This window comes from Symphalangus syndactylus, chromosome 7 (assembly GCF_028878055.3).
Source record: "Symphalangus syndactylus isolate Jambi chromosome 7, NHGRI_mSymSyn1-v2.1_pri, whole genome shotgun sequence".
Lineage (NCBI taxonomy): Eukaryota > Metazoa > Chordata > Mammalia > Primates > Hylobatidae > Symphalangus > Symphalangus syndactylus.
The window spans coordinates 108044803-108176132 of NC_072429.2; the positions used below are offsets into that span (position 1 = coordinate 108044803).

Consider the following 131330-nt stretch of genomic DNA (forward strand, 5'->3'; position numbering starts at 1 on the left):
AAATTTGACCAGGAACTCCAGTGAGGAAATTCAGGGTATAGCCATTTGCATAATCTCCTTCATTGTAAGCCGATAGAGAACCTATTGTGAAGCTACACACCTGCCCAAAATCCGGAATGAGAAATATTTTTCTTGGAAGCATCACGATCTTTGGAAGCCTTAGTTGTCTCCAGATAATCTTTTTTTTCTTTTTAATAATAATAGTAAAGGCAACACAAGTCATGCCTTGGAGAAATGCCATCTTCTTGTGATCTGTGAATAGGGGAGAGGAAAAAACGGGTGCCCATATATGGGTACAGTTGGCCCATATCGAGTTATTTAATTAATCCCTCTGATTTCAGCCTCATTAGCTTTCCCGCTTGACTGAATCTGAGGCCAGAGTTTCCCTGGGGTTCCATTTTGGTAAATTGGCTCCTATCTCTTCAATGGTCCTCTCCTAGTGTATTACAGCTATTTTTTTCTTTGCTTGTTTCATCATCAACCGACTTCCAACTTCTGTCTTCTAGAAATTATTTTGAAAGATTCTTAATTTGCCATCTTTCTATTTATTTTGAGGGTGATCTTTAGGTTTTTACTATCCATTTGTATGATCATTTCATATTTGACTTTTTGTCATAATTGTAGCAAATATACCTTTTTATACATTGTCTTATTTCAAACAGAATTTTAGAGATTGCTTTTAAGATACATATACTTAGATAACAAAAATAATGAAATTAAGATGTATTTAAAGGCTTCAATCTATAACACTAATTTAGGAAGCCATATATTCTAGATAGCAGGCAATCAGACAGCACTAATAGACAGAATAATGCCTCCAACAAAGATGTTCACATCCTTATCTCCAGAACCTGTGAATATATTACATGACAAAGAAACATTAAGGTTGGAGATGGAATTAAGGTTACTAATCTGATAACTTTAAGATAGAGAGATTACCCTGGATTATCTGTGTGGGCCCAATGCCAGTGTAATCAAAATGGCCCTGAAAAGTAGATGAGGGAGGCAGAAGAATCAGTGTCAGAACAATGATGCAGCATGAGAAAAACCTGACCAGCAATTGCTAACTTTGAAGATGGAAGAGTGCCGTGACCCATATAAGCAACTTCTAGAAGCTGCAAAAGGCAAGGAAACAGATCCCTTCTAGAGCCTCCCAAAGGAATGCTATCATGCCAACACCTTGATTTTAGCCCAATGAGGCCGATTTTGGACTTCTGATCTCCAGAATTTAAGATATTAAGTTTGTGTTATTTAAAGTCATCAAGTTTGTGGTATATTGTTATTTTAGTAATTTGTTACATTCAGAAACTAAGATATCAATAAATATACCAAGTTAAAGAATCTCTCTAGCATTACTACTGAGATTAACATTCTGGAGTCTAGAATGTACAAAACCAGATAGGGAGTACAATTTAGACGATGCTATCTTTTGGCCCATTACTTCATCTGGGTGAAAACAGAATAATGGCATCAACATATAGTAGTTTTTTAATGTAGTTTTTCAAATACTATTCTTGGAGAAAATTGAGAAGACAATTGCCAGAAGCTTCTCTTTAAGCAACTTAAGTGTGTATGGCAGTGTTGAATTATCTCATTTGTTAAAAGTAACATTTCTAATACAATCATGATATTTGGTGTTTGTCATGGACTACTGGAGTTTCTAATTCCACATAAGTTTGAAAAGCTTGCATCACTTGCCTTTAGACTGCTGTCAGACCTAGGATCAATAATTGTTAACTACATTTGGTAGGGGACAGATGGCTTGCACTACTCCTTTCTCTAACTCTACACTGAGTCAATGCTTACGAATCATGATTCCAAAGTCCTACCAGAAATGCAATGGAAAACACTGGTTAAACCCCTACTGGAGAAGTTCACTCACGTAAAAAAAAAAAAAAAAAAAATGTCTTCACAACTGTCTCCACAGTAGGCAGACTCAGCAAATAGGTCAACAAACTTTCCTGCTTTGTTAATGACTCATCGTGGACACCAGGTAGATCAGAGAGCTTAGCCCACTGCTATCTTTGTAAAACAAGATCTTTGGGTAAGTAAACAAGTACTTTTAGCCCGAGATTCAACAAAAGTCAGAATGATACCTTAAGAAAAACACATCAAGGGAGGTTAAAACAAAACAAAACAAAACAAGATTTGGAGAAAAGAGAGTAAAAAAATGAAAGGAAGATTACTCATGAACAGTTGAATGGCAGTTTTCCTTCTCTTTGTACCAAGTTATAATAACCCTTTTAGGCCTAATTAGGAATTATCACACAGCTGGGGTGAGTCACTCTGTCGGTCAGGGGAAACCATTCAAAAGCATTCATTTGGAAGGAATTCAAAACCGGTGCTATGAAAATCACAGTAGAGATTATCCTGACCCACCCCACAAAGCACAGGCGAAAATCACCAGCTTCTAAAATCATACAAAAGTTTTCCCATTGATTTGAATATTTTTACTTATTTTCCTAAAACCTCTGTCTCTGAAGATACTGAATACTGACAATTGCAGAAAAAGGTAACTAAGCAGCAAAAGAAAAGCAATGATTGAGAAGCACATTTGTGCCCCAAACTCCATTTGCCTAAAATTCCAGAGACTTGGGACACATATGATTTAAGTCATCACCACAATTACCAAAAAGTACATAAACAATTACATAAACAATTTACTAGCTGTGTGTGCAAAGCAGGTTTTTGTTTTGTTTTTTGAGACGGGGGTCTCACTCCGTCACCCAGGCTGGAGTGCAGCGGTGCGATCTTCTCGGCTCACTGTAGGCTCCGCCTCCCAGGTTCATGCCATTCTCCTGCCTCAGCCTCTCGAGTAGCTGGGACTACAGGCGCCTGCCACCATCCCGCATAATTTTTGTATTTTTAGTAGAGACAGGGTTTCACCATGTTAGCCAGGATGGTCTTGATCTGACCTCATGATCCACCTGCCTCGGCCTCCCAACAAAGCAGGTTTTAAAAGTGGTTGAGAGTTCAGCAAAGTCTAGATTGCCTTGGTTCAAATCCAGGTTCTGCCATTTACTATGTAATTCAGACAGATCACTTAACTTCTCTGTGTCCCAGTTTCCTCTTCTGTAAAATAGGGTTGGTATGAAAAACTAGTTAATAAGTGCTAGAACAGTGGCTGGTATATAGTAGCTACTATCTATGTATTAGCTGTAATTGTAATTAAGAAACAGAATTTTGAAATGTCTGTAGCTCTTTGTACATAAAAGCAAAGATTTCAACCTGTCATTTAGATAAATGTGTAAATTTAGGATGGTATTGTCTATTTTATGTTTCAAGATCTCAAGGGTTTTTTGTTTCTGAAAGGAGAATTCTGTCCTTACCTTGCAGAAAATTTTCAAAGAAATTTAAAAGGCTGAAACTTTCAACACAAAATGTCCCAAATTAAAGACAATGTGCCCCTTCTATAACTTGTTCCTAATCCTGAATGTATGATAAAAGATAAATCTGTACTATATTTTCTTCCTTCTTTTTGCTTATTTGCTACTATTGTCTATTTGTCCTCTTTTTGACAGTAAAGACTATTACCATGTTTCTCTTGTCTGCATACTTTTACAGATGAACCCTTTTAAGCACCACTTTCACTACTTTCTAGCCCAAAACTTTCCACAGTTCCCTATTGTCTTCAAGATAAACTCTGAGATCTTTAGTTTGTTTAAGACTGTACTCAATATAGCCTCAATCTAATGTTCCGACCTTATTTCTTCCTACTCCTTTCTCATAAAGCCAATGCTCTATCACAATGGGTTCTCAACTGTGGATGATTTTGCCTCCCAGGGAACATTTGGCAATGTCTGAAGACATTTCCTTGTTACAACTGAGGAAGCATGTTACTGGTTGATATCTTGTAGGTAGAGGCTGGGATGCTGCTAAAGGTCATACAATGCCTAGGACAACCTCTGACAACCAAGAATTATCCAGCCAAAAATGTCAATAGTGTTGAGTGTGAGAAACCCTGCTCGAGCCAACTGTAATAGCTATTTCACACACCTGCTTAAATTTCCTGCTTCTGTGCTTTATTTTTCCAATGATACTCCTTCTGGCTGGAATTGATATATTCTTCAACATTACTTTATCATCTGTTCATTTATTGAGCATCTATCATATGACAGTCCTTATAAAGGTGAACAAGCCATTCCCTATCCTAAAGAAGCTCAGACTCTCATAGAGCCTAAATGACTCTTCTTGTACATGCATGTCCAAGTAGTACCATTTTTTCAATATTCATAATTACAATTTGAATAAGTTATCATTTGAGTGCTATGTGCTAAACATTCTTCCACGTATGAACTCATTTAATTCTTACAATAATTCTATAGAGCAGGTACAATTATTACCTCCCTTTTACAGATGAGGAAACAAAGAGAAACTACAAAGTCACCCAATCTTATGGTTAGTAAATGGCAAAGCTGGGACTTGAACCTATGCAGTAGCCTATGCAGTAGCTAGGTGCTCAACCACTGTCACAGTTTACTGCTGTCATCACTAACCCTCGATTACCTAGCTGCTTCATCCTGCCCCGCCTCATCCCTGAAACTTTCAGAATTGTGCTTTCTGCCTTTGACAGTTGCCTTTGGGAGACTCAGCCACAAAGAGCAGCTTACTCCAATAGGGCAGCAACCTGCAGCTCCCCTCACATGTAGTGCTTTATTGTTACACACTGTGGTGGCCCTTGGAGAGCCTCTGGCTCCAATATCATCAACTTTCTTTATCCCCCACATTGGTACCTGCAGGCATGAAGACAACCATCCCCATACCTCTCAGGCAACAGGAACTCATTCCAGGCTCCTTACCCCACTTCCTCATTGTTGCCCCACTCCCAAACCATCTGTCCACACTGCCCTTTACCCTGCTCCACTAGGTAGGCGGGAAAGCCTGATGGCTAAGCAGACATCCAGCTAGGAAATAAATGCAGTCAACCTTTCTTAACATTCCCAAACTTTATAAGAATCTCTCAGCATTTCTTTGCAGAAGAAAAATATTCAGGCACTTCCTCTCACCCTCACCAAATGGCAAATTCATCTCAGTCCTCTAAAATCATCTGGAGGGAGTAGGGGTATGAGTGATGTTACCATCACTGTAGGTTCCACTAAACAATGGCCTCTCAGCAAGCCCTGGTGCCTTCAATATCATGGGTGGTTACCCAAGCCTACAGGGTAGGGTGCTTAGCAAACTTCTTTCTGTGAGCTTTAATGGTCAATTACAGGGGAAAAAACTCATTTAACACCCAGTATCATGCTGTTACAATTTATTTCTTATCTAACACTTGTATATTCTTTAAGACATTATAAACTCTTCTGAGGAAACCACCATGTACTAAAAATTGGGCACGCTATGTAACATATAAGCCTCTTTCATAATAACTATGAGGAATGTAGCATTGTCCCCATTTTACAGAGTCGGTGTTGGGGGAAGTCTGACTCCCTAAATCATGTTCATTTTAGAAAACAAAATTCCTTGAAGATTTGTGTTTACATTTTGATCCTCCTCTGCACTAGCAAAGTTACACAGGAGCATACAGCTGTTAAGAAGTAGTGATCATGAGCTGGGCATGGTGGCTCACGCCTGTAATCCCAGCACTTTGGGAGGCCGAGGCAGGCAGATCGCTTGAGCCCAGGAGTTCAAGACCAGCCTGGGCAACATCATGAAATCTGTCTCTACAAAAAATAAAAAAAATTAGCCAGGAGTGGTGGCATGTGCCTATAGTCCTAGCTACTCAGGAGGCTGAGGTGGGAGGATAGATTGAGCCCTGGAGGTTGAGACTGCAGTGAGCCATGAAGCTTGTGATTGCAGCACTACACCACTGCACTCCAGCCTGGGTGACAGCAAGATCCTGTCTCCTGCTCCACGCCGCCCCGCCCCCCCTAAAAAAAGAATGAAAGAAAAGAGAGAAAAAGAAAGAAAGAGTGATCATGGAGAAGGGCCACTTGGTGGAGCAGTTGGAACATACACAGCCTTTACAGATTAAATTCACTGTCTCATATTGGTGCAGTTTATGGTGCCCCAAAACAATCAGAATGGAAACATCAAAGATTGGGCTGAGCGTGGTGGCACATGCCTGCAATCCCAGCACGTTGGGAGGCCGAGGCGGGTGGATCATCTAAGGTCTGGAGTTCAAGACCAGCCTGACCAACATGGAGAAACTGTCTCTACTAAAAATACAAAATTAGCCAGGTGTGGTGTCACATGCCTGTAATCCTTGCTACTCGGGAGGCTGAGGCAGGAGAATTGCTTGAACCCAGGAGGCAGAGGTTGCGATGAGCCGAGACTGCACCATTGCACTCCAGCCTGGGCTCCGTCTCAAAAAACAAACAAACAAACAAAAACAAACATCAAAGATCACCAATCACTAGTCACTATAACATATAATAATAAAGTTTGAAATATCATGAGAATTACCAAAATATGACAGAGACACAAAGTAAGTATATGGTATTGAAAAAATGGTGCCAAAGGACTTGCTTTATGCAAGGTTGCCATAAACCTTCAATTTGTAAAAAATGCAAAATCTGTGAAATGCAATACAAGGAGGAACTGCCTGTATTTTATTATTTTACTTTCTGATGTGTTTTATACAAGGAGCTTAAAACACTTTGAGCTCTCCTTTGACCATGTAACATTTTGCTTTTCCTGTTTACAAAATCTGAAGTCTTTTTTTCTCTTCAAGATGTGTAAAATATGCATACTGAAATCTAACAAAGCGATTCTTCTGCTAAAAAAAGAAATATGTAATCAAGGAAGGAACATACACACACACACACACAAGGAGCCCAGGAGGTCTGAACTGCAGATTATTTTTGTTGTGCATAATTATGGATGTATATACATATATATGTGCATATGTATATATACGTATATACATCCATAATTATGCACAATAATAATATGAATACAGTTTCCTCCCACACATAGTGTAATATTGGTAATAAAGCCGACTAGGTAACTATGAGATCTGGCCCTTTTGATGCCCAATCTCCTCTTTCAAACTGCTTCCCATACTCTGCTCTGCTCACATGTCAAGCATCTCTCATTATCTAAGACCTTCACCCAGTTACAGGAGTATTAGTTTTTTACAGTCGTTTTGCCACGTGATGTTGATAACAAAGAATTTTCCCTGCTAACAATTCTCTCTGCTAACACAAGTATAAACAGATATATTTTGCTCTTTATTATTAAGGAGGTGATCTGAAAATATGAGCAGTCAAATACATTCTCATTACAGTATTTTCTGTCAGTGATGATATCTTAGATCTTTCCTGGTAGGTGTATGGCAGATGAGTGTCCGGGTTAAGGGAGGGGGGAAACTGCCAAGGCAGTAGCTGCCAGCGAGAAGTGGAGAGGAGAGAGGAAAAGGAGGAGGGGGAGGGATGAGAGTACAAAGGATGAAGGGGAGGAAGGGAGAGGGAGCAGAGAAGAGAAAGACAAAGAAAATTAGAAGTTCTAGATCATGAGAAACTCGAGTACATGAACATTCCTGCTAATGCTTTTCCCCTGTTCCAAGGCCCTAACAGGCCTCACATCCTTAAATATAATTTGTGATATTTCTCCTGGGCCCACTGCAAGGATTTTCAACTAGAACGTGGACATTTAAGCACTCGTAATTCTTATTATTGGCTTAAGTTATTCATCATGGAACATGTATAAATGATAAACTCAGAGGTGCTAATTTAAACTATAACATGTTCAGAAAAACTTTAAATATCAAAATGTACTCCAATGCTAAAACCCCTTAGACTGCACATGTCTCATAGGGGTCCTGAAGTCAGTAGATACATTTTTCTAGGATCACTGCAATTTTGGTGAATGCGCTCCTAAACAAGATACGTAGAATGTTTTCTGTGGTTTTCATAGACTGCATGTTAACAAGAACAAAAATGCTGACAGCTTAAAATCATTTCCTATAGACTCACATAGTCTTAGATGAAACGTAAATATCAGAAGAAAATAACAAAAGCAAAAATCAAGCAAATGTTTTGTCCAAATAACTCCTCATAATATTATAGGAAAAGTATTTCCTCTGAGAGTTTTTGGCAAGAGAGGGAATCACCACTTTATCTGGTTTCCCTAATAAAATTGTAGGAATAATTTCCCTACCATAAAATTCAAATTTCTTTAAAAATATGATGTTTCAACAAAGTTGAAGGCAAAAATACTAATACATTTTTAGAAATCCATTCATATTTAGCATGGAAGATGATCTCAGAGTCTTTTTCTTAGCTCTTTTCTCATGCTGTTGTTTCCATATGGCTTCATTGAAACAGAATCCACAAGCTACACAACTCACCTATTTAAAGTATATAATTCAAGAGTTTTTAGTATAATCAGAGTTGTACAGCCATCATCACAATCAATTTTTGTCACCCCCAAAATAAGCCCTATACCCATTAGCAGTTACTTTCCATTCCTCCCCCATTGTAGCCCCTAAGCCTCTGGCAAGCACTAATCTACCTTGTTTCTATAGATCTGCTTTTTTTTTTTTTCCCTTAAAGACAGGGTCTCACTTTGATGCCCAGGCTGGAGTGCAGTGGTGCAATCATGGCTCACTTCAGCCTCGACCTCCTGGGCTCAGGTGATCCTCCTACCTCAGTCATGTGCCACCATACCCAGCTAATATTTGTTATTTTTGTGGTAGAAGTGGGGTTTTGCCATGCTGCCCAGGCTGGTCTCTAATGATCTGCCCTCCTCAGCCTCCCCAAGTGCCAGGATTATAGGCGTGAGCCACCATGCACAGCAAGATCTGCCTTTTCATATACATGGAATCCTACCATCTGTAGCCCATTATGACTGGCTTCTTTCACTTAGCATAATGTTTTCAAGGGTTATCCATGTTGTAGCATCTTTTATTGCTATATAATATTCCACTGTATGGATAAGCCACATTTTATTTATTCATTGGTCAGGTGATGGCCATTTGGTTTGTTTATACTTTTTGGTTACTATAAACATGTGTGTACAGGTTTTTATTACTCTTGAGTATATACCTAGGTGAGGAATTGCTGGGTTATATGGTAACTGTTAACCTTTTGAAAAACTGCCAGACTCTTACAAAGCAGCTTTCCATGCTGGCTGCAATCTCAGTTATTTTTCCTCACACCTGATTCCAGCTGGGTTCCTGAGGCACCACTAATGAACTTCCTATTATATCAGCCTATGTAGGGGTATGCTTTATGCTTATATTATCTTGTGCCTCCACTAAGATATCTTCATCCTTCTCTTTTTCCTCTAAGTGTATATTTGCAGATAAAAGAAAAACACTGAATGCTTATTTACTACTTAGTAAAGGACTTCAGAAGAATAGTTTTTTGAGAGTTCTTCATTTCACAAATTTCAGTGACGGTATTAATTTTGTAGGCCAAACTACATTTTCTTTGTGAAAAACATAGATGGCAGATATCAGAACAATATTTATTCTAATGTCAAGAATATGTTTAATCTTCTTCAATATTCACCTGATACCATTTTTTTTCCTGCACTATGAGATAGATTCATATTGGATATTTTGGCAAGCATTAAAAGTGAATCTCAAACACTTAAAAAAAAGTCAGTTGCAGAAGTGGAAAAAATTTAAGTGGCTTAAAAATGTAATATGTTACAGATTTTTTTTTTCTTGTTTGGAGTAAAAAAATTGTAGACGGGGTGCATGGAAAATACCGAAGTCAGGAAATAGAGCTTCAGGATTGCAAGTTCATTTACTTTTATCTTCCCTCCCTGGTACCAAAGAAACTTCTTCCAAATTTCTTTTCATTAATATACATTTTTGAGGAGTTGCTAAACTATTTTAAAGTGAAAAAAAATTCCCCCATTTAAAAAGCACTTGTAACTGATCTATTAAACCCCTATGTGGATTAAAATATCAGTAATTCTCATCCATAGACTCTGATGTAAAAGTCTAGAATAAAGTCTCAATGTGCAGAGTATAGTCATACATTAAAAGAATTTTCCACCACGGAATTAGGCCTCTTCTGAGTACAAGTAACAGAAAATCTGACCTAAACTGACTTAGGGAAAAAGAAAACTTAATGACCCCCATTATCCAAAATTCTAAGAACAGCTGGTTTTAAGAATTTCTTGGTAGGACTAGATGATATTATCAAGGTTCATTTTCTCAGTCTCTTAGCGCCATCCTTCCTTGGCTCCCTATTTTGAGAAGTTCTCACCCTACTGTAGTGACAAATGTGGTTTTGTTTATATCCCTTTATTCTTACATCCAGTGGCAAGCCTTTGTCCCAGAAATCACTGCAAATTCTCACTGTGAATCACTGTTTCTAAATGGGTCAAGTGCCCATTTATGAACCAGTCACTGTGACCAGGGATTCTGCATTCGCAAAGTACTGACTGGTTTAGCCTTAATAATGTTCTCTATACATGGTGCCAAGGACAGAGTCAGTAACACACAAATATATTGGCTTAGAAAGAAATTATGGTATACTTCCAAAATAAGGGGAATGGGTATACTTCCAAGATAAAAGGGAAGGGATGCTGATCCCCATAATATAGGAAACATGCACTAAAATGCCACTGCAATACAAGAAAAAAAAAATTAAAAAGCAGAAATTAAATCGGTAAGAAAATTTTGATAAGATTCAATACTTAATCTTTAAAAAAAATTAAAAAGCATTATTGAGTTGATGTGCAAAATAGAATGCTTAAGGTATACTTTTTAATAAAATTTAACTTGTGTATACACTCACGAACTACAATTAAGATAATGAAGATATCTCTTTACCTAAAATGTTTCTCTGCCCATTTATAATCTTTCAAATCCCTCCCACTCAGGTAATCACTAATCTGTTTTCTATGTGTTTGCATTTTCTAGAATTTTGAGTTGAAGCATACAGTATGTATTTTGGCTTCTTTCACTCAGCATAATTACTTTGCAATTCATCTATGTTGGGTATATTGATACTTTTTATTGCTGAGTAATAATCCATTGCATGGACATAGCACAATGTATTTAGCCCTTCATCTGTAGACAGATATTTGACTTGTTCTGAGGTTTGACTATTATGAATGCTGTTGCTCTGTTCAAATCTTTGAATAGACATACACTTTCATTTATCTTAGGTAAAAGAATGGGTAAGTGGAATGGCTGGGTCACATGGAAGATGAATGTTTAGTATTTTAGAAAACCACTAAACTCTTTTCAAAAGCGATTCTACCATTTTACATTCCAAACAGCAGTGTTTGAGAGTTCCATTTGTTCCATACCTTTGCCAACATCTGGAATGGTCAGTCTTCAATTAAAGGATTTCAACAGCTATGTAGTGATACCACATTGTGCTTTCAATCTGCTCATTCCCAGTGACTAATAACGTTGAGTGCCTTTTCACATGCTTACTTGCCATTCATCTTGTATGATGTATCTGTTCAATATTTTGGCCCAATAAAAAATGTATGTATTTGACTATTTTATTATTGAGTTCTGAGGGTTCTTTATACATTCTGGATACTAGTCCTTTATCAAATAGTGATTTGTAAATGTTTTCTCCAAATCTGTGGCTTCTCATTGTCACAACACTGCCTAAGAACATAATTTCTTAATTTTGGTGAAGTATGATTTATCAGTTTTCTCTTTTGGTGTCATATACAAGAAATCTTTGCCTAATCCAGCCTTACAAAATTTTTCCTTTATGTTATCTGCTAGAAGTTGCACAGTTTCAGGTTTTACATTTAGGTCCAGGATCCATTTTAAGTAAATTCTGATATAAGGCTATGTTAGTTTCCTATGGCCGCTGTAATGAAATTACCACAAATTTGGTGGTAATGCATTCTGTCACAGGTCTGAGGCCAGAAGACCAAAATCAAGGTGTCAGCAGGGCCATTCCCCCTCCAGAGGCTCTGAGGGAGAATCTATTCCTTGCTTCTTCCAGCTTCTGGTGGCTGCCAGCATGCTCTAGCATTCCTCGGCTTGTGGCCTTTTATACTCCATCTTCACATAAGCTTCTCCTCTTTGTGTTTGTAATTGCACTCTGCCTCTCTCTAGTAAAGGAGACTGCAATTAGATTTAGGGTCCACCCCAGATAATCCAGGATAATTTTTCCATGTAAAGATCCTCATTGTAATCACTTCTGCAAAGACTCTTTATCTTCATAAGGTTGTATTTTCATGTTCCAGGGATTGGAACCTGATATCTTCAGATGGCCACTATTTAGGCTACTACAAAGGCAAAAATGAATACCCAATTGTTTTTGCGCCACTTGTTAAAAATATATCTTTTCTCCATCAAATTATCTCTGCATTTTGAATTACCTCTTCATTGAAATATCTCTGACTAAAATCAACCAACCATGTGTCTGAGTCTCTGGACTCTTTATTCTGATCTATGGATCTATTTGTCGAAATTGGTGCCAATACCACATTGTCTTGATTACTGTAGCTTTACTGACCATCTTTATTTTCTTTTCTGTGAATTAACTGTTCATATCTTTTGTCTGCTTTCCTTTTGTATAACTTGTTTGCTTTTTTATTAAATGATAGTTCTTATGTTCTAGATTTTAACATTCATACATTATGCATGAGTCACATATCTTTCCTCAGTCTGCTGCTTTATCTTATACCAAAAGTAGGTCATAAAGAAATTTTACATTTTGTAATGATCAAATTCATCAATCCTTTCGCTTATATTTTTGCCTTCTGGATCTTAAGAAGCCTTCTCAACCTTGAGAATATAGATATTTTCTTCTTGTAAGTATAGGACGATTAAATGTGTGTCTATTTTGTTTACTAATGCAATGATGCTACCTCTTTTTACTGCTTCATGATATATCTTGATATCTAGTTGGGTACCTTTTACCTTGGCTCTTTCTGTGCATTTATTCTTTCTTACCAATTCTAGAAGGCCTTACTTCTCTTTGCTTTATTATTTCTATACTTCCATCATTAGGCTTTTTTTTTTTTTTTTTTTTTTTTTTACCACTCAACTATTATTACTTGTTCAGTAAGACACACTTACTACTAAGAATTAGAATATTCTTCCAGTAATAATCAGTGATAAGTTTTGCCTTCTTATATGACTTGCCACACATAAACTTACCATTTGTTCTTTTCTATAGTTAATAACACAAAATATTAGAAATTCCTGTGTAATGATGGTTTAACTTGTTCTGTACAGTCATTTCCCTTTTATGTAGAAATGTGAAGAGTAAACTTTATTTAAGAGTATTTTTTTTTTTTAACATTGTTAACCATTCCTAATTTCTTGACACTGATTCTTTTTTCTAACTCTTCCCATTGGCAACTCCTCTATCTGACTATTGTGGGTAGTCTCCAATATTCTAGCCCTGGTCAGACTTCCTTAGCAGGAAAGCAACCACTCTATGTCACCCTCTCCTCTTTTTTTCCCTAAAAAGAAATTTTACCTGAAAATCATTAGAATGTAGATTGTCTCTTTATCCTCAGTAATACATTATCCTTAATACTTAAAAAATCACGCTAGGGTACATAGTTGATGCTTAAATGTGTTAAAAGAGTGAATATTGTTAAATGACTCTTAATATGCAAAACACATAAAATACTACTTTATTACTATCATAAATATTTTATAAATTCCTATTTAAAACATGATAAAAATCAACAAAAATACAAAGTACTATATTCTTAGCACTTGTAGTATATACCTCAATGTTCTAAGTATATGTACCTTAGAACATTGTTTAAACTGAGTTAAATGTTTATGGAATCCCTGAAGCATTTCAGGAAAATAGCTTGAAATCACGGCTCTAGACTTACTCATCTTTTAACATAGGTCAACATGCGACAATATTTAGGATTAATTATCCTGAGAGCTTTCAGTTCAACATTAATCATGCAAAAAAATCACATGCACAAAGAATATTGATTACTAAAATTGGCTATATATACATAGTCATGGTTAATTAAGCACCACATTTTTATTATACATTTTTCTTATGTTCCCTAAGAGGATATTATCTTTGGGGAAAATTTTAGAGAAAATTTAGATCTACTTTCCCATAATAAAGATATTTAATAATTCACTATTTAAATGGTCTTTTGTTTCATGAAGTTTTACAACAATACTAAAAAGTTCTGGAAATATCACTGTTTTGGTTTTTGGTTACTATACAGTTTTCCATCTCTATGATCTCATGATGTTTGGTATCTAGTCTCTCTTTCCTAATACGAATAGAGTACTATTAGGACTCCAATTGTCAATACTAATCCTCAGGACCTTTCCTAACTTTCTACCTAGCACCTCAATACTCTCTAGGAAACTGCATTCTGACAAAGGGTTTAGAACATGTATGTAATCCTCATCTTTTTTTCCTCCTCTCTGTCTCTCAAACATTCATTCATTAAAATTTAGTTGAGTCAAATACTTGCCCAGACAGGCAAAAGATATGTTAGGAACAAAGCTTTTCTATCTTATATTTCTTATCTTAATCTTCTGCCTCTTAAATGAAGGTCTTCTTAACTTCCTTATTAAAATATAAAATCCAACTTGAAGTTTATGTAAGATACATAGCTTGAAATGGTATAAAAAGTAATAAAAATTTCCAGGTACATACATACTAAAACAAACCTGGAAAGATAAGTTTGAAAAAACAAAATTTGTGGCAAAAAAGTATAACACATAAACAGGATTATTTTGTTTAAGTTGTTAGAAAAATAAAGCTACAAGGATAAATTATAATTTGTCCTTGTGTGGTAAGATTGTTCCATCAATGGCCCCCAATGAGTCATACCATCTGCTGTCAGCTTGTGTAGTCCCCTCATACTGACTCTAGACTTGGCCATGTGATTTGCTTTGTCCAATGGAACATTAGTAAATATGATAGATGTACAGGATTGATAAGCTTTTGCATATTGGAGCTTGCTCTCTTAAGATGTTTTCTCTACTATAGAAAGAAGACTCGTCTAGTCTACTGGAGGCTGAGAGGCCCTGTACAACAGAGACAGCCAACTCACTGAATCGTGAAAAATAATAAAAGTCCTTGTTTTAAACCACTGAGTTTTGGTGTGGTTTGTTATGCAGTGATGGATAATGTGAAATCTTATCTCTGTCTATGTCTGTGGTAGAGCAACTGGCTAAAAGTTAGATAAAGCTATACTTAATTTGAAAATAATAATAAAGGTCTCTCAGTAAACTTAAAAAATATTAGACCTGCTGTTCTCTAGCATTTCCCCCTCCATGTAGACTCAGTTATTCAATCCACTTAAATATATATGTACAATACTCAACATTTAACTATTATCCTGTACATTTTATAGGTACAGACTGTAGCAACTAATCAACAGAGTACACAATAAATATTTTTATTTTTAAACACTGAATTGTACATCTTTCATATAAAACATGAGATTCTAGCCTGTTTTAAAAAATAAGTATACTTGCTAGTACTGTCTTTACTCTTTTTTTTTTTTTTAAAGAAGCCAATGTTCTCTAAATCTGCAGCTTCATTCCATAGCTTTACAGAATCATAATCTCTTGAATATATTTCCAATGTTATGTAAAAAATAAAAAATCATACAAGATATATTTAGCACATTAAAACTTAAGAGGTTACAGTATAACCGTCCAGACCTCCAGGTACCACTGAATACTTTTCCAGTACAAAGAGGCCAATATGTTATAATAATTAATTCTCTGTATTCACTTTTATTAAAAAGAGGTTTTTGGTAGTAAGAACAAATAATCTCTCATTTGTTGCCTGAAATCCTAAAATAGGATCACTGGTTTCTAGGCTTGCTACTTGCTGCTTAGCAACCTGTCCTACTTGCCTGCCTTCCTTTCTGTTGTAAAGTACAGTGGACATGGGAGCAGGCTGACGATAGATGAATACTCGACGAAGGCACTCACAAAGAGCTGCATAGGAGTAATTTGGAGCACAGGCAAAAAATTTTTTGTCTCTCTTTGATGCTTGGACATAGCCTGCCAAGAATATGAGACAAACAAAAGAAAAACTACATATTAGACAGAAGGGGAAAAATGATGATTTAACATTTAATATTTTGCAATGTTTATTACAAATTAAAATGCCCAAGTAAAATATATACCATAAGGTATATAATTCTGAATCATTAATGATTAGCCACTATCAGTCTCTCCCAACTGGTACAAAAATACAACTTTAATTCCTAAGGAACAAAACAGATATGGCTTTCTCTCTTCAAAAAAAGCATAATATAGTTTCATTTAATTTCCACGAATAATGCAAACACTGAAATTCTAAAATCTAAAACACTCAATACATGACAAAATATCTTTAAGTGCCAATTTAATATTTAGCTTCGTGAATTACAGATAGGGCATCACAGAATCATTTTTTTCCTCTTAAATAAATTGGAAAACGTGTATAGGATACCATCATAAAGTTATTTTAGGTTTCTGTTCATAATGTATCCCTGAATGTACTAGTATTCGTGATGCATTCTCTTATTATCCCTAAAATGTTAGTGATATTTTTATACATCAATACCAACACTGTAACTGGATTTTTTTTGTACTTTCAGCCCCCAGAAGTAGAATGTTGATCACTATAACCTCAAAAATAATTTCAAGTCTCTAAACTGAAAAAATCCTTATCTTAATTCATGTACATGTTTAAAAAGTATCTTTTTGGATTAAAACAACATTTATATTCCAAAATATAAATTATGATTTTTAGATTGTGACATGGTTAGCAAATGTTAGGTATTTAAGATCATGTAAAATAAAAATACATTAATTAAAATTGAGATCTCATTAAACAATGAACAAGCAAACGAACTACTAAGCACATGCAGATCAATACTGTTTTTAAAAATATTAAGCAGGTTTGAAGCAGGAAAAGTGAAGATTTAGATACCTATTTAAATAGTTTAAAGTAGCTATCCAGGCTAACCTTGACAGAATAATGTATATAATATTTCAAGAGTACATATCTAATGTATGTTGATTTAACTTAGAATTAAGCATAGAATTCCTCTATAATAGGGGATGTGGGGACACAAATAGAAGATCTGAGCATCTAAAGATGATATGATAGAGCTTTCTTCTGACTAAAGTATAGATAATTTAAAAATAGCATTATAGTAGGGAGGCTAAAAATTATATGGTTAAATTAGTCAACCAAACTTTGTACTTCAGGTCATAAAAATCCATTTGGAGTCTGAACCAGTTCAGCAGCCTACATTATTAACTATAAGGGATAATTAATAAATTTCTTCTACAATTAGGATTGTGCACATATAGCCATCAAAATACATAACTTCACTTCTTGCTGCCAGTTTAAAATAACCTTTCAATAAAGCAACAACTATGGCTAATTCACATAAAAAATTTCTATCACACAATACTAATGCATTTTGACAGAAAATCAATGATTGCATACGTCTACAATTAAGTAGTTTAAACATTTTCAAGCCCTAATTTTAAAACTGATTTTTTTTCTTTTATCCTACCAAATGAATTTAATTTCTGCTTATCACCTCTTTCCATAAGTGTTTCATTATAATGGCTCTCTTTTGTACTTAATTTTGACAAAAGATGTCTCCTAATGTGCATTACACCTTAGGGGAATTCTATGATGTTTCTGAAGATTACTCTGAAGAAACTTGAATACAAGTTCCATGTAGGGTATTATCAACCTCCTTGTTCAGACTCTAGTATTATATGGCTTACAGAATTAGAAAAAGCAAATGACTTATTAGAATAATTCAAGTGGTTACATAACCACTTTCATTTCTATTCTGTGTTGAAGCATAAAAACAGATTAGTCTAAATGTTCCAACAGTGCTAACACCCATCAACTAGTACAAGCAAACAAATCATAGCGCAGATCAATCTAAATGTAATCAGGACAGCTCAAATTAAAAAGAAAAAAAAGAAATGAACTTTAAATGATGACGTAGTTTTGATTTCATGGAAAATGTCAAAGAGTTTGCTTTATACCTAAAGCATTGAAAGTTGCAATGTGCTCCCACATATCATCTTGCTTGCTGGAGTGTGGTTGCCAGAGTAGGGCATCAACATCATGGCGCAAACAGAAGCAGGGCATTTCTTTAGGATCCACTATGACAGAGAAAAGGTACTGGTTGCTTCCAAGATTCACCTAAAAAGTGATTTAAAAAAAATTTACTCAACAACAAATTAACAATAGCAACAATAACAATGGCAGAAGCTGACAACCAGCATTGTCAGCAACTGTTTTATACTTTTTATATACTTAATCTGATTGACTCCTCATAATATCCCTGAGATAAATGTGCTACTGTTATGTTCATTTCAAAGCTGAGGAAAGTGATGCACAAGGCATTTAGGTAACTTGTCGATGGTCAGCCTGGCCATAAGTCATGGAGCTGAAATTTGGACCCAGAGTCTATGTTCTTAATCACCACGTGATATACCACTTCTTAATTGTTAGTAAATAGTTTAAAACAGGATATAAAGCAGGGGTCCCCAGTCACTGAGCCGCAGACTGACTGGTACCAGTCAGTGGCTTTTTAGAAACTGGGCCACACAGCAAGAGATGAGCAGCAGGCAAGGGAGCATTACTGCCTGAGCTCCGCCTCCTGTCAGATCAGCAGTGGAATTAGATTCTCACAGGAGCGTGAACACTATTGTGAAATGCACATGCAAGGGATCTAGGCTGTCCGCTCCTTATGAGAATCTAACTAATACCTGATGATCTGAGGTGGAGCAGTTTCATCCTGAAACCATCCACCAAGCCCCCACAAGCCCATGGAAAAACTGTCTTCCACAAAACTGGTCCCTGGTGCCAAAAAGGTTGGGACTGCTGATATAAAGCACCAATTTTATAAGCAGACTATTTTTAAACCATAGAATACACACATGAAGTTTACTAATGCTAACTTGTAATAATTACCAAGAACAATGACACTACCAGAATTTATGAGCACATTCTACATGCCAGGCATGTTATAAATACTAATCTTCTCAACAACACGCAGGCTATTATTATCTTCATTTAAGGGATGAAATAACAGGCTTGGAGAGCTTGAGTAACTTGTTCTAGGCTAAAGAGAAATATCACAATGCTGGAATTCACACTCATGTTTAAAACTATTTACTTAAATGTATTGCTTAATTAAGGTATCAATGTCAATATGTCAATAATGTCAACATTTGTTATTGTAACACATCAATAATTGTTATTGCAATATTGATGCCTAAAGAAATTCATTTTAATACAAAATCATCAAATTGAAACTCTCTGAATTCCATCTACAGAAATACTTTTTCTAAATGAAGATATGTTGTAAGGATAGTCTTTAAGAGAAATGTTATTATCAGAGTTGAAAATACGAAACAGAATACCAACAAAAATCACATCAAATGTAGAAAATATAAAATATGCACAGTACTTAATAAATATGTAATTGATTCTAGGAGTTTGCAAGCAGACTGGAGAACAGTAAAAGGTTGGGTTAAAGTAAGAAGTGGAGACCTGACCTGAATCCAATAAGGAAAGCTGTGAAGTGGCTCTCCAGCAAGGGGACCTATTATTGGCAAAGCTGTAACAACACAGGCTATTGGCCACAGGAGAATACAATGTCAGAGCAACCCATCTTCTGCTCCCCAGCAACGCCAGGGAAATAGGGCTTTTTCGTAGAGCCAGTGCTTGCTCTCTACAAAATAAGGGGAGAAGGCCAGCACACAGAGACCACAGACTATTTCTTTTCTCTCCTTACTCTCGATGATCAGTGGCTAGACGAGGTTTATTTTCAAAGTCACCACTACCTAACTGGCCTTTTATTATTATAAGGTTTGATGGACCTAACACTGCTTCAGCTCTCTTCCCTGTACTCCAACTCTGATATTCTATTTTTTTTTTAACCAAGGGCTTTCACAGAAGAAAAATAAACAACAGCTAAAATATAAGTTGAATTAATATTTTCACAAAAACACATCTACTTTCATGAGCCAAGTGCCTAAAGAATGTATTGAACATTATGAGGATTAATATAATTGAATGATCTCTGGTCCACCCATACTTGAAGAGACAGCAGTGAGAAAAGAACAGAGCACCCTGAACCACCAAGTGAAAGGTGACCACCAAGGGAGATCAATCATGAAAATAAGAGGATGAGAATGAAGGTAGGTGCCTTACTATGAGCCCCTCACTCTGACTTAAGATGTTTCTTCACTTCAGCAGCCACTTACCTTACACATATTTCCATTATGGCGCCTGTGTCAAGTGTTGTTAATTATGAAACTAGCAATTTCATACAGCTTGTCTTTGCCACACCTTTGACATGGCATTCTGTTTGGACTCCTTGTATTTTTTTTACCTGATAGATTCCCATTTACCTCTAAGACTCAATTCAACCATCAGTTGCTCCCAGAATTCTCCCACTCTCATGGTTATACGAGCTGCTTGAATTCTGAGAACTCCAGCATCATATATGTTATTCCTATCAAATTACTTATCATATTAGATTATTAATATTTTTACATACCACCTGTGGCAGGCTGAATAATGTCCCCCAAAGATGTCCACATCTAAATCCCTTGGAACCTGTGAATAAGTTACCTTATATGGCAAAAGGGACTTCGTAGATGTGATTAAGTTTAAGGTCCTGGGATGGAGAGATTATCCTGGAATACGTGGGTGGACTCAATGTATTAAAAAGTATTCTTAGGGAGGGAGGAGGGCCACAGACACAGAAGGTGAGATAACAACAAAATCAAGGGGATACACAGAGTTTAAAAGATGATATACTGCTGGCTTTGAAGACAGAGGATGGGGCCAGCCACAAGCCAAGTAATGGAGGCAGCCTCTAGAAGTTAGAAATGGCAAGGAAATGGATTCTCCCCTAGAGCCTCCAGAATGCATGTAGTCCCTACAAATCATTTTAGGACTTCTGACCTCCCAAATTGTAAGAGAATAAGTCTGTGTTGTTTTCAACCACTACAGTTGCAGCAATTCGTTGCAGTAGTAACAGCAACCTAACATACCACCCATCTCACAATGCTAATTATTCTTGGGAACTAGAAATTTGCCCTTTTTTCTCCAAATTGTAAAGAAATTTTTTTAAAATGAATGTTAAAATCACAAAAAGTGATTATTTTTGTAATATCTTCACCAAGGCTAATCTATCTTTAGATTTGGGAATTATCTATTTTACAGTTAGAATAATTGGCTGAAGATTCTGTAAGGCAAAAATCTCATAATTAGGTTCTTAACCTAACGAGAGGGTGACTAGGGTCAAGAGCTTCTAGACTTAGTACATAGTTCTCTGTGCCTTTTAGTTCTCACTTCCAGAAATCTTAGTTTCTCAGTAATTTCCCCCTATAGCTTTCCACTGTTTGGAAAAAAAAAAAAAAAAGGTCCAAATTGCCTTAAATGGCATTTTGAAATCTTTTCAAAACCTGACCCCAGCATACTTTTCAATATTCACTATTACTTTCCTTAAAATATAACATTTAGCAAAACTGGATCACAATTTGCAAAACTGTCTCCCCTATTTCCCCATTCCTTTATTCATGCTTTTTTTTAACCCGTTGCATATCCTGTCCATTATACACTCTATGCCATATGCAAATGGCATCTTCTCCTCCAAAGAAGTTTCCCCTAACGCTATTAAAAAGAAATCGTGTATTGCAACTAATTATTTATACCTTTCCTATAGAGTTTGTCTCTTCATTTCACTTACAGGCTCTTTGAGGGTGATAGCTATGACTTTGGGTAGGGTATTTAAACCATTTTATTCCCCTTATAAATACAGTAATACTACTACTCACTTCACAATTGTTATGATGAGTAAACAATCTATTTCAAAGCTTAGAAAGAACTTAATAAGTGTTCATGTTGATTATTACCTGTCTAGGAAAGCCCTTAATAAGTATTAATGTTAATTATTACCCTTCCAGCATTCTTAAAACATTTTGTTTTGTATATTAATGGCATTTCAAATTTTAAGAATGAGATGAGTAACACTGACAGGAAAGCATAGCAGCTTTCAAGTAATCTTCCTGTAGCTCACAGCTACAGCTCTTAAACAATTTTATCTCTCAGAAATGTGTAAATAGCTATAAAAATAACATATACTTATTCTGTCTTAATCCCAGCATATTTGAGACAAAGTTCTATACTCTTGTACCATTTCAAAAATGAGAAATACAGAATTCATTGCTCTACTTGTCATTTTGTCATATAAATTCTATTTTTATCAGTGGTTACAAATGTATGCTTATTGCTTTCAATTTTTTTTATTTTTATTTATTTTTTATTTTTATTTATTTTTTTTTTTGAGACGGAGTCTCGCTCTGTCGCCCAGGCTGGAGTGCAGTGGCACAATCTCGGCTCACTGCAAGCTCCGCCTCCTGGGTTCACGCCATTCTCCTGCCTCAGCCTCTCCAAGTAGCTGGGACTACAGGCGCCCGCCACCACGCCCGGCTAATTTTTTTTTTGTATTGTTAGTAGAGACGGGGTTTCACCGTGGGCTTTCAATTTTATATATTCGTATAACGCATATATTCCTCAGTAAATGGATCTGCCCCTGAAAAGGGACAAAGTCATGTTTCAAATAAGATTTGGATTTTTAACATATACTCAAAACCAAGTACCTTAAAGTTTAAAATCCAAAGTAAACAAACTAGTCAATTTTTTGATGGCAGTAACTACATATAATTTACAGAGAGACGTAAGAATCCCATTAAAAAACGAGACATATATAAAGAATTGTTGAATTTTTTTTTTTTTTTTTTGAGATGGGGTCTCACTCTGTCACCCAGGCTGGTGTCCAGTGGCACATTCATGGCTCACAGCAGCCTTGACCTCCTGGGCTCAAGCAATCCTCCAACCCTAGCCTCCTGAGTAGCTGGGACTACAGGCACACACTGCCATGCCTGGGGAATTTTTTAATTTTTTTGTAGAGATGAGGGGTCTCACTATGTTGCCCAGGCTGGTCTTGAACTCAACCCAAGCAATCCTCCTGCCTCAGCCTCCCAAAGTGCTAGGATTACAGGTGTGAGCCACTGGTGCCTGGCAAGAATTGTTGAATTCTTTACTTCTTTCTGTATGTAGTAAGAGACTACGTGATACTCATTTTACTTAATAAATAAATTCTAGCTTCCCTATTTTTTACTTCAAAACTGAGTATTTCATACAGCTAAATAAAATAAAGATTATGCTACTGCCAGACGTTTGCTACTTCTTAGGTTGGCCAGATGCCACAAAAGGAAAACAATTCAAAGATTCCAAACTAAAAGTGGATAAAGAAACTGAACATGAGCATTATTATTATTATTTTTTTTTTTTTGAGACGGAGTCTCGCTCTGTCACCCAGGCTGGAGTGCAGTGGCGCGATCTCAGCTCACTGCAAGCTCCGCCTCCCGGATTCACGCCATTCTCCTGCCTCAGCCTCTCCGAGTAGCTGGGACTACAGGCGCCTGCCACCACGCCCAGCTAATTTTTTGTATTTTTAGTAGAGACGGGGTTTTACCGTGGTCTCGATCTCCTGACCTCATGATCCGCCCACCTCGGCCTCACAAAGTGCTGGGATTACAAGCGTGAGCCACCGCGCCCAGCCGAGCATTATTTTAAGATAATGCCTAAAAGGTGTTTGGCTTCATTTTTCTCATGGTGGTATTAGAATCTCTTGATAGCTGTTTATACCTTTCACTATTATTTCCTGCCTCACTGCCTACCTGGGACTCCCAGCATTATGCTTAACAAGAGTAGTGCGAGCAGACATCTTGGCCTGTTCCCAGTTGTAGCAGAAGCCTTCAGTCTTTTACCATGAAGTATGGTGTTAACTCCAGGGTTTCTGATGAGGCAGTTTCTTTCAATTCCTAGTTTGCTCAGCATTTTTATCATAAATGAATGGTATTTTTTTCATATTCTTTTTCTGCAACAACTAGGATGATCAAATATTTTTCTTTAGTCTGTTGATATGGTGAATTATACTGATTGATATTTGAATAACAAAATCAGCTCTGAGTTCCTAGAATAAACCCTACTTGGTCATAATGTAATTTTCCTTTTTACTTATTGATGGATTTCATTTACTAATATTTTGTTAAGAATTTTTGTGTCTGTATTCATGGAGGATATTAGTTTTTTTTCTTCCTGTTTTCTCATCTTTTAATGTCTTTGGTATCAGGGTAATGCTAGCCTCATAAAATAAGTTGGAAAGTGTTCCTTTCTCTTTAACTTTCTAGAAGTTTGTAGAGAATTGGTATTGTTTCTTCATTTGGTAAAACAAACCAGTCAAGCCATCTGCAGCTGGAGATTTGTTGGAAAGCTTTTAAAAATGAATTTGATCTTCTTCAACAGATATAACTAATGAGGTCTCATCTTTTTCTTTTTCTTTTTTTTTTTTTTGAGATGGAGTCTCGCTCTGTCACCCAGGCTGGAGTGCAGTGACACAATCTCGGCTCACTGCAACCTCCGCCTCCCAGGATCAAGCAATTCTCTGCCTCAGCCTCCCAAGTAGCAGGGATTACAGGTGCTCACCACCACGCCTGGTTAATTTTTGTATTTTTAGTAGAGACAGGGTTTCACCATCTTGGCCAGGATGGTCTTGAACTCCTGACCTCATGATCCACCCACCTCGGCCTCCTAAAGTGCTGGGATTACAGGAATGAGCCACCGTGTCCGGCCAGGTCTCATCTATTTCTTAAGTGAACTTAGTAATTTAAATTTAAAAAATTTGTTCCATATAAATTGTCAAATACATGGAAATACAGTTGTTCATAAGACTTCATTGGTTACACTTTAGTGTCTTTAGGATCTCTATTGACATCCTAAGTGCTATTCCTGATGTTGACACTTTGTGTTTTCTTTTTCCTCAGTCTGGCTAGAGACTTATCAACCTTGATCTTTTCAGAGGACTAGCTTTTAGTTTATTAGTTTTCTCTATTATTTCCTTCTTTCAATTTAACTGGTTCCCACTTTTATCCATAGAGTGTCCTTCCTTCTGCTTGCTTTAGATTTAGTTTGCTCTTCTTTTCCTAGTTTCTTAATGTGAAAGCTTAAACTACTAAATTGGGGCACTTTTTTCTTTTCTAGTATAACATGTAATGCTGTAAATATCCCCCTAAGCTTTAGCTGTGTTCCACGTGTGCCATGTTTCATCTTCATTCAATACAAAATATGTTTTAACTTTCCTTTTGAGTTCCACTATAATTCATAGGTTACTCAGTTTTGCTCGAGTACTTTCCTCAGTGGTATTGTTCCATCCCAAGCTTTAGGCCTTCACTGTGCATGTTCACCTCAGAGACAGTCTATGCTCTTACTTCCTCTCTAGCGGTAGGCTGCGGTTACTTGTTGCTTGATGTTCTTCCTAGCCTGATGGTGAGGGGGATGTGGGTTGGGGAGTCAAGGAAAAGCATTCTCTACTGTCTTGCTCAGCCTCAGTACTCTGTGACCTCAGTTTCAGGGTTTTAGCTTTTTCAGAGATACTGCCCTCCTCCAGTGGTAGGTGACTTCTAATAACCTGGATGATTTTCTGCCCCTCCTCAAGGCATAGAGATGGTGTTTTGAGGTTTTTCTTTATCTTTTCCTCTAGCTGCAATGGGTCTTCTTCTGAACCCTTGGCAAGCTAAGATTTGATGCTCTTCCCTCAGCAGCTTAGGCTGCTGATACTTAAGAAAAAAACAGTGCAGGCAAGACTTCATACTTTTCCCAAAGCAGAGAACACTCCCCTCTAATCCAATTCTGAACCAGCAAAATAGCTTTTTCTAATGTCCTGCCCTCGTCAAGGTCCGTAAAGAAGATCCTGTAAGTGTGAGCAACTTCCCTTATGTCTGTGAATGCTAGGTGACAGTTACGGATCACACCATGTCTTTAGCAATCTGTTAGTTGAATCCTTCTTACTCACTTACATGGCCGTCCTCCTGTCTCCCTCCAATGTTCAGGTGAACCAGTGTCCCTATCTCATCTCTCCTTGACTTACTTTTCCTTAGATTTTAAGCTGTTGGCTGCCCTGTAAGGTCAGCTTTCTGATGAGTCTTTAAAAAGTTACGATTCCATAAATAATCCAGCATTATTTTCTTACAATGGGCGTGACAATCTTTCCAACTTTCTACATTTTAGGCAAAAGCAGGAATTTCCTTGATCACTATTTATTAACTTGCCTAAAAAGCTTAGGATTTCAACTTATAATCAACAGACTAGTGACAATTCAATATCTACGAGAGGTTCCAAATATACAAGTAGCCAAACCATGTACTATAGGAACCCACTTCCCTGGCTTCTGCCAACAGAATCAAGGGTTGGCATCTAATCCAAAGTTAACCATCTTTAATCTACTGATTTATAAAATGGTTATGATGGAGTGTATTCTTGAACAGATGCTTCCCATACCGGATGGTGGTTAGCCAAAACAGTAAAGTCCTCTTGTTCAGGAAGTTTAAATACCAAAAAATAAACAATTCAAGCTAAGAAGAGAGGCAGAAGATATAGCTAGAGAGTACAGTAAGCAGAAACCATGAAAGATGTAGAAAGGAAGGGAGTGATCAATAAGTAGAAGTATGCTCAGCAGAAGCAAATACAGAAGATGGCAATGTGATCATAACAGCACAGAACTGACTTAGAGAACAAGTTGATTATCAAGAGGCAAATAGATCGCCTGGTCATCAGAACTTGTGTTATTTTCTAAACAATGTTCCACATTTCCTTTAGGCCTGACTTGCCAGTGAATTTGTTTCCAAAATGACCTTCGTTATCCACGAGATCTAAAGAGATTGTTTCCACTGTTCCTCATAGGCTCCATATATGCTTACATCATGACTTGAGATAACCAAAGGTTTTCTCTGTTGCCTGCAACCTCTAAAAGTTTAGGTAACAGGATTTCTTCCAAAACAACTGTACTTCCAGTACAACTGTACTTTGCTTTTTCTTCCAAAAGCAAAGTACAATTAAAATTAAAAAGTAAAGTGACTAAAATAACTAGTTTTGCTAAGTGAATTAAGTGAATTAAAGTGAAGTGTGATAAAAAGCACAATTAAAGTATACTTAATTTTTATATTTATTTTAAATATATTTAAATATTTTATATTTATTTTTATATTTATTTTAAATACCAATATGAGAAAAAGAAAAAAATATATGAAGAACAAAAGGATATTGCATCATAATTTGAAGTGGAAAACGGGAAGTAAAACATTATCCATTATCTAGCATGGGCCATTACCTGGAAGAAAAAAGTACAAGATGTTCAGAAGGTTCCTGAGTCAAGAATAGGTGCCACAAAACCCATTTTTCACTAGAGAACTATTTATTCTGACTGTGAACAAAATTCCATCGAGTTTACAACTTGGTAGCCAAGAGCAAAACAGGAGAGCAAATAAGAAAGAAAAGGACGGTTGCTTGGGGTACATGCACTGCCAGAGGTGAGATGAAGCAGCCAATAGCTTATGAGCAGTGGAAACAAACACAAAAGACATTTTTTTTACATGAAGTAGGCAAAGACTCCCATTTAATTCAAATACCTTTAATGGTAATTACCTAGAAATACAAAGTATGGTAATTAATGTTCATTTTGATGATATGTAACCATCAACAAAATGTTACTTTCTCTTCAGAATGCTTTATGTAAGATGTTGGGCAAATAACACGTTTTAGTAAGATTCTGAGGGGGAAAAGAAGGCTTTAAATATTTTTGGTATTTGAATGGAAAAAATTAACTTGTTTAGGCAATTTACTCACTTGGAAAATTCATTCCTTGTTAATACCAACTAAATATCTTACTGCATAAAAAACAACTCTAAACTCCATAAATCCTTTGGGCAATAAAATATACTTCCACATTTCTTCTCTTACGTTTACTCTAGAAAAGGTCATATTTACCTTTGAATTACCTTTGTAGTCTTTGAATGAAGACTACAATTAGAGTAAAATATTCTCTAGGGAAAATTTGACATGCATTTCAAATAGTCAATTAATTGTCTTATTATTCTCTTTGTAGAATACTTAGCAATTAAAGACTTCTGAAGATTAAATGTCAGTGAAAGACAACTTTTAGTCACTTCTAATACCAAATTGAATTTAAAAATAATATTAATAAAAAGGTTTATCTACTCAGAAATAAAGTATGTATTGGGATGCCAGATTGAAACTTTAATTCCAAATTCATATTCTGTACATAGAATAAATTGTAAAAATTATTTACTGTGTTCTTACTATGTATCAAGTATTTAGCTGATCTGTATTTACTACCTTATTTAATCTTCGCTAACTGAGAATTAAGAATATGATCCCATTTAAAAGCAGAAGCTCAAACTTGGTAAGTTCAGAGATTTAAGTCAAGAAGCTAATAACTGGTAGCTAGAATTTAAATTCAGATATATTTCCAAACTCATGTTCTTTACCACCACCTGCATGTTCTCCCAAAGTCCATTTTATAGCGACTATTAACCACCAGAATGTGTCCCTGGCTAGACACTAGTTCAGATATGGTAACCCACATACCATAAATATGCTTATCATCTAGTTTTGTCAGTTAAGTTGTATAGATAAGTTGTTCATCCATTTTGTGTATAAAATTGATGTCTAAAAAATATGGAAAAGAAGTAAATCCTGCGTTGCATTTTTTGGTTTGAACACCCATTAAGTTACCTATATACTTAAATATCTCTTTACCTTGACTACAGACTGAAGCATAGGAAGATGTCAGATCTTAGCTAAGTGGTATAAAATACAATTGGTGGAAATGCACTTAAATTTCTACTTTAAAAAGCCACAATAACTATTACTTAGAAATATTTTTTAAAACTGATACTTTTTTTTCATTTTTTGAAAATTATCAAATTAGGTCTTAACTATGATGAATCATAACATTTTACTGACTATTCCAGTGAAGGATACATATAAATGTTACCAGATAAAATAAATATACAGATACATATCAGAAAATAGAAAGTCCCATACGGAAAAAAAAAAAAAAGAAAAAAGCACGTGAAATGATGGATAATGTGGTTATGTTTTAATAGGGGACAGAAGACAACGTGAGCAGAGGTAAATAAAAAGAGTAAGAGGAATAAAGTAAGGAAACGGTGAGAAAAGGTAGAACAGTTCAGGCAGAGATAATAACAAATGCAAAGATTCTAAGGGAAAAGCACGTTTCAGTAGGTTTGAAGAACAGCATAATGGCCAGTGCAGCTAAAGAAAAGTGAACTAGTTGCCGGGTGCTGTGACTCACACCTGTTATCCCAGCAATTGGGAGGCTAAAGTGGAAAGATCACTTGAAAGTTCAGGAATATGATACCTGCTTGGGCAACACAGTGAGATCCCACATCTACAAAAAATCCAAAAATTAGCTAGGCGTGGTAGGATGCACCTGCGGTCCCAGCTACTCAGGAGGCTGGAAGTGGGAAGACTGCTTGAGCCTGGGAGGTCTAGGCTGCAGTGAGTATGCACTTCAGCCTTGGTGACAGAGCGACACCTGTCTCAAAACAAAAAGCAAAACACAACCCTGAAAACTGAACTAGGAAAAAATGGTGAAAAATAAGATAATCAGGACTGGATGGCAGTGTTCTTTTAAACTATGTCTTCACATTGGTAGCAAAATCAAGTTAGAAAATCAAGAACAGGATTTTCTATTTTATTTCATTAAAATACCATAGAAGAATATTAGAGTACATCTCATACAATAAGGATTGTACTGTTTTGTGAAACTTTTGCATCGGATGTGTGTGTGCATGTGTTGAGTCTCAATTAAACAAGTATCACATATAATGAGTTGCAGAAACTTGGAAGGTTCTTTGTAGACCATGGTAAGGACACTGAAAATTATTCTAAATGTAACACATAGGAAGCCTGCTACAGGGAGAACAGGAATAGAGAAATGACATAATCTACTAAATCCTTTAAAAATATTACTTTGATCTTCACACAAAGTACTTATTAATTCAAAATGAAAGATAACTTTAGATTACAGAAACCTGGTAGACATCACATAATGAAATATCGCACCACAAGAACAAGAAAAAATGACACCAACTTCCTCTTAATGTGATACACTGCAAGGGAAACATCTTTTATGTAGTATTCCTGGCAAAAAAAAAATGCAACGTCTGAACCTGATGAGGATATACAATCCAATTAAAAGATAATCTATAAAAAAGGTACAAAATAAAGCTAAAAATGTTGGTTAACTTGCTATTCCAAATTACAGGAGATTAAAGAGACACCATAACTAAGCATTTAAAAATTCAACACCTCTTCATGATAAAAAAAAAAAAAAAAACTCAGCAAACTAAGACTAAACATGACTTCTACTTAAATAAAAACTCTAGAACTAATGTCATATTTAATGGTAAACCACTCAATCTTTCTTCCTAAGATTAGGAACAGGACAAGAATTCCTATTCTCATCACTGATATCTGCATTGCATCTAATATCCTAGCTAGTACAATAAGGTAAGAAAAAGAAACAAAAGGTATGCAGATTGGAAAAGAAGAAGTTAATCTCTTCATTCACAGATACTACCCTGTACATTGAAATCTTGGCGTATCTACAATAAAGTGACTGGAAAAAGATAATTTATCGAAGTTACGATATAAAGTCAAGTAACACTGTTGCTACATAATACACAAAATAAATTGGGAATTAAAAAAATACTAATTATATTAGAATCCCAAAATACAAAGTATTGGGATTAAATATAACACTGAAAACTTCAAAAGGCTGCTAGGACACATTAAGGAAAACCTAAATAAATGAAGAGACAATGTTTATGGATCAGAAGATTCAATATCATTAAAGTTATCAATTCTCCACAAGTTGACCTGCAGATCCAACACAATTCCAATTAAAAGCCCCATAGCCATTTTTGTGCAAATTAAAAAGCTGATTGTAAAGTTTTTACAAGAACCAAACCTATTTAGGAAAAAAAATCAAGACTAACACCATCTGAATGGAAACTCCCTGTAACGTGACAGTAATCAAGCCAGTACAGTACTGTCTAAAGAAGGAATCAGCAAACTTAAGGGGTCAGACAGTAAATATTTCAGGCCTAAAGGCCATACAGTCTTTGTTAAAATTATTAAACTCTGTTGTTGTAGTTTGTAAGCAGCCATAGACAGCGTATAAATACATGTCTATGACTGAGTTCTAATAAAACTTTACAAAAACAGGTACCTGGCCCACTGAGTCTTGCAGATAATGAATCATTTGTCAAACACATGTATTACAAACTCATTTCCCTCTCTGTAGGTTTCTGTTTTACTATCATAATGACACATTTTTGAAAAATAGATGTTAATTTTGATCACTTTCTTTTTTTGGAGTGTTTTTACATGTCCTAGGTCAAGTAATCTTTGCCTAATCCAAGGCCACAAAGATGACTTTGTGTTTCCCTCTAAAAGCTTTATTAGTTTATTTCATGTTTATCAGCATAGTTTATTATTTCATATGCAGCCCATCTGTAACTGACTTTTGCATATGGTGTGATGTAAAAGTCAAAATAATTTTTTTTTCTTACAGATATCTAACAGACCCAGTGCCATTTGTTGAAAAGACCATCCTTTTCCCACTGCACTGCTATGTCACCCTTGTCACAAATAAGGTCATTGTATTCATGTGTCAGGTTTATTATTTATATTACTGTCAAACCCACAAAATGTATAGCAAATGATAATAATAATAAACAAACTGCATTTATTATCAACTATCTATCAATCCCTCCAGCCAGGAACATAGACTTCATCTCATCTAGTGTGTGAGGGGCAGTCTCCCTAGGAAAAGGTTGGTGAAGAAAGAAAAGCTATATTTGATAAAAATTCTTCCAACTGGAATAGTAATTTATGATAGCTGCTAAAAATGGCTTTGTCCTTTAAGATTCTAGAAGGAAAATAATTAAATATCCTAGCTAAAACAACAGCTTCTAGGAAGAGTATATTCCTGGAGAAAGGATCAGTATATATGAACACAGATTCTAAGAAAAAAAAAGTTATCAGTTAAGCATTTCATTACTATCCCAAGGAAAGGACTGAATTCTACTGTACTGAAGGCTTGACACTGTATAGAATTTTAAGAATAAAAAAATATAAGATTTGCAACTAAAATTATATCTTTTCAGAGGGGAATGAAAGGCAAAAAAGGAACTGAAGACTTCCGCAAACAAGTCCATCACAGGTAATAATAATTGGCACCCAATAATTAACAACATTCATTATACTCTCACAATCCTGAAAGAAACTAAAATGTCTCCAATAAAACCACACTCGTATTATGAGGTCAGCATTACTGTGATACCTGAACTCCTGAACTTTAAGCTGCTGGGAGACAATTATCCTAAATACTCGCATTTTCTGCATATCTTTGAAGCAGAGGCACTAAATGTAAGTCCTTAATTCTGGACTACTATTTCAAGGATGTTTGTAAAGCAAATAACGCAAATAACCTAGGAAGATACAGTATCTCTTTCCAAAGCAAAAGGCAGATTTGTTTAAAGTCTGGTAGAATAATGTCTCTTCTAAGCAAAGTACAGGAAGGCTTACTGGCCATCTCCATATTTCCCCGTGGAAATTGAGGATCAGGGAACTGGTCCAAATGCTGATACTCTGGGTTAATGCTATTGCTGTCAGTAATAAACTATCCTTTGTGTCTGACACAGGAGTCTCACGTCTTTTTACCAGCATCTATGAAACTGTGATAGGCTAACTTGTTAGCTTGCAAGTAGGCTAAAAATCTCAGATCCACTGTCATTCTGGAGAAGAAGATGGAATGCTGATAAAGAAAGGGCTCCCTGGAGGAGAAAAATGAGAGCCTTATAGATTAACAAGGTTAGAGGTGTGTCTATGGGATTATCTGGTTAATCAGGCAATAAATGTCCTCCACTTCACTGTCTATTAATGAGGAGCTGGAAAGGCAGGTTGAGTACTGGGAAGATGGTTGACAGCTGCCTGAATAATGCCCTGGCTGTTGCTAACTCTCTTCCAGAAGAAAGTATCTTCTCACTGATTTGGTGGTAGTACTTTAATTAAAGCATAATGTGCTTTAATTTCTGTTTTGCTATAAACTAAATATCACCATCTGTTTTTTAAAGATTTTCATGATAAGTTTCACTTTCTCAAAAACAGGGGCAACACAAATTTGCCTTATTTAATAAGTTTCTTCTGGGCAAATCAAATACTTCCTAATTCATACTTTTAACAGCTTACTATTCAAAAGATTTTTCCATATACTAAAAGTAAACCTCAAAGAGTCACACAGAAGATTAGGACACAATAAAAATATCAAAAAACAGTATGAATATTTATCAGATTTTTAAGAGGGCAATAATCTTCTAAGTGCAAGAAGGCAAATATATAAACATTACTCAAATACATAAACACTTAAGGCTGTCATTAAAGTGAGAAAAAATAAGCAATATTAACCAAAAACAGCCAAAGGGAAATGTCTACAACAATTATGACCCAAAATCAAATCATATGCTATTTTTTTCTTTTATTCGAGAGAAGGTCTCACTCTGTTGCAAGTTGCCTAGGCTGGAGTGCAGGCACCATTATAGCTCACTGGAACTTCCAACTCCTGGGCTCAAGAGATCTTCAGGCCTCAGGCCCCTGAGTAGCTAGGACTAGATGTGTGCACCACCACACCTGACAAATTTTTTTTCATAGACAAGAGGTGGGGGTGGAGTCTCGCTATGTTGCCTAGGCTGGTTCTGGCCTCAAGTGATCCTCCAGCCTTGGCTCCCTAAAGTCTGGAATTATCTGCATAAGCCACTGCACCTGGCCCATATGCTAGTCAAAAAGCTAAAAATAGATAATGGGTACAACAGGAGCAAACAGAATTTAAAACAAGCATACAGAAATCAACTGCAATATGAGCCAAAGAAACTCAATGTATAATTCACATATCTCAGATATCAATTCATAACCATTAAGATGGAAACAGTATTAAGTAGTATTGCTATGCATACACACACACACACACGTCTCTTTGAGACTCTACACTCTGGCAATGCAAATTTGTGCTGATTCTGAATCTCAAAAGAACCATCATCTCTGGGATATCACATAAATTGCAATATTTGTTTGATACAACTCTCTTTCCTCACTTTCCTACATATAATTATTGTTATAAATATTTATTTACATGCTTGTTCCCCACATGACTGTATGTTTTAAAAGTAGAGACTGTCTTGATTACCAATAGGTCTCCAAAATTGGATGTAAGCACTATATACATTTATTTGCTCAATGTTGGCATGGTTACATTAAAAGTGGTGACAGGTAACTTCTGCAATATTTGGAGAGCACTTTAATCCAAGGCCAAGACTCTAAGATAATGAAAAAAATACATGTAGGAGGGTATTTTAAATGATTATATTTAAAATTTTTAAAAATATAGGGAAAACAAATTCATTAGATAACTGATTAAATTGTAGTATAAGCTTATATGACAGCATGCAATATATTAGTATAAAATGCTTGTGGCAATATTAATTTTTAAAACAGTAGGCTACAAATTGAACCTACAGTATTGTTATAGACATAAAAATTACACAAGGACTACAAGGTGAAAGTTTCAAAAATGTTAACATTAGCACTGCTAGATCAAGAAAATGAAAAATCCACACTAGAATGAATAAATTACATATATATATACATGATGAAAACTATGTAAGAGTCAAAACGAATGAAACTCAGCTATACATGACAATATGGTTGACTCTCACAAACTTGAAGAAAAAAAGTCACAAAAGAATACCCAAGAGTATGATTCCATTCACGGAGTTCAAGAACATGAAATTAACCTATTATTAAGAGGTAAATGTGATAAGGGCTGTTAAACACATAAGTAATAAATATTAACAATGAAATATTAGACATTTAGGACTGCTTTCTTGGGAAGAGGAAAAAGGCGTAAGGAGACATAAGTAGTTAAGAGATGAGATCTAGAAAATATAAAACAAAAAACATTCATTGTTTAATTTACATTAATGCTATTTAAGCAATGTATATTTTTTATAAAAGACTTCTACTTAAATTTTATTAAAATGATGCCTTCATACCAACATAATTTGCCTGGTTTAATTATTTTTCTAAATGTAAATTTTCTTCAAGTAGGACTCACAGGCCCTCAGGACTCATACGGCCTCACTATGTACTAGTAAGGGCTAGTACATACCATAAAGAAGTATAATATATACCTATACATACACATCTATACTAGTACACATACACACACAGGTATGGAGCACTGCATTACATGGTGTTATGAACAGCAATTACTGTTGCAACAAAAAAAAACTTCTTTTAGTTATCAAACTACAAGGGCAAGAAAATAGACTACTCACTTCAGCTACTCTCTATGGGCTAAAGGAATCTACCAAGAAAATTTAAATACCTTTATACGTGGTTTTACTTCGTATTGTTGTAAGTTAATTCTGCATTTCTCTTTAACTTCTGTATGTTTTAAAAGCAGAGATACTGACTGCTCTTTACTTTCTAATACCTTTCCAAATGTTAATGCCCCCAGTGGACAGACAAAATGGACTCCCATGGCTGAAGTGCTCAAAGTTAAAACAGAAGCAGGCAGCCATGGCTGGGTGAGGAAGTGGTCACCTATTGTGTTCTCAGAAAGCTGTTGTAAAAGTATGACACGACCTCCTTTTCTACAGCCAAGCCAAACCAGTTCCTATTGTTGGTGCCAAAATAAACAGCAGCCAGAATCCCCTCACCCATCACTCACCATCTGAAAGAAACATTTGACAGAGACTTCTGGTTTTATGCTTGAAAACCAACCAATCAGAGCTCACCTGCCCCAGTCAATCAGGGCTCAGCTGTGGTTATTCGGCTCAAACTATGGTTATTCAGAATTGGGTATTTGGCAAACATTCTTCCAAAGTAAATCAATCAATCATGGCTCAACTATAGTGACCAAGGGGCTCAGCTGTGCTGACCGATCAGAACTAAGCTGTCATTCATTCATTTGCATAAACAGATCTGCTTGGGAACCGGGGCAGGAACTGTTGCTATAAAACCTGAATGTGACTGGGTGCGGTGGCTTATGCGGGTAATCCCAACACTTTGGGAGGCCAAGGTGGGTGAATCACGAGGTCAAGAGTTTGGGACCAGCCTGGCCAACATGGTGAAACCTTGTCCCTACTAAAAATACAAAAAATTAGCTGGGCGTAATGGCAGGAGCCTGTAATCCCAGCTACACAGGAGTCTGAGGCAGGAGAATCACTTGAACCCGGGAGGCAAAGGTTGCAGTAAGCCGAGATCATGCCAATGCGCTCCAGCCCGGGGGACAGAGTGAGACTTTGTCTCAAACAAAAACAAAAAAAAACAAAAAAAACCCTGAACCCTCTCTTTGTTCTCTAGAACGCACCTTCATTTTACACTGACGGCTGCCTAAGGCTACATCTCCTCAGTCTGCAAACTGTTCACTGGAATAAAGTCTCTTTCCTCGAAATTCCTTTTCAAAGAACTTTGTTCACACAGGGATGTTTGCATAATGAATAGCCTTAGAAGATAGAGTGCCTCCCTCCAATACTATGGGCAAAATGTTTATGACAATAAGCAGTTAGACATGCTAACTGATCATTATAGCAGATTCAAGTTCCCTAAGCTCAAGTTTACTCTCCTGTAATACAGCCTATTGATGTAGGTGGGAATCCATCTGGACCCATCTGTTTTGCCCAATGGGAATTTTAGACTTGAGAAATTGGCATAAATATGCTAATGCTTATGCTGTTTACTGTGCAAAGTAATAAAGTCTCCAATCCAGTAATTTCCTGTCTCCTACCAGCATCCATTAAACTGGCAGGTTAACTTGTTAGCCTGTTAATGGGGTAAAATCTCAGAACCTTCACAGTTCTTGACGTATCTACTATTCTGTAATTTTCTAAGAATTAGTGCTGTTACTGTGTGAGTGGCATATACACACAATCTCTGCTTTAGCCACTCTCAAAGTATGATATGCAGAACCCTATTGGGTTGGGGAGCGGGGGTGCTGGGAGACACCTTCAGGGGGTCCATAGGCTTAAAACTATTTTCATAGTAATACTAGGATGTAAATTGCTTTCTCCCTAGTTTTAAATTTGTATGGATGGTACAAAAGGAAAAGTAGGTAAAACTGCTGGAGTGATAGCATAAATTACTGCAAATAATAGCACCAGATACTAGTAATTACTTGAAGTTGCTACATTCTTCACTGCCACGTACTCACTGTAAAGAAAAGGCTAGTTTCACCTTAAAATGTCCTTGAGAAAGAAGTCAAAATGATTAATTTTATTAAATCCTGACTCTTGAGTATATGTCTTTTTAGTATTCTGCATGACTAAATAGGAAGTACACATAAAGCACTTCTACTGCATACTAAAGTACCATGGTTGTCTCAAGGAAAAGCACTTGGGAATCGTTTGAGTTGCAAACACTGAAATGGCCATTTTTTCATGGAACATCATTTTTACCTGGAACAACAGCTGACAAACTATGGTTATTCTGAATTGAGATTTGGCAAACATTTTTCCAAAGTAAATGACCGAAGTCTGTTACTTCAAGGAGAACACCCAAAAGTATTTGTTGCCAATGATAAAATTTCAGCTTTTGAACAAAACTTAGAATTTTGAAGAACTCATATTTATCACCATGACGATAATAGCCTGCCAATCCTTAAACACTTTTCTGGTGAGATTAGTGGTATATTAACAAATGCTTATGTGTGTATTGGTTTATATTGAATAATGAAATAGATTAGCATTTGGAAAGTCTGCGTAACTCAGAGAAGCAATATTTCCAAGTTAACGTCATGGGTAAAAACATCCATTCAAAGTGTCTCAAAAACTAACTGATTTTAAAGTAACAGAGCATGAAAAGTTTACATTGCAACTAATATTTAAGAAATGGGCACGTCAAATTTTGGTGTAATATCAAAGGAAAAAACTCACCATTAACTGCAAATGTTAATTAAGTATCCCTTTCTTTCCAATTATATATCTATAGGAATCTGAATATATTTCAACTACAGTATCATATTGCAAGAGATTGAATGCAGAAGCAGATATAAGGATTCAACTATATTAATGCAGACATTAGATCCACAAAAATGTAAAACAATGACATTCCTCCTACTTTTTTTTTTTACTCTGCAAAATGTCCCAATTTTCATTAGAAAATATTACTTATGTTAACAGGTTATTATTTTAAAAAGAATATTTTAAAAATTTCTTAATTTCTAATATGATACATTTTGATAAATACAATCCAAATATAAAAATTAAGTACACCAAAAAGCTTAAGGAGGTAAAGGCAGGCAAAGTAAACCCATTGGGTGGTTAAAACGCTTGCTAAGAATACTAATTATTCAGTGAAACATAATTGAAAGGACATTGTTCAACCTAATTAAAAAATAAATCTCAAATCTTCTAACATATTAATTTTAATTACAAATGAATTGTTAGTAATTAAACAATTGTTTCATAAAAATGGCGTTTACATGAAGTTACTTGATTATTCATTACTTTGAATGACTTTTTTTCTAATGGATAATTCTATGTTTTTTATAATAATTTAAATTTTTCACTTCCAAATAGTTTAATAAAATATGGAGGGGAAAAAAAAGAATGTAAAGGGGTCCTGAGACCAAAAACCACTGGTTTAGATACTTTTTAAATGTTTTTTAAACTATTATAACTATTTACACTATTATAAATGCTCTAATAACTTCTGATCCTATCCTGAAGATCCTCTTGAAAGGATTAATAATATACAGCACTTGCCTTTCCTACTTCCTTTCATAATGACATTAACTTAAAAAATTATTTTGTTTGTAACTCTTCCTTCTGTCTTGATGAGTTTATTTAAAAGTTACAAATATTATTTCAGGTGTTTCAACTGCATATCTTAAGCCAGTGGTCCCCAACTTTTTTGGCACCAGGGACACGTTTCATGGAAGACAACTTTTTCACGGGCAAAGGCAGGTGTGTGTGGGAGTTCCAGGATGAAACCTCAGATCGTCAGGCATTAGTCTCATAAGGAGTGCATAATCTAGATCCCTTGCATGCACAGTTCACAATAGCACCACTATGAGAATCTAAGACTGCTGCTCATCTGACAGGATGCAGAGCTCACCCACTGCTCACCTCCTGCTGTGTGACCAGGTTCCTAACAGGCCAGGGACCTGTAAGGTCTGTGGCCCGGGGGATTGGGGACCCCTGTCTTAAGCAACAGATGAATATCATCTGATCTAAGAAATTCACCATAATCTAATACTTAAAAATATCCTTTCACCTTCTGGTCATTCGAATCTATATAATTTGACTAATACAGATCGGTGTTGTCCAACAGAAATAAAATGGGAGCCACATACATAATTTTAAATTTTCTAGTAGCCATATTTGAACACAAAAAGAAACTGGATAAATTAACTTTAACAATATATTTTATTTAATGAAACATATCCAAATGATTATCACTTCAACATAAAAATTTATTAGTAATAATTTTTTTTTTTTGAGACGGAGCCTCGCTCTGTCACCCAGGCTGGAGTACAGTGGTGCGATCTCGGCTCACTGCAAGCTCCACCTCCCAGGTTCACACCATTCTCCTGCCTCAGCCTCCCGAGTAGCTGGGACTACAGGTGCCTGCCACCATGCCCGGCTAATTTTTTTTTTTGTATTTTCAGTAGAGACGGGGTTTCACCGTATTAGCCAGGATGGTCTCGATCTCCTGACCTCGTGATCCGCCTGCCTTGGCCTCCCAAAGTGCTGGGATTACAGGCGTAAGCCACCACGCCCAGCTATTTGTAATATTGTATGTTTTATGTATTTCATGTTTTCAAAATCTGGTTGTGTATTTTATATTTATAGCAGATTTCAATTCAGACTAGACACATTTCAATTGCTCAATAGTCACCATATGGCCAGAGGCTAACATTTTGACAGCACAGCTCTTAGATAGAAGTAAAAATAATTCATTTTCAATTCTATCTGAATTCTGATTTGTGCTTTACACTTCCGTGACCAATTTAATATTTCAGAGAAATATTAAATACTCAGTTCTGATATTTAATATTTCTTTTATTGTGCTGCTTCATTTATTTATTTAACATTTTATTTCAAAATGGCAATTCTAACCCTAATGTCCATGTCTTTAAAGGAAACATATTTTGGGATATTTGTCATTTAAAACATAGAGTTCTGACCTTTTTATTACAGCATTATTTTCTAAAACTCTAAGGACATATACTAACCTTCCCATGTAAGGTAATTTCAAATTTCAAACATTGTATGAGTATCCATTCTACATATATGTTTATGCATTTTTACTTCACTGCATTTTTGTCTATATTTATAAAAATTAGTAATAGAAAAATCAAAATGCTTATAATTTTTATGTTCAGGGGTGCATGTGCAAGTTTGCTACAAAGGTAAATTGCATGTCATGGGGGTTTGGTGTACAGATTATTTCGCCAACCAGGTAATAAGCATAGTTCCTGACAGGTAGTTTTTCAATCCTTACCCTCCTCCCTCCCTCCACCCTTAAGTACACTCTGGTGTCTGTTGTTTTTATTTGTGTGTCCATATGTACTCAGTATTTAGGATCTCACACGAGTCAGAATGGCCATTATTAAAAAGTAAAAAAATAACAGATGCTGGTGACATTGGGGAGAAAAGAGAATGCTTATACACTGCTAATGGGAATGTAAATTAGTTAGCTATTGTGGAAAGTAGTTTGGAGATTTCTCAAAGAACTCAATGCAGAATTATCATTTGACCCAGCAATCCCATGATTGTATATATATCCAAAGAAATAAAAATTGTTCTACCATAAAGGGCTTATAATTATAAAAAGAAAGTTTGGTTTAAAATCCAACTGAAACAAAGATAAGAATCTTTAGTTTTAATTATACACTAATTGAAGTTAAACCAGCAATTAAACTCCGAAATGTGGTTAAATAGTTAAAACGGTATGTACAAAATACTGGAAATGTCTCATCAAATATTGTCTATCAAAGCTATGGTACAATGAAGGATTATTTGTTTATTTCTTAAGTTACTGAGGATAGAACCTGCTTACCACAGAAATCTATTGTTCACACTCCTTAGGAACACAGAAGACTAACTGTATTTATTCAGAAGTAAGGACTAACTGTAGTAGCTTAGGATCTCCAAATTGAAATTTATGATCCTGTTGTTTAGGGAAAATTATGGAAAGCATACTGGAACCCAAGAGATGTAGTTTCTACTACTGACTCTTGCTTTGATCCCATATAAACTCCATCTATCTCAGCTTGTCTTAATAAATCTGTAAAATGAAGAAGATGAAATATGGAATTTCTTTGAAGTTGGAAAGATTGTCCCTTTTTATTATGTATTGGACTTCTTCCCCACTCTTGACGTTTCCATCTACGACACTGAGAAGATCCACTGCTATAACATTCTAGCTTTTATAAATTCCTAAGGAGTGAAGTCACATTTGACTGGTAAATGTAAGAAAAATCGGTGTATTTTGCTCAGTTCTATCACTTTTTCCTATAAGGAGCTAGAGGCCTCAGGAAATAAGAGGTTTCAACTGCCCCTCTAGGGGCAGCCAGAGCTGATTTAACATTGCCGGTGACTATAGTTAAATCTGCTAAGTCCTAGGACTTAGTAAGTAGATCCACTAAGCTTTGGTACTGTAATGTATCAGTAATAATGGTTTTATTTTGCCATTGCTTGGTTTTAATTAATATGCTCAAACATAGGAAATGAAGAAAGGTATCATAAACTGGGAGGTATCTCAGTGACAACATTAAACTACTGATCAACACTACTTAGGAGTACTAAGATGAACTGAAATTCTCAGGGAAGCTATGTTTAAACCACAGCATTTTATGACACCCTAAGATATAGCTGCCTTCCTTATAAAAGTTTGGCAGAAAACAGTATCTAAGAGTAATAGCACCTAAAACTATAACGTTAAGAAGAACAACCAGATTCTTCATTATTAGAACAAATAATCTCCAGTTAGTCAGATTCAAGAGCCTTCTGTCATGCTTGAAACTGGTTCTCTAAAATTTAACCCAAGGTAATAAAAAGAAGAGTAGCTATATGATAGCTCTTGTTTATCACAATTCAGGGAATCATGTATGGGATTACGTCAAAACTAAACAACATCTAGGAAGTAAAACTCCCAAAAAATCAAAACAGCTCCAATAATCTTGGGTTTTGACCGGTACCCAGCCTGGATATAATAATCTGACTAAGAATACTGCTTACTCTTCAATTAGAAAAGTAATTGAGGAGGAAGCGGGAAAATGAAAGATATTCATTTCTTGAGATCCAAGATGGACCTAAAACCATTTTTTTAATTTAATAACTGTCACTAAAAGATAATTCTAAAGAAATATATTAAGCATCTATTATGAATCAGAACATTTGGTAGGTGTTGAGGACACTGGTAAAATGTCATACATGTGCTTTTTAGAACTTACTGGTGTTAAAGTGTGGTGAAGAAGACAGCAGTGAAGAGATAGAAATTAATTGTAAAAGCAAATATTTAATTTTGATACAGTTTCAAATGGTACTTCTGCCTAGCCATTGGTCCTATGCCATTCCACCTCATTTATCTACACAGGTGTAATCTAGAAATGCTCATTTTACAACTTCTTTGAGTACTAATTAATGTTCAGCCATTAAATAAAGCTGGTAGTATCCAAAAAGACTAGGAAGGGATAGCGAGTGAGAAGAACAGTTATATTTCCTTTTAGTAAGATGTTGGGCCAGAACTCAGACCTGGTAAGCCAGCTTCCCATGACACTTTTAACTTCAGTTACATGAATTCTGCTAGAATACACTTTCCCCCAAATCTCTACATGACAAAGAAACATCAGGGCACACTTGGCAGAAATTTTTCAGGTTCTTCTTGAAAACAGAACCTTTGAAACCTATATCAGACTCACAAGTCTAAAAACAGAAACAAAAGACCAAGTTGTTCTCAATCTCCTCTGTTGCTTTTGCTTGGAATGAGTCTCCTAAATTTCCTTCTGGTTTCAGTAATAACACTAGATTAATTTCTATATGCACAGCTCTAAATTAGCCACTGATTTGCTGAGACACCCTGCTCACATAAACAACTCTACGAAACGCACATTTAGTAGTATTAACTTATGGTTAAGGATTCCCCTAAGAAGGAATATCTAATAAGGTTTTAAATTAAAAAAAAAAAAAAAAATCTACATCTACTGCACCAAGCCACTCCAGGCAGTCTTCTTCAGTATCTTAATACAAATCTGTCAAAGCTTGTAAACAGAGTGTAATTTTCAGGTGGTGGTGGGGCGGGGGGGTGGTGGGGTGTGAAATATATACATATATGGCACACCAGAGAGAAAACGACAAATTCCAGATGAATTAATGAGTTGAATAAAAAATATTCCAAAATATAAAAAGAAGAAAAAAACTAACTCACTTGATATAGAAGCATTATCCAAATTTAAAACACGTCATACAAATTGGTAAGAAACACTAAGACAAATAAAAACTTCTTCACAAAAGAAACAGTTATTACATAAAACAGTTGACAGCAAAAAAAAAAAAAAAGATTGGCACAAGTTTATTCTACACACCAATTAGTAATGATCAAACAAAAGTGAAGGTGAAGATGCAATGAATCAGGCAATAACTGCAATCATTACTAATAAAAATATAAGTGGTAATCAATTTGTCAGAGGCTTATGATTCATTAATTTGAATTCTGTAACTCGTTATTAGATAAATATCCCTGGAAATAGAAAAGGCTTCATATGACAGAGATTTTTAAAAATAGCATCATCATAAATAATGTACTTTAAAAAAGTTATTACTTATTGTAATGTGTAGAACCACTACATGCAGACATGACCAACATCATAGTATAATCCAACCATTAAACTAGACATTTAAATAACGTGAGGAAACACTTAAGTCCATAATGCTGAATGAAAAAAAAAAACGTGAAGTTATTATACATTATAGGGTCACAATTGTATATTAAAAAGCTGTCCAGAAAAGCACCACTTGAAAGATATCAATATACAGTGGTACCAAAACTATATAACACTGTTTTGCTGAGTGTGGTAGTATGAAAAGATGCTACTTTATGGAGTGATGAGACTTACCAAAGCCAGTAACTGCTAATCAAGTATCTTTGAAAAACATATATAGACCAATCATTACCTGAGTAACTATTGACAAAATTTTAGAAATATTATTATCAGTAACTTACCACATGAGTAGTTTTTAATGTATTGCCATCAAATCTGCATAAACTGGAGCTCTCTTCAAAGAAAATATCACATTCTTCTAACTCTTGAGCATTGCAAGGTGGTTTTTCTTTGTCTGGATTTGGATTCTTAGTCCAGAAAATAAAGTAAGTAAATAAGTAAAACAAATAAACAAGGGAATGGGTTTCTTCATCTTTAAAAATGTTAAGGTTACAGCAGTAATTAAAAATGAATTGCAAACCTATGACCAATAAAATAATAATCACAAAAACAGAAATAACAGAATGACGAAGTCGGCAGAAAAGGATATGAAAACAGGTATTATAAACAGTTCCATATACTCAAAGATGTAAAGGAAAACATAAACATGTTGAGAAAGAGAGAGATGAAAGAACCATACTGAACTTCTGGATATAAAAACACAAATCTGAAATGAAAAACAAAACAGATGTGACAGACAGCCGATTAGACACTGCAGGAGAAAAGACTAGCGAGCTTGAAAAATAGCAATAGCGACTACAAAATGAAGCACAAAGACAAAACATAAAAGCAGAGAAACTCAGTGACCTGTGGAACAATATCAAATCGTCTAGCATATGGGTAATTGGAGGAGCGCAAGAAGAATGGGGAAAATAAATTGTGAATAAGTAATGGCCAACACTTTAGAATGTCAAAGAACTCCAAGCACAACAAACATTTTTTTAAAAAAATCAAAAACCACAGTAAGTCACATTATAATTAAATTTCTGAAAACCAGTAATAAAGAAATTCCTTAAAGCAGACAGAAGAGGAAAAGATACATTATTTACAGAGGAACAAAGATGTAAAAGACAGCTGACTTCTCATCAGAAACTATGTAGGCTAGAATACAATGGTGTATATTTGAAGGTGTAAGAGAAAAAAACAAAAACAAAAACCTGTCAACACCGAATTATATACATAACAAAAATAACTTTGGAAAAGGGAAGAAAAGAGAAATATTTTTGCAGAAAAAAGCTGAAAGAATTTATCACCAGCAAATCTACACTAGAAAAAATGCTAAAAGAAGCTCTCAAGCCAGAAAAAAATAACATCAGATGAAAATGTCAATCAACACAAAGGAATGCAGAATAGAGGAAAAGGCAAATATAAGAGTAAATGAAAGACCTTTTTTTCACATTTTTAATCTCTTTTAAAAGAGAATTACTGACTATAGCCAAAATAACAAGGTATTATTAATTTTAATAGAATATAAAATGTAAGACAACAATAACACAAAGAGTGTAAAATACAAATTTCTTAAATTATAGATGATACAGTTTTTAAAGATAGTTGGTGATAAGTCAAAGATGTAACCTCTAGAACCACTAAAACACATACACACACCACACACACACACACCACACACACACAAACACACACACACACACACACAAAATATCTACCCAAACAGAAACACTGAAATATAGTTAACAATAAGCCTAAAGTAGACATAAATAAATTCATAAAATTCATAAATTCATAAAAGCAATTTTTAAATGTTCCCTTGCTTCAATGCAAAGGTCACTGTCTGGTCTTATATACCTCACAGAATAACAGGATCACAATAATTAAGGAATAAATTATACAATATTTGCATATAGCAGAAATACAATTCTACAACTGACCAGATGTGTAAACATCTAGTTTGCTAAGATACAGAGATATGCTAATTCTCATGTTATTAAGAACTTAATGAAATGAACTGAGAGAATCTGAAACTAAATGGATGGGAGTTCTAGAAGATCTACATAGTCAACATGTGTCCATGTCCCAGCTGGGATATGGAACCGCCTAGTTGTGGCTGTTGCCTCTACTCTAAATATCAGTGGGAACAATTATGGTTTCTGTGGCTGGCTGTAAAGGCACCGCCAGCAATCTCCTGGTTAGTCGATGCCATTGTGCACAGTGACTCAAGGAGATATCTATGTCCAGCAGAATAGAGAAAGTACCCTATAGATTTCTCCTTCCCTTCCCCTTCCAATTATTCATACCTTAGAAGCAGAAAAAATTAAAAGTTCCGAACTATCAAGGCCACCAGTGCTTCACAGGACAAGATTAGAGAGACAAGGAAATCGCAGAGAAAAGGGTCAAACATGCTATATTGCTTTCCAAGGATCATTTGCTGATTTCTAAACTGAATTGAAAAAGACAAGCGGAAAGCAGCAAATAAGGGGCTAAAAGCTGAGTCTGGGGTATTAAAAGTGCTTGGGAGTCAAAAATTAGACTTCAGAGTCCACACAGCAGGAGAAGACCTGGTAACCATCCTAGGCTTTCAGTTGAGATAAATGAAAAGTTTTGCCTTAGGTGTAAGAATAAACATGGAATAAGTCAGCCATGTAAAAGGCTGAAGCCCAGCATCAAATCAAATTAATCCCTATGGAATTAAGAAGGTAGGCTAAAAATTTAGAGAACGCAGCTACAGTAGTGCTTAGAAGGATATGTACAACATTAAGTGCTTTCATTGGAACAGAACGGTCAAAAATCAACTAAGTATCACCTTCAAAAATAGAAAAAAAGAGCAAAATAAATCCCCAGCAAACAAAATGAAGAACATAATAAATGTAACACAGAAAATAAGAAATGGAAAACTGAAAAACAAAGGCAATGGAAACAGATGCTCACATTAGACCTATATCCGTTAAAAGAAATTAAAAACATTAAAAACTAAGGCACCATAGTTAAGTGCCTTCCAAAAAAGCAAACTCAAGGTCCAGATTGTTTTACTGACAAATTCTACCAAACATTTTAAGACATAACACTAATTCTATATATTCTCTTCTAGAAATAGAAGAAAGAACACTTCCCTAATCATTTTACAAAGTTATTACCCCAGATATCCAAACTGGAAAAAGATGGTAAAAAACACAACAACACAAAACAAAAAACCTATGCAATATTCCTCACAAATAGATATAAAAAATCCCCAAGAAAATATGAGCAAATCAAATTCAGCAATATGTAAAAGGAAAATATATCACGACCAAGAAGGGCTTATCCCACCAATGCAGAAAATTCTATAATCATTCATGATAAAAACTCTCAGCACACTATAAATAGAAGAAAATTGCTTCAATGTAATAAAAAGAATCTACCCTTCTTAATGATAAAAAAGTCGATTATTTTCCCCAAGATCACAAATAAGGCAAGAATGTCTGCTTTTACCATTCGAGAGTTCTATATAGCTGTGGAGCAGACATTCTAACCACTGCAGTAAGGCAAGTATGAATATTTGAAAAACATAAAACTGCCTTCAGCTGCAGGTAAGACTGTATATTTGTCTTCTCAAAATCTAACAAACACACTGGTGTTCAGGCATAAATAACTTTCTCATAAACACTAATATTCAATTAAAACCATCAAGTTTAAAAAGTAGTTAACTGCAATTACCTACAATCTCAAAACACATCTCCACTACTGTCACTATTATATCCCCAGAGCCTAATACAATAATGCTTGCTGAATGAGTGAATATAAGGCAATGCAGCCTGCATGGCTTGTTGTAAACAGGGCTATGAATCAAACTTTTGTAGTCCTACATATGAATTCCAGTGATTCCTGAAATTTTCAATTACTACTGGCAAACATGAAACTTAGTTTCTCTATTTAGCCGTGTTTCCTTTTGATAGAGACATTCACTTTCAATATTCCAGTCCTTCTTTTCTATCTTAGGATGCAAGTAACATTACAGTATAAATAATTCTTTGTACAGTCTTCCTCATCTCTATAATTCAAGATAGCAATAAACCAGACATCTTTCATATGCTGATATCATTGTTAGAAAATGAACATATAATTTAAAATTCTGATGTACTGCTGTATTTGTTCACAGTGGGAATGTATTCAACCTCATGATTAAGTATTGTGTTGTCACTGTAATCATCATAATGAATTACATTACAAAGAAAAAATAACGATACTATATATGATACATATATTCTTGCAAAATTCTAAACTCACCTCAAAAATTTTAGTGATAAGCAGATTCTTAGCAAATACATTGTAACATAATTTTTGTCCTACCAGCATTGGTCAGTTGATTCTCCTAAAGTATACATGTAGAGAGAGAGAGAGAGTGCACAATACATACACACATAAACAGATACAGGCAAACCCTCTATACAGTATGACCACACGTATATGTATGTATTTACATAGTGTAAGAAATAAATATTAGAACTTAGGCCATATTCAAACATCACTCAGATCAGTAGTATCTGATATGTATCTTTTATGCTAGGAAAAGCAAAATATTGTTAGAAAAGCACGGCATAATCTTCACGTAACACATTCTTGGACCCTTGGAAAGTCACACTACTATTCCAACTACTTACCAGTTCTTCAGAGGTCAAATGCATCAAACGTTCAGCTATTGCAGCACACTGGGCTGAATCTCTTATAAGTTCCCCTTGTTTATCTCCAATTACTAGCTCTGGCCAGGTCAGTCCTTCATTCTTCTTAATCAAGGAAATCTCCAAGCTAGAAGTTTAAATGGGAAAAGTAATGTTGCATTAAGCAATTATACAAATTATACAATCAGTAACAAACATTGTTTGTTTCTATCTTCTATAGAAAGAACCCTCCGGTGTCCAGAGGATGGTTTACCAAAAATCTTACTCATTTAAGTTTTGCATGTGATGGAAAACCTATAATCCAATGGCAAATAGTCCAGATTTAATAAAGAAAGAAAGTACCACTGGAAATGGTACATTAAATGGCCTGAAGAGAGGATTGGCTGGAAAGAGTCAGGTCACCCAGAAAGTACTGGTATGCAGTATGTTCCTGAACTTAACAGAAATACAAGAAGCACGGATCTACAAGACATCTGGGGAACGGTTGGGGGTGTGGGCATGTAAGCAAAGAGGAAAAGGGCTGTAACTAAAGGATAATTTTTGTATCTGGAACCAACAATTAACTTTATTTTCACAAACTAAGAGCCATAATATATGATTATTAACCTAAAGATCAAGCAGGTTAAATCAACGCAAATCTTAATTTTAAAATACAGATGTTAAATAATTGAAAAGTAGAAATAAGGAAAAAAATTAACTTTGGTAATACAGGGAAAAAAGATGTTAATGTGTTCTCTATTAACTTATTTAAAATCTAATTCTGTACATGTAAACAACTAAACAATTCCAAATACACTAAAAATGGCCTGTCAGGGAACCCTGGGGAAGCAGGAAAGGGAAAGAGAGCAGAGTCCAGGCAGACTACGGACATTGGAGAAGAAGTAACTTGGCCCATGTTCCTCTGGAATAGGAAGGAAAACCCAAGTAAGATGCTTTGGGAGCACCCACTACTATAACAGAAAAGGGGAGTGGTAATAGCTATTCCACAACAAAGCAACCTTCTCCATGTGCCATCTTTCGTACACGTGTACCATATTAGCTCATGCCCTGGAACAGAACTGCAAGAATACAATAATAACTATTATAGTTATCAAATAGGACATGCAAACTTATCAGCTGTTCTTTTTCAAGACTGTTACAATCACTACCTTATGAATTAGAGCATTTAACATTTTTTTGAAACTACCTATTTTAAGAGACTATACAAAATAATAATATGAGTACTTATCATTAGCACTGAAAATTACTACCACAATAAAAGCCCAGATTTAGTTACACTTTTTCTTTTTTTGAGACAGAGTCTCACTCTCTTGCCCAGGCTGGAGTACAGTGGCACAAACTCTCTTACTGCAACCTCCGACTCCCAGGTTCAAGTGACTCTCGTGCCTCAGCCTCCCAAGTAAGTAGCTGGGATTACAGGCCACACCACCACGCCCGCCTGGCTAATATTTGTATTTTTAGTAGAGACAGGGTTTTGTCATGTTGGCCAGGCTGATCTTGAACTCCTGGCCTCAAGTGATCCGCCTGCCTTGGTCTCCCAAAGTGCGAGGATTACAGGTGTGAGCCACTGTGCCCAGCCCCCAGATTTAGTTACATTTTCTAAGGATAAAGGTAATCTTGATAATAATGATGATGATAATAATAGTAATAATGACAATAGCTTATACTTACCTATATGTCAGGTGCTGTCTTAAGCACTTTACATGTTTTAACTCATTGGTTACAGCAACCAAATAAAGTACTGTAAATATTATTATCATCACCATTTTACAAGTAAGAAAAAAAAGTACTGAGGTTAAGCAACTTGCCAAGGTCACAAGCTATTTAAACAGTTTGGCTCTAAGTCCATGTTCTTCACTACTGCACTATTCTGCCTCTCTGAAAAAATATATGTAAATAACTATTAAAGAACATTACCCAGTGAACTGTTCTTAGTTGCTACCTAAACAGGTCTGAAAGAGTTGATACAATCTGTTATAATTTCCAAACCATCATTAATTTGCACAGCTAATCAGTGCACCCTTCTTGTAAGACTGCATTTATACATTTTAAAACTAGTATTGTATGCTACCATCCAAGCAAAAAAAAAAAACCCACACAATGCCAAATATAATAAACTACGGATTAGTTAAAAAAACTTTCCAAAGTGAGACAACAGTAACTTTTGAAAATGAGAGGTACGAATAACTTACTCAAGTACAGAAAATCATGTTTTTAAAACAACCATACCACCTATGCTACACTGTAATTATCTTTTTTAACACAAAATAATAATCAAACACCTCAAATTTAATGGAAAAATAATACTGATCTCTGTTGATGTATTGAATGCTGAAACTACTTACACGAAGTCAAGCTATTCCCCTAGACCTTTGCTGGGTTACTGCTTGATGACTTACATTTAACAATATGTTCTAGTTGGTTTGCCAATTTGTAAATGTGACTCACATACACATAAACATAATTAACTAGAGTATGTGGAGATACAAAATACTTTTAAAAGAAACTTACAAGCAATTATTTTTGATATATTAAAAAGTGTAACAAAATCACCAAATGTCTTCATTAATGAAATGTAAGATACCTGCTTTTACAACTTCAAACTTTCTATGAGCTAGATATATTTTTCTTAGATGCTCATGATTTAGACTTGTATCAGACTCACATGGATCATATACTACTAATTAAGAACTACACTTTATATAAAAACATCTAAGTTATCTTCTATGTAACATCCACTTAAAGCACAAGATTTAGGTTGTATTTTAAATCAACCATTTCTCATTTCTGACCAAACTTGACCATTTAAAAAATTAACAACCTAACTCTATTCATTAATCCATCACTGAATTTAATAATTACTAAGATTTGATTTAAAATAAAGTAATTTGAGTAATCCAAATAATTGGGGAATAAACTGTCTGAAATAATAGATTTGCAAAATGGCAGTTGTGGGGGGCAAAGGATTATAACTTTATAAGACACTTAACTTTATCTTTTTTTAAAAAGATATAGTTTTGCTCCTTTAATTGAGGTATAATTTATAAATAAAATTCACAGGTTTTAAGTGTACAATTTACTGAGTTTGACAAATGCATATACCTTTGTAACCCAGTGAGGATACTGAATTATTTCCACCATATAGACAGTTCCCTTGGCCTTTCTTCAGTCAATCTCCCTACACCCTAGAGATAACAAGTGTTCTGATTTGTATCACCACAGATCAGTTTTGCCAGTTCTAGAACTCCATATGTGGAATTATACAGTATGATTTTTTGTCTTTGGCTTCTTTCACTCCTAATGTTTTTAATTCATTCATATTGCTTTTTATTTATTGCTAGCACTTTATTACAGAGTAACATTCCATTGTATGAATATACCACACGTACTTATTCATTCACCTTTTCAGTAACACTAGAGATATTTCTGGCTTTTATAAGTATGCCTGCTATGAATATATGTTTGCAGATTTGTTTTGGCTTTGTTTTGTTTTTTTAACATATATTTTTGGCTGGACACGGTGGCTCACACCTGTAATCCTAGCACTTTGGGAGGTCGAGGCAGGCAGATCGCTTGAGGTCAGGAGTTCGAGACCAGTCTGAGCAACATGGCAAAACCCCATCTCTACAAAAAATACAAAAACTAGCTGAGTGACTGTGCCACTGCACTCCAACCTGGGCAACAGAGTGAGACACTGTCTTAGAAAAACAAAAAAATTATATACATTCATTTTGGTTAAATATCAAGCAGTAGAATTGTTAAGATTAAAAATAGGTATATGTTTAACTTGATATGAAACTGCTAAACAGTCTGCCAAAGTGATTGTATTATTATTTTACACTCGTACCAGATAAGAATGAGTTGCTGGTGCCCTCCATCCTTGCCAACGTTTGATACTGTCAGTCTTCAAAGTTTTAGCCATGTATTGGTGTCTCACTCTAGTTTTAATTTTCCTAATGTCTAATGATAATTACCTTTTGATGTGCTTACTAGCTGTTCATATATCTTCTATTGTGACATGCCTATTCAAATAATTTGACCATTTAAAAAAATTGGCTTCTTTTTATTATGAATTTGTAAGGCTTCCTTATACACTAAGAATGAAAGTCCTTTGTTTAAGATGAGTACTGTGAATATTTTTTCCCAGTTCATGGCTTACCTTTTTGTTTTCTTAATGGTATCTTTAGAAGAACAAAAATTTTTAATTTTGATATGCAGAAAACGCCTGTTTTGATGAAGTCTAACTTATGTATTTCTTTCTTTTTTGAGATGTAGTTTCGCTCTTATTGCCCAGGCTGGAAAGCAATGGCCCAGTCTCGGCAACCTCCGCCTCCTGGATTCAAGCAATTCTCCTGTCTCAGCCTACCAAGTAGCTGGGATTGCAGGCACCTGCCACCACGCCCAGCTAATTTTTGTGTTTTTAGTTGAGATGGGGTTTCACCATGTTGGTCAGGCTGGTCCCGAACTCCTGACCTCAGGCAATCCACCTGCCTCAGCCTCCCAAAGTGCTGGGATTACAGGCATGAGCCACTGTGCCTGGCCACTTATGTATTTCTTTTATGGCTGTGTCCTGAACACACAATTCACAAAAGAAATATACATGGAGAATTTACATAAGAAAAAATTACTACAATTTACAAAGAAATATTAATTATTCCACTTTTAGAAATTTATCTTTCATATATATTTCTACACATGTGAAATAATATGTATATAAACAGAAGTTACTGAAAACAACCTAAATTAACACAATAGAGGATTAATTGTCTAAAATGATGGTGCAGTTGATAGAATAAAATACCGTGATGTCATAAAAGAGAATTTAATAATTTTTATATATTCATTATGGAAAGATCCCTAAGATTTATCACTGCAAGTGAACAAAAGCAAGATGTATAATTGTGTAAAGTATGTGTTAAAATCTTTTTTGTTGTTGTTAGAGACAGGGTTTTCTCTTTTTGCCTAGGCTGGTCACAAACTCCTGGCCTCAAGCAATCCTCCTACCTCGTCATCCCAAATGTTGGGATTACAGGCGTGAGCCACTGCAGCTAGCCGCCAAAAGTAGTTTTCCTTAAAGAAAAGGAAAAAGTATGTGTGATCCTTGAATGTACGTAAAATGAAACAACACTGATTGTGAGGAGTGGGAGGATGGGTGACCCATAGGCTTGTGGTGGAGGCAGACTTCTCACTCTATATCCTTTTGTATATTTAAAATTTTAAAGAATGGAAATATATTATCAAGCCAGCAAACTAAAGTTAAAAAAATTATTTCTATTAAAAAGTTTGACAAAGTGCAATTTAAAATAGTAATTTTTACCTATGATTATTATTGTATCCAGAGCAGGTAAAACAAAGCACTACCATATTCTCCAAGTGACAGCTAGGCTGCTATCTTTAATTTCAACTAGAAATAGGCTCTTTGACACAGTAATTCTATTTTTAATATATCTTAAGAAAAGTAACCAGCAATACAGACAGAACTATTGTATTAATCTCTGATGTAACCACTGTGGAAAGAGTAAAAAGAAAAGAAAAAAAGATAATAGAATATTAAAGTAAAATTATAAAAATACCTATTACTCTCTTTAATTATCCATGTACTGCTTTCATGATCAATAGATGAATAGAGTTTTCCTTCTAAAAACTGGTGATCCTTCAGTACAATGTTGATGTGATCAGGCAAAAACTGTATTTGAATGTCCTCCTTAGTACTGTCTTCTGGAAGCCGCATCGTTACCGTCAAATCATCTTCAGTCTGTTGCCAGTAATACAGAGGTTCTATTGGGAAAAGAAAAATGCATCATGTAATAAAAAATTAGAGAAAGCATACACACACACAAAACCTATCTGAAAGAATTTTAGTATATTTACTAGTGATTATCTCACAAAATGTAATTATAAACAAACATGCACAGATCTCTTTGAGGAATTTTCACTCAAAGATTTGCAGCAATTAACATGAAATTTTCCCCTTCCAGACTTACCTAATGCTTGAGGAGATAGAGCACTCATAAAATACTGATAGCAATCCTTTATCCTCATTTCTTCCCTCTCTCCCTCCCTTCATCCCTCTTTCACTCCTTCTTTCCTTTAAACACACACACACAGTGAATCCCTAGTTCAAAAGAACACAAAATATGTTATTCAGAAAAGCTAGCAAAGCAGTTACATAATAATATCTCAATGGATAGCTTCTGCCAGATAATGGGAATGGGAGGATGTGCAAAATCACATGCACTTTTAGTATACATTAAAGGCCATACTACCCCAACCCTTCCTGTGCATACATCACAGTACAGCCAGGTCCTCTCCACTCCACTTCTAAGCAGATCTCCAGGCATTAAAAGCACCTTGCCCAGATTGGCAGCCTGAACTGCCCCACCTTTCCTATGCATATATCTGGTGTAGGGGGGCCCTCTCTGCTTCACATCCAGGCAGACTTTCAGGCATTCAAAGCACCTGTTTGCCTGTTTCAAAAGCCTGAGTTAACCTACATCTCCTGTGCAGAGATTTTCATACAGAGGGGCCCTCTCTGCTCCATGCCTAGGCAGAGCTCCAGGTACGTGGAGCTTTCCTAGATTAGGAGTTCATGCCATCCCCCGAACCCTGTCCCGAGAACTTGGGGCTGGGAGGGTTTCTCAGCTCCACATTTAGGCATGCCTGTGGGCATTTAGTGGCTGCCAGGTGGATTCTCCCTCAGCGCTGGTGCCCACACCTGCCACTGGGGGATCTGTAGGCAGATCTGCCCAGTCTCGTCCTGCCCATCTTGGCCCCCACTCCCCAGGGCTGAGCAGGGAGCTCAGACAACTGTGCAATCCAAGAATCAGCCCATTGCCTGAGGCAACAGAGAGTTCTCCCAATAAACAAGGATTAAGTATATACCCTGCTGCACTGGCTGCAATTGGCTGTTACTAACAAGCACCATCTACTGGCTTTTAGGTTAAACTGCATAGCCCAATATACAACCTGCCAACAGAACCATGTAGGGCTATGGAAGCAAAGCCTAAAGACCCTATTCAGCATTCTTTACAGTCACACCCCCTAGAGAGGGAAAGAGAAAGAAAACAAACAAACAAACAAACATAATATTGTAAGGAAAGAAAGAAAAAGAAAAAATCCTACCTGCACAAAAATATTATAAAAATTTGAAGTGCCAGGATCTCTAGATAAGAAACCAGAAAATCAAACACCACATGTTCTCACTTATAAGTGGGAGTTGAACAATGAGAACACAAGGATACAGGGAGGGGAACATCACACACCGGGGTTGTCGGGGGGTGGGGGCTACAGGAGGGATAGCATTAGGAGAAATACCTAATGTAGATGACGGGTTGGTGAGTGCAGCAAATCACTATGGCACGTGTATACCTATGTAACAAACCTGCACGTTCTGCACATGTATCCCAGAACTTAAAGTTTAATAAAAAAATTCAAAAAAAAAAAAAAAAAAGAAACTAGTGCAAGAATTCTGGCACCATAGAAAAATCTGAATGTAGTGACACGACAAAAAATATCATTAGTTCTCTAGAAATGGTCCTTAACCAAAATAGACACTCAGAAATAAGACACAAAGAATTCAAAGCATGGATTGCAAGGAAGCTCAACAAGATCTAAGACAAGGTTGAAAATCAATATAAAGAAACTTCTAAAACAATCCAAGAAACGAAGGAAGAGATAAACATCTTTAAAAGAAATCAATACAAACTTCTGGAATTGAAAAACTCACTTATGGAATTTCCAAATACAATTGAAAGCTTTGTCAACAGACTGGACCGAGCAGAAGAAAGAATTCCAGAACCTGAAGGCCAGTCTTTCAAACTAGTCCAGCTAGACAAAAATAAAGAAAAAAGAATTTAAAAAAAATGAACAAAGTTTCTGAGAAATATGAAATTATGTAAAGTAACCAACCCTACGAACTACTGGCATTCCTGAGAAGAAACACTAAACAAACTGAAAAACATATTTGAGGGAATAATTCAGAAAATTTCCCTAATCCTGCTAGAGAGGTAGACATTCAGGTATAAGAAATCCAGAGAATCCCTGAAAAATACTATACAAAATGAAGATCACCAAGGCATACAGCACTAGACTGTCCAAGCTCAACACTAAAGAAAAAACCTTAAAGGCACCTAGAGAAAAGAGATTACATAGGGGAACCTCATTAGGCTAACAGCAGACTTCCCAGCAGAAACCTCACAAACCAGGAGAGATTGAGGGCCTATTTGCAGAATTTTTAAAGAAATTCCACCTAAGAATTTCATATCCCACTAAACTAAGCTTCATAAGTGAAAGAGAAACAAAATATTTTCCAGGCAAGCAAGCACTAAGAGAATTAGTTACCACTATACCAGCCTTAACAAGAGATCTTTAAGGAAGTTCTAAACAGGGAAACAAAAGAACAGTATCTGCTACCACAAAAACACAAGGACAGAGCTACAGTCCCTGTAAAGCAACTATACAATAGAAACTACAAAGCAATCAGTAACAACTTCATGATAGAATCAAAACTTCACATAACAATATTAACCTTAAATGTAAATGATCAAAACATCCCACGTGAAAGGCACAGAGTGGAAAGCTGGATTTAAAACAAAAACAAAAACAAAAACAAAAAAAACAAGGCCCATTTGCATTCTACAAGAGACCCATCTGACACACAATGACACCCACAGGCTCAAAGTAAAGGGCTGGAAAAAAACTTGCTATGCAAATGGAAAACAAAAAGGGCAGGAGTCACAATTCTTACATCAGATAAAATAGACTTTAAACCAACAAAGGTAAAAAAGGACAAAGGGCATTACATAATAATAAAGGGTTCAATTCAATGAGAAGACTGAACTATCCCAAATATCTATGTGCTCAACACTGGAGCACCCTGATACATAAAAACAAGTACTTCTAGACCTATGGAAAGACTTAGCCACAAGACAATAGTGGGGAACTTCAACATACCACTCACAGCGTCACACAGATCATCAAGGTAGAAAACTAAAGAAAAAAATTAAGGACTTAAATTTGACACTTAACCTAACAGACATCTACAGAATACCCCACCCATCAACCACAGAATATAAATCCTACTCATCTGCACACAGAACATACTCCAAGATCACTCACACGCTCAGCCATAAAGCAAGTCTCAATAAATTATAAAAAATGAAATCATACCAATCATACTGTAAGATGACAGTGGAATAAAAATAGAAATCAATACCAAGAAGATCTCTCAAAAACCACACAGTATCATGGAAATTATCTGGGATGCAGCAAAAGCAGTGTTAAGAGGAAAGTGCTATGTATCTACCTCAAAAAGTAAGAAAAGTCTCAAATTAATTATCTAATATCACACCCAGAAGAACAAGAAAAAAAAAAACAAATTAACACCAAAGCTAGCAAAAGAAAAGACATAACTAAAATCAAAGCAGAACTGAATGAAATTGAGACTCAAATATGCAAACAATGAATCCATGAAACCAAAAGTTGGTTTTTTTTTGAAAGGATAAACAAGATCAATAGGCTGTTAGCTAGATTAACAAAAAGAGAGAAGATGCAAATAAACACAATCAGAAATGAAAAGGTAACATTACAACCAATTCCACAGAAATACAAAAAAAAAAAACCCAGAGACTATTATGAACCCCTGCATCACACAAAATCCAGAGAAAATGGATAAATTCCTAGAAACACAATCTCCCAAGATTGAATCAGAAAGAAACTGAAACCTTGAACAGACCAATATCAAGTTCCAAAATTCAATCAGTAATAAAAAAATCTATCAACCAAAGAAAGCCCTGGACAGATGGATTCACATCCGAATTCTACTAGACATACAAGGAAAAGCCGGTACCAATTCTACTGAAACTATTCCAAAAAAATCGAGGAAGAGGAACTCCCTCCCTAACTCACTCTATGAAGGCAGCATCACCTTGATACCAAAACCTGGCAAAGACATACACACAAAATAAAAACGACAGGCCAATATCCCTGATGAACATAGATGTAAAAATCTTCATCAAAATACTGGCAAGCTGAATCCAACAGCACAACAAAAATTTAATTGACTATGATCAAGTAAGCTTCATTCCTGGGGATGCAAGGTTAGTTTAACATATGCAAATCAGTAAATGTGATTCACTACATAAACAGAATTAAAAACGAAAATCATATGATCACCTCAACAGATGAAGAACAAGTGTTCAGTAAAATCCAACATCCCTTCACTATACAAATCCTTAAGAAACTAGGCATCAAAGGAACATACTTCAAAATAACAAGAGCCATCTATGACAAACTCACAGCCAACATCATACTGAACAGGCAAAAACGAAGCATTCCTCTTGAGAACTGAAACAAGACAAGGATGCTTACTCTTACTGCTCCTATTCAACATAGTTCCGGAAGTACTAACCAGAGCAATCAGGCAAAAGAAATAAATAAAAGGTATCCAATTAGGAAAAGTCAAACTTTGCAGATGATATAATTCTATACCTAGAAAACCCTAAATATTCCACCAAAAGCCTCCTGGAACTGACAAATGGCTTCAGTAAAGTTTCGGAATACAAAATCAATGTATGAAAATCAGTAGCATTTCTACAAACCAATAATGTTCAAGCTGAGAGCCAAATCAAGAACACAATCCCATTTACTGTAGTTGCTAATAATAATAATAATAATAATAAAATACCTAGGAATTCATCTAACAAGGAGGTGAAAGATCTCTACAAGGAGAATTACAAAGCACTGCTGAAAGAAATAACAGATGACACAGACAACTGGAAAGACATTCCAAGCTAATGGGTCGGAAGAATCAATATCATTAAAATGTCCATACTGCTCAAAACAAACTACAGATTAAATGCTATTCCTATCAAACTACCAATGTCATTTTTCACAGAACTAGAAAACACTATTCTAAAATTCATATGGATCCAAAAAAGAGCCCGAATAGCCAAAGCCATCCTAAGCAAAAAGAACAAAGCCAGAGGCATCACACTAACTGACTTCAGAGTATACTACAGGGCTACAGTAACCAAAAAAAGTACAAAAACAGATACACAGACCAGTGGACCAAGAAATAAAGCCACACACCTATACCCATCTGATAATCTTTCATAAAGGCGGCAAAAACAAGCAATAGGGAAAGGAGTCCCTATTCAATAAGGGTGCTGGGATAGTTGGCTAGCCATATGCAGAAAAATGAAACTGGTCCCCTACCTCTCACCGTATACAAAAATTAACTCAAGATGAACTGAAGATTTAAATGTAAGACCTCAAACTGTAAGAATCTTAGAAGAAAACCTAGGCAACACCATTGTGGACACTGGCCTTGAGAATGAATTATGATTAAGTACTCAAAAGGAATTTCAACAACAAAAAAATTGACAAATGGTCCCTAATTAAAGAGTTCCTCCACAGCAAAAGAAACTATGAGTAAACAAACTATAGAATCAGAGAAAATATTTGTTAACTATGCACCCAACAAAAGTCTAATATCAAGGCTCTATAAGGAACTTAAACAACTGAACAAGCAAAAAACAAATAACTCCATTAAAAAATGGGCAAAAGACATGAACAGCACTTCGCAAAACAAGACATACAAATGACCAACAAACATAAAAAAATACTCCACATCACTAATCATTAGCACTAATTATCAGAGATTTGCACTTGCAAATCAAAACTACAAGCAGAGTATCATCTCACACCAGTCAGAATGGCTATTAATAAAAAGTCAAAAAACAACACATGCTGATAAGGCTGTGGAGAAAAGGGAATGCTGATACACTATTGGTGGGAATGTCAATTAATTCAGGCCCTGTGGAAAGCAGTTTGGAGATTTCTCAAAGAACTTACAACAGAACTACAATTCAACCCAGTAATCTCAATAGTGGGTATATACACAAAAAATAAATAAATAAATATTTTTTTTTGCCATAGACACATGTGCTAGTATGTTCATCACAGCACTATTCACCACAGTAAAGACATGGAATCAACATAGGTGCCCATCAACAGTGGACTGAATAAAAACAATGTGGCACACATACACCATGAAATACTACACAGCCAGGTAAAAGAACAAAATCATGTCCTTTGCAGCAACATGAATGCAGCAAGTGGCCATTATCCTATGCAGATTAGTGCAGGAACAGAAAACCGAATACCACATGATCTCACTTATAAGTGTGAGCTAAAGACTGGGTACTACCACATGATCTCACTTATAAGTGTGAGCTAAAGACTGGGTACTCATGGACATAAAGACGGCAACAACACACGATAGGGACTACTAGAGGGGGTAGAAAGGGTTGAAAAAGTAACTGTTGGGTACTATGCTCAGTACCTGCATGACAGGATCAATCGTACCCCAAATCTAAGCACCATGCAATACACCCAGGTAAAACAACACTGACATGTACCCGCTGAATCTAAAATAAAGATTGAAATTTTAAAAAAGTATTAATTAATGAAAGGCCATGGATGTAGACTAAAGGTAAAGTCACATTTTTTTAATCACGTATACATTGTTGAATGTATACAAACACCTAAATAATTTTCTCAATTATTGGTTGCTTTGAGTACCTTTCTATGCCTTTAGAAATTGTGTTTCAGGTCTTTAAAAACATATGTTATTAAAATGCCAAATAGCCAATAGGTAATACCAGTCTTCTTGAAGTTAACAGAAAAGGAAACCAGTATATATATTAATATTCAGAAAGTATTACACATGCCCATCAATGACCAAACTACCCATAATTTTTAAAAATTACAACACTTTTTCTTTATTACTGTGAAAATCCTATGACAAAATAAACAATGAATTTGGAGGGAACTCAAGATATAGCATGAGATGTCATCAAGAAAAACAATACCTGTGGTAGTGATTTAAATACATGATGCGAGGCCGGGCGCGGTGGCTCACGCTTGTAATCCCAGCACTTTGAGAGGCCGAGGCGGGCGGATCACGAGGTCAGGAGATCGAGACCACGGTGAAACCCCACTACTAAAAATACAAAAAATTAGCCGGGCGTGGTGGCAGGCGCCTGTAGTCCCAGCTACTCAGAGAGGCTGAGGCAGGAGAATGGCGTGAACCCGGGAGGTGGAGCTTGCAGTGAGCCGAGATCGTGCCACCGCACTCCAGCCTGGGTGACAGAGCGAGACTCCGTCTCCAAAAAAAAAAAAAAAAACATGATGTGTCCCACTTAGGCTTCAATCTGTCTTGGAACTACATGGTTCTAAGTTATCTGGGCAGAATGGTTCCAAAGATTAAGGCATTCCTTCTATTCCCTCGAAATTGCTTACCAAAGGAATTCTAAAGACACACGATCTACAGAAATAAATAGCTATTCTGGCTAAGCTTTGGATGAGGTTAGCATTACAATTAGACAGAATAGTAACATTTATTCAGGAAAGGATCTTAGAGATAATCTAACAAAAAACGAATCCCATATGAGGAAACCAAGGTGTTAAAAGTCTAAAGAAAAGGCCTACTAAGTGCACAAGTTTTTGTATTCAGAGGTGCATATATTTATAAACCTGTGAAAAATATTTTTCAATTATATATTACATTAATATTCATTTTTTAAAGCATCCCAAAATAGTAAACCTAGGTTGCTCTGCTTATAGAGTAGCCATTCTTTTATTTCTTTACTTTCTTAATCAACGTGCTTTCACTTAAAAATAAAAAGGTAAAACTAATGTTTTAAAGGCAAGGACTTCATGTCTAAAACACCAAAAGCAATGGCAACAAAAGCCAAAATTGACAAATGGGATCTAATTAAACTAAAGAGCTTCTGCACAGCAAAAGAAACTAACATCAGAGTGAACAGGCAACCTACAAAATGGGAGAAAATTTTCACAACCTACTCATCTGACAAAGGGCTAATATCCAGAATCTACAATGAATTCAAACAAATTTACAAGAAAAAAACAAACAACCCTATCAAAAAGTGGGCGAAGGACATGAACAGACACTTCTCAAAAGAAGATATTTATGCAGCCAAAAAACACATGCAAAAATGCTCATCATCACTGGCCATCAGAGAAATGCAAATCAAAACCACAATGAGATACCATCTCACACCAGTTAGAATGGCCATCTTTCAAAAGTCAGGAAACAACAGGCGCTGGAGAGGATGTGGAGAAATAGGAACACTTTTACACTGTTGGTGGGACTGTAAACTAGTTCAACCATTGTGGAAGTCAGTGTGGCGATTCCTCAGGGATCTAGAACTAGAAATACCATTTGACCCAGCCATCCCATTACTGGGTATATACCCAAAGGATTATAAATCACGCTGCTATAAAGACACATGTACACATATGTTTATTGTGGCACTATTCACAATAGCAAAGACTTGGGACCAACCCAAATGTCCAACAACAATAGACTGGATTAAGAAACTGTGGCACATATACACCATGGAATACTATGCAGCCATAAAAAATGATGAGTTCATGTCCTCTGTAGGGACATGGATGATACTGGAAATCATCATTCTCAGTAAACTACCGCAAGGTCAAAAAACCGAACACCACATGTTCTCACTCATAGGTGGGAATTGAACAATGAGAACACATGGACACAGGAAGGGGAACATCACACTCCGGAGACTGTTGTGGGGTGGGGGGAGGGGGGAGGGATAGCATTAGCAGATATACCTAATGCTAAATGACGAGTTAATGGGTGCAGCACACCAACATGGCACATGGATACGTATGTAACAAACCTGCACATTGTGCACATGTACCCTAAAACTTAAAGTACAATAACAAAAAAAAATAACTTGTTTAAAAAGGCAAATTCAAAGAATAATATGCAGAATTGTTAAATATTATAAAAATCTCTGTTAAGTAAAATATACTATTCTCTGGCTAAGAACATCAGAAATACGAACAGTAATTATTACAGAGGAATGTTCTCTTGAATAGCTTTAAAAGAATGTCTGTTCTTTATATACAAATATAAATTTCTTCTGAAATTTCTTGTTAGTCTTTTTTGCTTTTTTTGAGACAGTCTCGCTGTCGCCCAAGCTGGAGTGCAGTGGCACAATCTTGGCTCACAACAACCTCTGCCTCCTGGGTTCACATGATTCTCCTGCCTCAGCCTCCCAAGAAGCCGGCACTACAGGCACCCGCCACCACACCTGGATTTTTTTTTGTATTTTTAGTAGAGATGGGGTTTCATCGTGTTAGCCAGGATGGTCTCGATCTCCTTGACCTTGTGATCCGCCCACCTAGGCCTCCCAAAGTGCTGGGATTACAGGCGTGAGCTGCCGTGCCTGGCCAGTCTTTTCATGCTAAAACATAACCTTCATTCACTCATTCAACACTGATAAAATTATGTGATTCTGCCCTCAAGGAACTTACTTTCAGTTTAGTATAAAAGGTAAGAACAGGTACGTTAGCTTAACTTATTTTTAAAAATTAATAACTTCAATATTACACTATTAATACCATCAATACTAATAGCAAATAGACATTTATTTGATAACTATTTATTAAGCACCTAATCAAGGAAGCTAATAAATGATTTTTTTAAAAAACATTTTTGGTAATAACAAAATGATCAAATTAAACCAGTTCATTCACACTATTAAGGTGGTATACCTTATAAAAGACTTCTGGAAAATATATGAGAAAATAAAGAAAAAATTATGCATCTATCTTGCCCTTGTAGAACTATTAACCTAACTGGGAAAACAAAAGACATAAATATATGTTTATGCAAATACAAATAAGCTCTATTAAGAATAAAAATTACCTTTGATTTTCTCTGACATGTCTTCATCCATATTTTCTTCAAGATCTTGACAAGCCTGAACAAATGTGAAAGACTTGTAGGATACAATCATTAGACCATTTCCATCGGGCTCAATAGCAGCATAATGTGGCACTGACTTTCCACGGAGAATATCACGCTTAATAATTTCATATTTTTTATTATCTGTAAGAAAGAGTATTTTAGAACAAAACATTACAAATAAAAACTATTATCAAAACATTCTGATATTTAAAAATTGATTTTAATTATAATTAAATAATTTTAATGTATTATTAAAAGGTACACTATTAAGAGTCTTTTCATAAGGATAAACAATTTACAACCTAATTTTCTGTAAATAAGTCCCTATTTTAAAATACTGGGTCTGGTGAAATTTGTTCCTGATTGTCCTGTCCAATGTGGTAGTCACTGGCCAAAAGTGTCTACTTAAAATTAAGTAAAATTTGAATTCCTCAGTCACACTAGCCACATTTTAATTGCTCAATAGCCACACATGACTAGTAGCTACTGCAGTGAATGGTACACATATAAAACATGTCCATCTTGGAGAAATCTCTTATTAGACAGCAGTGCCCCAGAACTCCAACATGACTGGCTTACTTGGAATAACAGCCTCTGTATGACCTACCTTTCCTTGACTAAAGCCTGTCTGCCTTCTCAGCAGGTATGTGATAAGTTTCTTCTGAAAAGTGACAAATTAAGGACAAGGGGAAACATGCAGTGTGGACTATTTTTCTGCCTGCTCTAACTCCTGATAAGGGGCATTTTAACAATGAAATAAATTTATAGCAGAAATGATTTTTTTTACACACTCAAGACATTTATCTATATGCTTATAATTAAACATAAATTAGTGCTACTTTTAAGATATAAACAACTGTATTCCAAAAGTTTCTGACAAATTAAACTTATTTTCCTATAAAGACAGTAATTTTTTGCTTTAAAAAGTACTCAAACATTTTAGCTGACTCCATACTTTTACCTATACTGTTACTCTTCAAAGTGGGTTATACTTGTAGGCTTCATACTGAGTAGTCAAAAATCACAACTCAATGTTATATTATTATGAGTTTTAACATAATAATACCATCTGTTCTAAAATATCTCATTGTTTTTACTCAAAATCCTCACCTACATTCACACATTAAATTCACACGTATTTAAGAACAGGCTTGTAATTTAATGAATGAACAAAACTCCTACACTTCCCCTATAGATACATGCAGGGCCAAAAGTCCTACTTGACTTTAAAGATCCAAACACAGACATTACATATTTATAGGGTGGCTTTTCCCAACATGCATGGGACAGAAAGAATAGGAAGTCTCAAAAACTGGATTCCATGGTTAAATATGTGGAGAAATGCTAGGTTAAAATTAAATGTAAATTGTTTTTTGTTTGTTTGAGACAAGATTTTGCCCTGTTGCCCAAGCTAAAATGCAGTGGCACGATCACATCTCACTGTAGCCTCAAACTCCCAGGCTCAAGAAATCCTCCTGAGTAGCTGGAACTCTAGGTGCACACCACCATGTTGAGCTAATGTTTTTGTAATTTTTGTAGAGACAGTGGCTCACTATGTTGCCCAGACTGGTCTCAAACTCCTGGGCTCAAGTGATCCTCCTGCTTTGACTCCCAAAGTGCTGAGATTAGAGCCTTTGCATCTAACCTAAATTTTTTTTACTCACAATTTTTAGAAACTTTAATATGCTTAATGTGTAATGGAGCTATTTTATGTCCACATTTTCAAACTTATCTGACCATAAATATAATTTATGAAATGTTTCATTCAAAATAGTTTACAAAAAATACTGTTCTGTTAACTAAAAAGAAAAAGAAAAAAAACCAATCATATTAGTAATAGTCTGGGAGAGAAGGAACAAGATATAAAAGAAAGATAAAGGGAACAATAAAGAGAATTAATGATAACTACAATCTTGGGAGAAAAAAGGTTAGTCTCAATGTATCTGTCCAGTTGAGGCAAAGAAATGAAGACAAAGGTGATGGAGAAGATAGAGCTGGAGCAGAGCACTGCTATGTTCTGAGGCAATTTGATGAGTTACCACAGATTGAGAAAAAGATGTTACAGAACCAAGTGTCTTGGAGAAAGGAGGAGGAATATGCATGACAATGTCTCCTGTAAGATTTTGAATTATGTACCTTAAAAAAATTAAGGCTTCCATTATCTGAAGCAGGAGTTCTGCAAACGAGGACCCTTGAGCCAAAGCTGAATCTAGGCCTATTTTTGTATTGCCTGTGAGCTAAGCATGAATTTTATATTTTTAAATTGTTAAAATAGTAATATTTAAAGAATAATATTTAAATATATGTCAAAAAACATAAAATTCAAATTTCAATGTCCATAAAGCATGACTGGAACACAACTATACTCATTCATTTATATATTGTCTATGGCTGCTTTTGCACTGTATCGGCATACTCGGATAGCTGTGACATAGATCTTATGGTTACCAACTGGGATTTCAAAAAAGTTTTCTAATATCTAATTTAAAGTTTAAAGTTACTGTGTTCCTCCAGAGATAAAACTACAACACCAAAAAGAACTAATAAATTATATTGAATACTTCAAAGAACAAATCTAGGAGACTTATTCAGTTTATTTATAAACTATTTTGAGATATCTATTAGATAGATAAGACAGATAGCTGTTTTAGAATAAAAGGCAAAACCCTCTTAGGAAACAAATACTAATAGTCTTTATTGAATTGAAAACTAGCAGCTATGGTAAAGAAATATTTTTCTACAGAGATGAATGATAATTTAATTTATATTAACTTACTCATAAATGAGTCAGCTAATAAAAACTACTGAGAAAAAGAGCATAGAGTCATTATGGAAACAAGCACTCTCAGTACTCAACTATAGTTGAAAAGAAAACACTCAATGAGTCAGCAGGAACTAAGCAAAGGCAAAGAGATTTCTTAATACCTTAAAGAAATCCTAATTAATACATGAGATTGTAATTTTTAATGTCAAGTTAGAAGCTTGACAGACAGCTTCAAACACACCAAAGCTCAGGACTATTCTAAACATGGGAGCACATTTGGTCAGAAAAAGTAACAGTTTTCCTAAATGTAGAAACAAATAATGAAGTTCAATTAGATTTAAAAGAAATCATACCTGTAATTTAATGAAATAAAGACATTCATTTCCAAGTAAGTATTTATATTTATTTACACTTAAATTATACTATAATTTATTAATTTACATTTAGTTTTAGGTATAAATTTTTGTGTATCACATATATATATGCACATATTTTTGTATATATTAAAAATATACCTGTTAAATTATTCAAAACATATAACAATATCTTCTTTTATATAAAAGGCATAATTGGCTGTGGATGCACACTGTAATTTTTTTTCTATAAAATACATCTGAGGAAAAACTATCTATACATATTCATTCCACCAGTAGTGGCAGGTGCCAGAATTGTAACACAATGCCCAAGAAAGAGCAAACAGTATATACAGGGAGAGTTTGCGTTTCAAAATCTACTAAATAATGCCAACCAGTAGAGAGAGATTCAGACTTTTGTTTTACCTTTATTTTTCTTACTGATAGTGACCCACTCCAGAGAAACATAGAAACCACTTCCTTTCATATCCAATTCCTCTTTCTCTATTCGAAGAAGGAGGGTAGCTATAGAATGTTCTTCAGCATTTAGCAATGAGATACTGTGAATTATAATAAAGGGGTCCCCAAGTTCTTCATTAAACATAATCTACAAAACAAAATTACATACACAAAAAAGTGTACATAATTACATGAACACAGATAGCACAGAGGGAATACATAGTATTCTGATGATTCAACAGTTATTTTGGATACTATTTATTACAAGAAATTTAAAAATAAAAAGGCCTTTACATAAAGACTGCAAGTTTAGATAATGTTCCCTGAGGACAGAACTTTTAAGAAAATATTTATTTGTATAAAAAAAAAACTGATCATTAGTCTTGGCTACCTTGCTTCTTCTGTTTCTAGATATTGTATATGAGTGTGCATGTGTGTATGCCTTTTTCCTGTTTTTTGTTTGTTTGTTTATTCTCTGGAAGTTTACAAAGGCAAGAGTCAAAAACATTGAAGAATAAATCACCAAAACATGTTTTTTCTCAAAAACAAAAGAGCCTATTAGCATTTAAGAATAAGCTAACAAACTCTATTTAAAATATAATCCTAAAGTGTTTTTTGAAAAGCAAAAAAGCATCATGTAAAAACATACAAAATCTTATCTAAGCATCATACAGAAACACACAAAATCTTACCAAATTCTTTCTTATACCACAAACAAAAGATCTCAACAACTATTACATTTTTAAGAGTAAATACAAAATAGAGAAGGTTTTAAGGCTGCTTCCTAAACAAGATTTCCAGATAAGATATGGACAGTTGAGAAAAAGCCTAACTGAAAAAAAGGTAGCTTTAAAAAACAAAAACAAAAAACAAAAAACAAAACCTGTACCTGGAATCCCCACATATCTACTCCTACTTGAAAACCTTACAAAGAAAAATGTGCTTTAATGTCATCAACTTCCCTACATATTTGAACATCTGCCAAAATCATTCAAGTAGTGGGCCTTCAGAATCCATTCTTAAGATTTCCATAAACAGAAAAAGCAAAAGCTTAAAAAAAAATCCTTAAATTTTCAAAACAGAGATGACAGATGAAGGCAGGTTTTTATTGGTTGATTGGGTTTTGCTTTTGTTTGGGGAATAGTGGAAACAAAAGGGAAGAACAGAAAATGACAAGTTTCGGCAGGAACAAGTAGCTAGTTTATTGTCTCTTTTTTCTTTCCAGTATGAGTGAAAGGAACTGGAATGAAAGCAAAAGAGTAGATGGCGTACTTTTAAAAATTATTAGGCTGAAGTTTCTAGTTTTCTGAACAAGCCCAGCATCTAAACTGTGATACCGTTGATACACAGCACTTCCATGGTATTAGAGGCAACACATTTGGAAAGCAAGCTGTCTCCTTTAATTTCTCTTTTTAAACTTCAGTAATCACCACCACTACCACCACCCTTGGCTCCCTTACCCCCCACCATGCTCCGTAATCACTTCTACTTTTAGCTTCTCTGTTATATTAATTACCCTAAAGTCCTAAAACCCTCCTGAATTGTTTCTTAAAGTGACCAATATTCCACAGTATCCCTCACACCTCAATTAATGCCCAAATCTCCTCCCTCTCCCACCAGTACCTAGTCAAAACTATTTTTAGCTGAAAACATCTCTGAAGGGAGCTTATTTCGTTAGGGCAGTATACGCTAAAGAAGGCACAAGGTAGATTTAAATTTTTAAATTTATTTAAAAGATAATATTGAAGGCTTAATACACACCAAGGGGATACACAAAACAAAACCAAAAGAAGTATAAGCCCATATGAAATAATGTGTGGTATTATTTTTAAGATGAAAGTGAGCCAAGTAGGTTTGTCCTGTTCAAAATCTATAGAATCCATACAGCTCAATACCAGATAAATTCCCACTCATATCTCTCCTGCCCATTATTCTCAAAATACCTTCCAACTGTTTCACGTAGCTGTGCTACATACCACATTACTTGTTTTTCAGAAAAATAAAAGTTGTTACTAAAGGCCAAAACAGAAATTGTCACAGTATCCAATGAATATTTGAAACTGTGAATGCAACAGGCTCTTGTAAATAGGCTACTGCTGTTTTGGTTATTTACTGTGTATATTGAACATACTATAATTTGGTAGTATAACATTTAGTATAACTTAGTAAAGTAGGTAAACCATTTGGTTCTAAGACCTAACTGGTTTTTCTCAAGTAATTAAAGCCTGGTCTTTGTAGGCATCTGTTGGTCAGATGAAATTATTTTTTAAGACATAAATATATTAAGCTCGAATCTCTTTATTTACCCAGAACTAAAGGCTACCTGCTGAGTTTCAGACAGTAGCAATATTACAATACACTTATTAGCATAACTCAAAGGAGCTGAAGCAGTAAACTAAATCTTTTGATGATCTACTTGGCATCATTTTCTTCTACTTTCAAAAACTGTAGTTCTAGAGAAATTAATTCCTTATTTATTATATTAAAACCCTAACCTACCCTTTAGATTTATATCTAATTTTTAAAATTAGAGTAAAAATGTTGTCTTGGAAATTGGCATATAACTATATATTTATATCATGTATTTTTCTAAGTAGAGAATATTCTGGTAATTTGACCACTATTTGACCAATGTAAACATCCCAGCAAATCTAACATAACGGCAGAGGAGAAAAACATCCTAACATAAGCTTTTGGTCAACTCTTCTTCAAGAAGGAGGAGGCAATGTCAATGCTTAATGAAGTACTCTACGCATATAAGATGTCTGCAGAAAAATGAATGCAATTCTTGACAACTGCACTGACTCCAGATCAAAACAGGAGTGGTTAATGTAACAGTTTGTGAAAAATATACATTTTATAATTTAGTTAAAAAGAGATCCAAAACATATATATCAAACAAACAACAGATCACATGTAAACCATCCTCGAAAAGTGTCATTTTAAAATAAGTAGGGTGTAATTTACATATATTTTCTAGACTTTGCATAAGTCTTAAACAAACTCTCACCTCCCATTTTTCAGAAGCGCTATTTCCACGTTCACCTGTTCCAATGACATACAATCTTCCAGTTCCATCTGACAAGGTAACCCAGGTAGAAGATGAGAAATGGATAGATGCACAAAGACGGTTGTCACATGCTGTCAAATCTGTAGGAAGTCGAAACACCTCTCGTGGTTTTCCTAAGGCAGTGTCCTAAAAAGAAGACCAAATATTACACATTAATCTCTTCCTCTTCACTGATCCACACACGCAAAATAAATATCTGCAGTGTGATGGTTTCTCTCCTTTTTTTAAGAGTTGGAGTCTAATTCCTCTTCCTTTGATGTGAGCTGTCCTACTGATTCAGTTTTAACAAAAATATATAGTAGATGTGACAGATGGTATGTGACTTCTAGAACTAGGTCATAAAAGACTTTACATTTTCTACCTCACTCTCTCTCTTGGATCACACGTTCTGAGGGAGGCTAGCTACTATGCTATGAATACGCTTAAGGTAGCCCCATGGAAAGACCCACATGGGGAGGAAATGACGGCTCTTGCCAACAATCAGCATTCCATGAGTTAATCATTTCGAAAATGTATCCTTTAGCCCTAGTCAAGGCTTCAGATGACTGCAGCCCTGGCTATCATTTTGGCTATAAACTCATGAAAAAATCATGAGCCAGACCACCCACCTGAACTACTCCCTGATTTCTGACCATAGAAACTGTGTGATATGATAAGTGGTTATTGTTTCAAGTCACTAAGTTTTGAAGTTGTCGTATGACAGAAAACTAATACAATGCAGTAATCTAGTTTTCATTCTCTTAAAGATCAGTATTTTTAACTCACTAGTTAAAAATACCACATCATGTTCAAAATGCCTACAGAGACACCAATCTGCGGTATGAAAACACTGTATTTAGCCTGCTACGAATCTAGGGTTTTGTTAACACATTTTAATTGGACTATGTACTTATAATGTAAAGTTATGAGTTGCTGCTACGGTTGGTTTGAATGTGGTATCCTCCCCAAAAGCTGAGTTAAAACCTAATCACCAAAGTGATGTTACTAGAAGTTAGGGCCTCTGATCATTAGGGCTCCACACTGGTGATTGGGACTAAGTAACCTTAGAGAGGGGACTGAAAGAGGGAGTTTGTCTCTTTTTCCCCCTCTGCCTTCTGTCATGTGAGGACATATTATGCCTCCTTTCTGGAGGATGCAATGTTCAAGGCATCATCTTGGAAGCTTACCAGACACCAAACCTGCCAGTACCTGGATCTTGGAATTCTCAGCTTCCAGAAGTCAGAGAAATAAATTTCTGTTCTTTATAAATTACCAATTCTCAAGTATTTTGTTACAGCAGCACAAATGGACTACAACAGTTACATCATTAAAATGTTCTACAAAAGAATATATTTTTAAAGGTCTATAATTCAGAAGATAAACTTCCTCTCATATACCAAACTGCACTCAAATTCAACCATTTGTTTTTGTTGCTAAACTTTACAAGTTTTTCTATAGGAGAAAAGTAACCCTTTATATCCATATTTCATTACCTGCTCCTAGAACTTAGATCTATATATGCTATAATATTTAAACTGCATACAATGTCCTTACTGGCCACAAAATTTTTGGTGACCCATTTTTTCTTTCTAAAGCACCTAATTTAGCTTTCTCCGAAACAGCACCTTTCCTTCCTTTCATATTTTACTGCTTTATATAATATTAAATTAAATAATAAATACACAATGGCAAGCAGAACTCACATTAAGTTTGTAGAATGATCAAATCCGAGTATCAGTGATCTAAAACCACAAGCAAGAAACAGAATCATACCAGCATAGTATTAAGTAGCCTATTAGTAGTAAACATTAAGCTTACTGTGGTCTTCCATCAGTATATTTTACAGAGAGAACAGAGACTATCAATTAACCCATTCCGTCTGTTAAGTGGAGGTCAATTAAGATAAATTTTACTGTAGGTCACATCATTTAGTGCATGACGTGGTATTTCCAGTTAGTGAAATAAAAAGAAAACAGACTAGCCCACAAATGCTACTGGGACACCAGAGAACTTCTGGGAAAAATTAAACTTATTCTCTCCCTCATACCATAAACAAAAATATTCCATATTCCAGAAGATCAAGTGTCTCAGTGTGTTAAAGGAAAGGGAAAATAATACTGTTCTTATAATCTCAGGATAGAAAAAGTCTTTCCACATGTAAATAAAAGGCATGTAAGAGAAAGGGAGATAAGTATTTGTCATAAATATAACTCAGGGCTAATATGTATAACATAAAAAGAGCCCTTAAAACTTAACAAGAAACATATGATTATTTAAAATGTTTAGGGGGATGGGCAGATCATGGCAGACGGGAGGCAGGACTAGATTGCAGCCCAATTCTGATGGACAGAGCGACCTATGGAGCCTCGCATCATGATTTTTTGCTCCAGAATGACTGCAGGAATAAATCAGGAAAGCCAAGAGAACCCACAGACCCTCTGAAGGAAGTGGATTGCTCCTACAGGACCCGGGAGACACCCCAAATACGGTGAGTACCCGAACTGTGGAAGTGGGAAAGAGAGATCCATCCCTCAAACACACACCCCCACTATAGAACCTGAAGGTCTAGGTTATGGGAGAAGACTCTGACCTTACCTGGAACTGAGTCAACTGAGAGAGCTGAGCAAAATACAGGGGTAGAGGAAGCAGCAGGGAAAGCCCTGTCAGCTCACTCGGTTCCCTGACAAACCATTTCTGCCTGTCCTCACAGGGGTCCTTCGGGAGGGCAGCCAGAAGCACCAGGGAAAGGCCACAGGGAAAAGGAAATCGCCAGCTGAACTTTGTAACATTTTGAACTGATGGAGAAGTCTCCTACCCAGAACTCAGGGAAGGGCGTGAATCTGGTGGGCAGACTCTACAGGCGGGTGAAGAAGGAAAGCCATATTTGCTTTTGCATCTGGGAAATGGGTAGCCTGGGGCAAGTTCTCAGCCCTCCATGCCCACTACTTGGAAACAGACTTGGTGCTATTGGTGGAGGCATGGTGGGAGTGAGACAGGCCCCTCAGATTGCATGGGAGTTGGGTAAGGCCTGTAACTGCTGGTTTTCCCCCACTTCCCTGACCAATCTGCATGCCTCAGCAGAGCCAGCCATAATCCTCCTAGGAATATAACTCCAGTGACCTGGAAACCTCAACCCCATCCCCCACAGCAGCTGGGGCAAGAAATGCCCAAGGAGAGCCTGAGCTCAGACACACCTAGCCCTGCCCCCACCCAGTGGTCCTTCCCTACCCACCTTCGGAACTCTAGACAAAAGGCATATACTCTTGGGAGTTCTACAGCCCCATCCACGGTCTGTTTCTCCCCATACTACCACAGCTGATGCTCTCTGGAAAGCACCACCTCCTAATAGAGAGCCAACCAGCACAAAAATAGTGCATTAAATCACCAAAGCTAAGAACCCTCACAGAGTCCATTTCACCCCGCTGACACCTCCACAGGGACAGGTGCTGGTATCCATGGCTGAGAGAACCCCAAATCGTACACAACACAGGACTCCGTGCAGACAACCGCAGTACCAGCCTGAAGCCTGGTAGACTTGCTGGGTGGCTAGATCCAGAAGAGAAATAACAACCACCACAGCTCGGCTCTCAGGAGGACACATCCATAGGAAAAGGGGGAGACTACTACGTCAAAGGAACACCCACGGGACAAAAGAATCTGAACAACAGCCTTGAGACCTAGACTTTCCCTCTGACAGAGCCTATCCAAATGAGAAGGAACCAGAAAATCAAGTCTGGTAATATGACAAAACAAGGTTCTTTACCACCCCCAGAAAATCACAATAGCTCACCAGCAATGAATCCAAACCCAGAAGAAATTCCTGATTTACCTGAAAAAGAATTCAGGAGGTCAGTTATTAAGCTAATCAGGGAGGCATCAGAGAAAGGCAAAGCCTAATGTAAGGAAACAAAAAAAATGATACAAGAAGTGGAAGGGGAAATATTCGATGAAATAGCATAAATAAAAAACAATCAAAACTTTAGGAAACAAGGGACATACTTATAGAAATCCAAAATGCTCTGGAAAGTCTCTGCAATAGAATCAAACAAGTAGAAGAAAGAAATTCAGAGCTCAAAGACAAGGTCTTTGAATTAACCCCATCCAACAAAGACAAAGGAAAAATAATAAGAAAATATGAACACGCCTCCAAGAAGTCTGGGATTATGTTAAATGACCAAACCTAAGAATAATCGGCATTCCTGTGGAAGAAGAGAAATCTGAAAGTTTGGAAAACATATTTGGGGGAATAATTGAGGAAAACTTCCCCAGCCTTGCTAGATACCTAGACATCCAAATACAAGAAGCACAAAGAACACCTGGGAAATTCACTGCAAAAAAATCGTTGCCTAGGCACATTGTCATCAAGCTATCTAAAGTTAAAGTGAAGGAAAGAACCTTAAGAGCTGTGAGACAAAAGAACCAAGTAACCTATAAAGAAAAACCTGTCAGATTAACAGCAGATTTGTCAGCAGAAGCCCTACAAGCCAGAAGGGATTGGGGCCCTATCTTCAGTCTTCTCAAACAAAACAATTATCAAGCAAGAATTTTGTATCCAGTGAAACAAAGCTTCATACACGAAGGAAAGACACAGTCTTTTTGAGACAAACAAATGCTGAGAGAATTCACCACTACCAAGCCACTATCAGTTCTCTGAACCCAAGCTAAGCCATCATATCCCTTGTGACCTGCACGTATACATCCAGATGGCCTGAAACAACTGAGGATCCACAAAAGAAGTGAGAATAGTCTTAACTGATGACATTCCACCATTGTGATTTGTTCCTGCCCCACCCTATTGACAGGATATATTCTCCCCGCGCCCTTAAGAAAGTACTTTGTAATATTCTCTCTGCCCTTAAGAATGTACTTTGTATGCCTATCCCAAACCTATAAGAACTAATGATAATCCCACCACCCTTTGCTGACTCCTTTTTCGGACTCAGCTCACCTGCACCCAGATGAAATAAACAGCCTTGTTGCTCACACAAAGCCTGTTTGGTGGTCTCTTTACACAGATGTGCCAGACATTTGGTGCCGAAGACCCAGGACAGGAGGACTCCTTTGGGAGACCAGTCCCCTGTCCTCTTCCTCACTCCGTGAGGAGATCCACCAACGACCTCGGGTCCTCAGACCAACCAGCCCAAGGAACATCTCACCAATTTCAAATGCGGTAAGCGGCCTTTTCACTCTCTTCTCCGGCCTCTCTTGCTACCCTTCAATCTCCCTCTCTCACTACCCTTCAATCTCCCTGTCCTTCCAATTCCAGCTCTTTTTCCTCTCTACTAGAGACAAAAGAGACACATTTTATATGTGGACCCAAAACTCCGGCACCAGTCACGGACTCAGGAAGACAGTCTTCCCTTGGTGTTTAATTACTGCGGGGACACCTGCCTGATTATTCACCCACACTCCATTGGTGTCTGATCACTGTGGGGATGCCTGCCTTGGTCATTCACCAACATTCCCTTGGTGGCAAGTCAAGTGTGCGGATGCCTGCTTTGGCTGCTCACCCACATTGCAGCCCAGGGCTGCTCACTACCTCCCTTCTCCCTGCTTCTACCCTCTTTTCTCTGGGCTTGCCTCCTTCACTATGGGCAACCTTCCACCCTCCATTCCTCCTTTTTCTCCCTTAGCCTGTGTTCTTAAAAACTTAAAACCTCTTCAACTCACACCTGACCTAAAACCTAAGCATCTTATTTTCTTCTGCAACACCGCGTGGCCCCAATACAAACTTGACAATGATTCTAAATAGCCAGAAAACGGCACTTTTGATTCCTCCATCATACAAGATCTAGATAATTCTCATAAAATGGGCAAATGGTCTGTGGTGCCTGATGTCCAGGCATCCTTTTACACATCGGTCCCTTCTTAATCTCTGCTCCCAATGAGACTCATCCCAAATCTTTCTTCTTTCTCTCCTGTCTGTTCCTTCAGTCTCCACCCCAAGCTCTGAGTCCTGTGAATCCTCCTTTTCCACAGACCCATCTGACCTCTTCCCTCCTCCCTGGGCTGCTCCTCGCCAGGCCAAGCCAGGTCCCAACTCTTCTTCAGCCTCCACTCCCCCACCCTATAACCCTCCTATTACCTCCCCTCCTCACACCAGGTCTGGCTTAGTTTCGTTCTGTGACTAGCCCTCCCCCACCTGCCCAACAATTTCCTCTTAGAGAGGTGGCTGGAGATGAAGGCATAGCCAAGGTTAATGCTCCTCTTTCTTTATCAGACTTCTCCCAATCAGCGTTTAGGCTCTTTTTCATCAAATATGAAAACCCAGCCCAGTCCATGGCCCGTGTGGCAACAACCCTTAGACGCTTTACCGCCTTAGACCCAGAGGGGCCAGAAAGCTGTCTTATTCTCAATATGCATTTTATTACCCAACCCACTCCCTACATTAAAAAGAGCTCCAAAAATTAGATTCTGGCCCTCAACCCCACAACAGGACTTAATTGACCTCGCCTTCAAGATGTACAATAATAGAGAAGAGTTGCAATTACTTGCCTCCACTGTGAGAGAAACCCCAGCCACATCTCCAGCACACAAAAACTTCAAAAAGCCTAAACTGCAGGGGCCAGGCGTTCCTCCAGGACCGCCTCCCCAAGGATCTTGCTTCAAGTGCCGGAAATCTAGCCACTGGGCCAAGGAATGCCCATAGCCTGGAATTCCTCCTAAGCCGTCTTCCATCTGTGTGGGACCCCACTAGAAATCAGACTGTCCAACTCGCCCGGCAACCACTCCCAGAGCCCCTGGAACTCTGGCCCATGGCTCTCTGACTGACTCCTTCCCAGATCTTCTCAGCTCAGTGGCTGAAGACTGACTCTGCCCGATTGCCTTGGAAGCCTACAGGACCATCACAGACACTTTGGGTAACTCTTACACTGGAGGGTAAGTCTGTCCCCTTCTTAATCAATACGGAGGCTACCCACTCCACATTACCTTCTTTTCAAGGGCCTGTTTCCCTTGCCTCCATAACTGTTGTGGGTATTGATGGCCAGGCTTCTAAACCTCTTAAAACTCCCCAACTCTCATGCCAACTTGGACAACATTATTTTATGCACTCCTTTTTAGTTATCCTCACCTGCCCAGCTCCCTTATCAGGTCGAGACATTTTAACTAAATTATCTGCTTCCCTGACTATTCCTAGGCTACAGCCACATCTCATTGCCGCCTTTTTCCCCAGTTCAAAGCCTCCTTCACATCCTCCCCTTGTATCTCCCCACCTTAATCCACAAGTATAGGACACCTCTACTCCCTCCTTGGCAACCGATCATGCAACCCTTACTATCCCATTAAAACCTAATCACCCTTACCTCACTCAATGCCAATATCCCATCCTACAGCACGCTTTAAAAGGATTAAAGCTTGTTATCACTCGCCTGCTATAGCATGGCCTTTTAAAGCCTATAAACTCTCCTTACAATTCCCCCATTTCACTTGTCCAAACACTGGACAAGTCTTACAGGTTAGTTCAGGATCTGCGCCTTATCAACCACCCCATGGTGCCAAACTCATATACTCTCCTATCCTCAATACCTCCCCTCCACAACCCATTATTCTGTTCTAGATAAACCTAGCTGACCCCATAAATCCTAAATCCTTTCCCCACTTCCCTTTCCAATCCTTAAAAAACAGCCCTAAAAGCTGCTCCCACACTAGCTCTCCCTAACTCATGCCAACCTTTTTCATTACACACAGCTGAAGTGCAGGGCTGTGTGGTTGGAATTCTTACACAAGAGCCGGGACTGTGCTGTGTAGCCTTTCTGCCCAAACAACTTGACCTTACTGTTTTAGGCTAGCCCCCACATTATTCCTGATACCACACCTGACCTCCATGACTGTATCTCTCTGATCCACCTGGCATTCACTCTATTTCCCCATATTTCCTTCTTTCCTGTCCCTCACTCTGATCACACTTGGTTTATTGATGGCAGTTCCACCAGGCCTAATTGCCACTCACCAGCAAAGGCAGGCTATGCTATAGTATCTTCCACATCTATCCTTGAGGCTACTGCTCTGCCCCCCTCCACTACTTCTCAGCAAGCCGAACTCATTGCCTTAACTCGGGCCCTCACTCTTGCAAAGGTACTAAGCGTCAATATTTATACTGACTCTAAATATGCCTTCCATATCCTGTACCACCATGCTGTTATATGGGCTGAAAGAGGTTTCCTCTCTACGCAAGGGTCCTCCATCATTAATTCCTCTTTAATAAAAACTCTTCTCAAGGCCGCTTTACTTCCAAAGGAAGCTGGAGTCATTCACTGCAAGGGCCATCAAAAGGCATCAGATCCCATCGCTCAGGGCAACGCTTATGCTGATAATGTAGCTAAAGAAGCAGCCAGCTTCCAACTTCCGTCTCTCAGGGCCAGTTTTTCTCCTCCTCATGGGTCACTCCCACCTACTCCCCCGCTGAAACTTCCATCTATCAAACTCTTCCCACACAAGGCAAATGGTTCTTGGACCAAGGAAAATATCTCCTTCCAGCCTCACAGGCCCATTCTATTCTGTCGTCATTTCATAACCTCTTCCATGTAGGTTACAAGCCGCTAGCCCGTCTCTTAGAATCTCTCATTTCCTTTCCATTGTGGAAATCTATCCTCAAGGATATCCCTTCTCAGTGTTCCATCTGCTATTCTACTACTCCTCAGGGATTGTTCAGGCCCCCTCCCTTCCCTACACATCAAGCTTGGGGATTTGTCCCTGCCCAGGACTGGCAATTGACTTTACTCATATGGATTAAAATTTCACTGATGAACGGAATACTTACTGAATCAGTATAACGTATAAGAATTGTATTAAATAAGTGCTTTGACTTTTTGCCATGTCATGTATTTATCACCAAACTTTATGAAGTTAAAATTATTAACCACACTTAGAAGAGAGGTTCAAAAAAATTAAATAATTTGCCTGGAGCTCCACTGCTAGAAAATGACAGGGGCAAGATTCAAATCCTGATAAACCCTACTCCAAAAGTTGGTTTTCTTTCCCCTACTCCACATTTGCTTGAGAAGAAACCACTTCTCAAGATTTTCTAAATAAATTAATACTTCAGATCTCAACACAATTTCTAGTATACTCACCCCCAACCCCCCAAACCAACCTTGAATATAACTACTATATTCAGTTTTTCTTCAGGCCTCTAAACAATATTTTTAATGCAGATGCCTGGGTCAATATAGATGTAGTATAAAAATTATAATGGCCACATATTATATATAAATGACACTGTAAATAAATAGTAAACAAGTGATACATAAACTATATATATGTATAAAAAACATCTTTAAACATATTTTGGGGCCCTCTTAGTTGCAGCTATAGGTAGAGAATCTTTGAACTAACAAAGTAGTTTTCTAGTAAATATAGATTTATAGAAAGGGCTACTCAAGTTTAAAAAAATAAGCAAGTGGGGATACCATTTACTAGCATTATTAGATACTATTTACTAGTATTAAAAGACAATGATATTTAAAACTTTGCCTAAAGGAAGTGATCTTTTTCTGGACAAACCCTTTTCATCATTAATAACCATTAACTTTATTTGGAAGAAAGAATATAAAAAGTTCCTTTTTCCTTTTTTTTTGTATTAAACGCACAGTTCTAAGAATTTACCCCCCTCTTTATTTTTTCTTTTCTTTCATCAGGCATTGCAGCTCAAAAAATGTTACTCTGAAATAATGGCACTTCAACATGAAGCAGCCTCAAGGTCTTTCTGGCCTCGCCTCCCTTCCTGTGTCTGCCAAGCACAGGATGAAGCTATTCTCTGAAGTTCCTTCATCTACCTATAAACTGGACCTGCCAAAGAGAAACACAATTGCTTTCCCTGAAATTTCATTCACCAGAGAAGATTAAAACTTCTATCACAGAGGAAGAGGCTGAAAATTAAACACCCCACCTACAGCCTAGATGAACTTAGTCACAAACCATTGTCTGCCCTCCATCCCATTCAATTTCCAAAGAAAAGTATTAACTAATCATTGTCTGAGCATTAGGCCCATTCATTCATTTCCCCCTAAAGATCATTTGCTATCCCGCATTTCCCCCATGTACCCTACTGATCAAATACAAGAAGGGTATGAATAAGGGTATATAAGCATCTGTACCCCACTGGGTTACTGGGTAGTCATTTTCCTGGATTCTGCCATGTACACATGTTAAAATATATTTATATGCCTTTTTCTCATATTAATCTGCCGTTTGTCAACAGATTTTCAGCAAACTTTCTAAGAATAAAGGAGACACTTTGCCTTTGTCTCTACACAGGTAAGTAAGTGGTCCCCTAATAATTAACTCAACTGTGAAAACAAGCTGACATTCAGGCCTAGAGATGAACATACTGACATAAAACTGAGCTCCTCTAACAAATAGTTGTAACCTGTCATTCCAAGATGCAGCCTCACACATATATTCTTACCAATGAAATCCAGTAACTGCCCCTTAGACCTTTAAGTACAGATTAAAGAGGCACTATAAGATGACACTCTTTTAGTAACAGAAACAAATTAGCTTTTCAGGTAAATACAAAACAAATTATTACAGAAATAATTTCCTAAATACTAAGAAACAGAACACATTACTTTAAAATAAGCCATAATATCATATAAAATAATGATATATTAAAAAACCAAATTTTAAACACTTTTTTGCTTTCCCAAGGCATTTTTCTACTTCCTTAGCACACTTCTTCCCAAGGGACATTTCTCTAAAATGAAGGACTGTAAACCTACAAGTTAAACTTTCTTGTAAGTAGTGTATTCTGTCTTTATAAACCAGTATGTAGACCTGCTGCCACCTGCTGGCTCCAGACAGTCTGAAGACCTAGCAACCTATGGCTTTCAAGTGTTGGGTCCCATAGCATTCACTTTTACTACAACAGTTCAGATTTAACAAAGGTGGTCATTTGTACATCAGTCACAGAAAAGGAGCCTGTCTAGGATTTGTGCACGTGTGCCTTTGATGAAAACAAAAGAAAACAAAAAAAATTATTAAACAATAAAATGGATATTGGAAGAGCTGTTTTCTGCTATAAGCCAATAGTCTAGTTAGTGGTCAACATTCTCTACCTGCCCGCACCTAACAGAAACTCAGAGTAGGTTGATTTCATTTGTTGCTGATGAGAAAAATAATAAGAAATAAGTGTAGTTTTCTTCTGTATCCCAGGTACAAAATTTCTTAATACCTGGTCATCCCTGGACCACAAGCAAAACCACCTGAGGTGCTTGATAAAATGCAGGTTCCCAGTCCATGACCAACCCTGACAATAATGAATCAGAATTTTGGGAAATGGTACCTTGACATTAGTTTTTGTTTTGATCAATTACTCCACAATTATTCCGAGGTACAATATGGTCTGAGAACCAAAGAAAATTAAGCAGAAAACAAGCTGTAAGAACCTAAAACATGGTTCTGTAAAAATAAACTAACACCCTTTCTAAAGCTTGATTAGGTAAAAAGAGGAAAAATATAGAAAGGAAAGAGAAAAGAGAGAAAAGACAACAATAATCTTAAGAGCATAACGCATGCAACTTTATAGCAGCATATTTGGAAACCTAAGAGGAAACTGATGGTTTCCTCTAATAAAAATACATATTACAAAATTACCCTAGAAACACACTTTGAATAAACCCATTACTGCACAAAAAACTGAACAGGTGATTAGAGAAGTAGTTGCTCATGCCTGTAATCGTCCAGCACTTTGGGAGACTGAGGCAGGCGGAGCTCTAGAGCCTAGGGGTTCAAAACCAGCCTGGGCAACATGGTGAAACTCTGTCTCTACTAACACATAATATCCGTCTCTATTAACAAGAAAAAAGGAGAACTGGTAGAGTACTGTGGCATTCTGGAATAAATGAGTTCAAATCCAGGCTCTTACAAACATCCCTACGCCTCAGTTTCCTCAACTGTAAGATGTAGATAATAATAGTATCTCGTATATCAGGATAATATCAGGATATTATCCTATGAGAAAGGATCCACAGGATCCATTGTTCTGTGGATTAAACAGTATGTGTAAAGTGTTTAGAATTGTTCCTGATATGTAATAATCTCTATGCAATAAAAGTTACCTGACATTATGATTTATTCTTATCATACAGTTCTACTGCTCTCAAAGAAGGAATATGTGCAAAAAACCTAGCCAGTGTTTGTCTCCCATAAAGTGATACCCCAACGCATATACCAGTAATATCTCCTTATATTTGCATAATGCCTTCCACTTTTCAAAGCATTTTCACACACCTTGCTTTAACGTCTAAAAAACCTTATCATTATTCTTATTTTCTTTGAAACTGAAGCCAAGGATATATGCAGACTGCTGTACCCTTTTTGTCAGCTACATATTACCATGTAAGTTACCTGTACACTCATATTAGCACCTAAAAAGTATAACATATAAGTTACCTGAACTTATATGTGTAAGTATACATATAAGTACTTGAACATGTTAAGAGTAATGGTAAAACCATTATTATTTTTGCACCAACCTATACATTAGTGTCCTACACGGAGTAGGTTTTCAATAAACACGTTAAAATGAACTCATTTGGTAAGTCTGTATTAAATGTCTAGTTCCCTTTCGACTAACTACCCTACCTCCCTAACAACAAGTATTAGAGCTACATCACATGTGCCACATGATACCTATGGAAAAGTAAAATAAATTATGAATATGGATGGTACTACAAAAATTAACACTTTCAGATTTACCATAATGTCATCTGACTTCTTGAGTCAGAAAATTGGTAGAATAAATGTTATTGGCAAACTTTATGGTACAGCAAATGCTATCAACAAATGCCCTATTCATTAACACAAAAAGGATTAAGGAAAAACTTTCACGCACATACACACAGAACTCTACATCAAAATCTATTTGATCATTAAAATTTATTTGATCAGAGAGATCAGAGCATAGCCACTCATAAAAATGCATGTCTTGTTAGGTAACAGGGGTACCTTAATGGCGCCGGTTCTGGGTTCTTCTCCCCTCCTGGACCGGGCACTGTCTGAACTCGCCAAAGGAGGGCCAATCAGAAAGAAGCATCTCCCGCCTTCCCTTGGACCCGCCCCACGTAGGCCCAAGGGATATAAAACCCAGCACACCAGCAGCTCTCTCTCTCTCTCTCTTCTCTTCTCTCTCTCTCTTCTCTTCTCTCTCTTCTCTTCCTTCTCTTCTCCTCTCTTCTCTTCCTTCTCTGCTCGATACCTCCAATAAAGATCTCTTGACCGCGACCGGTGTAGTCTGATCCTTGCCCGGCCTCTTTCATTGGTGCCGTGACTCGGATCGGGACTCCCCACTTCCTCTCAGTGGGACCCCGATCCTCTTCGGGCTCGGTCCAGACCCCGGCCAGTCTTGGCCCATTTTCCTGTTTGCCGACCTCTCCACCCAACACCGGCCTCATCTCGGTAAGTCTCCCCTCCTGGTGTCCAATACCAGCCGACCAACTCCCATCTCAGCCGCCCGTTCTCGGCCGCCGTAAATCTTACTCTAGACTCGGCCTGCAGGGAACGGAGTTTTCTCCCTCTCCTCCTCGCGTCTCCGGCCTGGGGCCCCCTTCCCTTTCTCGTCTCAAAAATCCTGGTACCAGGTGGCCCGTGGTCCTCGGCCATAGTCGGCCCCTCAGTCCTTTCGCTTTGGTGACGACCGAACCGGAAGCTCTGAGTCACGTCGCAGTGTTCGGCTATTAGGGGACGCCCTACTTAGCCCTCACTGCATATCCTCTCGTAGCCCCACAATGGGAGGCTCCGCATCCCTGCCGGCCGACTCTCCCCTACGATGCCTCCTAAACAATTTGTCAGCCCTAGGCTTAGCGGCCGACCTCAAACCAAAACGTCTAATTAAATACTGCACACAAGACTGGCCCACTTACCCCTTAGATAACCAAAACAAGTGGCCCCCTTATGGGTCCCTCAATCCTGGTATCCTCCAGGATCTCTATAACTATTGTGAGCGAACAGGAAAATGGGCAGAGATCCCGCACCTCCATGGGTTTTTCCTCCTAAAGGCCCTCAAACTGTCACCCTCCCTGACCCCCCTCATTCCTTCCGCTCCTGACTTTGATCCCGCCGATGAGCCCCTGCCATATCACCAACCACAGCCCTTCCCCCGCTGCCGCCCAGCCCGCAAGGGCCTCGCCCCGGCGGCAGCCTCACCTCCTTCCGCCAACCCCGGCCTTCCTTCCCCGTCCTCTCCAACCTCTCCTACTTCCTTTCCTCCACCTTTCAGCCCTCCTACTACTCGCTCCAGATCTCACCTCCCTGTCCTCGCTCCTCTGCGAGAAGTAGCAGGGGCAGAAGGCATCGTTCGCTTCCATGTCCCCTTTTCTACGGCTGATCTTTCACAAATCGAAAAACGCTTAGGCTCCTATACCTCCAACCCCGCTTCACATATCAAAGAATTCCAGTATCTTCTCCAAGCTTACAGCCTCACCTTTCACAATATTTACATGATCCTCTCTAACACCCTTCTCCCTGAGGAGTGCCGGTGAGTCTGGGAGCAAGCCTGCACTCATGCAGACCAGGTCCACCAAACAACCCCAGCCCTGCCCACAGGGGCTCAAGCAGTCCCTGAGCAAGAGCCTAACTGGGATTACAACACCCAAATTGGCGTCGCTGCCCGGGACCACTTCGCCACCTGTTTAATAACCGGGCTGCGTAAAGCAGCCCAAAAGGCAGTCAACTTTGAAAAACTTCACGAAATCGTACAAGAGAAACATGAAAACCCATCCGCCTTTATTGACCGCCTTACACAGGCACTCCAACAATATACCAACATAGACCCAGAAGCCCCTGATGGCAGGCAGCTTCTCATGTCCCATTTTTTTGCGTAAAGCTTCCCAGACATTAGAGCTAAATTAAAGAAGCTAGACAGAGGTCCCTTCACCCCGCAGACCGAGATTCTGGCCACTGCGTTCAAGGTATACCATAACTGTGACGAGCAGGCGAGGAGGCAAAAGTGTCAAATGCTGGCTCAAGCTCTCTGAGCCCCTCCTCGGCCAGCTATAAACACTGGTGACTGTAAGCCACCATTTGCCCACCATCAGCCCCCTGGGCCCTGCCTCAAGTGTGGCAAAGAAGGGCATTGGGTCCGTGAGTGTCCCAATCCCAGGCCTCCACACAAGCTGTGTCCAAAATGCCACCAGCCGGGTCACTGGGCCGTCGACTGCCCCAACTCCCGGAGGGGGGTTGGGCCAGACCCCGGCCCCGGCCCCGCCCCCGACCTCTTAGGGCTGGCCATTGATGATTGACAGAGCCCTGGGACTCCCCCCGCCCGACGCACACTATCACTGCACAGGAGCCCAGGGTACCTCTCACAGTAGATGGGCGCCTCGTCACCTTCCTCCTCGATACACGAGCCACTTTCTCGGTTCTGCAGGAATTTTGGGGTGTCACTTCCACTTCCGGCCCTCCTATAGTCGGGGTAGGAGGCCAAACCATGCGCCCAAGAACTACCCCACTTTTATCCTGCTCCTTCTCAGGTCACCTCTTCTCTCATAGGTTTTTAGTTATGCCCCAGTGCCCCCTTCCCCTATTACGAAGAGATATCCTTTCCAAGTTTAGAGCAGCCATCACTTTTAATCCCATAGCTCTCCCAGACTCCACCTCCCTCCTCGCCCTAGTTGCCAACTCAACTGACCAACCCCACACTCCGTCTTCCTTGTCCCTATCTGTCAACCCCACAGTCTGGGACACTGCCACCCTCTCACTGGCTCACCTTATACTCCTACTGTGCCCTGTCCACAATCCTCACAGTCCTCCCATACCCCTCTCCCACAACGCCCCTGTTCAGCAGGAAGTAGCCAAACGAACTACAACGCCCATTTCCCCACTTCTTAAAAAACAAAAAAGGGAGGAATGTTAGGTAACAGGGGTACCTTAATGGCGTCGGTTCCGGGTTCTTCTCCCCTCCTTGACTGGGCACTGTCTGAACCCGCCAAAGGAGGGCCAATCAGAAAGAAGCATCTCCTGCCTTCCCTTGGGCCCGCCCCACGTAGGCCCAAGGGATATAAAACCCAGCACACCAGCAGCTCTCTCTCTCTCTTCTCTTCTCTCTCTTCTCTTCCTTCTCTTCTCCTCTCTTCTCTTCCTTCTCTTCTCCTCTCTTCTCTTCCTTCTCTTCTCTTCCTTCTCTGCTCGATACCTCCAATAAAGATCTCTTGACCACGACCGGTGCAGTCTGATCCTTGCCCAGCCTCTTTCATGTCCTATCACTTTAGTTGGCTTATACACATTGGGCCTAGATAGTAATTCTTAGTAGAACATAGGACTAGCAAGAAGCAGCAACTAATACCTAAGAGAGTAAGAGGCCAGATTGCACCTCCTCTGATCCAACAAGAAACAATCAGAATTTTATACTATCTGTTTTAGGAGTCACCTGGAGGAAAATATTTATTACCAGGAAATGTCTAACTCCTTTCTGAACATTTTGAGATAAACACTACATTGCTAATACAGAACTCATACCTATACTTTGATTAGAAATAACAGGAGGAAGATCCTATTCAGAATGCAAAGCCAACTCCCAACAGTAATAATGAACTTTACACAGCTATTATCCATTCAACAAATATATTGATCAAGCCTTCTGCTGGGTGCTAGAACCCATGGCCTTGTCCAGGGGGTGGCAAACTACAGTCCACAAGCCAATTCCTGCCCATTTTATGTTTTTTTTGTTTGTTTTTGAGACAGACTCTTGCTCTGTCGCCCAGGCTGGAGTGCAGTGGCGCAATCTCGGCTCACTGCAAGCTCCGCCTCCTGGGTTCATGCCATTCTCCTGCCTCAGCCTCCCGAGTAGCTGTGACTACAGGAAACTGCCACCACGCCCGGCTAATTTTTTGTATTTTTAGTAGAGACAGGGTTTCATCATGTCAGGCAGGATGGTCTCGAACTCCTAACCTCCTGATCCACCCGCCTTTGCCTCCCAAAGTGCTGGGATTACAGGCGTGAGCCACCACGCTAGGCCCATTTTATGTTTTTGTAAATAAAGGTTAATTGGAACACGGCCACACTCATTTGCTTATAAACTGTCTATGGCTGATTTCACACTACAACAGCAAAAGTGAGCAACAAGAGACTATCTGACCCACAAAGCCTAAAATAGCTGGCCTTGTGCAGAAAAGCATATCAACCTCTAGACTAGAGGAAATTCATAGCACATGTAGATTTGAGAGCCAATGGTGTGAATATTCCTAGGGGAACAGAGGTAAGATGTCAAGGCAAGCTTGCTAGATGACAAAATGGTTACCCGGGACTTAAGTAAAGATTGCAAAGCAGACTGACACTGAATTAAAAGTATGCTCCAGGCAGTTAATCAATGAGAAAAGGACCAGAAGAAATAGGATACAGCGCATGTCTCAGGAACTGCAAGAGTTTAGTATGGCTAGAATGTAGTATACAAAGTGCTATAAGGCAAGGTTGGAGAAAACTCGGCATATAAACGTATATGCAAAGATGAAAAGTTTATTTTAAGCATATATATTATTTTATTGGGGAGCCTGCCCCAATATTCACGTAGGTTCTTTTCTATTTTCCCTAAGCGTCGGCCAGCTTGAGAAATAAAGGGACAGAGGACAAAAGAGAGAAATTTTAAAGCCGGGCGTCCAGGGGAGACATCACATGTCGGTAGGTTCCGTGATGCCCCCACAAGCCGCAAAAACCAGCAAGTTTTTATTAGGGAGTTTCAAAAGGGGAGGGAGTGTGTGAATAGGTGTGGGTCACAGACATCAAATACTTTACAAGGTAATAGAATATCACAAGGCAAGTGGAGGCAGGGTGAGATCACAGGACCACGGGACCGGGGCGAAATTAAAATTGCTAATGAAGTTTCCGGCACCATTGTCATTGATAACATCTTATCAGGAGACAGGGTTTTGAGATCAACCGGTCTGACCAAAATTTATTAGGCAGGAATTTCCTCTTCCTTCTAATAAGCCTGGGAGCGCTATAGGGAGACTGGAGTCTATTTCACCTCTGCAGGCTGGACCATAAGAGACGATCATGCCCAGCGGGGGCCAGTTCAGAGACCCACCCCCAGGTGCGCATTCTCTTTCTCAGGGATGTTCCATGCTGAGAAAAAGAATTCAGCGATATTTCTCCCATTTGCTTTTGAAAGCAGAAAAATAATGGCTCTGTTCCGCCTGGCTCACCGGCGGTCAGAGTTTAAGGTTATCTCTCTTATTCCCTGAACAATTGCTGTTATCCTGTTCTTTTTTCAAGGTGCCCACATTTCATATTGCTCAAACACACATGCTGTACAATTTGTGCAATTAATGCAATTATTACAGGGTCCTGAGGCGATATACATTCTCCTCAGCTGACAGGATTAAGAGATTAAAGTAAGACAGGCATAGGAAATCACAAGGGTATTGATTGGGGAAGTGATCAGCGTCCATGAAATCTTTACCATTTATGTTTAAGAGACTGCAGTAAAGACAGGCATAAGAAATTACAAAAGTATTAATTTGGGGAACTAATAAATGTCCATGAAATCTTCACAATCTACGTTCTTCTGCCATGACTTCAGCCGGTCCCTCCATTTGGGGTCCCTGACTTCCCGCAACATCATTTTGTGTTTATACTTGCAAAAAACAACAACAGATAACCCACCACCTCTGGAAAGACACACAAAACCAATAAAGACATTGCAGGGGAAATAATGGATACTGGAGACAGGATAGATAAAAGATGGGATCAAGGGGGCTTCACTAAATACCTTTTATAACTTTTTTGTTTTTTAAATTACATGAACACATTGCCTATTTAAAAATTACATATTAAAAACACAGATTTTGCCATGAAGGAAATATTAAAAGAATTTCAGCAAGTGATAATATTAAACACGCAAATTAGACAGACTACTCTGTAGATGCAATGCGCAGGAGGGCTAGAAGGAACAGAGTACTTAGGAAGCTATTAACAGATTATTGGCTGTTTGAAGCAAATGTATTAACAATGTATAGCGGAGTTTCCAACATATGAAGGTGAAAAACATATGATAAAATTAGCTCAAACAATGAGAGGGTAAGTGAAAGGAATTATATTGTTGTAAAGTTTTCACATTGTTTTAAAAGTAAAATAATATTAGTTAGAGGCAGACTGTGGTAAGTCAACGAAAACACTATAATCTCTGTATCAACCATTTAAAAATAATACAAACAGGTTTAAATAAAAAGCCAAAAGAGGAAATTAAATCGAGTTCTAAGGACATTTTTTTTTAAAAAGAAAAACTGTGATTAATTCCTCCCACAAAAAAGTAGGAACAGAGACACCAAGGAACAAAGAACAAACAGGGCATAATGAGAAGAGCAAGATGGTAATATTAACCCAAGAATATCAGGAACTAGATTAAATTAAGTATAAATGTCAGCCCTCCAATTAAGAGAAAGACTGTCATATGGAAAAAACAAGAGCCAACTATATGCTCTTCTTGTTTAAAAACAAGAACACTGATAAACAGAAAAAGGATATAAGAAGAAAAATATTAATTTACAAATATCCAGAAATAACTGTATTAATATCAAAGAAAATTTCCAGACAAAAAATATTCACAGAACCTAGAGATGAACAGAGACATTTTATAATGCTAAAAGAATCAATTCAGTATAAACAAAACAATCCTAAATGTTTGTACCAATTAACATAGTGAAAAATACATAAAGTAAAAACTAAAACAAAAGCAAATTCACCATTATAGTTGGGGACAATACCTCGCATAGGAAAAGCAGACCTGAACAGTTACATCAGTATTAATAATATATAAAATCCATGAGAGTCGCTGCCCAATGGTGAGAGTGGAGGTGAGTAAGTGTAAATAACAGGATGAAAGAGGAAAATTAAAATTGAAATAAGAAATGGAATATTACGTAGATAGGATTCTATATACTACAGGTATGTGTACCTCACTTCTCTGGATATTAGATTCAAAAGGGAAACTTAATTATCAAATTTGCTTGATATTACATACATATATTATTACATACATGTTTCTCTTACCAGCATTACTGTTAAATTCATAATTCTTCCAAGCGTATCAATATAGTAGACACTGTCTTGATACCATGAATCACAGTGCAGGTAATTATACATTCCAAAAGCATGCATGTGTTCCAGTGTATATTGATCATCTCGAAGTTTTACCTCTGCCACAGCTGAAATACAAGAAAAGCAAACATAAACATCAAGAGTTTTGCCTCAGATAGTTTCTATCTGTAGAATGCCTACAAGGCAAAAAAATCAAAGAATGCCAATCACAAAGGCCTTCAGGACAATTCAGTATATCATTCTTTCAAAGATAATTTCTGGGAACTGTGTACAGAGGATAAACAGTAAGTAAAACTGATACGGTCCCACCTCCTTACAAGACTTAAAATACAGTGGCCACAGGAGATAGGGCTTTTTATGTCATGACCCTCTTTTAGGCACCTCTAATAATTATGAATAAAAATAACAGAAATTCTAAAATTGACGAATCTCCCATTTCCAGGAAAATGTTAAGCCCAATTTATGAAATGTTTATATACTTTAAAAATGTTTGTATATACTATTATCTCATTCATTTTAATACACATTAAGAAATTAACTTTTAAAATCTCATTATACAGTTATATAAATAAATGTAAACACAAATAATGACTTCTCCAATGTTATACTACATCTTTTCCAAGGGTACAGAGCAAAACAGTATCACAGCTGGACTAGAAACAAGATCTCCTACTTACAGAACAGAGATTTCTTCACTTAGCATTAGCTGCTTCCCTAGGTTTAAATCTAGCAAATGTGATCTCTTCCTCCCACTCCTCCTGCCCTTTCATGAAGATGGAAACTTTTATGGCTCAGAACTGCTCATGATCTGGAATTAATTTCTGCCCCAGCAGGAAACATATAAATGGATTATGCTGGGCCAATATCCTACCCTAATATAAAACTCACTTTACTGTATTCTGATGGGAACTGTTTTCTTCTTCCCCCAAATGCTCACCTGTTCCCACTTCCAATACCTGTTTTGAGTCCTGTCTGACTTATATTCATTTATACAGCAACTAATAAAAATTTAAAAATAAATAAATAAAATTTCAATAGGCATTGATGACACAGTCATGAGCCAAGAATGGAATCTTGCCAATTAGCACTTACGATACAGTGAGGAAATGGGCATTAGTCAAATAATCATATAAATTTTATACAATTTTTATGAAATAAATTTTATATAATTAAATTGTGATAAAGAATAATCACTGGGTACCATGAGAACACATAATGTAAGAGTTCTACTTGGGGAGATTAACAAAAGCTTTCCAAGGTTTGAGCCAAGATATAAAAGATAAGAAAGAATTAACTTAAGAAAGTATTTTAACAAGGTGAAAGACTTCTACAAGAAAACTACAAAACATTAATGAAAGAAATTGAAGAGGACACAAATAGACATCTCATGCTCATGGATCAGAAAAATTAGTATTGTTAAAATGACCATACTACTTGAAGCAATCTATACATTGAATGCAATCCCTATCAAAATACCAATAACATTCTTCACAGGAAGGAAAAAAGCAATCCTAAAATTTGTATGGAACCACAAAAGACCCTGAATAGCCAAGGTAATACTGAACAAAAAGAACAAATCTGGAGGCATCATACTACCTGACTTCAAAATATACTACAAAGCAATAATAACCAAAACAGCATAATGCTGGTATAAAAACAAACACACAGGCCACTGGAACAGAAACAGAATTCAGAAATAAATCCATGTACTTATAGCCAACTGATTTTTGACAAAGGCGCAAAGAATATACACTGGGAAAAGGATACCTTCTTCAATAAATGGTGTGAAAATTGGATATCCATAGCAGAAAAACAAAATTAGACTCCTATCTCTCATCATATGCAAAAGTCAACTCAAAAACTATAAAAATACCAAAAGGAAACAGAGAAGAAATGCTTTAGGATATAGGTCTATGCAAATATTTTATGGTTAAGACCTCAAAAGCATAGGCAAGAAAAACAAAAAGACAAATAGGATTATATTTAACTAAACAATAACAACAAAAAAAACCTCTGCAGAGCAAAAGAAACAACCAACCTAGTGAAGAGACAATCTATAGAATGGGAGAAAATATTTGCAAACTATTCAATCGTAAGGAATGAAAATTTTTTTGGCTGTTGAAGCAAAAAAAAAAAAGTCTCATTATAAAGAGGGCAAAGATCTTAACAGACATTTCTCAAAAGAATATATAAATAAATAGCCAACAGGTACATGAAAAAATGCTCAACGTCACTAATTATTGAGGAAATGCAAATCGAAATCACAATGAGATATCATCTTCCTCTAGTTAGAATGGCTATTTTCAAAAAAATACAAAAAAAAAATAACAAATGCTGGCAAGGATGTGGAGAAAAGGGAATGCATAATCTGTCAGTGGGAATGTAAATTAGTACAGCCATAATGGAAAATAGTAAAGAGGTTTCTCAAAAAACTAAAACTATAACTACTATACCACAATAGTCACTCCCACAAATGAATATTTATCAAAACAAAAGAAAGTCAGTATATCAAAAGGAATACCATCACTTCCATGATTATTTCAGCACTATTTACAAAAGCCAAGACATGGGGGAAACCTAAGTGGCCATCAAAGGATGAACAGATAAAGAAAATGTAGTATATACACACTGAAATACTATGCAGCCATAAAAAAGAACGAAATTCTATCATTTGCAGCAACATAGATGGAACTGGAGGTTATTAAGTTAAGTGAAATAAACCAGGCACAGGGCTGGGCACCGTGGCTCAGGCCTGTAATCCCAGCACTTTGAGAGGCCAAGGCTGGCGGATCATGAGGTCAGGAGATTGAGACCATCCTGGCCAACATGGTGAAATCCCGTCTCTACTAAAAATACAAAAAACAAATCAGCTGGGTGTGACGGTGCGTGCCTGTAATTCTAACTACTGGAGAGGCTGAAGCACGAGAATCGCTTGAACCCAGGAGGCGGAGGTTGCAGTGAGCCAAGATTGCTCCACTGCACTCCAGCCTGGGACAGAGTGAGACTTCATCTCAAAAATAAATAAATAAACCAGGTACAGAAAGACATCATATACACAGATAAAAAAGTGGATTTCATGGAGGGAGAGAGTAGAAAGATAGTTATCAGAGGCTGGGAAAGATGGGGGTGGGCGATGAAGGGAGGTTGCTTAATGGGTACGAACATACAATTAAAAGGATTAAGTTCTCATGTTTGATAGCACAGTTGGATGACTACAGTTAACAACAATATATTGTATGTTTCAAAACAGCGAGTACCAAAATAGCTAGAAGATTAAAAATGTTCCCAACACAAAGAAATGGTAAATACTGAAGTTGATGAACACCCTAAATACTGATGTGATCATTACATACTGTATGCATGCATCAAAATATAACATAAAATCCCAGTTTATCAATTTAACATATTTTTAAAATAAAAAATATACCTATATACATGCATACCCACTCCTCTACTTTTCCAGACAGAAGGAAAATCTGTAAAATGTAGGAAGAAAAACTTGTGTTCAAAGAACACAAAAAAGACCACACTGTTCAAAGAAGGCCACACTGGCCGAAATGCAGAGCAACAAGGGGACTTGTACAGGAAAGGTTGCAATAAATGAAAACTCAGCAAGGACTGGATTATGAATGGACTGTATTTATTTTTGTTGACAAATTCAATTTAAAAGAATTCATTAACAGTTTTTAAGCAGGAGAGTAAAGTTCAGATTTGAGTTTACAAAACAGTACTTATAACTACAATATGGAAAACAAATTGGAATAAAGCAGGGTAAATCCAGGAAGATCCACTAGAAAGCTATTGCAATCATCTGGTTGAGAGATCATGGAAACATTTCACAGGTAAAAATCCTAATTATGATAGATTTGATAGAGGTTGAGGAAACATAACACCACTTATTTTATAAGCAACAGTTAGAAATATGTATTCTACTGATTAGGAGGAAGACAATGATCATTTCTTGGTTTTCTAGCACCACTGTGTGGATGAAACTCGATACTGCAGGAAAAGTGCATGGTAACATAAGGGCCTGAAGCAGTAATATTAGACAACGCTATAACAAATACATTTTCTTCATATCTGTGCAAAGACCTCTGGGCAATCCTGAACAAACTAGAGGCTTCTTAGACATCTGCCTTATTACAACACTTCATGATTGTTTCATTCCAACAAGATAATTTATATAAGTTATTAAGACACAGATGTGAGTCTAGGCTACATTACACGCTATTTTGTAAAAGCCCTATTAATGCATAGAAAAAGGACACCTCTCTGGCCCCAAATGAGAAAGGAAAAGTTATCACATGATGATGACCATGTCAATTATCTTGATTATAAAAGTGGGAGGCAGAGCAATTGAAAGTAGAAAAGCAGTGTCCAGAATGTGACAGTTCTTAGCTACTGGCAGAGCTCTGTCGCAGAGTTCTCTCAAAAAAAGAAGTAGGGGGCAGTGAGGCTTCAATCTCTGCATAGATCTTTGTAAGGGTTGAAGGAGAGGAACTTTTTACAGAGAAGCCAGTGTAGTAAATATTTTATTATTTAATGATATCTTGCATTGAAAATAAAAGAGCTTTGCTGAAAAATCTGATAAGGATTAGTCTTCTAAAAAGAACTTAGGGGCCGGGCGCGGTGGCTCACGCTTGTAATCCCAGCACTTTGGGAGGCCGAGGCGGGCGGATCACGAGGTCAGGGGATCGAGACCACGGTGAAACCCCGTCTCTACTAAAAATACAAAAAAATTAGCCTGGCCTGGTGGCGGGCACCTGTAGTCCCAGCTACTTGGGAGGCTGAGGCAGGAGAATGGCATGAACCTGGGAGGTGGAGGTTGCAGTGAGCCAAGATTGTGCCACTGCACTCCAGCCTGGGCGACAGAGCCAGACTCCGTCTCAAAAAAAAAAAAAAAAAAAAAAAAAAAAAAAAAAAAAAAGAACTTAGGGCCTCACAAGAAGAGTCTCCCTTAACATTTGCCCAAATACTTACCGAACCTCAAAACCTAGTTTTTCACATGAAAACCACAAAAGCCTCATGGGACCTCAAAGGCCTATAGTTTTTCATTCATAAATTATTTATTGAGTATCTACTATATGTACCAGACATTGTGGTTGGCATTGGGCACAAACAGTGAATAAAACAGACCTGTCTCCTGCACTAATGGTGCTAACAATGATATTCATTACTGTTTCTTGACTTCTCAAAATACACTATTACTTGAACCACATGATATTGCCAATATTTAACTCTTTGACATCAATTAAATATGATGCAGTCTAATATTTACATAAGCAAAGTATAATAATCTTTAAAAACGGAGAAGAGAGAGGCAAAGAACATTAACTTACAAAGGTCACTTCGTGGACCACTTATCTTCTAGAATCAATCCAATAAGTCTTCTTTTCACCTAGTTACTGAGCTTGCTATTTATCTATGAAGGTGTAAAAAAGTAAAAGTCCACAAATTCTAAAGCGAGACTTAAAGAACACGGGAGGACCAGAGTTAACAGCACTGCTCCCATAAAATTATTTTATGCAATACTTCTCTGACCATAACACATTTATGTGGGTATTTTCCCCATCTTTTCCTCCATAAGGGTAGAGATGAGTTTTATGGTCAACTCTACATAAATACAATGGTTACGTGGCTTTCCCTCCCTTTACTCTAACTGTAGTGTAAATCTTCACCAGCTTTTCTTCCCCCTGCTCTGAAGAAAGAAAAAGGCCAGAGTGACCACAAAGATCATTAGAAAAAGTATGGGCTTTAGGGTCAGCTTTGCTGAATAGCTTAGTTAAGTTAGCTCATCTTATTGCCCATTTCCTCATCTATAATAAAGGTTAGTAATACTAATTGTACAAAAGCATTGACAAGCTTCAATTGAAATATGCAATGTATTTACTATCAATGCATGGCACATAAGATTAAGCATTGATTTCCCTGTTCCTTTTCTCCCATCCAGGGCTAATTCCCACACAGGTGTTTATGATTCAGTTTTCTCCTGCCAGAAGTTATCTCCTCTCCACTGGTGTTTCCCCTCCACTTACATATGCTGAAATTTCCCCACTCGCAAAATAAACAAATAAAAAAGGCTTCCTTTTCTCTGCCTGACCGCTAAAGCAGAGCTCTCCCCTACCTTGTTCTTCTCAAACTTCTTTAAAAAGCCGTTTATACATCCATTTTCTCACTATCCTCATTAGCCCTTTTCAATTGTTTCTAGCTCTATTATTCTACAGAAAATATTTTTTCACTTAAAAATACATATTGAACAACTTTTGTTTGCAGCCAAGATGGAAGAATAGGAACCAGATTTATCTTTCCACCAGAAACATCCAATAAGATGAAATAAACCAGAGAAAGTTAAATGAAACAATAGTTTTCAAGACAGCAGACATAAAGCAACAAAGGAGACTTAGGAGATTAGCCCTACCACCAATCTGGTTTACTGCCTTCAGGAGTTTCCAGACCACAGCGCAAAGAAGGGAAAATGAGGTATAGTCAACTCTACATAAATACAACGGTTACATGGCTTTTCCCTCCCTTTAACTGTAGTGTAAATCTTCACCAGCTTTTCTTCCCCCTTCTCTGAAGAAAGAAAAAGGCCAGAGTACTTGTATGTAGAGTTGACTTCAACCTCCTTGAGTTGAAGAAACTAGGCTGCCCGGGGAGATAAGGCAGCTATACTTCATTAGACAGAGTAGCAGAGAAAAGAGAGATGCAGAGAGAAGCCCAGAGATCTGAGAGTCTGCCTCAAGTACTCAAGAGTACTAATGGCATGTGTTTGAGGTGATTACCCCAGGCTACAGAAAGAACCATCTGAAAGGGTTGAAGAGAAATGCCGGGCACTCACACAAGGCTAGGAACCATAACTGCTCCCAATAAGCAGAATGGAGAAAACCCTTAATTTGTGGGATACTGGGTAGTGAACACAGGAAAGTCTTGCCTGGGTAGTGGGAAATAACCCTAGACTGAGCACAGCTCCTGATCGGACTAACAAATCATAAAAGCAAGAACCAGTGGAATTAATCTGTTTCCAAGTAACTCAACTACATCCCAGAAAAAAATCTCAAGAACATTAGAAAAATACAAAAATAACCTGCACCTAACAAGGTAAAATTCACAATGTCTGGCGTCCAATCAAAGATTACCAGATATGCAAAGAGGAAAGAAAACAAAATCCATAATGAAGAGAATTACCAATCAATAGAAGCCAATATAAAACTGACATGGAAGCTACAATTCACAGAACAAGATGTAAAAACAATTATTGCCACGTATACTCCATGTATGTTCAACATAAGTAAGTAGAAGCATGAAAGATGCAAGATTTAAGTCAAACTTCTAGATGTGAATATTACAATGTCCAAAATGAAAAATACACCAGATGGGATTAACAACAGATTAATATTACAAAAAAAAAAGTAAACGAAACTAAAGGCATGCAAATGTAAACTACTGGCAATAAAACAGAAAAAAGTATAAAGAAAAAATGAAACAGGCATTCATGAGCTGAGGCCAACTTCTGTGATCTAAAAATGTGTAACTGGAGTCTTCAAAGGAGAGAAAGGGGGAAAATTGGAAGAAATAATAGCCCAAATATGATCTTGATAAAAACTATATGTCCACAGTTTATAGCCAAACAAACCCAAAACTTAAGAATCATAAAGAAAACCACAGCTGGGCACAATATTATCAAACTGCTCAAAACCAGTGTAAAAGAGAAAAATCTTAAAACAGAAGAAAAAAGGCATGTTATGTAAAGAGCAACAAAGATAGGATAATGAGATTTCTCATCAGAAACAATATAAGCAAGAAGACTGAGGCTATAACTTTAAAGCACTGAAAGAAAAAACTGTCAACCTAGAATGCAGAAAGAGCAGAGAGATGGTTACAGAAGGGTACAAGGAAACTTTGGGAATGATAGCTAAGTTTAGTATCTTGATTGTGGTGATGATTTCACGGGTGTATACATATATCACAACTTGTTAAGTTGTTGTACATTTTAAATTTGTAGTTTATTGTCAATTATGTCTTCATAAAGCTGTTTAATCTGTGAGACAAATTTATGTCCTACTTACCAGGCATGCTCCAACCCTGGAGATAAAGCATTGAAAATGATGGACACGGGACTCTTCAATACAAAATCAATAATCTTAGCAAAGAAAACATACTGGATGCTACGAAGTATGATAAAGTCTATGAAGTACCGGTTACTATGGCAATGTATAATATAGATTCTATAGCATAGATTCTGACTAGTTAAGAAAGGAATCCCTGAGGAAGTAACATGTAAGCCAACATGAAAGAATGAAGTATGAATTAGCTAAGTGAAATATAGGTGGGAAACATATAAAAACATATAAAAAGACATATTAAACGAAGATTCTAGGAAAAGGATATTTATAAATGCCTAGGAAGGGAATTGCCGGATCAAAAGGCAATTACAATTTGATTAAAAATAAGTTTTTCATTTAGTTCTTTGGAATAGAAAAAGACAAAGTGACATTTACTGCTTATGCAGCAAAGGAAATTTTGGTACAACTTAATAACATTATTTAAGACAAGAGAATAAGCCTCATTGCATCAAGTTCTTGACACCATACACGACGTCATCTTTACATCTTAAATGCAGTGTTTCAGGTAGCCAAGGTGCCCATCAAAGGTTTGTGGAACTAAAGTGAACTCCTTCCGTTAGAATAAAATCAAATTACCAGGAGCGCCTCAATTATGCTTCACTATCTCTAGAAATGATAGTTTTTAAACAAAATAATCTTTTTCATCATCCTCAAGTAATTCCTAATGAAAAACTCATCATGTGAACTATTGCAAAAGCCTCCTGTTTGCTGTGTGCAGTCATCTCATCTTCCAAACTCAACCTCCACAGAGCCTGAGGTAAGCTTTTCAACTCCCATATCTGTTCATGTCCCTTGTACTTAAAATGTGGTACACATACACCATGGAATACTATGCAGCCATAAAAAGGAACACAATCATATCCTTCAAAGAGGACATGGAAGGAGCTGGAAGCCACTGTCCTCAACAAACTAATGAAGGAACAGAACACAAAACACCACATGTTCTCACTTGTAAGTGGGAGCTGAACAATGAGATCACATGGACACAGGGAGGGGAACACCACACACTGTTGTCTGTCAGAGGATGGGGTAGGGGGAGGGAGAGCATTAGGAAAAATAGCTAATGCACTCTGGGCTTAATACCTAGGTGATGGGTTAATAGGTGCAGCAAACCACCACGGCACACGTTTACCTATGCACCAAACCTGCACATCCTGCACATGTACCCTGGAACTTCAAAGAAAAAAAAAATAGGCGGAGCAGTGGCTCAGGCCTGTAATCCCAGCACTTTGGGAGGCCAAGGCAGGTGGATCGCGACGTCAGGAGTGCAAGACCAGCTTGGCCAAGATGGTAAAATTCCGTCACTACTAAAAATACAAAAATTAGCTGGGCTTGGTGGCAGGCACTTGTAATCCCAGCTACTCCAGAGGCTGAGGCAGAGAACTGCTTGAACCCGGGAGGCGGAAGTTGCGGTGAGCTGAGATCACACCACTGCACTCCAGCCTCGACGACAGAGACTCCGTCTCAAAAAACAAAACAAAAACAAAAACAAACAAACAAAAATTAGCTGGGCATGGTGGCGGGCGCCTGTAATCCCAACTACTCGGGAGGCTGAGGCAGGAGAATCGCCTGAACCCGAAGGCAGAGGTTGCAGTGAGACGAGATCACGAGATCACACCACTACAGTCCAGCCTGGGCAATAGAGCAAGACTCAGCCTCAAAAAAAAAAAAAAAAAAAAAAAAAAATCTTCAAATGGCACCTGATATCCTGCAGTTGTACATCCCAAACACAGAATCTAAGATTGACGCCGATGAAATGAGTACGGAACAAGGACAACTTTGTGAATTTTTTCTAAAGTTAAAGTATTCAATGGATTGTTTATTGTGAGATTTTGCTTCCTGCTTTTTTGGTGTTAAAATATCCTTTTGTTTATGAAAAGATGGATGAGTAAATGATAGTTTTTAAGAAATATCTCCACCTAGTAAACAGAAAACTTGACAGAACTACAGCAGCTGAGTTTTATTTTATATTGTATTGGCTCAATACAAAAATGTCAGGGAAACACTGAATGACCGGAAATCCAAAAGGCAGCCAAGGCCCTCACTGATCTATTTCCTCTCACTTTCCCAGACGTTTTGCTCTGGCAATATACGAGTGCAAGGATGTCCAGCATACAACCTACTAATTATTTCCCTTTCCTCATGCTTTCCCATGAATGGAATGACCGCAACAATTTCTTCTCTTCTTCATATACTCATTTTATTGAATACATACTATAAGCCAAGCACTAGATATAGGGTAGTGAGCAAAAGAAAAACATCACTGTTTTCAAGGAACTCAGTCTAGTGGAGGAAACAGACAACAAATCAAGATAGAATTTAAAAGGCCGATAAGTACATCTTATGGAGAATGCAATGACGAAGCCCAAAAGTGAAGGCAGGAAGGCTAGTCAGGAGGCTACTAGAGATCAGGTAAGAGATAACTCTGATTTGGATTAGGGTGGAGACCTAGAGGTATCAAAATGTGGAGTTGCTACCAAGCAGACAGTGGCTAAAAGAAAAAAACCCCAAATGACTCCAGCACAAGTGTCTCTTGGAACCAACCTGGGCTAGTCTAGTCGGCTAAAAGATAAGAGATCACACGGAGAAAAGTCAAGAGGAGACCATGTGAAAGAATCTTAAACCAGCCTATAGTCTGAGACCCTACCCCCACCCTCCAAACATATGAGGAAGTCCAGCCACATGAGCAGAGCTTCCTAGCAGATCCATTACTGAACAAGGATGCACCAATGAGCCTAACTAGAAGAACCACTCAGCTGACCCGTAGACTTGTGAGCAATAACTGCTTCTTGTTTTGAGACACTGAATTTTGGCTTCACTTTCAAATGCACTAACTAAACATGGTGATACCATCTACTGACATGGGGTGACTGGAAGAAACACGGTGGCAAAGAGGAAAAGGAAGCAAGTAAAAAGAAAAATCAAGTTTATCCTCTCTCATCCTAGTCAACTCTTACCTACCCTTCAAAGCTCAACTTAGATATTAACTCCTCCAAGAAGCCTTCCCAGATCCCCAGACAAGTTTAGGAAAGATATTCAAGTACCACCATTATATTTTGGACATATCCCTATCACTGCCTTCCCATATTGTTTTACAATTTTCTGTTTACAATTTTCTTCCTAACTAGTTAATAGTCCTCTTCTGTTATGGAAGGTGTCTTGTTCATTTTGATATCATCAGGACGTAACACAAAACAGGCACTCCGTAAATACTTCTGAATTTAATAAATCAATTAGCAAAAACTTGTTTTATACTTTAATGTCTGTTATTATAATTAACTCTAGATCACTATTTCTCAAAGTGTGATCTCTGAAAACATGCATCAGAATCAGCAGGGGTGTGTATTTTAAAATGCAGATCTCTGGGCTCTATCATAACGAAAATGCCGTTAAGTTGTAAAAACAAGAGTAAGGATATTCTACCAGCTACAGATAAAGCAAGGAGTAGCAGTGTGGGAGTAAATCCACTTTCCTCACTATCTTCTAAAGATGTTCTCTACCACAGAGTTCTTAATGTGCCAGGAACTGAGTAATTAAAAATGCTACGACTGGAATGTAGTTTCTCTTCTAAGAAACGGCTCTCGGTCAGAGGAAACAGGAACTGGGGGTCCTCCAAGGAGGTGTGGTTTCTCAACGCACACGTTCACAAGCGATGCTCCAGGAGGAAGGAATGTTCTCAGCGTCCCCCGAAACAGGAGCCAGGCTGTGGACACACAGCAGCCAGGGCCCCAGGCAGCACCCGCACGCCAGCCCTCAGACCTCAGACCTCAGAGGCTGGGCTGCTGACGGAGAGGGCCCAGGGTCCCGTTACCGAAGAGCGTGCGAAGGCGGCTCCCACCGGGTTCTGGGATGGACATCATTCCCCAGAAGCAGCGGCCTCCGTGAGTCCACCCAAGCCGCCACGGTGGCTTCGCTTGCCAGTCAGAAAGAAAGAAATTGCGGGAAGGGTCCGGCCGGAGGCAGCCGAAAAGGGAAAGGAACGGAGTACGAAGGGCGCCGCCGCTTCCCACCTGCGTCAAGCTCCAGCTGGTAACAAGGCAGCGGCTCAAGAGAGAGCTTGTAACCCTCGAAGCGGGGATCCAACAGAGGTCTCTTCACCTGTAGGGAGCAATTAGCCGCCACCTCCATCGCTTTCCAGGGTCGCAGCGTGAGAATTAATAAAGCCCTTGTTGAAAGGTCCGCGCTTCACGCCTCGCACGGAGACTGGGAAGCGGCGTGGTTCCCATCCCAGAAAACACTGCGGTGCGAACTGCCTTCTGGGAAATGTAGTGTCCGTGAAAAAGTTGAGACTGTTGCATGCTGGGCTATGTAGTTCTCCTAGTACTTAGCGCCCGCGCGACGGCAAGGTCTGAACTCTCTTACCCAGAGGCCCTAGCAACCAGGAGGCGGCCCGCGCTGGTTAAATTCTCACATTATAGGCAGGGTGGCGAGACCCCGCCCCGGAAATGCGTGTTCTAGCTTTCTGTGTGCTTAGGTGCCCGAGCTACTGAGGGTCTAAGTCCGGGCAGCCGAAGAGTGTGGTAGGTAACGGTCGTCAGCGCAAGGGTCATTTCGTCGCTGGGAAGGGACGGCCCTCGCCCGCGGTGATGGTGGTGAGCTATGCCCGTGGTCCTCAGGGCCGGGACCCGGGCCCAGCCCAGGCTCCTTTCGATGTACTGTCTTTCGTTAGCGTCCCCGACCCGCGCTCGCGGGCCTGTAGGGCTCTCCGACAGGGCGTGCTACCGGAGTTGGCCTGAAGCCAGTCCTCGCTTTGTTTTCTGGCTCCTCCCCTCCCGCCTCTCCCGCTGTCTCCGCCCCGTTCTATTTTCCCTAAGAATGTCTGAACTGGGAGGGATACCCTAGCGCCCTTGTTTTACCAGTGAGAAAACTGAGGCCTTTAAGAATTAAGTGACTTGTCCAAGGTCACTATCCGTATTTTAGGAGCCAAGACGAGATCAAGTTCAATATTCCAGGAATGGTACTGACTAGACCTTGTAGTTATTTTGAAAATGTTAGCCTCCAATTACAAAAGTAAGCATTTCCTAGTTCTCACTCAACTTCTCCTTTTCCCTGTTCCTCTCAAAAAAGAAAAAAAAAAATCAACTCTGGAAACTCATTGCCAGTCTGAATTTTCAATAGGCCAGATGGAAGACAACAAAAGTAATCTCAAGTTAGTGACAGATTAGATGGGAAAACGTTAGTTTACGCCAAGTTTTATTTAATTTAAACTTTTAAGTGGCTTGAACTCTTTCAAAACCTAACTTTCCTCTCCTTTCAACATCATTTTGGTTTGGGTTGTCTGTTTTTACTGAAAATTGAGGACTTTGTAAGTTAGGAATTTGTTTGAGATTTGTTTTCTCCTTATCCCACCAGCAATGTGTGTGTAAACACACACATCCACACACTTAGGTTTAGCAGTTGTAATTGTGGGTTCATTCTAGTGAAGAGTAAGGCAAAACACTTAGAGCCTTATCTAGTAATTTTATTTTTTTGATTAATTATTATTATTATTATTTTTTTTTGAGACGGAGTCTTGCCCTGACACCCAGGTTGGAGTGCAGCGGCGCAATGTCGGCTCACTGCAACCTCTGTCTCCCGGGTTCAAGCGATTCTTCTGCCTCAGCCTCCTGAGTAGCTGGGATTACAGACACCTGCCACCAAGTCCGGCTTATTTTTCTATTTTTAGTAGAGACGGGGTTTCACCATCTTGGTCAGGCTGGTCTTGAGCTCCTGACCTCGTGATCCACCCGCCTGGGCCTCCCAAAGTGCTGGGATTACAGGTGTGACCCACTGCACCCGGCCTGGTAATTTTATTTTTTTACTAGTAGTGTTTAATCTTTTTTTGATGTTTAGTATATATGACTTCTCCGAATTTTTGGATGCAGTCTGTGCAGAAGTGATCGGCAGTTATGTTCAGTTTGGGAGCTCCTAGGGTCAAAGTACTTGAGTTCAAATTCTGCCTTTCCACTTTCTATCTCTGTGCCTCAGTTTCCTCATCAGTAAAATACAGATTATTTTATTAATATGAATATGTAACAATACGTTCTGGGAATTAAATGTGATGTTTAAAAAAAGCAAATGCACACTGCATTAGCCCAGTGCCAAGCACATAAGTGTTTAATAAAGAGTAATGACATTGTTAACACACTTGAAATGTATCACCCCTTCAGTTAATAGAATGGTAAACATGTTAGGATGCCTGCCTAGAGGATTTAGAAGAAAATGCTTTGTAAATGTTCTATATCTGAAAATACATGTTGATGCCCAGGTTAGCAAGATGAACAAAGATGCGCAGATGAGAGCAGCGATTAACCAAAAGTTGATAGAAACTGGAGAAAGAGAACGGTAAGTAATAGATTGTGTTAATAAATTACATTTCACCGTCTTTAATAGTTAGCTTGTAAGAATCTAAACAAGAAATGAAACATGTCACTGGAAAGAATTACAGACAATTGAGATTATAAAAGTTTCTATTCCAAACATCTGGAAAAAATAATTTAGGTTTGTTAAGTATTGCAGGACTTGGAGGGAAGTGGTGATGTAGAAAGATGAGCAAGATATGGCTCTTAAAGATAATTTGATGGAGAAGAAAAAGTACATACCTGAATTACAACTGGAGACATAATGTTACCTGAGTTTTAACAGGGAGACAATGTTGTGGAACCAGCTGCATTTACCAAGCTCTCAACCTTGGAGCAGCAAGTGCTGTTTCCACTCTCTAAAACATTCTTCCTTCTCTTACTTTTTAGCTAATTCTAGCTCAACTATCAGGTCTAATTTATATATTGTCTTTTCAAGGAATATTTTTAAGTCCCAAATAGCTTGTTCCATCATAGCATTTAATCAACATTGTATTCTAACAATCTACTTGGCTAGTTTGTATCCTCCAGTATAAGTTCTTTAACACCAAAAACAACATTTTATACCCAGCATCTAATGCTTTGTTTGGTTCATAATTGGCCAAGTAAATATTTACAGAATCAACAGGTTTAGAAGTACAAAGAAGGGGCCGAGGAATCAAGAAAGGCTCCCAGAGGCAGGGTTATAAAGTGAATAAGACAAATATGTATAAGGAAGGGGGAATCTTTCAACTCAACCTGGGCATTAAGGTGATCACATAAGATCTCACACAATAAGAAAAAGAGGTACATCTGTTGCTGACTTTATTTTTGGATGATGGGAGTCATTTAAAGTTTTAAGAAAGGGAATGACTAGATCACGTTTACACTTTAGGAAGCTTACTCTGTTGGTGTGGAGCTTGGACTTGAAGGGGACAAGATAGATGGCAGAAAAATGAGGTAGAAGATTATATAGGGTTGAAAATGGAAAACTCCAAAAATTGGAAGGAGATCTTAGAATTTTAATAAAATGTAGAGACAGCAACCCTCAAAATGAGGAAGGAGGCATCTATAACTGCCTTGGGTAGCTTTAGAAGATAGTACTGCTGGTAAGGAGTACGGATTGTGTGTTGTTTTTTTTGTTTTGTTTTTGATTCGTGCATCTTCAAGTTACTGATTTTCTATCATATGCCATGCCCTGTTAAGGTGTTGGAGGTAACAGTAGTAGACAAAAATGGAGTCTGTGTTTTCATGGAGCTTGCATTCTAATGGGAGGAGACAGATAAAACTGTGTAATAATGTCAGATGGTGATGAGCACTAGAGGAACAATAAAGCAGAAAATAAAGAGGTGTAGTATTTTAGATAGAAAAAACAAGAAATCAGAAGGAGGCCGTGCGTGGTGGCTCATGCCTGTAATCCCAGCACTTTGGGAGGCCGAGGCTGACGGATCACAAGGTCAGGAGATTGAGACTATCCTGGCTAAACTGGTGAAACCCCATCTCTACTAAAAATACAAAACTTAGCCATGCATGGTGATGGGCTGTAGTCCCAGCTACTCGGGAGGCTGAGGCAGGCGAATTGCTTGAACTCGGGAGGCGGAGGTTGCGGTGAGCTGAGATCGTGCCACTTCACTCCAGCCTGGGTGACGAGTGAAACTCCTTCTCAAAAAAAAAAAAAAAAAAAAATCAGAAGGATGTGAGGGCGAGCAGGGACTCTAAGTTCCTGAGATAGGAGCTTGCCTTTCGTTTTTGAGGAGCACAGGGATGCTAGGGAGACTTAGTAAATTGGGTGAGGGAGAGTGGAGATCAAGTCAGTGGCATAGCTGGGGAGAAGGCAGATCACGAAGGATCATGTAGGCTGTAATAAAGTCTTGGAGTTTTATTCTAAGTAAATTGGAAAGGCACTGGAGGTTTTTGAGCAGCGGGAGAAGAACTAAGTGTACAAGGGAAGAAGCAGGGAGACAACCTAGAATGCTATGGTAATATGCTAGAGAAGAGATGATGGCTTGAACTAGGGTAGTAATGGTGGAGATAGTGAGAAAGGTGAATTCTAGGTATATGTTTTAAATTGAACCCCATAGGATTTGCTCATAGATTGGATGTGTAGTGTTAACAAGGCAGCTGAGCGGAAGGATACTACAGAGATTCCTAGTCTGAAGAACCAGAAGAATGGAATTGCCATTCTCAGAAGAAGAACAAACAGGATGAAGTGGTAGAGAATCAAAAGTTGGATTTTGGCCCTATTAAGATTGAAAGACCTAATTAAATATTAAGATGAGAATGTCACATAGTGGATGTCTAGGGATAGTGAAAGTGGTTTGTAGGGAAAGAGAATTTGTTTGGGATGTGACATTTTTAACCTGAGAAGTTAAATGATTTAGGTTGAGGATTGAAGATTTGTAAAAGTGGATATGGCAAAAGGATAAGAAAATATTTTATTGCACCTGTGATGCCATTAGTTGCATATACACTGCCACTTTTTTGCCATTGAGAAAAAGAAAACACTGGGGGCATGCCAATTACTGAATCGTTAAAATGTGGGGAGAACAACAATCTTAAGTCAATGAAATACCATTGTCATTTTGTAGTTTAGAAGGGCCTGATAGGCTGGGATCAAAGAAGTGGGTAGCCTGTGAAGTTAGAGGTAATGGGGGAAGTAGTAGATCTAAAGGATAAGAAGTTGAGGTTAAAGAATGGATTTTGGAATTTGAAGATTTCAGAGGTGCAGCTGCTCCAGGTTCAGTTAATACTCTCTAGATGTTGTACAAGACCCATGATATTCCTGTTGGTAGAGGACAGTAGACAGTATGTAACGTGGCCAAAGAATAGAGCCTCTTGAAAAGTATTTTAGCCCCTCCACTTCATTTAATTTTACTCATTAAATGAGACCCAGATGAAATGAAAGGCCCAGAATTTACGTACTTGCATAAGATCAAAGAACTATTTAGCAATCGAACCAAGATTAGGCCACAGTTAAAGTTTTGTGACTGGAAGGCAGGGAATTTTTAGTTGAACACTGAACCTTTGCTTCATACATTCCTGTCTAAGATAGTTATACATTGTTCAATTTGAAAATACTTCTGTTTCAACAGCCTCAAAGAGTTGCTGAGAGCTAAATTAATTGAATGTGGCTGGAAAGATCAGTTGAAGGCACACTGTAAAGGTAATCAGTTTCATTTGGAAGATAAACTAATCCCATTTTTCTGATCAGGATTGGTTTGGGGGTTGCTTATTTTAAGGTATATTAAGTATTCAAGCATGATTTTAAACAAATACGGAATTTAATCTTGTAATGGTTTCCTCTTCTTGGTGACATACGTAGACCTAGTTCCCAAATTTTTAAGAAATTTTCTCTGTTTCTGTTAAGTGAAACATGAGCACTTAAGATTTTCTCTGGCATCAGAATATGGAATCTCATGTCTTTCAACAACTTTATTGTTTCTTATGTTTTAACTTAAATGGAACACTTTAGGGTTGGCAGACTTATAGAAATTATCTCTTTCCTGTCTTTAACGGTGAAAATTTGAAAAATTCATCTATGAAAGCTCTTAGGATGCACTTAAAAAAAAGTAGAAGGGAAGCTTATTAAATTGCTGGGTATTGTTGATGATACCATTTGATGTATTATACATGTCACTAAGGGGAGCCTCCTTTCTGTGTCAGCTTTTGATATAATGGAACTCTGGATATTTTTAATGAATCCCCATTGTATTGTAATGGTTTCTACAAATAAAAATAATAAACTATTTATATATTAACTGTAAGAAGGCAATGTGACAAATTAATAAAAGCATAGACTTTAAGGTCATATAGATTTTCATCACTGAAAGAGCTGGATTTCAACTCAGGGCTGGATGACTTATTTAATCTTTAAGCCTCAGTTGCCTCACCTGTGATGTGGGACAATGCGTAGCCCACTAGATCATCGTGAATATTAAATGTTGTAAAGCACCTAATAGAGATCTAGTAAATGTTAATTATAACAGTTAAAGTTTTTGGCATTTTACAGATGTTAGATTTGAATATTACAGTCTAAATTTATTGTAAGTGTCACAATTATTTATTAAGTTGCTGGTTATTTAGCTGAGACTTACGAACAGACTTTTATCTTTTAGATCTAAAGAATACTTGATGTGTTTGTAAGGTTGAACTAAATTTTCAGTGTCCTTTTTTAAAAAAAAACCAGTCTACACTCTAAAAACATGATCTTAACCCTTCCTCTATGAAAATCTTTCTTACAGATAATGATTTTAAATGATATGATTTGTTTTTTGCTTTTGCATAAGAGGTAATTAAAGAAAAAGGACTAGAACACGTTACTGTTGATGACTTGGTGGCTGAAATCACTCCAAAAGGCAGAGGTAAGGAATACAGAGTGTGTTAAAGGAAACATGCTGCAGACATGATTTTTTAAAAAATCTCTTGCTAATTCAGATTTTCTGTCTGTTTTTAAGGAAAAGCACTACCTGTGTTGCCTCTTGTAAAGAGTTAAAATTGCCTACCTGCCTCCTAGCATAGTCTGGGAGTAACAAATGAGATACTAGGTTTCAGTGTTCTTGTACTCTAGAACAGTGCACCAATGCAAGTTGATACAGTTATTCAAGCTAATAATTTTTAAAATACGGGATTCTGCAGTGTCAAATACTACATGAAGCTAGAATTTATAAACTTTATCAGATATGGCATGACTCCACTTAAATATTTAATAATTCAAAGTCTTATTCCAACCCCTGAGTCATTGCCCCTTTATCTCCTTATTAAAAATTAATGAAGGTCTGTCTTCTTAAATGTCTACTTAAGAATTTGGTAGCTCCATGACTTCATGTTCAGAGTAATTCATATTTAAGACTCACAATGCAACCATCTTCTTAATTTCAACCTTTAATGCCTTGTTTACAGAAGGCAAAGTTAAGATAGGAAATAATTATATTAAAACTGATGATGTGTAGTAAATGTTGTCAGGAGCTGCATCATTGTTATCTTAGATATAACTACATTATTTTCATTTACTTTGGTAAAGTTGGGGTTGTAACTGAAAGGTAAATTAGATGGCCCAAGTTGTTTTCTCACACAGAAATTGTGAAAAGAATTTAAGTGTAAAAAGTAAATAAGTTTGAAAATTATTACTACAGAACATGAATTTTTGAACTCCTCCCTGCTGGGAATAAGCTATAGAATCCCATGGTCCTTGCCAGCCATCTCTTTAGGCCTGTTTACAACTGAAACACCTGACTTTTTCTTCAAGTATGTCTCGGGGAAAGGAAAAAAAATTATTATTCCGCTTATGAATTTATATTTTTAAATTTCTCTATATTCATTTTGTTTTTGTTTTCTTCTGTGACTTACACTTAGTCTGTTAACATTATTTAGGAACCAGCTATACAAGTTAGAAACTATCCTTTGCTTCTCCTTCAATACTTAAACCTTGGACATTTCAATGTCTTGTAGCTCCCCTGCTAGAGAATGAGCAAATAAAGAAAAGAGAAGTAAAAATAGATGTTTTAATTTATGTTCTTAGTCTTCTTACTGTTGTTAAGAGTAGACATATTTTTTAACACAGTAAAATTGTCGTTTTTTTAGTGTGCAGTTCTGTGAACTTTATACGTATGTATAGGTTCATGTAGCTACCGCCGTCAGGATACAGAACAAACAGTTCCCTCACCACCAAAACCTCCCTCATGGTATTCTTTTATAGTCCCATCTTATTTCAAGGCAACTAACTGATCCTGTTCTCAATCACCGTAATTTTGATTAAAATTATTTTTAGTATACGTATTGATTACATTTCCAGTGGACTTGAATTAATTATATAGTCTTGATTTGTAGGTTGGCTTAAACGAAACAGTTTATAAAGAAGAATATCTGGCTTATTTGATTTGTATAATTTTTTATGGAAATACTGAACTGTGTATCTGAAGTTTTCCATTTCCCCAGAACACAAGTAAATACATCAGAAGTTTTAGTTAAGCCCCCCCCTTTTTTTTTTTGCATTTATGGTTTAATATTCCGAATAGATAATAGTCAAATGGGTCAAAAGTATAACATATAACAGTTGTAATTTTTTGGATTTTTACTAGCTCGGAGTGTATATACGTGAATTATTTCAGTAAAATACAAATTACCTTCTAAAACATATACCAGTTTATACTCCACCTAATATGAAAGTGCTCCCTTAGTCTTGCCAACACAGTGTTGCCAACAGTGTGTATGTATACATATATATTTTTACATGTGTGTACGTATACATATATATTTTTACATATGTGTATACTTAAAATATATATTATGTATGTTTATATATTTTATGTATGTATATAAATATATGTATATTTTTATATATGTATAAATATAGATACCTTTTTTTTTTTTTTTGAGATAGGATCTTGCTCTGTCACCCAGGATGGAGTGCAGTGGCATGATCATGGCTCACTAGCCCCGATCTCCCAGGCTTAAGTGATCCTTCTGCCTCAGCTTCCTGAGTAGCTGAGACCACAGACACACACCACCATGCTCCACTAATTTTATTTTTTGTAGAGACAGGTTTCGCCATGTTGCCCAGGCTGGTCTTGAACTCCCGGACTCAGGCAATCCTCCTGCCTCAGCCTTCCAGACTGCTGGGATGACAGGCATGAGCCATCGTACCCAGCCAACATAGTATATTATTGACCTTTGTATTTTTGCCTATGATTGGTAAAATATGCTATGTAAATGTGGTTTTAATTTCATTTCTCTTCTGAGATTGGGACCCTTTTATGTTCAAGAACTCTCCATTTCTTCATCTCTTTTGCTCATGTTTCTATTAGTCTTTTGATCTTTTCCTTATCAGTGTGAAACAACTGTATAGTAGAAAGATCAGCCCTTTTCTGTAAGAACATTTCTTCAGTTTTTATCTTTTGGCCTTGCTTATGGTGATTTTTCATTCAGCATAAATTGTTATTGTGTTTTAATCAAATTTATCCATCTGTTATAGCCTCTGTATTTAAAAATGGTCTTCTTTACTCCTAAAGAATTTTCTCATGTTTTCTTCTCATCAACATGCAGTGCATTTAGGCATTGGATAGTTCATTTAAAATGATGAGTTGCAAGAAGACACTTCTTTGTCAGATAACTTTACCCATTTTTTTAATTGAACATGAGGGTTATTTATGAAATGCTTATGTTGTTTACCCTGAGCAAAATGTCAGATCTTAAATTGTCATGTATTAATTGGTACCTTCTTACTCTTATTTTTTTATTTTTGTTTTTCAGCCCTGGTACCTGACAGTGTAAAGAAGGAGCTCCTACAAAGAATAAGAACATTCCTTGCTCAGCATGCCAGCCTTTAAGATTGAATTAGATTGTGTTGTTGTGGTTTTATTTCTGAAAGTAAAACTTGCCATAAATTAGAAAACAGTTTCCCAAAATAAAATCCTTTTTTGTATGATGGTATACAGTTTTCAGTAATGATGTATACATTGTATTGATTTTTTTCCCTAAATGTGTTATTTTAATAAATATCTCATGAATGAGTTTGAAGTTTGCTTGGATTTTGAAATGAATGGGACTTTGTCTTTATTACTAATTCATCAAATTTGTTGAGTGCAAAAGCAATTAATGTAGTTTAAGTATTTAGTATGTACAGTTCTCTGTTAACAGCTGAGAAGTAAGCAACCTTTTCTGACTGCATATGGTGTATTCCTCTTTTGAGTCCCCATAATATTTTATAAATTGTAATGCCCCATCTTGTACTACAGTTGTCTTATTCGTATTGTTTATAAACTCTGAGGGTTAGGACTGGGTCTTACTCATCTTTATGTGCCTTCCTTATGCTTCAAAGAATTTACCATCTAATGGAAGAGAGAACATTTGCAAGTTGGCTCCATACCAAGTTCCTTCCACATACTCTACTCATCTGAACTTTGAATGCAGAATCTTTAAATTGCATCCCCACATACTAAGGTCAAGAAAGAACTTAATGGGAAGTAATCTCCACACATTAGCTTTACCCTGACATCAGGATTGCCAAATCCAATGGACTCTTGTCTATTCTTACGTGACTTCTGCTGGAAAATGCGAATGTTGACCATCCTGCCACTTGGAACTCTATTCCCACTCCTCACATTGCTTTTCCTACCACTGGAAGTTCCTTCTGTTTCTTGTGGAGTACCTTTTGCTGTCTGGGACTTGTAAATAATGGTGTTTCCTAGGGCTCCCTCCAGGGCCCTCTGCCTCACTAACTGGATATACTTTTCCTGAGCAAATCCCAGGAAACTTGCGTCAGACCGTGACTTCAAATACAGGTTGATAAATGCTAAACTGTCTCCAAACCAGACTTCATCCTAGCCTCCACACCCAGACACCCAACTGCTATGGATCAACTTTTTAGAATATCCTCACTTCAAACTGACCTTATGTAAAATAATGACTTTTCCCCCCAATAATTGCCCCTGCTATATTCCTTATTTCTGAGTGGTACTTCCTAGCTATATAGATTATCTGAGGAGCTTACTGAAATGCTGATTGTGAAGATAAGGGGCATGGCTTTAAGATTCTGTATTTCTGGCGAGTACCCAACTGGTGCTCACGCTGCTGATAGAGAACCACTTCTGAGTATAGCAAGGCTGTAAATTATCCACTACGTGCCCTCATAATTGTCTTAGTTCAAGCCCAGATTATTGTAGTAGACTTAGTATTTCTTTGCCTTAGTTGATCTGTACCCCCTCCAATATCTATTCCACACTGTTGCCTAAGTGGCCTTAGCAATAATTCAAGTCGTTATTTTATTCCCCTGCTTGGAATTTCTCAATGTAGAATGAAACTCATTCAGCATTAACACCTAGGCACTTCTTGATCTGACATCCTGTTTCTCTAAAGAATCCCCACTATAAAGTTTCATCCCTAAGTACCTTTGAAAATCTGTTAACACAGAAGCCCCCCTTCTCATATGTTTCTCATTCCTGTTTGCCCTTCAAAGTTCAGCTTTAGTTGCTAAAACATTCAGACATCCCTCTGACTTAGATCTCCCAGTACTGTTTTTCTATAAGAAGCAGCTATGCGTAAGTCCTCTTCAACACAGTAGTTCTTGAACTTTTGCAGGCCTTTCCTGGAGAGGAGGAAATGACTTCTCTGACTCTGTATGATGCTTATTTGTGGATGAATGGGCAAGGGAACAAATGAAGGAACAAACAAGTAAATGAACAGTATGGGAGTATGAGAAAAGGTACAAGTTGGGTATAGTTGAGAAAAGGATTCAAATTGATCTTTGGTTCACTTCCAGAGACAATTTCATCTTTCTGATGAATTTAAAGTGTAGTCTTTGAACCAGCTGGGCTTAATTGTGTAAAGTTTTGAGCCTGAGGTAAGCACACAATCACAAAACCTACGCAAACGAGTTTTTTGTTTCACTTCATCTCTTATAAAACAATGTTCTAAAGTAAGTGATAGGGATGCTCATCATTCTGCTACCTATTATCACAATGAAAACAATCATAAATAGTACACAGGAAAGGTGAGAAATAGCGGATAGTTCTTATTTCATAGTACTGTATATGGAAATAAACCAAATTTGCTCGTAGAGATACTATTTTATTACCTCAAAAATATATAAAAATGAAAACGTTATGAAAATATTTTAAAATGGGATTTAAAAATAACTAAATTGAGAGCATCACAGCAATTTAGAATACTAAAGAGCATAGCTTTAAAATGATAGTGCTGAGAACTCTCCACCTCTACCCCACCACCTATAGGGTTCTTTGACATCTTACAAATGTTCTCTAGTTTGTATCTAGAATCACTTATATCTTTCAAATAAACCAACTTTGTGAACATCTTGACTCACATGATTGATTTCTGTAAGCTAGGAATATATTCTTTAAATTCTTGCACCCTTTCATGCTCAATGTTGGAAATTCAATAGGATTACTGTTACATGACTGCACCAGGTGAGTAAAATACTAATTAGGATTACTGTAAGCTGCTCGTATAGGATTAAAGAAGACCCAACTAAATTATTTATGTAATCACTTTGCTTTGGCATTGTAAGTGTATCATTTGGTTGAGCAGTGCCAAGCCAAGAAATGGGTGATGCTGGGGATTGGTAATTGGATATGGGACTTTTCATAACTTGATCAAAAGCTCCATCCAACTGAAGAGAGCTGTGACAGCTGTTCAGTAGCTGATACTGGAAATGATCCAGTGTGTGTGTGTGTGTGTAAAACCCGTCTTGTAAATGACTCACGTTACTCAATGACTTCATAAACCCCCTCAAATTTACCATTAGAAACCACACGAAAGTCATTGGATGAATCTGCCAAGAAAACTAACGGGTGCAATTAATGCAGGTTCCAGTCTCATCTGAATTACCAGGTAAGACTGACCCTTCTACCTCAGTTTCCTTATCTGCATAATAGGTCTGATAATGCTGACCTGGAAGGAATGCAAATAATAAAACAAATATTATTAATAGAATAAACAAAAAATATGGATTCGTGTTATCTTAGAAGTAATTTAAAAATATAAAATTATTTACAATGTGTTTTCTAGTTGTACAGAGATACAGTACATGAATTACACTTGTGTGGAAAATAGCTGCTTTTATTTTTTAGGAATTTCTAATATTAATTACCATAAGAATATCTACAAAAATGAAGATGACCAATGTAACTTGATTGAAATAGAATAAATATTACTACAGTAGCACTTAGCAGGGAGGGTTGAAATTATCTGTAGTCATCTTCGCCTTTGTTCTGCTATGAACTTCTCTATGACATGGACTGTATCTTATTTATCTTTGAATTTTCAGTGCCTAATAAATTATTGATAAGTAAGTGGCAAAAGAGAAAAATTTGGCTTGTGCTAGTTTATTCCAGGCTTCAAATTATATTTGATTATTCTGTTATCAGCCACAAGAGGGCACTTGAAGCCAGTATTTTGGTCCTCCTTGCAGCTCTAACTGAATTGTGTATGCTTTCAAACAGGTCCGCTTCTGATTCAGGCCACCCAGCCAGTAACTTTTTCAAGATGAAAGTGTTACTGAATTAAAACTTAATGTGAGGACTTCAGAAAGTGCTTATTGTATAAATTAAGATGAAGCTACTGTGAGATGTAGATGTTGTTTAGCTGGGATCCTTTTCTGAAGTCAATTCAGCAATTCAAGCAAGAAGATGATTTAAATAGCATACACTACTACTGAAATAGTCTATTTCACTTACTTTATCAACAATAATAATAAGAAGAAGCACAGTAAATTCTTAATAAAAATGAATGAAAAATAATTTTCAGTGTTTATTTTCCTTGCTGTACCTTTCTCATAGCCTTTTTAAAAGGTAATAATATTCATATTTTCCTTTTTTAATCTGTATCAGTTTATCAAAACACACACACACACACACGCGCACACACACACACACACACACACTATGAATAGAGCTTTATATTATGCCAAAACCCTGTGGCCACTGAATGAATGTTGGCTTTTGATTACAATGGTAAAACACGTCAATAAACAAAGGCATGTAGAACCTGCAGTCCTGGTGGTACGTTGTTCATAAAGTAATTTTGGGTACAGGAGTTGGTGCCAGTGCTTATCACATCCATTAATGCCTCGACTTTGTGCCTGGGATCACTAGAATTAAATGATAAAAAATGGCTTTCAGTTGCCATATAACTTTTTAGCTTAAAATATTTTGTTGAGAGCACACCCTTGATAACGTATCCCTCCTAGACAGCTACGTATATCAAAGTTGGGCTTTTGCTGGGCTAACAGCCACAGAGTAGAATAATGGAAATAGAAATGTTTATTAAACCATAGCCTGTCTGATATGCAGGTGATTTAAGTAATGATATATATTGTCTGATCTGAGGAGCATTCAGTTGGGCTGAGATACTGACAGTATGTGAGTGAGTGCTCTGGTTCTCTTCTCAGTTCTACCATTAATCTCATTACTTATTTGGGGGTTCATGTGACAATTGCCTTTCAACAATATATCTCAGATTTGCTGGGGATACTGGCAATACAATCAAGTAAAAGAATTATGGGTGCTTCTTTCGAAGGTGTGACCTAAAGTCAGTTATAGTAAAGAACTTTACAAATCCATGTGTAAATACACACATATGCACACACATGGATTTGTGTATATGCTGTACTATTCTTCTAGCAATGGTACTCATAAAATAATTTTGTGTGTGGGGTCTATCACCCATATTTCACCTCCTACAAAAAAAATTGGGCTTTCAGGTAGACAAATTTAGTAAAATAGAGCAGACATATTCACTGATTAGTTGCATTTCCTGTGTTTCTGATCTAATTATTTCATGTTATAAAGACTTTTTAGAGACCTCCAGTGAACTCCCCCTTTATCATTATCATTGCTCCCCACATGCTCTCACTTCCCTCCTTACCAGCCTAAATTTAGTCATTATTAAGCTTAAAATTGGTCGGTTTATCATTAGAACCTCCTTACTATTAACCTTAACTTCTCTCTCTTTTGTTTCTGACCACACACAGTCCTGTCTAAACCTGGCTACTCTGAAAGCTTAGTCCATGCATGCACGTGTTTATCTGAACTTTGTTGAAGAAAATTACACAACATTTCTGATAAGGCTCATTTAAAAATAAAAACCACTACATTGTGAAAAACAATTGGCATGGATTTCTCAAAAAGAAGTCAATGTCTTGAAGGAATGAAACACTTAAAAAAAGAGAAAGAAAAGCAAAAGCAAAGACAGGGCCTGTGCTAGATTAAAAGAAAGATATATTAAAATTTAAAACAATGTGTCATCCTTGATAAATAAACAAAACATAACTATCCAAAACATTATTTGGACATTTGGAAAAATTTAAGCATAGATTGTAGTTTCAGTGTTAAATTTCTTGAGTCTTACACTTATATTTGGGAAGAATGATCCTGTTCCATCTTGAAGTATTTAAGGAGGAAGTGCCACATTGTAACTAACTCTCAAATGTTTTAATAGCAAAAACTGGTACTATATGAATAGAAAAATGAATAGAAAAAATGATACTATATATGGAGATAGAGAAAGATTTAAAATGTGAATCTAATAGAAGTGTATATACCTACTTATTGTAAATAAGTTTAAAATTTTTCAAAATACAAGTGTGATTTTTTTGCTTCATTTTAAAAATGAATAAAATATTACAGATAGCATAAAAATATTTCCTGGTTTGGGTACATTTAATATGTATGGAACAATAATATGTATAATATGTCAGTATTCCTTTAAATCTTTGGATACATGTTATATATATATATAACTTGCCTTTATTTTCTATGTTTTCAAAAACCACCTTATTGAGGTATGATTGACATGTAAAAAGCTATATTTATTTAATGCATACGTCTCAGTGAGTTTGGGGCTAAGTGTATACCTGTGAAACCATCACTACCATCAAGGTCATAGACATATTCAGCACCTCCCAGACTTTCCTCCCCCACCCTTCGTTATTGTTTGTGTGTGTGTATGTGTGTGCGTGCATGTATGTAGTAAGAATACTTAAGATCTACCCTCTTAGAAAATTTTAAGTATACAATGCAGTATTGTTAGCTATAGGAACTGTGCTGCATAATAGGTCACTAGAATTTACATAACTGAAACTTTGTACACTTTAACCATCATCTTCTCATTTCCCCATCACCCCAGCCCCTGACAATCATTCTACTCTCTGCTTCTATCAGTTGGACTATTTTAGATTTCACATATAGGTGAGATCATACAGTATTTGTCCTTCTGTGTTTGGCTTTTTTCACTTAAACATTATATCCTCTAGGTCCATTCATGTTTTCACAAATGGCATGATTTCCCTCGTTTCTCAGGCTGAATGATTCTAGTGTGGAGGAGAGTGGGTAGATGAATGTGGAGGTGTGTATTAAATTTTCTTTATTCATTTATCCATCGATGGACACTTAGGGTAATTCCATATCTTGGTTACAGTGAATGATGCTTTAATGGACAGGAGGTGCAGACACATAGTGAAGATCCTGGTCGGGTGCAGTGGCTCATGCCTGTAATCCTAGCACTTTGGGAGGCCAACGTGGGCAGAACTCTTGAGCCCAGGGGTTCCAGACCAGCCTAGGCAACATGACAAAATCCCATCTCTACAAGAAATTCAAAAACTAGCTGGGCGTGGTGGCACACGCCTGTAGTCCCAAGTACTTGGGAGGCTGAGGTGGGAGGATTGCTTGAGCTCATGAGGTCAAGGCTGCAGTGAGCCACGACTGCACCACTACACTCAAGCATGTGTGACAGATGAGACCTTGTCTCAAAAAAAAAATTCTGATTTCAATTCCTTTGGATATATACCCAGAAGTGGAATTGCTGGATTATATGATAGTTCTATTTTTTAACATTTTGAAAAATCTTTATACAGCTTTTCATCATGGCTGTACTAATTTACATACAAACCAACAATGTATCGGGGTTCCCTTTTCTCCACATTCTCGCCAACACTTACCTTTTGACTGTTTCATAATAGTCATTCTAAAAGTTGTGGGGTGAAATGGTGATTTTGATTTGCAGATCCGTGATTGGTGATGTTGAGCACCTCGTCATATAGCTTTTAGCCACTCACATGTCTTCTTTAGAGAAATATTTATTGAGTCTTTTGTCTATTTTTTTAATTGGGTTGGTTTATTGTTTATTGTTGTTTGTTTTTTGCTATTGAGTTGTAGGAGTTCCTAATATTGTGGATATTAACCCCTTATCAAATATATGGTTTGAAAACATATTATTTCATTCTATAGATTGCCATTTCACTCAGGATTGCTTTCTTTGCTGCAAGAAAGCTTTTTAATTTGATGTAATCTCGCTTGTTTATTTTTGCCTGTATTTTGGCATCATATCCAAAACATCATTGCCAAGACCAATGTCAAGGAGCCTTTTCCCTGTTTTCTTCTAGTTTTACTGTTTCATGTCTTTGAGTATTTAATCAACTTTTGAGTTGATTTCCTGGTACTTATGATACACGGATTAAACAGTTTTTTCTTTTTTCATGTGCACATCTAGTTTGCCTAGCATAATTTATTGAAAAGACTGTTATTTCCCATTTTATATTCTTGTCATTTTTTTCAAAAATTAGTTGACTGTACATGCATGGGTTTATTTTGGGCTCTTTATTCTGTTCCATTGGCTCACGTCTTTTTATGCCAGCATGACACTTTTTTCTTTTTTTTTTTTTTTTTTTGTTTTTTGAGACAGGATCTCCCTCTGCCACCCAGGCTGGAGTGCAGTGACATGATCATGGTTTACTGCAGCCTCAACGTCTCAGGCTCAAGCGATCCTCCCACCTCAGCCTCACAAGTAGCTGGGACTACAGGAATGTGGCACTACACTTGGCTAATTTACAAAAAAAACTTTTTTTACGGAGTTGGAGTCTCAGGTCTCCATATGTTGCTCAGGCTGATCTCAAACTCCTGGGCTCAAGTGATCCTTCTACCTCAGCTTCCCAAAGTATGATGCTTTTGTGACTACTCTATTTGTTATAGCTTTATAAAATTATTTGAAACCAGGAAATGTGATGACTTCAGCTTTGTTCTTTTTGTTCAAGATTGCTTTGGCTTTTCAGGTCTTCTGTGGTATCTTTTGAATTTAAGGATTGCTTTTTCTGTTTCTGTGAAAAATATTACTGAAATTTTAATGGGATTGCATGGAATATGTATATTCCTTTGAGTAGTATGGACAGTTTAACAGAATTAGGTAGTCCAAGCCATGAACATGGTTTGAAAAGAAATAATGGTCACAACCTCAAATGAACACTTTTTTCCTGCTCAAGAACTCCAGTACATTTTCCTAGGGTATACACTTTCCTACTTACCAAAATCCTCTTTCCCACTTCTCTCCAGCACTAATAACACTGCCTCATGCTTATCAAGGCAACAGCAGCAATCAGACAAGAACCTGGCATCATCCCATCACCAAATTTACCAGTCTTCCTGAATCTGGACCCATACATTTAACCTTGCCTCCACTTGTCCCCTGGATTCCAGGGCCTCTCTTCTTCTCAATGATCTCTCTCTTACAGCTGTCCCTCCCTCTCCTCCATTGGAATTTTACCCCTCTGCTACGTCAGCCATAGCAGCATAGTCACTTGGCCTGGTAACTACAATCTTTTATAAAAACTATGTCTTGATCACATATCTCCCTCTAGGAACAGCCTCATTCCTCTGCTCCCATTATAAGCAAAACTTTTTAATTGGATTGTCTCTACTTCTTCACCTCCCACTCAACTCACTCAATTTGGCCTTATGGAAATCACCATTTCACTGAATCTATGTCCAGGTCAAGAGAGATTATCACCCTCTTCAACCTCCCAAAAGCATTGATAACAAGTGATGATTCTACATCCTCAGATGCATTCTTTTCTTAATTTCTGTACTGCAATAGTGTTCTACTTCCCCTGTCACCCATGGCTGCTGTCCGTCAGTCTTATTTGCTAACCTGTCTTCTGCTAGACCTCTAACTGTTGGAGTTTTCCAAATCCTAATCTTATGACCCACTTTCTTTTGTATCTTTACCCTCTGCCTAAATCAGTTGTTCCTAACCTTTTCTGAGTCCCTCTGGAAGTGAAGTGAAGGCTATGAACTCTTTCTCAGAATATTATGTTTAAATACACACAATAAAATTTGTAGAATTATACAGGAAACAAATTATATTAAAATTATGGTTATCAAATATTTCAAAATAAATGTATGATATTCATCTTTATTAACACAAAAATAAGACAATATATTTTAAATACAAGTAACTTTAAAATTCTACCTTATTTTAAAAACATCAGGGTAAAGTTGTTTCTTAACTTGGGTAAGAACATTACACTGTGGGGTTGTGATTGACAGGACAACATGCTTGTTATTGTTATGCAGGATATGTTGTCAATTTCAAATTTTTGTTTTAATGTTTATAAGTATTGAAACTCTTGATTAGTTAAGATTGTGTGTGTGTGTGTGTGTGTATGTTTGTAGCAAAAAGGATATCTTAGTTCATTTGGGTGCTATAACAAAATAGCATACACTGGTTGGTTTATAAACAACAGAAATTTATTACTTACAAACAGGAAGTTGTTTTTTATAGTTCTAAAGGCTGGGAAGTTGGTGATCAATGTGCCAACGATTTAGTGTCTGATGAATGCCATCTTCTGGTTCACAGAAAGAGTCTTTTCACTGCATCCTCACATGGTGGAAGGCGTGAATGAATTCCTTTGGGCCTATTTCATAAGGACACTAATCCCATTCATGAGGGTTTTCTGCGACCCAATCACCTTTCAAGAACCCCCACCTCCTAACAGCATAACTTTGGCATACCATCACTTTCAACATACAAATTTTGGGAAGATACAAACATTTAGATCATAGCATTAAATTTAAGTTTTTTAAGCCTATTTTACAAGGCCAAGATAAGCTTGCCTCAAAAGATGTCAGAATCCTCAAAGGTTTTTTGAGTTAAATCCTACCTATAATGTTTTTGAGCCTAAGATCAAAGATTATAGACTAGGACAATGCTTTCAATACAGTTTATATCAGAAAGGAAAGGATTCTGGACCCATGGTTCAACTTTAATACAATTAAGATAGAAGTAACTTCCAAAAGGGTACTAAACAGTTTCCAGATATTTATAGATGTCTCTTTTCAAAGAAATTGATAGTTAGCTGAGGGTAAAACATTTCAAAGTTTGGCAAGGATGTCAGTTTCTATTTTGATCTTCCAACTCAGCTACATATTCTGTAAAGATTATAATATTATTTAAAGTAGAAAGCCTAATGAACTTGAAAATTTTAGCCCATCCATGTGGCTAAAAATAATTGCCAGGTAAGCCAACCCATGCATCAATAGTTTTTTTCAAAATATTCTAAATGCAGAATTTCTTTTCTTTAAGAAACATTAAGTAGTTGCCCTTAACATAAACAAGCTCTTAAATCTTACCCCTCACTCCCAAAATGAATTCATATATTTATGGTCAAATGATTTTCAACAAAAATGCCAAGAACACATGATGAGAAGGGGCAGTGTCTTCCAAAAATAGGGCTGGGAAAACTGGATATCCACATGCAGGAGAATGCAATTAGGCCCTCATCTCATACCATGAACAAAAATCGACTAAAATAAAGATTTAAATGTAAGACCTGAAACCATAAAACCACTAGAAAAAAATATTGGGGAAAAGCTTCATGACATTGGTGTGGGCAATACTTCTTTTTGGATATAATTCTAAAAGCACAGGCAACAGAAAAAAAAAATAGACAAATGGGCTAACATCAAACTAAAAAGCTTCTTCACAGCAAAGGAAACATCAGCAGAGTGAAGAGACTATCTATTAAATTGAAGAATATATTTGCAAACCGTATATCTGATAAGGGGTTAATATCCAAAATATATATGGAACTCTTTTAACTCAACAGTAAGAAAACAAATAATCAGATTAAAAATAACCAAGGACTTAAATGGACATTTCCCCAAAGAAGACACACAAATGACCAACAGGTATACAGCAAGGTGTTCAACATTGAACCAGTATAGGAAAGAAACTCTGTCCTGGCAGATAAGAGACATAGTAACCCAGATCTCCTCACTCCCACTCCATAGACCTCAAATGTCCGGGCATTTCCCTGCCCTACCTTCTTTCCTCCCTTAACAAGCTGACCCAAGTCAGGGAGTAGAAAGCTGCCTCCTCCTAACTTAGCTGACCTGGCTGAATCCCTAACCATAAACAGAAGAAACTGACCATTTATATCTTTGAGTGATGTCTTCCAAGGTTACTGAAGTGAGACTCTGGCATTCCCAATAATAAACAGACCAGTTCCAGCCAGCTGAAGACAAGATGAATGAACTCCAGCACTGACCATTCGTGAAGTTTTTCCTCGTTATAATCTCATTATGATACTGAAAATCACACCCAGGGGTGGGGATTTAGCATGCTAATGACACATATGACACATGAAGAAATATGTTATCAAACTGCACAGGCGCTAAAATTTCCTGCCTCTATATGCCTACACATAGCTCCTTTTCTCACCTTAGCTCCCTTAAAATGACAAGAGCCAAGCCCTTTGGGGAGCTGGCACTGAGATCCATTTTCTGTACATTTCTCCCTTGCTTTGTGTGAGCTTGAAGCCTATTAAAACCTTGGCTAGACAGAGCGAGACTCTGTCTCAAAAAAAAAAAAAAAAAAAACCTTGCCTAAGAAAAATTTCTGTTTGGCCTGGTGTTCATTTCTATTTACTTGAGAGTCAAGAACTCAGAGTCTGAGCTGCAGTAAAAGCATCACTAATCATCAGGGAAATGCAAATAAAACCACAATGACATATTACCTCACACTTGTGAGAATGGCTATAATAAAAAAGTCAAAAGATAACAACTGTTCACAAGAATCTGGAGTAAAAGGAATCCTGGTGCACTGTTGGTAGCAATGTAATTCAGTACAGCCATTAAGGAAAATGGTATGGAAGTTCCTCAAAAAATTAAAAATGGAACTATCATATGATCCAGCAGTCCTACTTCTGGGTATGCATTCAAAGGAATTGAAATAAGGATTTGTAAGATACATCTGAACTCCCATGTGCATCGCAGAATTATTCACAATAGCCAAGATATGGAATTAACATAAGTATACATCAGTAAATGAATGAAGAAAATATGGTATGTATACACAAGGGAATACTATTCAGCCATTAAAAATAGTAAAAAACTGTGATTTGCAACAACAGGGATGAACCTGGAGGACATTATGTTAGGTGAAATAAGCCAGGCACAGAAAGACAAATACTGCATGATCTCACTTGTATGTGGAATGCAAAAAGGTCGAACTCACAGAAACAGAGAGTTGAATGTTGGTTACCAAAAGTTGGAGGTGAGGGGCTTTGGGAGATGTTGGTCAATCGATACAACATTTCAGGTAGACCAGAGGAATAGTTTCAAGAGATCTATTGTACAACATGGTGACTACAGTTCAAAACAACATATTGTGTGCTTGGAAATTGATAAGAAAGAAGATTTGAAGTGTTCTCACCACACACACACACACACACACACACACACAAATAAGTAATAAATAAATAACTCCTGCTCCCTTGGTAATCAGTGAACTTCTATTTGATAAAATGTACTTTATATTTTGGTTGCCCTATTTCTTGATCATTTTTAAAACATGCAACAATTCAGAGGGTACTTTAAATAATGTCGATGACTTCTATGATTGGTGACAAAGCTTCTCTCAGGATTGTAAAAACAGCCTTTACTCCTATTGCATGTCTGTGTAAAAAACAACAAGTAATGACAGCATGAGGTGATTTCATTGTCACTAAGGTAACAATACCAGATACATTGAAAAGCATTGTTAGAACCAATTAAGTAAAGAGTGTATAATGCTTTAATTTTTCCAATCGATGTTTTATTTGGAAAAGGAATATAAAACAAAGCAGAACAATAAAACAATTTTTTACCTTTCCCAAAATGTCACCAGCCTTGTTAGTTTCCAAAAGAGACTCACAAAATCAGAATTTTGCCAGGTGCAATACTGAAGGGCAGTGGTGAGAACATCAATCCTTTAATGGCTCATTTTAATGTTAAGATATTTCAATAATTCTACAATGTATCAACATACTGGACAAAAGCACCTCTTCTAGATTTCTCCTCTATTCCAGTGCAAAAACCACCTTGAGCATCTCCAGTGCACATGGCTGAACTGAAGTCTCTCCAACTTTGTAGGATCTTAAGGAAAAGAATTTTGCTGGCCGGTCGCCGTGGCTCAAGCCTGTAATCCCAGCACTTTGGGAGGCCGAGGGGGGCGGATCCCGAGGTCAGGAGACGGAGACCATCCTGGCTAACACGGTGAAACCCCGTCTCTACTAAAAATACAAAAAAAAAAAAAAAAAAAAAAAAGAAAAGAAAAAATTAGCCCGGCGTGGTGGCAGGCGCCCGTAGTCCCAGCTACTCGGGAGGCTGAGGCAGGAGAATTGCGTGAACCCGGGAGGCAGAGCTTACAGTGAGCCGAGATCACGCCACTGCACTCCAGCCTGGGCGAAAGAGCAAGACTCCGTCTCAAAAAAAAAAAAAAAAGAATTTTGCTAAATGGAGAACTCATGTTTTCAAAGTGTCCTAGCTTTTACACCTTGAGATTTTTCTTGCATAACAAAAATCTACTATTGGCAAGACATTTTATAAATAAAGACACGGTGGCCTTGGTGTCCCACCACTTTTATGCAAGCGAAGCTATAATCCAGTCTTCATCATCATTCTTCTCTTCAATATAAACTGAAATAGGTTCTGTAAAAAATATAAGAAATAATGATAAAATAAAACATTTGATTCAAGTGACATTTTGAAACTATATTACACAGCTTAAAGCTTTTAAGCAATTTGATAAATGTCATAGAAACAAGTAATTTGGCTGTCAATTAAGTAAATTATAGGATATTCAAGAAATTTGTAAGACAAGCGAAATAAGTTTTTTTTTTTTTTTCAATTTGTTCATTTTTAAACACTTTTTATTACTTTAAACCTCGGGTAGACACAAGGTTTCAGCAGGAGTTCAGAAGCCATGCCCTTCTGGAAGTGTGAGTAGTTTCAAGCGTGGAATTTCATGGCGTTTTGTGTTTGTGCCTTACCACAAATAATCATTCTCATGTCTGATATTCACAATTTTCTCACAGTTATTTTTAAAATACACACTATATTCATGAAGGAGTAATCACAAACACCCATTTTACAACACACCAAATACAAAAAAGGAATTTAAAGGAAATAAATAAGTAAATGAAAGAAACATTGACACTTACAGAAGGTACCAAACTTTGTAAAACCTTTGTTACGGCACAACATGTTAGCAATAATGAATGACTTTAACACACTTCAGTGATTGTCTCAACAGTCGAATATGTTTGACATTACCTGGGCTATGTAGCTCTATGATAATTTGCCAATGGAGAGTTAATGATTTTTATTTGAACCGTCCTGTATTTGCACCCTTAAGCAATTAGAAACCTTTCATCTTCCAGGCATTAGGCAACAAGGTTACATTGTTTGTTGTCTTCCTTGCTTTAGTATTTTCTGTCTAGCATCTATTAGTTTTGAATATGCTATGTATTTCACTAATTTTTGTATTTATTATCTATCTCCACCAAGAATGTAAGCTCCACGAGGACAGGAATTTTTCTTAATCACTGCCATTTTCTTAATGCCTACAATACTGAATATATGTTAAAGGCAAACTACTGTTTTCCAAGTACCTCATTTTGTTCACCATCTTTCACTAATAGGTCTGGTTTTGAAATTAGGCCCTGAGTTGAGTGATACATTCACAATTAAATTCCTTGTTCCCTCTAGTTCTGCCAAGATTTTTTATCAATCCCTTATCATTTTCTTATTGCTTTTAAGTCAAGGGACCAATAAGTTTAAAAACAGTCTCTTTTTTCACCATATGGGCCAGTAGAACAGGCTACATAATTTGTGAGGTCTCATGCAAAATGAAAAGGGGAAGTCCCTTGCTCAAAAAATATTAAGGATCTCAAGATGACAGCAGAGTATTAAACCGAATATGGGCCCTATGAGATTGCACAGGTCACACCCACTCTCCTGGGCCTTTAGGCAGGGTTTTGTTAGAGCTAGATTTTTGAAAACCTACAAAAGAAACACGGGGTTTAATGATCAGGATTCTACTTTCATGTTTTCTCATGTCCATGATGAGTCCGTGTTGCAAAGGTTTGAAGATTGTAAAAATGAACACAATTTAAATCATAAATTACATCAACTACATAATTGCTTTTTCTGGATCCAAGTTGACCTTTTGGTTATATGAATTTCCATCTAGTTACAATTATTTATTGGGACATTATCCCATCTAATTATTTTAATAATTCAAGACCAAAATTCTCACTGGTGTGATCTTTTTTAGGACATTTATTTATCATATAAATAAGCACTACTTAAAGGGAAAAATCAGTTAAAGATGCTCATTCATTACACAAATGTTTATTAAAAATTTATATGTGAAAATTATGGGGCTTGTTTTTTTAGGCATTATAAGACAAGAAAGAAGGCTAATTTACCAGAAATCAACTTTCCTGAAGCTAATTAGTCCAATGATCATTTTACTGAATGACTAATTTGCTAAATTTGCCAACTTAGATGACTGTAGTTTAATAGAAGTATTTACTAGCTTTAGTATGATCATTTAATGTGAGTGACTAATGGTGATACATACAGAAAAAAATTATACAAATGTATAATATTGAATACATATGTATGTATATAATATGTATACCTAATACATACTTTATATCTATTTAACTTATTCTAAGAAGACTAGATGTGAAAGAAAGTGAAGCTATCTGAAAGAAACTAGTATAATGAACCATGCAATTAGTATGTGTTAAGTAGAAAAATAAAATAGGACACAATAGAAATAACTATATTATATTTTGGACGTTGCATGCCATTTGCTGGTTGATGTACTATCTAAAAATTTGGTGAAAAAAATCTTTTAAAAATTTGGCAAAACAGAAGTCAACATAAAAAATTTGGAGCACTTTATTGATACACTCAATACTTAGGAAGGTTTTCCTCTTTGTTATAAATGGTATGAATTCTATCTACAGGAAATTCTGCCTAATTTGATGGTTTCTCATTAAAAATAACAACTTCAGTATATAATATGGTAAGGATTCCCAACCCCCAGGTCATGGACTGTTACTGTGGCGAAGTATATACTGTTACGTACTTTACCTTTATAGGCACAATTTTCAGTAGCTGATGACTTGGAGAGGGAATCAAAAAATTTATGAGACGAATATAAATAGATAACAAAACTATTTGCTTTTCTTTTTCGGTTCTTTTTTTCTTTCTTTCTTTTTTTTGGACACAAAGTCAGCCTCTGTCTCCCAAGCTAAAGTGCAGTGGCACCATCATGTCTCAGTGTAGCCTCGACCTCTCAGACTCAAGTAATCTGCTCACCTCAGCCTCTTGAGTTTCTGGGACTACAGGCATGCACCACCATGCATGACTAATTCTTAAAAATTATTTTTTTATTTTTTGTAGAGATGGGAGTCTCGCCTTGTTGCCCAGGCTGAAAATTATTTTCTTAACCCCATTAGACAGATATAAACTCCTCAAGAATAAGGGCCTAACTTTACTTATTTTAGGATTCTTTCTTCTATTTCTTCTCTCTTCCTTCCCAACTAGAGTTGTCAGATTTAGTAAATAAAAATATGGAAAGCTGAGTTAAATTTGGATTTCAGATAAACTCTGAACAATTTTTAGTATATGTATGTCCTAAATCTTGCTTGGACATACTTAAAACTGGAAAAAATAATTTGCTGCTTATTTTAAATTCAAATTTACCTGGATGGCCTGTATTTTATCTGCCAACCTCTACCTTTCCTCCATCCCCCAGCAAGTACTTAGAGAAGACCCTGGAACACAGATGGCCTTGTACAATAGATGAATGAGTAGGTGGACAGTGACCTTGAACAAGGAGTTTACTAAAACAAGCAGCTCTTTCAAGAAGTTTAATAACAAGTAAACTAGAGAGTTTGCCTCAGTTGAGAAGAGAAGAAAGGATTTTTGGTTTGTGTTTAGTTTTTTAGTAATGAATACTGTATATCTTTCTAGGAAAAGAGGAGAACGGGGAGAGTGAATTAATTAGAAGTGAGATAAGGGGGATATTGTTAGAATAATAATCAGTAAGATGGGAAGAGAAGAGTTTTCACAAAGAGTTCAAAGAGGGGATTGACCATGTCATGGAAGAAAAATACTTCTTCCTGAAAGAGAGGAAAAAAAAGAAAGGAAGGAGGGAAGGAAGGAAGGGAGGAAGGGAAAGAAAGATAATTTAAAATTTTCTACTTATAAAAATTTTTAAACTAATAAAAGAGTGCAAAGGATCGTACCTACACTTAAATTCAAACATTGTTTAAAATTTGCCAGATTTTTTTTTTCAGCAAAACCATTTTGAAGTAAATTCCAGACATAAAGACACTACAACCCCAAATACCTCATCATGCAATTCCATCACTTGAAAACACTCTTTGACTAAAGTATGATACCACTATTATACCTAATGAAATGAACACTTCTATAATATCTTTCAATACTTGTTACTTAATCCATATTCACTTTCCCTAATTTGTTCTGCAAACGTCCTTCATAGCTTTATTATTATTATTATTATTACAAACCAGGATCCAATAGAAGCTTATGCATTGCTATTTGCGTCATAATCTTTTAATATCTTGTAAAAACACATAACATTTTTAAATGTAGAAACTGCAAACTAGGTGGGTGGATCTTCTCATCTTTTTTTGCTGTTTGTTTTTGAGACCGAGTCTCACTATGTCGCCCAGTCTGGAGTGCAGGGGTGTGATCTCAGCTCACTGCAACCTCCGCCTCCCGGCTTCAAGCAATTCTCCTGCCTCAGCCTCCCAAGTAGCTGGGATTACAAGGCATGCACCACCCCACCCGGCTAATTTTTGTATTTTTAGTAGAGATGGTGTTTCAACATGTCAGCCAGTCTGGTCTTGAACTCTTGACCTCAAGTGATCCACCCAACTCGGCCTCCCAAAGTGGTGGAATTACAGGTGTGAGCCACTGTGCCCAGCCCCTTCCCACCTTTTAAAGAGTAGGAAGAGGTGGGCAATCAAGAGATCCTGAGGTTAGGATATTAAGAACAGTGAGAGGATTTGGAATTAACCCCTGGGGAGCATTCAGTGGGGAATAATAAACTGCCTTCTCCAAGGAGGTCAGAGACACCTGCATTTCATTCGTCTGCTATCTGGCATCCCAGAAACAGGTCAGCAGTGCTGGACCTCCCTCCATGCCAACAGTAAGCCTTCGCCCTAAGTCTACTGAACTGAGGGCAGTGGAGGGGATTAGAGAACTGGCTCTGGAGACTCTCTGCTTGAGTCCTCACTCTGCACTTAGCTGTATGTCCCTGGGCAAGTCACCTAACATTTCTGTGCCTCAGTCCACT

The 131330-nt window shown here is 37.1% G+C and overlaps 2 protein-coding genes across 4 annotated transcripts; one reads left to right on the plus strand and one right to left on the minus strand.

The window, feature by feature from the left end:
* Positions 1-15263: 15263 nt before the first annotated feature.
* NUDCD1 (NudC domain containing 1) lies at positions 15264-103314 on the minus strand. 2 transcript variants are annotated; one of them, XM_055287067.2, is made up of 10 exons: positions 103074-103314; positions 90893-91047; positions 70871-71056; positions 67828-68008; positions 64243-64425; positions 54053-54257; positions 48462-48606; positions 44112-44237; positions 17897-18056; positions 15264-15895 (listed from the first exon to the last, which is right to left on the minus strand). In XM_055287067.2, the coding sequence occupies exons 1-10, from the start codon at positions 103189-103191 to the stop codon at positions 15603-15605; spliced, it is 1752 nt and encodes a 583-aa protein (XP_055143042.1). In that variant the 5' UTR covers positions 103192-103314; the 3' UTR covers positions 15264-15602. The 2 variants fall into 2 exon arrangements, with proteins under 2 accessions (XP_055143042.1, XP_055143043.1); XM_055287068.1 differs by lacking the exon at positions 103074-103314 and adding an exon at positions 99007-99136.
* A 50-nt stretch (positions 103315-103364) lies between these two features.
* On the plus strand, positions 103365-115189 carry ENY2 (ENY2 transcription and export complex 2 subunit). Of its 2 annotated transcripts, none has more exons than XM_055287071.2 (5): positions 103365-103655; positions 105311-105387; positions 108473-108543; positions 109667-109741; positions 112629-115189. In XM_055287071.2, the coding sequence occupies exons 1-5, from the start codon at positions 103650-103652 to the stop codon at positions 112703-112705; spliced, it is 306 nt and encodes a 101-aa protein (XP_055143046.1). In that variant the 5' UTR covers positions 103365-103649; the 3' UTR covers positions 112706-115189. The 2 variants fall into 2 exon arrangements, with proteins under 2 accessions (XP_055143046.1, XP_055143047.1); XM_055287072.2 differs by having other exon boundaries at positions 103433-103583.
* The last annotated feature ends 16141 nt before the right edge of the window (positions 115190-131330 follow it).

What these genes read in the sequence shown, in the direction of transcription:
- NUDCD1 (XM_055287067.2), bottom strand. Translation starts at nt 103,191, where the DNA reads ATGGAGGTGGCGGCTAATTGCTCCCTACAGGTGAAGAGACCTCTGTTG. An exon ending in TATCAGTAAGAAAAATAAAG is followed by an intron (nt 64,426 to 67,827) that starts GTAAAACAAAAG and finishes TCTTTCTTACAG; the next exon opens with ATAATAAAAAATATGAAATT. An exon ending in CATGTCAGAGAAAATCAAAG is followed by an intron (nt 54,258 to 64,242) that starts GTAATTTTTATT and finishes TTTTCCCAATAG; the next exon opens with AACCTCTGTATTACTGGCAA.
- ENY2 (XM_055287071.2), top strand. An exon ending in GAAACTGGAGAAAGAGAACG is followed by an intron (nt 105,388 to 108,472) that starts GTAAGTAATAGA and finishes CTGTTTCAACAG; the next exon opens with CCTCAAAGAGTTGCTGAGAG. An exon ending in AATCACTCCAAAAGGCAGAG is followed by an intron (nt 109,742 to 112,628) that starts GTAAGGAATACA and finishes TTTGTTTTTCAG; the next exon opens with CCCTGGTACCTGACAGTGTA.